Source organism: Zalophus californianus, chromosome 10 (assembly GCF_009762305.2).
Source record: "Zalophus californianus isolate mZalCal1 chromosome 10, mZalCal1.pri.v2, whole genome shotgun sequence".
In the NCBI taxonomy this organism is placed as follows: Eukaryota; Metazoa; Chordata; class Mammalia; order Carnivora; family Otariidae; genus Zalophus; species Zalophus californianus.
In genome coordinates this window covers 113,868,937-114,010,230 of record NC_045604.1, presented here as the reverse complement: position 1 = coordinate 114,010,230, position 141,294 = coordinate 113,868,937, and the positions used below count along the sequence as shown (strand labels likewise).

General features: G+C 54.6%; 2 protein-coding genes and 1 long non-coding RNA gene across 3 annotated transcripts; 2 read left to right on the top strand and 1 right to left on the bottom strand.

The window, feature by feature from the left end:
* Nucleotides 1-43,205: 43,205 nt before the first annotated feature.
* LOC113933736 lies at nt 43,206-45,247 on the bottom strand. The gene is made up of 2 exons (XR_003523435.2): nt 45,046-45,247; nt 43,206-44,062 (listed from the first exon to the last, which is right to left on the bottom strand). It is a non-coding gene; the product is annotated as an uncharacterized LOC113933736 (long non-coding RNA).
* A 29,799-nt stretch (nt 45,248-75,046) lies between these two features.
* On the top strand, nt 75,047-120,278 carry FAM20C (FAM20C golgi associated secretory pathway kinase). Its single transcript, XM_027613127.2, has 10 exons — nt 75,047-76,245; nt 78,108-78,286; nt 87,157-87,235; nt 109,684-109,776; nt 110,513-110,628; nt 116,601-116,781; nt 117,396-117,505; nt 117,679-117,760; nt 118,610-118,669; nt 119,274-120,278. Exons 1-10 carry the CDS (start codon nt 75,638-75,640, stop codon nt 119,521-119,523), a joined length of 1,758 nt encoding a protein of 585 aa, XP_027468928.1. The 5' UTR covers nt 75,047-75,637; the 3' UTR covers nt 119,524-120,278.
* Nucleotides 120,279-129,602: 9,324 nt separating this feature from the next.
* FOXL3 (forkhead box L3) lies at nt 129,603-130,964 on the top strand. The gene is made up of 3 exons (XM_027610388.1): nt 129,603-129,709; nt 130,103-130,271; nt 130,572-130,964. Exons 1-3 carry the CDS (start codon nt 129,603-129,605, stop codon nt 130,962-130,964), a joined length of 669 nt encoding a protein of 222 aa, XP_027466189.1.
* The last annotated feature ends 10,330 nt before the right edge of the window (nt 130,965-141,294 follow it).

The window sequence follows — 141,294 nt, the reverse complement described above, 5'->3', positions numbered from 1 at the left end:
GCTATTCCTTTGTCCTTACTTTCTGCTGACATACCTGTTTCCTAAGGCACCCAGCCCAACTGCTTGAAAAGAAGGAAGAGCGAAGGGGTGGAGCAGTAGCTGGTGGGTAAAAGGAGGAGGAAACTTGGATTAAATCTTAAGCCAGGTTGCCTGGAGATTATACCGTGTCTGATGATCCCTGCCTTTCTGATTGGCTCATTCTGCTCTCTTGTTTGCTTTGTAGCTTATCCTGGGATGGGATTCGGGTGTCCCCACCTCGTCCCTGATGAGAGGAGCCGAGAGCTCTCAGCATCTGAAGCCCAGGCTGGGGTCAGCTGTGGGTCTGAGCAGGGGCCCTCCCTTGCCTGGTGCTGGATGTGCAGCAGGATGGGGTGGGAGGGGGCAGGGCTGTGACCCTGCTGCCCTGAGTTCAGACAGCCGCTCCAGCCTCTCTGGTGCCTGGTCTAGAGGCTGGGCCCTCAGCATGAAGCTCATAACTCCAAGGAGCGCCCCAGCCTCCAGGCTCCTCCCACATGGGTAAGACTGGTCTGGCTCCTCTTGGCTGCAGCAGCCCACAGACTGGAGACCTGGTGAATCAGTGCATCAGCCGCTTCTTCTCCCCATGTACAGCTCTGCCCTGCAAACCCAGAGCTGTGGACACCAGGGGAAGCATCAGGGTCCTTGGCCTGCCCGGGTCAGGTGTGATTGTCCAGGCCCCGAGCTCAGACTCGGCACCTCAGGCAAGCAAGGCAGGATGCCACCGAGAAGGCCAGCTGGGCCCCGCCAAAGCCACCACCCTGTCCATGGACCCGCAGAGCCCCAGGACAGCAGAGAGGTCACCTGAGGAGGGGCCAGTCCCTGGGCACCGCTGGTTCCACTGGGGTCTCCACATCAGCCTGGATCGAGGAATCAGATTCTTCCTACAAAAGCCTTGGTGGGACTGGCTGGCCCTTGGTGTCTTGGGAGATAAAAGAGGCAAATACTGCCAGTTATTTATTTCCCTCAAATACAAAGAGAATGAGACCCATCAGCACGTGGAGCGGACTACAAAGTTTGTGTCCCCTCCCCCCGCCCCCACCAAGGAGGTGCTTTTGTTTTGCTGCGGGGAGGAGTTTGTGCTCGTCAGAGGGTGGCCAAATACCGGCTCTGCTGACCCGAACGCTGGAGGGTCTCCCGGGACCGGGGTCAGACACTGTCAGCCCCACACGGCCTGTGGGAGCAATGGGCAGGGGCCAAGGGTCTGCTCTCCGGTGTTTCCTTCTGAGCCCCCTGTCTGCTCAAGAGCTCTCTGTATGCCTGATGCAGAGTCTCCACAATGCTTGGGGTTCTGACCCAGGCATCCGGGCCTATGGCAGGCTCTGCTGCCTCCCAGAGGCCCTGTCCTGTCCAAGTCCCCCTGGGGTCACCTTCCTGCAGACTAGCACTTGGATCCTCCTCTCTCCATTGCTGATGGAAACTGGCCACCAACAAGTCCAGCAGGAGTCCTGATTGGCTTTTGGGGAGCAGAGGCCCGAGTGGGACCTGGAGAGGGGGCAGGAGGCCCCCAGGAGAGAGGCAGCCGGACATATGCGCTCTGGGGCTACAGAGGAAACGACTCCTACCTGCTGCCCCAGAGCTCCCAAGGCCCATCTCTGGCCTTGTTCTGGAAGTCACACCCAGTGGAGGCTGCAGCTGCCTCTGGCCAAGGGCATGTGTGTGCCTCTGCGTGTGTCTGTGTGTGTGCGTGTGTCTGTGCGTCTGCGAGTGTCTGTGCGTCTGCGTGTGTCTGTGCGTCTGCGTGTGTCTGTGCATCTGCGAGTGTCTGTGCATCTGTGCGTCTGCGAGTGTCTGTGCGTCTGCGTGTGTCTGTGCCTCTGCATGAGTCTGCGCGTCTGCGAGTGTCTGTGCGTCTGCGTGTGTCTGTGCGTCTGTGCGTCTGCGAGTGTCTGTGCGTCTGCGAGTGTCTGTGCGTCTGCGTGTGTGTGTGTGTGTGTGTGTCTGTGTCTCTGCCTGTGTGTTTGTCCATCCGCCTGTGTCTGTGTGTCTGCGTGTGTCCGTGTGTCTGTGTGTGTCTGTGCGTCTGTGCGTCTGCGCGTCTGCGAGTGTCTGTGCGTCTGCGTGTGTCTGTGTCTCTGACCTGTGTGCGCCTGTGTGTCCGTTTGCCTGTGTCTGTGCGTCTGCGTGTGTCTGTGTCTGTGCATGTCTGTGCGTCTGCGAGTGTCTGTGCGTCTGCGTGTGTCTGTGTCTCTGTCCTGTGTGTGCCTGTGTGTCCGTCCGCCTGTGTCTGTGTCTACTTGTTCACGGGACAATCAGAAACCACAGAGCTCAGGCCCTTCTCCGTCTGGCCTGCTGTTGAGGCCACAGGGAGGTCAGTGTCTTGGAAAACGAGCCCCACAGGACCTCTGACTCAGAGCCACTTCCTCCTGCCCCCGCCCGCCCCCATGGCTGGGAACACAGGCGCCCACAACTCAGACTCACAGCCTGACTCACCCACCTGCTTGTCTCTAGCTGGATCGGGTCCTGGGAAGGGTGGTCGAGGACACAGGGAAGAGCTGTGAGGAGGCGGGTCCCATGGTCTCTCAGGGCCTGCAAGGAACGGACCCCTGCAAAGCCCTCTCTGCCTAACGCCCAGACAGCCGGGAGGAGAGGGGTGACTGTTGGCTCCCCAGATGGACACACACACAGCCATGGCTTCACATCTGCTGCTCCTGGTGTGAGTGTCTCATCTTTAATTTCCCCCTCACTTTCGTTATGGTGATTTTTCATTGACAGGTTTTTAGTGTATTTGAAAGTATTAGCCTCTATTTTATAGTTAAAGTTCTTTATAGCATATTTAAGAAACGCCTACTCCAAGGTCCCAAATAATTCACTGACACTTTGCAGGCAAAGTTTTTAAGAACACCCCTGATTTTAAACCCTGGGTCCACGTGGAGCTGATTCTGCATATGTTGGGAAGTAAGGGCCCTATTTCTTTTCTCACACCTAGTGATTTCTCTGTTCTTGCAGGAAGGAAAACCCCACAGGAGAACAGGGCAGTCGGATCCAAAAAGATCCTTGGAGAAGGACAAAGGGCTCCCAGCCCAGACATCCACCCTGGGCAGGGCCTAATGTCTTGGAAGATGTGAAATTCTCCAGAATGATTCCAGAGTGGGGTTGGATTGATTTCAACCCACTGTAATCCAAAGACTAAACATGAGAAGCCCTTTCTTCCGGGGGCAAGTGTGCGGTTTTCACAATCCGCTCCATGCCATGGATGCCAGACTTTGGTGGTTCTTCTTTTTCCTTCCACTGACAAGGTCACGGTAGGAGGCTGTGGGCCCCAAGCTGAAGAGAGGTATGTGTGTGTTTCTGTATATGTATGCATGTGTGTCTGTGTGTCTAACATGTGTGTGCATCTGCGTGCATGTGTGTGCGCATGTGTGCGTGTGTGCCCCTGTGTCTCTGTGTGTCTGTGTGTGCATGTGTGTACCTCTGTGTCTGTGTGTGCATGTCTCTGTGTGTGCACGTGTGCACCTGTGTCCCTGTGTGCATGCGTGTGTGCATGTGTGCCCCTGTGTCTCTGTGTGTCTGTGTGTGTGCATGTGTGTATCTCTGTGTCTGTGTGTGCATGTCTCTGTGTGTGTGCATTTGTGTACCTGTGTCTCTGTGTCTCTGTGTGTGCACGTGTGCACCTGTGTCCCTGTGTGCATGCGTGTGTGCATGTGTGCCCCTGTGTCTCTGTGTGTCTGTGTGTGTGCATGTGTGTATCTCTGTCTCTGTGTGTGTGCATTTGTGTACCTGTGTCTCTGTGTGTCTCTGTGTGTGCACGTGTGTACCTGTGTGTCTCTGTGTGCGTATCTCTGTGTTGTGCATCTGGGTCTTTGTCTGTGTGACAAAGCTGCTGGCGGGAGGATTTTCCACTCCAGACCTGGTTAGGCCCATTCTCCATGAGTGTGGAGACACCGGGCCCCACATCTGTGTGCCTGGGGGAGTGGGTGAGGGTGGGGAGCCAGAGGGCAGACCCGGGGGCCTCACGTGGGGCATCTGCTCCCAGAGCCACACTATTTTCCCTTTGGAGGAAGATTCTACCTCCCCAGCCGGGAATTCAGTTCTGGGGAGCTTCACCTTGGGTTGAAACCAGAATCTTCTCTGTTTTAGAGGCAGGAGCAGGTCCCAGGCCCGGGCAATGAGCAGCCTGTTTCACGCACGCTGTAGCGTCTGCCCCACCTGGATTCTCCCCAGCTCCTCAGCAGGCCTGGGAGTCCATCAGCAACAGCAGCTCCCCTCCCTCAGGCACCCTCTCTCCTCCAGGCCAGCCTCACAGCCCCGTCCACCCCCTCAGAGCCCCCTCCACTGTTGCTCAGGCAGGACGGTCCATGGCACTGTCCCTTCCCTTCCTCCCTCCCCTGCGCCCCGCCTTCTATGGCTCGGAAGAGGCCCACATCTAGCTCTGCCATTTCCAGCCGCTCACCCTCCTCTCTTGGGTGGGACACACAGCACCTGCTACAACAGGGTAGCCTTGGGAGCAGGTCCCCAGGGAGAGGGTGTCCAGGCACCCATCCCCAGGACCTGGGCGAGACCCCAAAGTACATGAGGCAGAGAGAAGAGATGTCTGAGTTAATGGTTGTGAGCCCACAGCATAATCTTTGTCCCTTGTTCCATTGAAACCCCTCCCCCCAGAAAGCCCCTCTCCACACACAGGCTGGAAGCGCTTCCTAATGAACTGTTTACTGCAAACACCTTTCACTTTCAACCTCAGCCCTGGAATTTAACCTGGTATTTGAAGCAACAATACAGAGAGGGGGAGCTCTGTTAGCCAGCAGGACACTGACAAAATCAAATTAAGTCATGCATTTTAACTCCCTTGCCTGACTGGGCTCGCCGCTGGAGGAAGGGAGTGAGAACCTGCAGCTTTCCGCAGTTTGTCTGCACACTCCAGAGTTTTACTGATCAAACGCCACAGAACCGTGACCATGAAGGGTGCCCCAAGCAAGTCATTACAGGTGGAGATCCTGAATGCCCATCTTTGGCAAATACAGACAGAAGCTGCTAGGCTGAAGAAGTTTGTTTCTACAAAAGGGGAATTAATTTCATTTAGGGGGTTCTCACTGATAGACCCCAGGGCAGGGGATGCCTCTGGCCGCCCAGCAGGACCATCCCACATGTGGCCCCGAGAGAATGTGCTCAATGCCCCAGAACTGTTCATTTCAAAAAGGCTAAGAGAAAATTTTATGTTATGTGAGGTTTTTTACCACAATTTTTTTAAATGTAATAAGTAAAAAAAAAAAAAAAAAAAAAAAAAGCTGCTACAGAATGATAAGGTTTGAAAACCAATCTTTATATTATGTACGTATTTTAATAGCATCAAATAGGCTTCCTCTTTAAAGACACCACATCTAGGATGCTGGTCACCCTTGGGGAGGGGTGGAGGTGAAGCGGAGATCAGTGAGGAGGGCGCCAGGGGCGGAGGCATGTCAGCTGCACCTGCAGTGACCAGAACCTACAGCCAGCCCCAGGTCCCTGTCCTGTCCGGGGGCACGTAACGCAGAAGTGGCCCTGCCCCTTGGGCCAGGGGTGTGGGGCACGCCTAGGAGGGAGGGACATCACCCTACCCATGTTCCTATGCCAGTTTGAGGTGAAGACCCCACAAAGGATGTGGGCAGAGACTGCCTGTCTCCTTGACACTGCACCCCTTCATCTCCCCACAGTGTTCTAGAGGTGATTTTCAGATGAACCTGGAAGGCGTGGGCAGCACGCACATGAGCGGGAGGCTTGGACATGTTCTAAGATAAGATCGGCAAAAATTCTCCTGCGTGGAGCTCCAGGCTGATCCCAGACTGGATTAACAGGCTCACTGTTGGGGTCTCCCACCCATCCCCTCTCCTCTGGTGCTGGAGCTCAAGCCCAGTTTCCCCTCTGGCTTCCCACTCATGGGACAGGAAGACCCACTGGGGAAGGCCCATGGTTCCCTGTAGTGAAGTGAACATGGGCTGCTGAAGTTGCCCCTGGTCAACAAGACCTGCAGCGCTCCTGTGGTCATAGTCCCAGGCTGGGGCTTCCCAGGCTCCCGGAGGACAAAGCCGGCAGGGTGGTGCTCCACAAGCACAGACATTGCTGGGCGTCCATGCCCTTCCCGATTCTCCAAGAGGGGATGTGGTGGCACTCCGGACTCACCCACCACTGGGCAGGCCACTTGACCCCATGGGCTGCAGATGCTTGCCTTCTGCAGAATGTGCTGAGGCGCTCCCCTTTGGGGATTAAAGGCCCTGGGTAACCCTCATAGGCGATCAATAAATGCATCGGGAACCTCTCCAGTGAGAGACGGTCCTTTACCGTTCAGCATCCCTTGGGCCCTACTACAGAGGCCCCGAAAAGGTGGGTATAAGGGCACCTCCAGTTTTCAACGTAGCCACTGCATAAGGCTCAGCAAAAGGGCTTCGACATCTTTTGGGACCAGCACCTGCTTGGTGAACACTCCATCATCTGCATCCAATCAAGTCGGTCCCCACTGCTGACCCAGGAAGATGGGGTCGGGAAGCTGCCACTAGGCAGCCTCAGACAGCACACCTTCATCTGGTCCATGGGATCCTGCCTCTGTTTGTCAGGTCAAAGGGCCCCAAATGGTGTGCTCTGTCACCCCTTCCCTCTCCCCAGACCCAAAGAAGCTGAAGGGCTACCCTCTACCTATCCTCCGGGACCTGGGTGCGGGCCACCTCGGCTTGAGGTTGCCACCTGCTGTCTCTACTCGTCTATCTTCCAAGCCCTGCACCACTGAGGGAACCACAGGGAAGCCAGAACCTGGTACTTGTCACAGGGTGGTTAGGGGCGGGAATCAGGAGCAACTCAAGCCTGCTCAGAATGAGAGCCACACTCCAGGTACCAAAAGGAGAGACGGAGGGTCAAGGATGCATCAGGAGGGCTGCATGGAGCGAGAGGCTTGAGCAGGGTCAGTTGGGGTGGGAGGGAGGATAGGGTTGCTCCCAGGTGGAGAGGGCCAGTGACAGAGACACACGTGATCATGACCCAGACCAGGGAGCTGACCCGCCCTAATCATGACCACGTAGCCGAGGGATGTGAGCTCAACCGAGCCTCGGTTGTCTTGTCTGTAAACTGCCTCGGGACGAGTGCCGAGTGCCCCTCGGCACACACTCAGAGCTGTTGTTCACTGAGCAGTCAACAGACCACAGGCTCCATGCTCCTGGGCAGGAGAATGGAGACATCATGATGGGTACTGTTTCTTATTAGAATTCCAAAACTCTCCAAGTAACAGATGGCTCAGCCACCCCATATGTCTATGTAATAAGTTATCTCCAAACTTGATGGGGAACTCAACTGAGTCCACTCAGGCTGCTGGAACAGAACATCACAGCCTGGGTGGTTTACAAACAACAGACATTTATTTACCACAGTCTGGAGGCTGGATATCCAAGATCAAGGAACCGGCAGGCTTGGTGTCGGGTGAGGTTCGCCGACCGTGACTCCTTGTGTGTCACCCAGCGTGGTGGAAGGGGTGAGGGCGCTTTCTGGGGCCTATGTTATAAAAGTGCTAAGCTCCACCCCATGACCTAATCACCCCAAAGGCCTCACCTCCTAACAGCATCACACTAAGGATTGGGTCTCAAGATTTGAATTTAGGGAGACACAAACATCAGGTCTGTGGCAGACCTCTTTTCTCTCATCAATACACTGGGTGCGGAATCTATTTACAAAGTGGATTACTGTGGGCCAGGCCAGGCTCAATTAAGTGCCCCCTGCCTTCTCTCCTAGTCCTGACACGAAGCCAGGATGACAAATGTTGTGCCTGAGGCTCCAGCGTGGGGACATTCTGCACATCGGTCGCCTCCCTTTCTAGGAAGACTGCTCCTCACTGGGGCATGGGGCACAGGGACCCCCCACACCCCTGCCTGCCTGGCCCCTTACCATTCCCAGGAGGTCCAGGTGGTGGCTCTGGCTCAGGGCAGGATCCTGCCATTAGTGAGAGCTGCTTCTTACCTTGCCCCTTCCTCCCTGGGCCCCCATCTGGACCTGTGATCCAGGGAGGAAAGGCACCTGGAGCTCCAAGGACCTGTGGTCCAGAAGGTGAGCTGAGTGGAGAGATGTGGCCTGCGTCTCGGCCGTGTGCAGACCCAAACCTGGGAATGATTCAAAACAGTAAAAATCCCTTTTTATTTTTCTCCTGGCATTTACTTCTGGAATTCCTTACACAGCAGCTTAGGAATGGGTCAACATTCCAACTGACTGCCATCTTCTCCTGGTGTGGTGACATTCATGATACCATCTAGGTACCCCAAGAGGACATCTAGAAATGTGGTGCTGAGCAGAAATTCTAGACTTGGGTGCCTTAGAATCTAGCTCTGAACCAGCCAGGTGTCTTGGAGCAATTTTCCCAGGTCCTCTGTAGGTCTGTTTCCTCAGGTATAGAGTGCAAATTCTAGAAGCAAATCTAAAGCATGAAGCAGTGCCCAGCACATTCTAAGCTTCTCCTCAGTGAATGTCAGGCATCAGATGAGGGAAGGGAGGCCATTAGCTTGAGAGCCAATAAGTATCTTTCCATCAAGGAGCTCAGACACAAAGTCTGATGAAAAAGGCACAGTAACTGTGGACTTCAATGACACACTTCCACTCGACGACAGAGGAACTAGGCTGAGGATCCAAAGGAAATACAGGATTTGAACAACACTATAAGCCACCTTAACCTGTGTGCAACTGCAGAGCCCTTGGCCAACAGAAGAATACACAGTCTTTTCAAGCACACAGGGAACATTCTGCAAGACAAACCATATGTTAGGCAACAAAACAAGTCTCAGTACATTTAAAGGGATCGCAATCATACAAAGTAGATTGTACATCCACGAGAGAATTAAAGTAGACATCAATAACTGACGGAAACCTAAACATTCACAAAAATGTGGAAATCTAACAACATATTCCTATTTAACCACATGGATCAGAGAAGAAATCATGAAGGAAATTAGAAAATACTTTGAGATGGTAGACTTTACAAGAAAACTGCAAACCAAATCCCCTAAGCACATAGATGCAAAAACCTTCCACAAAACACTAGCAAACCAAATCTAGCAACAGACAAGAAGGGTGTATACAAGGACCCAGCAAGATTTACCCTAGAAATGCATGATTGATTCTACATCCAAAATTCAATCAGTGTAGCACACCATCTTGGTAGACAAGAACAGAAACCACACTCAGAAGAAAACGTAGAGGAAATCTTCGTGGCCTTCAGTTAGGCAATGAGAAATCACACTGCATCAGAATTAAAATCTTTCACACTGCAACCGGTACCATCAATAAAGCAAAAAGACAAACCATAGAAAGGGAGAAAATATTAGCAAATCAAACACCTGATAATGGACTTGTATCCAGAATGCATAAGAGACACTTAGAACTTGGTAACAAAAAGCAAGTAACCCAATTTAAAACCGGAAAAAGGTTTTGAATAGGCATTTCTTGAAAGAAGATGTACAAAGGGCCAAGAGCACATGAAAAGATGCTGAACCTTGTTAGTTATTAGGGAAATGCAAATCAAAACCAGGCTGAACTACATCTTCCCACTCTGAAGTGAGATGGCTACTCTTCGAACAAGAGGACGTCGTTGATGTTGGCAAAGACGGAGATGTTGGAGCCCTCCTATGTGGCTGGTGGGGTAGGACACTGGTGCAGCTGCTGTGGGATACAACAGGGCTACGGCGGAGCCACCATACGACCCTGCTATTCCGCTCTTCGGTAGGTGCCCAAGAGCAGTGAAAGCCCGTGTTCCGGTAAGAACCCACACACAGATGTCTCTGGCAGCGCTCTCCATGAAGCTGAGGAATAAAAGCAACTCAGTATCTATGAACTGATGAGTGGATACAGCCACATAACAGAATGGTACTTGGCCCTCAAAAGGAATTAAGTACTTAAAGAAAGGAGTGAAGGGCTGGCACCTACTACAACATGGCCGGACCTTAAAACACTACGCTCAGCGGAAGAGGCCAGTCGCCGGACCTTAAAACACTACGCTCAGCGGAAGACGCCAGTCGCCGGACCTTAAAACACTACGCTCAGCGGAAGACGCCAGTCGCCGGACCTTAAAACACTACGCTCAGCGGAAGAGGCCAGTCGCCGGACCTTAAAACACTACGCTCAGCGGAAGAGGCCAGTCAACGGACCTTAAAACACTACGCTCAGCGGAAGAGGCCAGTCGCCGGACCTTAAAACACTACGCTCAGCGGAAGAGGCCAGTCGCCGGACCTTAAAACACTACGCTCAGCGGAAGAGGCCAGTCGCCGGACCTTAAAACACTACGCTCAGCGGAAGACGCCAGTCGCCGGACCTTAAAACACTACGCTCAGCGGAAGACGCCAGTCGCCGGACCTTAAAACACTACGCTCAGCGGAAGAGGCCAGTCGCCGGACCTTAAAACACTACGCTCAGCGGAAGAGGCCAGTCGCCGGACCTTAAAACACTACGCTCAGCGGAAGAGGCCAGTCGCCGGACCTTAAAACACTACGCTCAGCGGAAGACGCCAGTCGCCGGACCTTAAAACACTACGCTCAGCGGAAGAGGCCAGTCGCCGGACCTTAAAACACTACGCTCAGCGGAAGAGGCCAGTCGCCGGACCTTAAAACACTACGCTCAGCGGAAGAGGCCAGTCGCCGGACCTTAAAACACTACGCTCAGCGGAAGAGGCCAGTCGCCGGACCTTAAAACACTACGCTCAGCGGAAGAGGCCAGTCGCCGGACCTTAAAACACTACGCTCAGCGGAAGAGGCCAGTCGCCGGACCTTAAAACACTACGCTCAGCGGAAGAGGCCAGTCGCAGAAGACACGCATTACATGTCCGCATTTAGAGGAAACATCTAGAAGAGACAAATCTGTGGACACAAAACGTAGATTAGTGCCTGCTTAGGGTCTGGGGGAAGGGTTTACTGGGGGCAGGGAGCAGCTAAAAGGTTTGGAGTCTCCTTTTGAGGTGAAGAAAATGTTCTAAAATTGTCTGTGGTGATGGTTGCACTTATCTCTGAGTGCACTAAAAACCACTGAATTGTGCACTTCAAATGGGAAATGGATGAATTGTGTGGAATGTCAATTATAACTCAATAGAGCTGTTTAAAAAAATAAAGGTGATGTATAATGACTGCCTTCCAAAGAGTACAGTATAAAAGGGGGGGGATAAATAACTTTACAGTGGAGAAATCAGACAGACAGGACCTCGGCCACGTGGCCAAGGTCATGTCCAGAATGAGGAGTCATGTTGACAGCGTGGACCCTGACAGGGCGCAGTGAGAATGCTGCTTCACTGCTGTGGTCCGCCTCCCCAAAACCCACACCCAGCATAATCCTAAGAAGAACATCAGACAGATTCTGACTGAGGTACAATCAGAATACCTGACCATCCTCCTTAAAACTGTGAGGATCACCAAAAAGTGGGAAGAGTCTGAGAACCTGTCACAGCCAAGAGACCTCTAAGGAGATATGATGACTAATGGAAGGTGGCATTTTGGATGGGATCCTGGGACAGAAAAATGACATTAAGGAAAAAGCAAGGAAATCTGAATAAAGTGTGGACTTTAGTTAATAATAGTGTATCAATATTGGTTAATTAATTGTGACAAATAGGCCATATTAAAGTAAGATATTAATAATAGAGGAGCCTGGATGTGAAGTACATGAGAAATTACTGTCACTATTTTCTCTAAATCTAAAAACATTCAAAATTTAAAATTTTCTTTAAAAGACATTTTTTAAATAAAGGCAGGGCTCCCTGATGTCAATAAGTCCCATGAAAATGCATTCATTAATGATCAGGAAAAAGCACCCTCAATGCACCTGCACGCACACGCACGCACTTAACACAAGCACAGGGAAGAGCCCAGAAGCTGATTCTGGCATCACAACGGACAGGATCCAAAAAGCAATTACATTGCCAAGTGTTAGGCTAATACAATTATTGAAATTGCCAGTCAAAAGCAGTTAATGAAATACTTAAGACAGATTGACCTAAAGGTTGATTTAAAATTAACCTGACACGTGCATACTATCTAAATAATGACTCTCTCCTATGATCTAGCCCCTCATTAAACTCACATTTCTTTGGGATAAATTATACATTTTGCACCATGATTGGGTAGAACAATCCACATTCACTCTCCCACTGATGAAGGTGAAGGAGCTAAAGGAAAGTGAATGTGCCCTGCCTTCCCTGGTGTGGTGCCATCTGCCACTGTAACCAACCACCTTCCCTCCCATATTCCCTCAGTAAATGCTGAGAGCCCATTATAATTGTATCGGCGAAGGACTCCAAGCCACTGGTGTGCATCTGAAGCTCTTTCTAAAGGGAAGTTGGGCAGGGGGGTGACCTGTGGCACTAGGGTCTTGCAGATGCACTGTAGGCAGGGAAGAGAAAGGCATACCTCCCTCATGTAGGCACCTCACCCATGATGTGGATGCACCCAGCTCATTCCTCTAAAGGTGAGGAAACCCGGTGATGAAGAAAAGGGGCTTGTTAGAAACCCGTCACCAAGCCTGTGGCCAGAGCAGGAGCAGAAGCTCCATAGGTCACGCTTTCCTTACTCAGCACCTTCTCTTTCTCTCATGATTTCCTACTGGAACTCATGGTGAGGTGTGTTGGTCTACGGCGTAATGCAGGAGTACTCCACGCTCCTGAGGCCTCGCCCAGGGTTTGGCCCAGTCTCAGTGAGCAGCTTTAGCGTGTTCCTGTATCCCCAGGCAGCTGCCTGTCACTGGCGGAGCTCAGATTCTGTGTAGTGGCTGCCACCCCTCCCTCCAAGGGCCATGTTCCTGGCAGGAAGACCTCAGCTAGTGTCTGGGACACGGGCGCTGGGTCCTCGTTCGATGTAAGCCCTGGAGTTACCTTCATAACATCTTTTAAAATGGGTCCCCCGCTGGGCATGTTTATGAGACAATTTCCCCTTAAAATTGTTCAGACTCAGTAATAACGTTAGGAGAGTGGGAACACACAGGATGCTACAAAATGGTCTATTACTGAGAGGATTTTAACGTTCTAATGAGGAAAACCACTCATTGTCATGTTTTCATCCCACGTCCTGTTTTTATTTTATTTTTATTTTTTTTAAGATTTTATGTATTTATTGACAGAGAGAGAGAGAGAGAGCGAGAAACAGAGTACAAGCAGGGGGAGCTGCAGGTAGAGGGAGAGGGAGAAGCAGACCCCCCACCGAGCAGGGAGCCCGATGCGGGGCTCGATCCCAGGACCCTGAGATCATGATCTGAGCTGAAGGCAGACGCCCAACCACTGAGCCACCCAGGCGCCCGCTACGTCCTGTTTTTATATCCATCCTGACAATCTCTGCCTTTTAACTGAAAAACTTGGGGGCGCCTGGGTGGCTCAGTCAGTTGGGCATCTGCCTTTGGCCCAGGTCATGATCCCAGGGTCCTGGGATCGAGCCCCGCATCGGGCTCCCTGCTCAGTGGGGAGTCTGCTTCTCCCTCTCCCTCTGCCTCTCCCCCCGGCTTGTGCTCTCTCTCACTCACTCTCTCAAATAAATAAAATCTTTAAAAAAAAAAAGAAAACCTTGGTCCACTAACACTCAAAATAAATATTAATCAAGATGTCAGGATAGTAGTTACAAGCACAGGCTGTTTAGCAATCTTGAACAAAAAGTTGGAGGCTTCACACTACCTGATTTAAAAATGCACTACAAAGCTATAGTAATCAAAACACCATGGCACTGGCATAAAAACAGACATACAGACCAATGGAGTAGAGTAGAGAGCTCAGAAATAACTCCTTGCATATGGTAAAGTGACCTTGGACAACGGTGCAAGAACACACAATGGGGAAAGAATACTCTCTTCAACAAAAAGTGTTGGGAAAACTGGTTTTCCACACACAAAAGAATGAAATTGGACCCTTAACTCACTCCCTATGTAAAAATCAACTCAAAATGGATTAAAAACTTAAATTTAAGACCTGAAACCATAACATTATTAGGAGAAAATAAAGAGGAAAAGCTCCTTGAAAGATTGGTCTGTATAATGCTTCTTTTGGATATGACCCCAAAAGCACAGGCAACAAAAGCAAAAATAGACAAATGGAATTCATTCAAACTGAAAGCCTTCTGCACAGCGCAGGAAAACATCAAGTGCAGAGACAGCCAGAGACTGGGAGGGAATATTTGTAAATCATACATCTGATAAGAGGTTAATATTGAAAATATAAGGAACTTGTACAACTCAATAGCAAGAAACAAACAACTCAATTAAAAATAAGCAAAGGATTCAAATAGACACTTCGCAAAGGAAGACATACAAATGGTCAACAGACACATGAAAAGATGCTCAATGTCACTAATCATCAGGGAAATGCAAATCAAAACCACAATAATACATCACCTCACATACATTAGAATGGTTATGAAAAAACCCTAAAGATCGCAAGTGTTGGCGAAGATGTGGAATGCACTGCTGGTGGGAATGCAGATGGGTGCAGCCACTGTGGAAAAGCCACTGAGTATGGAGCTTCCTCAAAAATTAACCATAGGACCAAGTACCTTTGGGAGGTGATTAGGTCATGAGGAAGGAGTCCTCATGAATGGAATCAGTGTCTTTACAGAAGAGGCTCCAGAGAGCTCCCTGCTCCCCGCCCCCCACCATGGGAGGACGCAGAGAGGGTGTTGGCCATGAAGCAGGAAGAGCCTTCACCAGAACATGACCATGCTGGCGCCTTGATCTTGGACGTCCAGCCTCCAGAACTGTGGGAAATAAATCTCTGTTCCTTATAAGCCACCCAGGCCTTACGGCATCCCAAATGGACTAAGACAAATTCCCTACTCATTTTTCTTTTATTTCTTCCAACAGTTTTTGAGTTTTCAGCATACAGATCCTGTATCTGTAAGATTTATTCCAAAGTGTGTTATGACTTTTGCTATTCGTTTGTGGCAGTTTAGAAGTTTCCATTTCCAATCACTTATTGCTAGTGTATAGAAATACAAATGATTTTTGTATGTTGACTTTATATCCTATGACCTTGTTATACTCATTTATGAATTCTACTAGTCTTTTGGGTTTTATTTCTTCAGTATTTTCTACATAGACATCATGTCATCTGTGAAAAAAAGATAGTTTTATTTCTTCCTCTCCAATCTGTATGCTTTTTATTTTTCTTGCTGTTTCACACTAGCTAAAAATTCCAGCATGATGTTGAATACGAAATATGAGAATGGACATCTTTGCCTTGGTCCTGATTCACAAAGAAAGCACTCAGGGGCGCCTGGGTGGCTCAGTTGGTTAAGCGACTGCCTTCGGCTCGGGTCATGATCCTGGAGTCCCGGGATCGAGTCCCGCATCGGGCTCCCTGCTCAGCGGGGAGTCTGCTTCTCCCTCTGACCCTCTTCCCTCTCGTGCTCTCTATCTCTCATTCTCTCTCTCTCTCTCAAATAAATAAATAAAAATCTTAAAAAACAAAAGCACTCAGCCATTCACTATTGATGTTAACTATAGATTTTTTTTGTAGATGCCTATATCATTTTAAAGAAGTTCTACTTTGGTGGACTTTTTTTTAAATTATGAATGGATATAGAATTTCCTCAGATGTGTTTTATGCATGTCATACCATTTTCTTATCCATCTTTAACTCTTCATATCCCACTTACAATTAACATTTTACTACTTCAAGTACAATGTGGAAATATTGCAACCACATTGGGCCACACCTCCCACCCTTTGTGTTGTAGTAAGTGTATGTATGTACTACATCTACAGACCTTATAAAGCTCAGAAAAAAAAATTACAGCTTATTTCAAAAACTTAATTTTTCTAGAGCAGTTTGGGGCTCACAGCAAAATTCAGAGTAAGGACCTGAGATGTCTCATATGTCCCCTGCCCTCCCACATGCACAGCCTCCTCTCTTAGAAGCACCCCCCCCCCCCAAAGAGGTGCATTTGTTATCATTGAGGAACCTACACTGGCCCATCATCACCACCTAAAGTTCACAGTTTACACTAGTTGTACATTCTGGGAACTTGGACAAATGTACAACACGTATTCATGATTGCAGTGCCACACAGTAGTTTCAGTGCCCTAAAGATCCTGTACTTCACCTGTTCATCCCTCTGCACCCCCAATGATATTATAGTTTTGACTTTAAGTTATGTGTATTATACAAAAGTTAAGAGGAGCAAGCAAAATAAAATGAGTAACCTTTTACATTTACCTATATATTTACCACTTCTGAGGCTACTTATTCCATTCTGAGAATCTACGTTTCCTTTTTCTGCTATAATGTCCTTCATCCCAAAGAGCTTCCTTTAGCATCTTCTATTGTAGAGTTTTTTGGTGATAATTTCTCTAAGCTTTCTAAAATCCAGAAAAAGCTGTACTGCAACGGTCACTCTTAAAGGATATGTTTGCTGGATATGGGGAGATATACAGGAATATACGGGACACAGGGAAACATACGGGACATAAGGGATATGGGGGTCATAGGGGGACAGAAGGGGACATACGGGGAGATAGGGGATATATGGGGACATATGAGGACATAGGAGATGTAAGGGATATAGGGGGACATAGGGGCTATAGGGGACATAAGGGACATAGGAAATATAGGGCTCTGGATTGAAAGGTCTTTTTTGTTTGTTTTCTACACTTTAACTTTGGTGTCTCATTCTCTTCTGATCCCCATAGAGTCTGATAAGAAGTTGGCTATTGATGAGATCATTATCCCCTCTAGGTACAGTGTCACTTTTCCTCTTGTTGCTTTCGATATTTGCTTTTTGGAGTTGGTAACCATCTGTTTGATTCTGATGCATCTCTGTAGGATTGTCTTTATCCTGCTTGGTACTAGCTACCTTATATTTGCAAATATCTGCAAATATCCATCATCTGGGTGGTTCCAGCCACTATTTCTTCAAATATTTTTGTCTACCATCCTCCCTGTCCTTTCCTCCTTTGAAGCCAACCACATGTACATTAGAGTTTGATCTTATTAAGAGTGCCTGAAACTCTGTTATTCACCCACCTTTTCCCCTTCTGTTTTCACCTTAGACCATTTCTACTGTTCTATTCAAGTCCATTATTTACTCTGTCATCTCTATGTAGCTGTCAATCCATGTAGTGAATTTGTTATTGTATTGTTGAATTCTAAATTTTTTTCAACTGTTCCGATTTTTCTGCCAAGATTTCCTACTTTTCATTTTTTTGCAAGCATGGTAATTTGTCTCCATTGAGGATATTTATGACAACTGCTTTAAATTCTTTCTTTAATACTTCTGTTTTCAGCCAAAATGAAGTTAACAGGGAAAAATTCGCCCTTCTGTCTATAAAACTAAAACTCGGGGGGTGGTGAGATATACAACGGTAGTTTTCAGACCGTGGGCCTCGGGCAGCACAGGACAGTGATCCTTGGGACATGCAGCTGACAAGGTGAGCCCTGAGTTGGTGCTGCTGCCTGCAGAGAGAGATTTCGGGCTTTAGCACGGGGGGAGAAGCTGGTGGTCTCTCTGGGTGAAGAGATGGCCCTGGGAGTCCTGGAAGGCTGATGTGACTCACGCTTACCTGGAAGACCACCAGAGAAGAGAGAACTGTGACAGGAGGGAAAGAGCTTCACAGATTCTTGGTGGGTCCCATTGAGTCTTCAACTGAACACTGACCCCATGTGCAGATAGATGTAAGGGAACTACCCAAAGGTACAGAATAAAAAACCAAACAAGAATGAGAAGAAATAACCCTTTAGAGCTCACGCAGAACAAGGAATGGTTTGTGTTCCAACCAGGTCACATGTGGCTCAGGAAAGCCTCATAACCCAGAGGAGACTGTGTGGAGTATTCAGAATGGCATTACCTCAGGAGTAGAGCACGATCAGCCTGAGACTGAAAGCGACTCAGATCCCAACTCACAATGCTTAAAATCAAATACAATTATGTCAAGTTGTTTCAAAGTCACACAACTCTATCCCGGAAATAAAGCTCAAGAATAGTTTTAGAAATACAAACCTATCCAGGAGCCAACAAGGAAAAATACACAGTGTCTAACACCTAAAGGGAAATCACCAGGTATACAAAAAAAGCAGGAAAACACATCATGTGATGAAAAAAATCAGCCAGTTGAAACTGACCCACAAATGGCACAGATGAAGTAATTCATGGACAAATATAGAATGTTGTTACTGTCACTGTATTCTCTGTGCTCAAGAAGCTAGCGAAGACACTGATGATGTTCAGTAGAGACAGGGAAGAAATGAAAAAGACCCAAATCAGACTTTCAGGGGCAAATCCTAGATGTCCGTGATGAAAATTCACCAATGAGATTAAGAGCGGATCAGGCATTGACAAAGAAAAGGTTAATGAACTTGAAGACATTTAATAGAAACCATCCAAAATGAAATATGGAGAAAAACAGACCAAAAAAAAATGAGCAGAAAGTTAACTGGGGGATGACTTCAAATGGCCTAAAATACATGTCATCAGAGTCCCAGAAAGAGAAGGAAAAGAAGAAAACAGGACCAAATATTTGAAGAAATCATGACTGAATATCTGTATATCCAAGATGCCTAATGAACCCCAAGCCCAAGAAGCCTGAAGAAGGCATATCATAATTAAATTGCCTAAATAGCGTGATAACAAGATAATCTTAAAATCAGATAAAGAGACATGCTACATACAAAGGAGCAGAGGGAAGGGCGAGGGCAGATTCCTTATTGGAGATAGGGCAATGGAGGAGAGTGGAACACGGCCCATAAGCACTAAGAGAGAAAACTACTAATTCATGATTCTGTACTGAGCAACAAATGGCGTAAAGAAGGTAAAACATCAACTTTCTCAGACCTACAGAGGCTACAATAATTCATCATCTCCAGCATATCAGCACTAAGAGATGTTAAGGAAGTCCTTCAGGCAGAAAGAAGATGACACCACATGGAGACCTGATATAAAGAAAGGGGTGGACAGGGCAACACCACCATGAAGACTGGATGGGGGATGGAGCCATAGTGCTGTGAGGTTACTAAACTGTCATGAAGGACTGTGATGTTATTTGAAGATGGATGAAGGTAAGACCGTGCACTACAGGGGCGCCTGCATGGCTCAGCCGTTAAGCGTCTGCCTTCGGCTCAGGTCATGATCCCAGGGTCCTGGGATCCAGCCCCACATCGGGCTCCCTGCTCCGCGGGAAGCCTGCTTCTCTCTCTCCCACTCCCCCTGCTTGTGTCCCCTCTCTCGCTGTGTCTCTCTCTGTCAAATAAATAAATAAAATCTTTAAAAAAAAAAAAGTGCACTACAAACCCTAAAGCACGCTTGTGAGCATGCACACACACACAGTTATAGGGAACCAGCAAAAATGTGATTAAATGGAATCGTAAAAAATACTCAAATTATCCAAAAGAAGGCAGATTAAGAGGAAAAAGGTAAATGAAAACCAGATGGACAGTAAAAAACAAATAGGAAGATCACAGATTTAAGGCTGACTCTTATCAACAGTAGCAGTCGATGAAAATGCTCCACAAACGCCAATCAAGAGGTATAATTTGTCAGACTGAATGAGAAAGCAAGACTCAACTATGCGCTGCCTACCTCACATCCACTTTAAATATAAAAACACATATAAAAGTAAAGAGATTGAAAAAATCGATCACTAACACAAGAGAGCTGGACTCACTGTTTCTTAGGAGATAAAGTAGATTTCAGAGCAATGAACCAGGGATCGTGCAGCTCCAAAAGTGTCAGTTACGCAGAAGACATAATGCTAAAGGTCTCTGCACCGTCACCTAGCTTCACGGTCCTCGAAGTGCAAGCCCCATCTGCTGTCTCAACACCTGGGGCCTCCTGGGTTCTCTCTCAATTCATGTTCCTTTCTCTGAGGAATGTGTCCCATTTACTCGTTCTTTTGCATATTGGGTAGTAATTTTGAGTTGTGTCCACATTATGAATGTGGTCTGGAGGAGATTCTGGATTCTGTTTTTTTTTTTTAATTTAAATTCAATTAATTAGCATATAATGTATTATTGGTTTAAGGATTCTGTTATTTTTTGCCAGTGATGTGTCTTGTTTGGTTGAGCTGGTGGTGTTGGAAGCTGAACTAACTCAGCTCCCCAAGGCTGCAGCTCTGGCCTCAGCTTGGGTCTCGTCCCTGGCTGGCTGCTTCTGGAATGCTCTGCACATGTGGTCCACTCAGTCAGAAGGGTGGGCAGGCAGGCGTGCAGGCTCCCTGTACATTTCTTCCCCTTCTGGAATCCCATGCCCTGCAGTGGCCAAGCTCCCCCGCAGTCCTACTGTTTTCATTCTCCAGGTGGCAAAGACCCGTTTGCCCCACAGAGGCCTCCCGCACCACCACTGCCCGTGGCCCATCTTGAGGCCAAAAGGAGAAGTCTCTTCATACAACTTCCTGCTGCTGCTGTTCACTCCCCAGTGCCCTCAAAAGGCTCCTGTTTGCACTCTGTACAGATTTCCTCTCTGTTTTCTGTGAAGAACTGAGTGTGGCGTGATCTTACAAAATCATCACAGGAAGCAGAAGCAGCAATTACCCATCCACTTTTAGACCGCCTTCTGCATGAACCTTACATCCGTTGAGTCACACTTGGGGAAAGTGTACGAGTCATCTGCTTCAGAGGTCACGATGGTTTCACTGCACGGCTGAGACACAGGGACACTGCAGCCCCATGAAAAGCAGAATTCGCTGGACGCGTTAACTGGACAAGGGCTGGACACCACAGAGAGAAGACAGGGGCAGAGCGCACCTGGCAGGCCCCTTCCATTTCAAATTCCTCGTCTCAACACAACAGCCAGCTCTTGCCAAGGGCCCATCCCCCCACCATGCCGACCTGAAGAGTCTCTGCCAGGAACTACCTTACTCTCCCCTCCACCTCATGGCCGCTCCCTGGTCCAGCCCCCTGCTCAGCTCCCTGCTGCCTCTGTTCCCCTCCACACACACCCCCAATCAGTGCCCGTCGCACAGCTCTCCCTGCTCCCTCCGGCCCCGGGTACAGCCCCTCCAGGCCCGACCCCCATCCTACCTCATCCATCAGGACTATCTCAGTGTTCCTTCCCCCAAGAAGCCTGCCCTGACCCCCCAGTTTCAGTTAGGGGCCCTCTGCTCTCCTTATACTGCTGTTGTCTTTGTCAGCTCTGGAAATCTCAGACCAAGGTGGCCCCTAGTGAGGCAGGCTTCCCGCCCGGTTCCAATCAGCACCTGCACAGGTGGGGGCTGCAGAGAGGCTCCACAGCTCTGCAGTGGTCAGAGAGGGGTCCCCTGGCTCTGCTCTCCCCCCACAGCCCTCGATTTGGCCTAGCCTGGCCTGGGGCAACCCGGGCTCTGCCCATGTGGCCAGGCACAAGTGCGGATTGGGGTTAATGGGCTGGAGGCTCAGGGTCCCCCTGGGCCTCACAGCCTTGCAGAGGTGAAAGCAGGCGTGGACCCCCCCCCTTAGAGACTTTCTCAGCCTTCCCTTGAGGAGGGCCCAGCCCCTGGGGCAGGGAAACTCTGGGGGGAGGGATGGCCTGAGCTCCTGGTGTTCCTGGCCTTCAGGGTCCACCCTGAAATGAACAGAGTAGGGCCCACGGGAGGCCTGGGTGCAGAGCCTGCTCCGTCACCCCTGACCTCGGAGCTCAGCAGCTTCCTTGTCTCTAGTGGAGGCTTGACGGTACTGGGCCCCACAGACCACAAGGGGTTGCCCAATGGTCTCCCTGAGCTGCCTGAGTGACACAGTGGGAGGGGGCGCCCGGGCTGAGAGACAAGTGCCTCCGGCTCCGCCGGCCCTGCCACAGCCCTGGGACATCAGGGCCTCAGGACACGAGTTTAGCGGGAGTGCTTGCCACCCCACTACAGATGGGATGTTCTGGCAGAGGCCGCTCAACAGCTTGGCCAGCTGGCCGCACGGCTCCTGAGTGAGGAGCGGCCAGGCTGGTGGGACGCAGACGCTCCTGGAACGCTGTAAGCCGGGCCTTGGCTCCCACCTCCATACCCCTGCCCTCTCAGGAGCAGCCATGGGGCCCAAGGACTCTCTCCCGTTCCTAACACTTGACTTTGCTCTTGTTCAAAGCTGAGGGACCATGGATCAATGCCATGGGAAACGTGGGGCTTTGTGAGGGCGAGTGGGTCCACCCACCCTCCAGAATGAATGCGGCACGTATGTGTTCACGGGACATCTTTGTTTTACCCGGCCCACACCTGCTGGCTGTGAGTCTCAGGGAAGGAGCAACACCTGGGCATCCCTGGCACCCTCCAGATAGACACAGCCCCCTGTCCGCACCTTACTCCCCACCTCCCCCCGTCCCCTGACCTCTTCCTCCTCCCCCTCCCCCCTTGCCCCCTGTCCCCACGCCCTCCCCCCGCCCCCCCAGGCCCCCAGCCCTCCAGGCCCCCTCCCCCCGGCTTCTCTAAGGACAGGGTCACCTGGGTCACCAGAACAGCTCATGTCTCACTACAATTTCTAGGCTGTGGTCTTGACTCATCCTATCTCTGCTTCTTGACTCACTGCCCTGTGACCTGCTGGAAAAACAACAGTCTCAGCCCTGGATTAGCCCCTGGTCCCTGGGCTTCTTCCTGATGCTCTCCCCAGGCATCTAAACAGCCCAGACAGTGTGCATCCATCATCTCTTTAAATATTTTTTGAGAAGAGCTGATTTTAAAAACATAAGTCATGCCCGTTTTGGCCAAATGCAATGATTCCTCCCAGACTGAGAAATAAAAATAATTCTGTTGCGGGGCACCTGGGTGGCTCAGTCGTTGAGCGTCTGCCTTCGGCTCAGGTCATGGTCCCGGGGTCCTGGGATCGAGCCCCGCATCGGGCTCCCTGCTCCGCGGGAAGCCTGCTTCTCCCTCTCCCACTCCCCCGGCTTGTGTTCCCTCTCTCGCTGTGTCTCTGTCTGTCAAGTAAATAAATAAAATCTTAAAAAAATAAATAAATAATTCTGTTGCAGGACACCTGGGTGGCTCAGTGGGTTAAGTATCTGCCTTCAGCTCAGGTCATGATCCCAGGGTCCTGGGATAGAGCCCCGCATCGGGCTCCCTGCTCAGCGGGGAGTCTGCCTCTCCCTCTCATCTGCCTGCCGCTCATCCTGCTTGTGCGCTCTAACAAATAAACAAATAAACTAATAATTCTGTTGCAATGAAAGCAGCGCTGAGGCAGATCTGAGCCGTAGTTACTGTGAGCCGCCCCCACTGGGCTACAGAGAGCAATGCACACAGCTGCTGCCCCTATATGCCAGGCCTGGATTGTGGGAAGAGAAAAAAAACAGACAGACGAGAACTGACAAGGGGAAAGGGTTGGCCAGGGAGGTCCACGCAGGCGGCCACAGGGCAGAGGAGGGAGGACAAAGGACAAAGGCTTCGGTACGGGGACCTCAGGGGTGGGGGGCAACCCATCCCTGTGGACACTGGCCTGTGCCAGGGCTGTGCCCAGATACAGGGGCGCCAACAGTTGCTTTTGCTGCAGTGACGTGACCGGCAGGAAAACAGAGTGGGAAATGAACCTCAGTGTGGTCCAGGGACCCCTCCTCAAAGGCCAGACCTGCAGGCGGTGCCCGCGGCACCCACTCAGGTGCCCACGGCCACAGGGCCTCGCCACAGCCCTATTACCATAAGCGATAATGCAGAGGTGTGATAAAAGCCATCTGTCATTCATAAAATGCGACGTCGCCTTTTTGCAAAGCCGTAAGCCATCCTGGGGCTCAGCCAAGAAATGGCCTATAAAATCCTGAGTAATGACCTCAAAGCATACTTTCCAATATAAAGAATATTCTAGGCAGCTGTTTCTAGGATTTATCTGTGTGCAGTAATTTTATACCCAAAACGATTACCGGGCTCAGTGTCTGATGCCGCTCTTCAGCAGCAGCCCCCCCCCAACAGCAGTAAAGGCATCTAGAACGTGTTCCACAGTCCTGGGAGCACAGGATCCCGTCCCTGGGTGACAAGTGGCAGTGTGTGCTCATGTGCCGTGCCCTCTGCCATCGGATGCCTCTGCACGCAGGGGCCTGGGGAAATGCTGGCTGTCTTTGGGATCGCCAAGTTACCAGGGAGGAGGAGCTCAGCCTTGTCCTGACAGTGTTTCTATGGTAACGCAAGAACAGCAGGTTTTGTCTGGGTTGGACGAGGGCAGGCATCCTCCCTGGCAAGGGCCGTAGGGGACCCTTCTGACCACATGCCCCGGGGCAGAGCCCGAAGTGTGCAGAGGACAGGGAGCCTCAGGAGGAGGGGCCCGCCCGAACCTGCTCGGGGCCCCACCTGGAGCTTGCCACTGAAGGTCAAGGGATGCTGAAGGCCACAAAGCTGGTGAGTGACAGAGCTTGAACTCCACCGCAGATGGACTCCTTCCCGGGGCAGCTGTCTTCCCAGAGAAGCCAAGGCTTGCCTGAGCACACTGGGGGATCAGGGAGGGTGCGGCCATGCCTGCCTTGGACACCACTCTGTAGCCAGAGGGTGCCTCAGAATGCCCCAGGAAGTGCTTTCTCTGCCCACCTTACATGAGGGTCCCTTCTGTTTGAGGGTGAGGGGCTGCCACCAGGCCAGCAAGAATCTCTGCATGCTTCACTCTCTTGAGCCACGGCTAGCTCCTGGTTGAAGGAGCGGGGACGGCTCTGAGGCTCTGCGTCCGTTCAGGCCACGTCTCTGGAAGGAGAGCGCAGTGCTGTCTAGGGCTCTGCAGCCTGGGCTCCCAAGGACAGAGAAGCAGCCGGCGGTGAGGAGAGGCCGCGATACCTGCCAGGGTGAAGACAAACACACTGTGGCTGAAATGGGCACTGCACGGAACCAATCAGCCAAATCTGTAACAGCAAAATCCGTATCGGCTCCTGTCAGACGGAATGTGATTTTAATAATACTGGGTGTGAAGCTTTATTGTGGGCCCGCAGCACTGAGGTTATAGCGAGCCACCACCGGGCGCCGATGCTCACCCGGCGGATGAACAGGCCACAGCGGCTATTTAGTGGAATAATCGTGCCTTCGCTTGCCTGAAGTCTCAGTCCTTGAGGGCCTGTTTTGATTTACACTGGGACATATGAACTATTTTAACTGGAGGTCGGGTCCCTGGGGTCCCAAGCTAGGTCAAGCATCTGTACCCACCACAGGAGGTTTTAAGGCAAAGGGCACTATGACCTTGGAGACCTTAGGGCAGGCGACACTCCAGTGGTTAAGATGAGGCCCGATTTGTAGTTTACACTCATGTGGCCCCAGTCCCACACTCCTGCCCCTAAGCAGCCATCTGTACCAGGCTGACAGGGCTGGACAGCACAGCAGAGCTGCTGCTGAGCTGGGGTTCCAGCAAGGGCGGGTGGGGACCTGCAGCACCAGGAGCCAAGCCAGAGGTGGCTCCCACTAGACCAGGCCAACTGCGCCATTATAGTCATTATGGGGAACTAAAGCATAGGTCCCTCTGGGGTGAGAATGTTCCAGAACCAACCATGGGGATGGTTGCATGCATCTATGAACACACTAAAACCACGGAATCAGCGACCTCGTGCTATGTGAATCACAACTCGAGAAGGCTGTTTGAGTGAAGGAGCGAACTGGGAAAGGGAATGAATCAGTGATCACGGCCAGGTGTCGGATTCTGGGGACCGTGGCCGGCACCAGGGCCACCTCTGGGAGGCTGAGCAGCTTGCCTAACCCGGCGAGCCCCATTTGCTCTCCTGCGAAAGGGTGCTATTAACGCCGGCAGGCCCTGGGCTGCCCCGGCATGGGATGTTTGAAAGGTAAGCGAGATGATAGAACTTGAGTCTGCAGCACAGCCCGACACATGCTGTCTGAGTGCTTCTCTATTATTAGGAGATTTCCTGAACCAATGGGGGTTTCAGCAAAGTTCAGCGGCTCCTTCTCAGCTACAGGGAGGGGTCTGACTGGAAACGGGAACCGTAGGCACAGATGTCCCTGGTGCTCCTTCGTGAGTTATGCCTCACCCCAGACTGGCCCTCCCACCACCCTCCCGGCAGTGGAGGGCTCACTTGGAGGCCCCTCTCCCCTACTGCTCCCTCCAACTGGAAAATGAGATTAGCCTGACAGATGGGCTGACTCTAGACAAGCCAAAGGAAGTGGGAGTCTGTGGGCTCCATGAATCATGGGCGACTGAGCCAGGCAGCTGAGGGCCATGGAGCCCTGAGGTCAAGGTCATCATGAAGATGCCCGAGGACAGGGACTCAGGCCTTGATGCTGCTTGCTGGCCAGATGCAAATGGACACCGGGTGGAAATGCTGCTCCGTCCATGCACATGAGCCTGATATGGTCCAGGCCCTGGGAGGGAGCCCTGGCAAGAGCTCTGGTTCTCAGAGGCACCCTCTTGTCCTGCACGAAATGAGGGAAACAAGGGAGTAGATAATACTGAGAAGAGACTTCTGCAGGGCCGGTGGTAAAGGGAACATCCCTGTGTAATCACAGCGCAGGGGGAAACCAGTAGTCTCTGTATTCCAGGCCTGATGCTTGGCATTTGTGCAGACCTGGCTTTTGTATTAACACCTGCAGGCCAGAGCCTAGAGGCTCCTTGACACCTGCCACCTCACCTCTCCACCACGTGGGGCATCCCTCTACCTAGGTGGGGTGTTGTCCGGCGTGGCCCCGCTCTCCCCAGGTTCCTGGGATGGTGTGCACCAGTAGGTCCCACTTCAGAGGTACTGTGGTTAAATGGGGTATCCTCACTGTGTCAGAGTAACAGCAGGACCTACGTGACCTTCTACACTTTGCAGTTGTGAAAACGGAACCCCAGAGCAAGAAAGGGGCTGTCCAAGGTCACACAGGGGCCTCACACAGGCAGGGACTTAAGCTCCCACTGTCAGTGTGTTTTCATTTTTTTCTTCTCTGAATACACATTTTTATCGAAGCGTGGCTTACACTGATAAAAGCTTCATAATCTGAATACACTTATGTACTTCACACTCAGATCAAGAAATAAAAAGATCCCACAAACTTACAAATACCCACTCTCACTGACAGGACTGAAGAATCCCAGTTGCTGATACTTGGTATTGGCAATCTCTCAATTTTAGGCATTTGATTCATTGTGTGTCTATTACACTATACAGTTGACCTTGAATGACACAGGGGTTGGAGCACAAACCCCCCTCGCAACCGGAAATCCATGTGTAACTTCTGACTCCCCTAAAACTTAACTACTAATAGCTTACAACTGACCAGGAGCCTTCCTGACAACAGTTGATTAACACATATTCTGCATATGTATTATATATTGTATTCCTACAATAAAGCTAGAGGAAAAAAATGTTACCAAGAAATCATAAGGAAGAGGAAATACATTTCAAGTATTGTACTGTATTTCTTTTGAGAAAAGAAAAAAAAAACCCTCATGTAAGTGGACCATGCAGTTTGAACCCGTGTTGTTCATGGGTCAGCTGCAGTTTTCATTTTCCTTGCTCTGATGCACAACAAATGCTCAACTTCCCAGTGATTAGTTTTCCTACATTCTCACATATGCATTAGGCTACAATTTTCCCTCAGTTCCAGCCTTACCTGCACCTCTGCATTCTGAGCTCTGCCTGGGAGAGCTGCAGAGGGTAGCCTGGGCCTTGGATCTGACAAGGAAGTGCACATCCCTGGGCCCCCATTCCACCACTAGAGATGCAGGTGTCCATTCAGTGAGACTCCTGTCAGGAGGAGTGTCTCCTGGCCCGGCTCTTTCCTGGGAGCCCAGGGACTCCTCAAGCTTGCCACCATCCCAACTCCACATCCCAAAATGGAGTTTGGGACACATCCCAACTCCACTGCTTGCCCCATGAGTCCAAGGAAGGGGAAACAATCTTGTCGTGAGGATTAGGGCTCCAGACTGTCCCTGCTCCCAGATGGGTCAGAAAACACCACTGAGGGGAGCTGCCAAGGGGCTGGGTCTGCTAGATGTGTCCATCAGTCCATCCTTGGCTGTGAGACTCAGGTAACAGCCCATTGCCCTTGCTTCTCAGGGTCCAGGCTGATTAGATCCAATTCCAGGGGCACCCAGTGCACCAACTGGTCAGGGGGGCTGACCCTAGACCCCACTATCTGTCCTTTAAGAAGTGACCAAAGGGTGGCCGTGTCATTCATGGGCAGTGACACACCTCCAGCCCCTTCACCTGCTCTGCACTGAGCAGCCTGAGGCCAACTAGGGGCCCCACACACATCTGGTGCCTGCCCTGTCATTAGAACCGAAGACTGGTCTTACAGTCTGCTGGCATTCTGGAGTGAGTTGTCTCCATGCTGGCCTCTGCCCTGGGAGTTTCTACATGTTGTACACATTTCTGAAAAAGTCTATGAAGTAGTAGGTACTGTTATTACACCCACTGCAGAGATGGGGAAACTGAGGCACAGAGTGACTGACTGCTGAGTTCTGAACTCCTGCAGCCTGACCCCAAGCCCGTAGGAGCTGCCCTACTGCGGCCCTGACACTTGAGGCTGTGGAAGCCCAGATTCTTGTGGGGCTGCTTCTCTGGCACCTGAATCCTTCTTCCAGTCCCCCCCCCCCACTCCACTTAACCCAGAGACCCCAAGAAGATGCAGCAGCACAGCCGCCAGAGAACGGGGTTGATATCCTTGCAAATCAGGTTTTGATTACAATCCTTGTCAGGAGATCTGGGCACTGGAGTGTAATGCAGCCTGACAACTACCTTCCCATTATAGAGTCTCCATGTCTCCGATTCCTGGCAAATGACAGGCTGGCACAGGCAGGGCCCAAGACGTGCCGGGCTAGTGACACAAACACTAATCAGGGTGGACACACCAATCCACAGCAGGACCCTGTCCATGGCACCTGTCAGCATGGTCCTGCGTGGGCCACTGGCTGGGCCTGAATGCTCAGCTGGCGGCTGTGCCTGGAACTTCCTCCCAGACCCTGGGCCTGCACTGAGGTTGCTCCCTTCCACAGAGGGACAGGGTCCTCTCTGAAGACAGGAGAGCAACGGAGGGAGTCTGGGGAAGAGTGCTGACCTTCCAGAGGGTGGCTGCACAGGGGAAGGAGCAGCATGGAGGGTGGGGAGCCCGTGGTCCAGCCTGGGGAACAATCCGAGAGCCCCAGCTGCAGCCCAGAGGCCACAGGACTACATGGGAGCTACACCCTTGGAAGGCTCACTTCCCTTCGTGCTCAGCCCTCCGAGTCTGCCCAGCAGGGTTGGCTTATGAGGGTCCAAAGGTCACTAGGCTCTGAGTTTTAGCTAATTCTGGGGCTGGTCTCCTAAGGGAAGGCCCAGCCATAAGGCAGTAAGGTCTGCTTCCTAAACGTGCCATAACCCCTCCCCTCCAACCCCCTCCCTGTGCGTGCCTTATGTCATCCAAAGTCCACCTGCTTTCCTGAACCTCCCTGACTCCCAGATTTTTCTGCGCATTTGTTTGAATTGGAATATTTTTGCTATACTCGTCTACAAACTTGTCTCTGTGAACATCACACCATGGACACATTCCACTGTCTTCAAATATTCTTCACAAACATGACTCCTAGGGACAAAATGATACTCACCAGGACTGTGTCAGGATCCATCTCCTTGCTGGTAGGGTACTCACCCGGCTTCCAATGTTTCACTATAATGAATTAAACCTCTCACTGCACACAGCTTGGGCGGGGACTCCAGTTACCGTCCTAGGATAGATTCCTGAGGTAGGAATGCTAGGCCAAACAGCATGCCCGTTGACCTCAAGGCTGCATGCGTGCATGTGTGAATGTGTGTGACAATCTCAAACCTAGGCAGAAGTTGCAAGTGCAGTGCAAGTTTTTTTTCTGACTGCTCTAAAAATAAATTGCTGACTGGGAGGCTCCATCACTCCCCAATTTTCCCACAAACCTGGACACCGTGCTGCATCAGGACAGCACATTAAAATCAAACCAGGAAATGGGCACTGATGCTTCGCTAACCCTGGTATACTGCATTAACTTAATCCTCAGCTCCACCCACGTTTTGCCGCTGGTCCAATGTTGCCGTTAGAGCAAAAGGGTCCAGTTTGGACCGCGTGCCAGCTTCTTCACCCTTCCTCCTTAGTCAGGAGGAGCTTAGTCTCATCTTGACTCTCATGATCTTGGTGCATTTGAAGATTACAGGTCAGCTCTTTTGTGGAGCATCTGTCCATTTGGGTTTATCTGATGTCCCTTCAGGATTAGATGCATCTCTGACAGGAAGGCTGCACAAGGGACTGTCTGCACCACACATCAGGTGACAATCTGTCCTATTACCAACAATGTTCCTTTTCATCACTTGATTACACTAGTGGACACCAGGACTCTCCACTGATTTCCTGCTAAAAGGTACCATTTCTCATGGAACTTTGAACTTATTTGTGTATTTCTTTACATCAGCTTAATGTGTGGTTTCTATTACATTCAATCTGTCCCTAATTTTACTTTTGATACTGCAATTGTCCTGGAATTAGCAGATGGGACCCTTCACATGGGATTCTGTGGTATCTGACGTGTTCCCATCACTCTGAGAGCAATTCCTCACTGACTTGCAGAGTCTGATAGTCCCTGCTCATCTTTCTCTGATCCAGCACTGAAATGAGCTGTCGGTCCAAAAAGTCCTTGTTTCTTTCAGTGAAAATGGTATTCAGGCCAATCCCTCGGGATGCCCCCACACTGCCTTGACCACTGCAGCTGTGAGCGATGACCTACCACGCTGGCCACACTCCCACTGGACGCCCCCTTGTCCTGCCCTGACCCCTGAGCTCAGCCCCCAAAGAGAGTGGCCCTGAATTCTTCAGGAAGGGACCGAACAAGAAAGGGAAGCAGAATAAGAGGGACCATCTCAATGTCTTTTGTTAATTAAGGATGAAGAAAATTTGTATCATTCCATCACCACCACCCGAACTTGGAAATGCCTCATTTACCAACAGTGCATATAATCCCCTTAAAATCAGTAACAGTTTCTGATCTAAACCTGCTTTATTTGATCAATAATGATGCTAAGCATTTTTCCATGTTTACTATTATCATTTCTGTGTCTGTCTTTCATGTCTTTTGTCCGTTTTTCAGTTGACACAATCATTTCTAAGAAATTCTTATATATGAGGGGAGTATATCCATAAATTTTTGTAACTACCCTCTCACTTTTTCATATTTTTGTTGTTGCCAATTCTATTTTTTGTGTGCTCGCTCACATATTTTCAAAAAAAATGTCATTTTTACCTTAGAGGTGATAAACATTCTTCTGTTTAGTCTTCTTGTTCTTTTGTGGTTTTATTTTGAAATCAAATCTGTTTAGAATTTATCATATTCTAAGGGGATATAAGAAGATCTAATCTTTATAAGTTTATTTCTTGGTCCCATATCACTGATTGAATACTTTCTTGACTACTGGTGATACTATTAGCATTTAGTAGATTATTACATGAATTCGATTCTTTTCAGAGCAGTCTGTGCTTTTCCACTGATATAGATGGTAGCTCTTGCACCACATTTTGAGTGATTGTAGCTTTGTACTATGGCTTAAGAGCTGACAAAGAATCTGTCCTATTCTTCTCTTAAGATGCTTGTGGTTCTTCGTGTTCACTTATTCTTCCAGATAAGCTTTGACTCACATTAGCAGGTTTAGAAGATCTAGGTATAATTGTTTCACCTTACATGAAATCTTTAACACCCAGAAGAATGAATCTACCTGCCAGTCCGTCTTTGCCTTCAAGTGATGTGTGTTTCTCCTTCACTCAGACTGTTTTAATAACCTCAGTGAGACTGTGATCATTTTCCACATTAAGCCTCTGCCCTTCCAAATAATTCCTGAGTTGTTACTACTGAGATTGGGCCTCAGTCTGTCCCTATCACATTTTCCAAATTACTACTGACTTTCTATAGGACACGTGCTCATTTTACACATTTTGTTGCCATTGTTCTTACCACATATTTCCCCCTTACTTCCTGCCTCCTGCCCACACCTGGCTCTATGGCCGACACCTTTGCTCAGGTCTGCTGGTGCCAGCCACGTGGCAGGAGAGGTCCTGACAGGAAGGGCCCACCATGGCGGCCGCAGGGGAGAGTTCCCCAGAACTCGTCCAGGCAGCCCTGCCCTCTGAGGTCCCCAGAGCGGGCAGGGATCCTCTTCCGCCAATAACACACCCACACCCACCCATAGTCCCTCTGCTCTTTGCTCACTGGAAATACCCCTGTGGTCTGTGACAACTCACCCACGTTCCAGCTTCCTGTGCTATGGGCAATTACTTCATTTCTTCTTTATATATTTCTTAACCTTCCAGTGCCCCAGCAAGAAGCAAAGGCAGGGAACAGCACCAAACACCAGCCTAGCCTGCCATCTCTTAGGGGGAGAGCCCTAGAAACAACTGAGGTCCTCCCCACACTCGCTAAAGTAGCAAATAAGCACAAACGAAGGCCGAGCACAAATGCTTCCCCTCCTTCCATGAAGATCGTGCTCAGTGGCAGTCGGAGCGATGCTGAATGACTACCATCCCTCACTCATCCCTCAGGACCACCGAGCCTGGGCTCCCACAGTCAGCCTGTGGCCGCGGTATCACGCACCCCTCCCTGCACAGGGGCAGCCCATGCAGAGGCCTGGGCTCCAGGGTCCCAGGGCCCTCTGGGAGCTGTCTTTCCTCTGATCTGCAACTGGGAGGCTTCCCCAAAATCCATCTCTTGGTCAAGTGGATCTGGTCTCCGGCAGTTGTTTCCTGAAGATCTGGGTTAGAGAATGGAGGAATCCTTGGTGAAATCTGCATTGTGTCTTTTTCTCCAAGGACACCTCCAAAGACATTTTAAAAATACATGTGGAAAAAACGCAGGTTTTCAGAAATAGCAAACTAACAAAATAAACTGCACATTTCCTCTTTTCTGTATAAAACAGAAAACATGTGGTTATTTTTAGCTCCTGGAGCTCCACTAGGAATGAATGGGGTGCCAGTGCATACACAGAGAGGTCCTTTTTTAATCAGCTGCTCCAGCCCCGCAAAGATGAGAGCCTTCGGAAAGGACGCATGTAAGCAAAGCATCGTTCTCACTGATGTCAGTGCCGGTCCAAGCGGGAACGCACCAGCAACAATGAATGGACACGTGCTCCGGGAACCCCTCTTCTTCTTAGGCTGGATGAACCCAGCTAAGGTCTTGTAGCTCCTAGACTCAGTTTCCCCATGTGTAAAATCAGGATAGCGAAACTAAGACCTTAGGTTTATAATGAGTATTTAATAAGAAAATGTGCCCAAAGTGTCTGGCACACTCAATAAATGGCAATTTTTACTATGATTGTTACCATCAGTGTTTACCTTTAGATTTTGGTGTCTATGTGATAAATCACCTCTGCAGGAACCAGTGGTCTGGAGACTCACTCTTCCTTGGGGGAACTGACCACACATCTCCTTCCCCTTGCCCACAGGAGGTCCAGGAAGAAGGGTGGCTTTGAGGATTTCACGAAGCAAGTATCAAGGACTTTGAAAGAGCTCCTGATGACCAAAGCTGGAATGATCCGAGGAAAAATTAATGGTTTTGAATATGACCTGAATTAATTAATAATGACAGTGTTAGATAATCACCCATAGGCCAAAACATCTAGGAGTCCATACTGATACAAATAAATATCCAAATACATACATAAATGTGGAAGAAGGAACAGTGTTTTCCTACAGAAAAGCTCTTATTAATAAACGTAGAAGGGATGAAGGAAGTAAAATGTCACCACTAGGCAAACACCACCATAATAATTGTTTCCGGCCACTAGGCAAACATCTGAGGAGAAACGGGGCATCGGCACAGCCTGGCAGCATCTCCCCCAAGATATGGACCAATGCCCCGGGTGGGTGGTGTTAAGCAGCAGTTGCTCTGCACATATTTTTAGACTGGAACTTCTCAAAAGCACTCTCCCTGCACCCCTTCCTCCACCTAGTTTTTTCTTGGTAAGAGTCTGGTTTACTGCTAACTTCAGGATGATTCTGATGTACAATACACCAAATCCTTGAAACAAAGGGTTTCAAGAACTGAAGCCTTGCAATGAGGCTGAACGGAAACATGTCAAGGGCAGCACCTGCAACCACACATTTCAGCATCTTACCCACCGCTGACCCCGGGTCCCCAGGAAGGGCTCAGGGCGATGGCCCCTTTCTCATGACAAGTGAGGTCATGGTGGACTGAGAACGGACAGGCTAAACCTGCACAGTAAAGACTGAGCCCGGTGCCCACACCCACCCAGTTTCCCCAGAGGAGCTGGGAGAAAGGGACATGAGAGACAGCCTCCACGGGATCCACACATGCAGACAGGGGGACAAAGGAGAGAAGCAATTTAAGAAATTCCACGAATATAAACCCCCTTAGGTATTTTCTGGAAACACCGTAACAAGGACTAGAGATGCTTTTCTCTTATTTTTAGATGAGGGTTGATGTTTCTCTGCAAGACAAGGGGTCCCAGATCCATGCAGGTGAGAGCTTTTTGAGGTCTTCTGGTGCAGACAGGATGCCCATTTGCATCCCTTCCAGTCCCCCTGTCAACAGTGGATATTATAATGTTTTAATCTCTACTCCTCTGGTAAGAGAAAAGGAATCTTGTTTCAATTTGCATTTATTTGATGGCTTATGCAGGGGAACCTTCTCTCTCAGGTCAAGTGGTCATTTACGTTCCCTCGTGTGTGAAACACTGTCCAAGTCTTTCTGTCTATGTCATTGTCAGAGTTTTCTCTCTCAAAGCTCTTTACTCATTAAGGATCCTAAATTTTTTTTAAAGATTTTGTTTGAGACAGTGAGAGGAGAAAGAGTGAGCACGAGTCAGGGAGGAGCAGGCTCCCCACTGAGCAGGGAGCCCAATGTGGTGCTCGATCCCAGGACCCTGAGATCACGACCTGAGCCGAAGGCAGACACTTAACTGATTGAGCCACCCAGGCGCCCCAAGGGTCCTAAATTTTTTGTGTAAATATTGAATATATGGTCACATCATGTCATTGCTCTGTTCTTTGCCTACTGCTTGTGCAGTATTTTAACTAGATATATGAATCCTTCCTATTTTCTCCCTGGGGTCCTGTTCTGAGGTAGAAGGCCACATTCAGGGACACACGAACACAGGTGTTTTGAGAGCCCAGCCTATGGACTGAAGGACACAAATGAGCAAAAGCAGACATGGTAGGAGGGAAGACTCGCAGGCTCACCGGAGCAGGGCTGAGGCAGGAATGAGAATGCTGTGGGCACTGATCACTCACTCTTCCAGTTCCCACTTCCTGCCGAAGCTGTTCTGGGACTGAGGATTCAGCGGGAGGGAAGCAAGACAGACAGCACTTGCTCTGGAGGGATTCAGTTTGGTGTAGGGAGGAAAAGCATTCAACCCTCTTGAGGTCTCTGGCTTGGCCTGAGAATCAGCGGGAGAAAGGGGCACCTGGGTGGCCAGTTGGTTAAGCGACTGCCTTCAGCTCAGGTCATGGTCCCAGGGTCCTGGGATCGAGCCCCGCATCGGGCTCCCTGCTCGGCGGGAAGCCTGCTTCTCCCTCTGACCCTCCCCCTGCTTGTGTTCCCTCTCTCGCTGTCTCTCTCTGTGTCAATTAAATAAATAAATAAAATCTTAAAAAAAAAAGAAATTATAGAATCAGCGGGAGAAAAATGCAAAAGTTTATTTAATATAAGTTTTCCACAACATGGGAGCCCTCATAAGGGGAATGGGGACCCAGAGAAATGGCATAACCGAGATGTTTCATGCCAGTGTGAACAAAGAGGAAATTGTGGGAAAGTATCCAAAATGCCTGGATGGGAGTTATCCTAACAAGGTCTCAGAACTCTCTTGGCCTGGACTCCCAACCCCTTGGCAAGGCCACTTCCTTTCTCCTGGGGCAGGGATGGTACCTTTCCCCGGGTCTGTCTCTTGCTCTCAGGAAGAAAAGGGGAGATAAGGATGTTCTTCTTGTACCTGCTGTTTTCCGAGTGTCTTTCGCTCAAATATCCTTATGCCAAAGTGGGCAGGTGGAGGAGATGGGGTGGGGGGCAGGTGGAGGGGGGGCACTCCTGCAGGCAGCAGTCGTTTCATCTCTGTCACCATGTCCTACCTGTCTATTAACAGTGCCTGGGAAAGTCTGAGGTTGTGTGGCATCTAAAGAAAAGACACTCCCCCACCATCTCTGCCCAGGGTGCCGAAGGCCAACACCAAAGCAAACGTGGCTCAGGGCAGGGGGGTGATGGTGGGTGGTTGCTGAGCTTCTGCTTCTGGTCCAGGTGCTCACCCCACTAGGACCTGAGGTCAGGGGACCCCACTGAGAGCCTCACTTACTCTAGGAGACAAGCACTTGTGGCCTCTGAATGCCATGCTGTCTTTGGATCTAAATGCAGCAGATGCTGTGTTCTACCTACATTTCCAGCTGACCATCTACCATTTGTATGCACCTCAGCTCCAGGTCTTTCACTCCGAACACCCAGCTTCTGAATACGTGACAGAGGGTTGCCCTCTGGCCACCAGAACCCCCTTCCCCTAAGCTCCTGGAGGGACAGAACTGTCTGGGGATCACAACCCTTAACTAGTCACTGACAGGAAGGGGTAGGAACCTGAACGCCGCTAGACAGGGACACCTGTGAGCTGTGACCTGCAGTCTCCAGAGTCCCTCCATGAGATGGGAGCCCAAGTCACTCCCCGCTCCCACCACCACCCCCCATCTGCCTCCCCTCCCACCCCATGTCTCCCAGTGAACACACCCTTTATATCCCTTTCAAAAATTCCTCATATCAGAGTCTGCAACTGAAACCCCAGACTGAGACACCCACCCACATTCACTTGCCAGTATCCGAATTCTCTTCACCAAAAGCTATCAGAGTGAGCAGACAGTGGTGATGGAAAATTCGAGACAGCTTAGGTGAACAAAGCGGCCACTCCCTGAATCCATAAGAAGACGATGCTCAAAAACATCCTGTGGACCAAGGAAAGGGATCCAGTTACAAAAACAGAAAAAGGAGGTTGCAAACCAAAGTGTATGGTGTGATTCCACTTTCCAGGGGGGAGAAAGCATTTGGATAGGACTGTGTGGTAAAGAACTTAACCTTGCCCAAAGAGAGGCTTGGCCTTGCCCTCAGTTCCTGAGGGAGGATGGCTAAGCCCTACAATGCCTTTGTTAGCCTGGGGCCCCTGGGCCCCACGAGAAAGTCTGGGACTTGGGTGGGGGTCTCGAGGCACCCTCCAGAGGGGCTAGAGACAGATCAGGCACAAGAGCAGCAGATGATGGGGCCCCAGGAAAGACTGTGGATGCTGAGCTCCAGTGAGGACACGGGGATGCCAGGAAGGAGAGCCGTCTGCAGACAGCTGGGAGCTCCGAGTCTGGACTCTGCCCTGTGTGCCTTCTCCTTGGGTTATTTTAACCTGTATCCCTTTGCTGTAGTAAACCAGAGCCATGAGTACATCGGCTCTCAGTGAGCTCTGAGTGGCCTACTGGGGACCCTGCACTTGCAGTTGTGCACACGGACTGCTCCCTCCAACCCTGCAATAATGGTAACTCCACATACTTGACTGCGTTTGTGAGACTGGAAAACCATCCGGAAGCACGCTGACAGTAAATACCTCTGGGTGCACCCCACGTACATGCGTGTCCGCGTCTATTTGCACGTGTTTGTATGTAAGCACCTGCAACAGTCCTACCTCTGCTCTACCACTCACGTGGCTGCGGGCTCGGTGGAAAGCAGTAGACCACTTTCCACTGTGAGCTCGGCCGGCACACCTCGGTTTGCTCCTAAATCCGTTTATGCTGCTTGTTCACATTCTCCCTATTGCACAGCTTGTTTGAGATTACGTAAACCAACTACCTGTCAATGTAAAAATGAAAGAAAGTTGTTTCTATGAAGACCAAGATAAATGATTTGGAGAACCAAGATAAAGGCAAGTTGAAGTCGCTTTAAAATTGATTTTGAATTAGGTACAGGCAAGATAACTCTTAAAACAGAAAATAATTTTTGAATATTTGGAAGAATTCTGGTCCTAGATTTCTTTACAAATACACTTGATTTCTCAGTTCACTTCAGAAAATTACTGAAACTGCACATCTTAGGAGGGCAAATTAAGGATATGGTTTATATTAAAAACGAAGACTAAAAACCCAGTCCTCAGACCGGTGCTTACTCAGAGTCTTCGGGCCCGTGTAGAAACACCCAGAGTGGCGACTGGAGCTAGAACCGGCCATCTGGGGACGGTGGCCAGCGGTGCGGTGGCCTCTGGGCAGGGTACTGACCAGCAAGGGATGAGGGGACTTTCTGGAGCAATGAAACTGTTACGCACCTTGACCGATGTTCTACCTTTGTCACAACTTACCAACATGAGGTGTTAAAACCTGAAGGTTTCACTGTATGAAATGTGTATCTCAATAAACTTATGTCTACTGTTCTTTATTGTTTATGGTTAAAAATTAATGCACAGCTACAAATTTTAAGTTAAAAATATATGTAAAGTATGTTTGCTTATTTTTTTATTACCTATTTTCACCAGCTTTTATAAATAACTGACAGATCCTGCTGGCTTCAGAAAGTATTCCTTCTGTTACTTTCACAATGAAGAAATAAATGTATTTTAAAGATTTATTTATTTATTTTAGAGACACATAGAGAGAGAAAGTGTGCACAAGCGTAGGGGGGAGGGGCAGAGGGAGAGGGAGAGAGAAACTCTCAAGCCGACTCCGTGCTAAGCATGGAGCCCAATGAGGGGTCTGACCCCACGACCCTGAGATCGTGACCTGAACCGAAATCAAGAGTTGGACACTGAACCAACTGAGCCACCCAGGCGCCCCAGGAATAAATGTATTTTAAATAAAATAAAATAAAATTTAATAATTTTCATCAGTATCAGGGGTAGAGGCAGGATCCTAACCAGCCACCTTAGAGTAAGAACTTTTCCACTTAGAAATCTGACTGAAGTTGAGGGCACATCAAGGTCCTGGAGAGCTGCCTAAAATACAGAAAATGTCCCGTCTTTTAGAATTCTAACATGGTAGAGAAAACCCTCCTTTCATGAAGGGTGACCGGTGCCCAGGATCCAGGAGGGGAGCCTGCCTGGCCCCAGCTCTCTAACAGGACACCCAGGGCCGTGACATAACTCCTGGAAGGCCACCCAGGTAGGCCTCCTTGCTGGGCAGGGGGTCACCACTGTTAGCAGTGGTGATGATGTGAATACAAATAAGATGATGTTATTAAACACTGTTTATCTGAAGAGACGTTTTCACCCTTGTACCTGCTCCACTCAGACGTGTGGCCTCTGACTGCAGATGGTCTGCAGTGACGATCACAGAAGCAAATGGTGCCGTGAAGCCCCTCCCTCCCCTCTGCATCTGCCTCAGACTTTCCTTCTCATCTTTCCCTCAGAAAGGAGCGGCAGAGACGCAACACCAGGCTGACGATGATTGCAGCTTTCTCTTAAGGAGGACTGCAGGGAAGGACCCAGGGCAGGCTTAACACGGCCAGAAACACTTGCAGTTCACATGCATGGTACTGACTTCTGGAGGGAGTCCTGTGCACATGAGACAGCCAGTGCTTTCTCTGAAAGCCCAGGCGTGATACAGGGGGTGAAGGCCACTTGCAAGTGAGGCAATGAGCCCAGGGTCAGATGGCTGCAGCCCTGGAGGCTGGGGTGGCCCTCCTGGGTCTGGGACCCTGGCGCATCTGTGGCAGGGACACTGCTCTGCCCTTGGGCCCTCAGAGGCCCAGGCTGACCCACACTTACAGGGAGCAGAGGATGGAGCCCAGGCTAGTGTTCTGGGCAGCTGAAGGCAACGCTCTCCCAGGGGTCACTTCCCATCCTCCATCTCCCAGAGAGGAGGCTTCTAGCCACTGTGAGACTCTGCCCACCCTGGAGTTTAGACTCTACTGGGGGTCCTGCGAGATCTGAGGGGACTGGCTCACTCTTTTCAGGAGTGGAGACAGGAAGACCCCTCAAGTGGGCTCCCCGGGGGAGACAGACTGAGTTCCTGACCTTGGCCTGAGAGCCCAGTCCTGCCTGCAGGGCTGATTCTGGCCTCACCCCAGGACCCAGGAGGTGCCTGAAGGGAATGCAGTGACGTTTCCACCAAATCCCAGTGAAGAACGACACTTCACTAATTGATGGGATAAAGGAACAAATTGCTGAGAGGTGCTGGGTGCAGGCCCCTGTCCTTTGGGGTGGGGGTCACTCGTGCTGGTGTAAGACCCTCCCCACCAATGTCAGCGCTCAGCATAGACTCAGCATAGACCCAGCATAGCTGTGCCTGCTCTTGGCCATCTGCTGATACCAGGCCCGGCTCTGAGGCCTGCAGTCCTGTCCCTCTGCAGCTGCTCTGGGCTGCGCTCACACGGCGTTAATCCATACGCTTCCAGGATCCCAGGGTCAGGGACCAGGGAAAGCAAGGAGGTCCATGTGTCGAGATGTCTGGAGACAGCAGACCAGTGGTGCCCTAAGAGGGACCCCCTTTGGAGATTCAGGTCGGGAGGGCACCAGCAAGCTCCTGCCACTTATGTGCGTGGGGTGGGGGTAAAACACAGGCACCCAGACTACCTACAAACTTTCTTCAAGCTAACACCTTATGGGAGGTGACTCGGCACAAGCCCCTACAGACTGCCACACAGGGACCCCGTGCCCGCAGGCCAGCCTGGGAAAGAGCAGCTACAGGGTGCTCTCCCTCCCTCCCAGGCAGCTGGGGCCTCTTGTCTGGACACACCACTCGGCAGAGGCCACTCTCTCATTACAGCATCTGCAGGAACACACTCCTTCCTAGGGAGTAGGTCATGCACAGTGGACACGGAGGGACGGTAGCTACTACATCGGACCAGGTCCCTTTTCAGTGTTGGCATCGCCAGGATTACAGCCTTGTCAGAGGGGCTTCTATCTAGTTTTCAAATTACTGGTGGTCACTTCGTATTAAGGGTAATCTTCCAATTTGAAGAGAAGACTTGGAATACATACGCAAGATTCAGGTAGGACTTTGAATACGCGCCCTGTGAGTCTGCACGGCTGAGGTGCAGGGGCTTGTGGCCTGACTCTGGCCATGTCCAGACAAGCCTGACTGCTGTGGGCAGCACTTAGCCTGGTACCAAAGAAGTCAGCCTCTCCAGAGGGAGGAGGAATGTGTGTAGGGCTGTGGTTTTGTCTTAGCATTCCTGAGTCTAGACATGGGATAAGACCTTGGGATGATTCTCAGGGTCTGGAAGGAAAGCCAAGGGCATGCAATGTGAACACAGTGTGTGCAGGAATGTGGGCGGGCAGCAGGGACTGTGACTGTACAGCAATGCACCTGTGCCTCTGTGGACCTTCTCAGCCATCACCACCTCTGAGGAGGCCAGATGGCCAAACCCCGTGCACAGTTCCTCAATCCTCACACAGTGGAGGCCTTTTAGACTGACAGAAACTGCAGAAACTCATTTTCAGCTTGGTGGCCTCGTGTCCCACTGAGGGCAACCCTGTATGCAGGGGAGCATCCCCACTGGGCAGGCCCACTGGCCCACGTCCTGTGCACGGTCCAGTTTCCTTTCCCAGACACTGCAGGGTCCCCATCCTCTGCAAGAGAAACCCCCAAATCAGAGGGCAGTGGAAACAGCAGGGAAAGGGGTTCTGCTGTCTACCTACACCAAGTGGCGTGAACCAATGCGCAGTGTTACATACGATTTACACAACCCTGAGCGTCAAAAGGCCCCATGATGATTCTTTCTTGACCAAGATGCCCTGACCTAGGCTACAAGAGGTCACCTGATTTCTTTCCAAAACATCCTAAGTGAACATTACAGCATTTCTCCATGTATTTTAATGTCCAGGTACTCCCACCACACCCCATTTCTGTGATTTGTGGTGAGCTCTGCTTAGGAAATTTTCTCCTTGGGGCGCCTGTGTGGCTCAGCTGGTTAAGCATTTGACTCTTGATTTCAGCTCAGGTCATGATCTCAGGATTGTGAGATAGAGCCCCGCTTTGGGCTCTGCACTGGGCATGGAGCCTGCTTAAAATCCTCTTCCCCTCCCTCTCTCTCTCTGCCCCTCCTTTCCCCACCCTCCCTCTCTTTAAAAAAAAAAAAAAAAAGAAAAAATCCTCCTTAAGCTCATGGAGGGACCTAGGGCTCCCTGGGAATCACATGGGATGTCCTCCTTTAAGACTGCATTGTACGCATCAGTAGCTCATTTCCTTCTCCTGCTGAATAACAGCCTGTTGTATGGATAGAACACAGTTTGGCCATTCTCTACATGGGCAGGGGGGCTGTTTTCAAGTTTGGTTACTATGAACAAAGTTGTTGTAAACATTTCTGTACAAGTCTTTTTCAGACATGGATCCGAAATGTCATTTCTCATGGATAAATACCTAAGAGTATATACCTAATACCTAAGAGTAGAATTACTGGCTCACAGGGTAGGTATGTACTTAATTCTGTAAGAAATTGCCAGAACCTTTCCCAGAGTGGCTCTACCATTTTACACACCACATCCCTATCTGTGCTGGGTGTCTAGTGGCATCTTATTATAGTGAGCCTAACTTACATTGCAGCGAAGTCCAATTTATCAGTAAGACAAACAAGCTGGAAGCTTAAGACGCTACACGTAGACTCACCAAAAGATGCGGCGGCTTCCCCTGCAAATAATTTACCCAAGAGAAAAGAACACATATGTCCACACAAAAGCCTGAACAGGAGTGTTCACAACAGCCCAAACCTGAAACACCCATATGCTCATCAGCAGGATGGCTAGAAAACTTGGATGACAGCACTCAGCAATACAAAGGGGCCGGCTGATAGTGAAGACGTGCTGAGTGAATAAACCACTAACCAGTACATGCTATATGATTCCACATATATGAAATTACAGAAAGTGAGGCCAGATGCTTGGTTCTGGGACCTGTTCTGAAATCATAAGTTGTACTGCAGTTGTGTTATTAACCTAGCCCCACCTTCTCTTCTTTTGTTTCCTTAAGCCCTGTGCATGACTCATCATTAACTTTGCTCTTGTCACTCTACCCTGTTAGCACACTGATTATAAGAATCTGATGAAAACCAGATGATAACATTTTTCTTAAAACTCTCTGATGTATACCAGGTCCCAGATGGTGCTTCACTGTCAGGAAGAATGTGTACCTTCAGTGGTTTCAAGACTGCCCCCTCAAGTTTCAAGAAGCCCACAAACTTCCCTTCACATACTCAACACTCCCAACCACTCATATGTAAACTGCCCCTAGATTCAACAAAACAAGGCAGCTTTGGGAATGACCCCCTGCCTCCCTTCCGATAACAAAGCCTGCTGTGCTTCAAAGCCACTGTCTCAGTCACTGGCTTACTGTGCATCAGGTGCATGAACAACAGGACAAATCCCCACGGGGAAGGGAGGAGGATCAGAGGTGCCTGGGACTGGGGTGTGAGGGGCCGGTTGGGAAGGAGCACACGGCCACATCTCCGGTGAGGGAGAGGTTCCAGATCTCTACTGTGGTCATGGTCGCATGGGCGCTCACACGTGCCGAAGTTCGTGAAAACGTACACCCAAAGTGGTCGCATTTTATTTTACGTAAGTCATACCTCAACAGAGCTGATCTTTAAGAAGATGCAAATACTGTTTCTGGCTCCACATATCTTCATTAAGTGATGCCCCTCTTCTACAGCAGCACCACCAAGCAAGTCACACCTTTGCCTCGCGCCTACCATCTCGGAGACTGCCTCGACAACAGAGACACCCTCTTCCTTCTCCGTGGTTGCCTGCTTTGCCACTCTTCCTGTACTGAACATGGCAGAAACTTCAGGAAACCACATGCGTTCACGCATTCACTCAGCCGGCCAGGCAACAAGTGTTTCTTGTGTCTGTTAGTTCCAGGCACTGTGCTAAGAGAGACTGAAGTGTAAATAAGACACCATGTGCACCCTGTATCTTACAAGAGGCAGGGAGACACAAGGCAAATCAGCACAGAACGGCATCAGTAACTAGCTGTGCAAGTCCAAGTCCTGGGGCACAGTATGCCCACAAAGGGGGGATCCGTGTCCTCTCCAGGGTCAGGTCCAAAGAGATGCCACGTGAGGTGGGTCCCACAGCGCCGGCGGAGGAACGAGGGCGCCCATGAAAGGGCGTCAGAGAGAGGAGGGATATGCAGACGGCGCGACGAGCAGACCTGGACTATGGGGAGACCCGTGCCTGAGGGCGAGCTGGGGCTCAAGGTGCCGGCCCGGGGCAGCACACAGCCCCTCGCACATCCGGACGCTGTCCGCAGGTGTGGCCTCTGACACCTCATTTCTCTGACGTGGGGATATAGAAGTACGGTTTCCCTACTTTAAAACCGGTCACATACTGGAGCGTGTTCATCTGCCGCGACCTGCCGACCGCAGTTGCTCCTTCAGAGACAATAATGGAGAAGCAAAGCGGTAACAAATTCCCGATTTACCTGTAACACCCAACTCTGGGCCGGGGGCGGGGTCACACACGACTTGTAAAGGTTTAATCCTGCAGGGAACAACTATGAAAGGACGAACAAGGATTATTTAGAACGCTAATCTGAACTCGCGAGGAGCAATACCAGAAACTACACCGGGTTCATGCCGCTCGAGGACGTACTTTTCTCAACGCAGCCGCTTCTAAGGAAGCGTCATTAAAACCGAATTCCCGCACCGCACGCACGACACCCGCCCGGGGAAGGCCCCCAGAGGAGCGCGGGCGAGAACGTCGCTCGGCCCTCCTCCGCACACGCAGGCGGCCGTCCACAGCGGGCAGGGCGCTCACGCCCGCCGCCTGCGCACGCGAGGGGCTCAGCCCGCGCCCGCGGCCCCCGCCGTCCGCTCCCGTCCGGGGAAGGCTCGTCAGCCGGCCTCCTGCGCCGGCAGCGGGAGGGGCAGGCTCCGCGGACGGCCGCCGGAGAGCCGGGCGCTGCTCAGGGCGGCGGGGAGGGAGTCGTGGCTGGGGAGGAGAGCTGCCGCGTCCGCGGGGGCTGGGCGCTGGGCGCTGGGGCGGGCGTCACCTCCTCGCGAGGTGACAGGGCCGGGGACGCGGGGTTCCGTCGCCTCTCGATGGCGTCACAGGCCTGCGCGGACCCGAGGCCCAAAGGCCCAGGCGCGGCCGCGCGCAGCCCGCACCACGAAATACCTGCGGGAGAGGAACCCGCGGGCGAGGTGGGCGACACACGCTGGGGGCCAGGGGGCCAGCCTCGCTCCTCCGCCCGCTTGGCTGCCTCAGTCGCGGGCCGCCAGGCCGCGCCCGCGCAGGGCCGTCTTCCTCGCCTTCGCTCCCCAGGCGCGTTGGGGTCTCTCGCTGAGCGGCCGCGTGCCCCGGGCAACTCAAGTCAGGACTTTTGGCCCGCCCAGGTCGGAGGCCCACGCTGTACCTGCGTTCTCCGCCTGCAGAGGGCCCACCCCTCAGCTCGGCCGGCCACCATGTTGCCCCGCGGACCCCACTGTGTCCGTTTGGGCACGCAGGAGCACCGCTCCTCACTCCCCGTCCCTAACGTCTTGTAGCGGCCATGCTGTGCGGCTGTGCGCGTGCGCCGGGCCCCTCGCCCCTTCAGCTTCCGCTAGTCGTGCGCGGCTCCGGGACCACGCTCTGCGCGTGCGCAGAGCTTCTTCCTCCCAACCTGTCCCGGACGCCGAGCGGCGCTGTGCGCGGCTCTGCGCGTGCGCTGAGCCGCACCTGATCCCGGCGGTTTACGTGGCAGTATGTTGGGCCGCTGCGGCACTGCGCTCTCTCTGCGCGTGCGCGGTCTGATAGCCGTCTTGGCGTCTGGGTGTGCGCGTCTAAGTGAGAGCGCTCACACACACGGTGCTTGCAGTTTTTTATTTGTAGCGTAAGGTTTCTCCAACAGAGACGTCACGGGTATTATGTTTTCCCAAAATAAACATGATTTTTTTTTTAGAAAAAGATTTATTTATTTGAGAGAGAGCATGAGTTGGTGGAGGAGCAGAGGTAGAGGCTCCAAGCAAACGCTCGCCTGAGCCCGGAGCCCAGTTCCATCTCACAGCCCATGAGATCATGACCTAAGCTGAAACTAAGTCACATGCTTAACCTACTGCACCACCCAGGTGCCCCACACTAATGCTCTTTTTTGAACATACCTTTGACGGGTCACTTTAATGTCCTCCTGGTGGCCTCCGTACCACTGATCATCTTGGCTCATTTAGGTTCTAAAAACCCGAGGCCAAGGAAGGTCTTTGCTGCCTTGTGGGGTCTTTGTATTGTTAGCTGGGGAGGTCGTTTCTCCCAGGGGGTCTCGGCCGCCAGGAGCCCCTCCTGGACTTTGTGGGGTCAGGAACCTGGGGAGTGGGCGGAGACCCCTCAGGGCAAGTTCACTGACTGCTCAGCACCAGAAGGCACTGTGGGAAAGTTCCACTTTTAGGTGGGGAAACTGGTCCTGGGGTGTGAACTAGGGGTGTCCCAGAGATGCCTGCTTGGCCAGAGTTAAGTCCTCACCACCTTTGCTCCAACCCCAGCCCTGAGAACTTGCCCTCCAAAGGGCAGCCTTTCTTTGATGGCCCTGGTGGATGCATGGTGATTCGCAGTCCAGGAAGTGGGTGGGAGAGGCTGGGTCAGAAAAGCCAGAGAGCATGGCCCTGTGCGGCGTACAGAAGGGCCAGTGTCAATCGCGGAGGGGGGGATGCTAAGTTAACCTGCACAATAATGGGGAGAGAAGGTACGGGCCATGGCCAGACTCTGTGCAGTCTGGGGCTGAGGGGTCAGAGTGACACCTCCTTTTCCCTTTGGGTGGGAGATGGCCTGGGTGGGGCTGCAGCAACTCCTCCTGTTCAGAGTTTGCCCACCTTGAAGGTGCCCCAGAGCTACCTCACACCCCACGCCCCCTGAGGTGCCCACCCATCTCACCACTTGTATTTCTTGAGACTTGGGGGCTGTGACGATGGGATGCTTGGGTGTTGGGATGGGGAGGGGGTGGGAGGTACGTCTTGTCCTAATCACCGTATATGCAGGAGTGATGTATTAGTTAGTACAAGACAATGAAAACAAAGGCCAGAGGATCACAGCCAGGCTGCAACCCAGTGCTTGGAATGAGAACGAGCAGTTTAGGCCCAGGCTGAAATGTAGGCAGGGAGGGAGGACCTCCAGGAGGAAGGCAGGGGACCTGACACCTCCAGGGTGGGGAGGGGTGAGGGCGACTTGGACCTGGCAGATTGAAGGGGGCCAGGCAGCCAAAGCAAAGTCCACATAGGCAAATTTGAATGTGTCCTGCACTACAGATGAGAGCAATATTAGACCAACATAGATATGTTATCCATCCCAGAATGTCGCCTGGAATTTCTATTATAATTTGGTTTTAGATTATATATTTCTGCTTGATCTGTCTCTTTCTCTTAAAAATGGAATACAACATGGCAATTCTGGCGATCTCTGTCCTGGCTCATCAAGATTTTAGTGCACTAAGATTTTATTGGCTAATTAGAATTAATCGTAATTCTGGGATACTTAATAATGCCCTTATGCAATTTTCCCTGTTGCCCATGGAGAATGAGATGAAGCGCATGTGGCGCAGACGGGATCTGTTCCTCATCGGCCACTCTAATGGGGTCACATAAAGTAGCCCTGGGCGGGAAGGCCCAGTCCCTGAACTGCCTCCACAGCCCTTCCAGAAGCTCCACACTCAATTCTGGGGAGTTGAAAGCACTTTAGAGATCAAGGGAATAATGACAGACATAGATGAGACAGCTCGCAGAATCTGCTAGCATGATCTTTTTAAGATCCATCAGCAACAATGTCAAGCCCAGATGGCTTGGTCCTGAGTTCCCTCACCATCAATATACCTTTTATCCTGGTTCCTCTGAATTATTTGTGCAGAAAACTGGTTTTGCCTAGCTGGGAAGGCCTGTTTATATGCACATTTCTTTTTAGACAACCCCTCTATTGTCACAGATTTTTTTCCTATCTATTTTTTTTTTTTTTAAGATTTTATCCATTTGACAGAGAGAGACACAGCGAGAGAGGGAACACAAGCTCGGAGAGGGAGAAGCAGGCCTCCTGCCGAGCAAGGAGCCCGATATGGGGCTCGAACCCAGGACCCTGGGATCATGACCTGAGCCGAAGGCAGACGCTTAACGACTGAGCCACCCAGGCACCCCTTTCCTATCTATTTTTGAGTAATTCCTGGGAATAACATAGAAGAGGCATTAGAAATGACTGTCTCCTGGATGCAGGTCCGTTTTTCCTCCACTGCACTCTCCTACAATGAGGTGAGAGTGGAAACTGCTATACTTTTAGATGAAATTTCTTTGGGAAATAGTTTCTATTTTATCAGTAATTCTCTGGCTTTTTTTGGGGGGGTACCTCTGGCTAATATTGTAAACCAATATTCATAACACTACCTAAGAGCTTTGGGATAAATGGATTGTAATGGAGAAAAGCTGTTCTCCAGTGCACATTAGAAGCAGGCCTTGGCAAATAAGGGCACAGAGAAGATGCTAACAAACAAGAGGGATGGCCCCCAGGGCCAAGAGAGAGCATCTGAAAACAAGACAGGCATGAACACATATCTGCAGCGGGACAGCACCAGGGCCTCCCCGGAGAAGAACTGGGCTGTGCTAGCTGATCCCCACACATCTAGGAGCCGTCAGTCTGTCCCGTCCGTCCTCGACAACATGAAGATCTTGGTGCCCTGCCCGGCCCTCTGCCTCTTCAGCTCCTCTCAAATAGCTGTTTTTATATCGCAAAGCGGATAAGATGTCTCTTTTGTTCCATAACCATAACTAAGTCTCTCTAGGTCTTGGGTATCTGTGTGGTAGTGTGTTTAGGGGCCAGTATAGCAGCCCCCCCCACCCCTCTGCAGGCCCAGAAGCATGAGCCTGAGCCAATGGGAAGGAAACATCGCCAGCGCTAAGGCCAAATACTTTTTCCGTATAAGCCATTTTTTTCTTTAAAATCATGCCACATTTAAATTTCTTTACACTAATAACTTTATCTCTCAAAATTATAATTGCTGTTCTTTTCGTACGAGAGATTAAATAAGGTCGACATATCACAGTCTCCTTCTCAGCCGTCTCTAGGAGGCTGGTTCTTTCCGGGGACCCCATCCCTTCCCTCACCATCCAGAATCTCCGGGACCCTGGCCTGTGGCTACTGCCATCCCTGAGCCATCCCTTCCTTCCCACAGCCCTGCTGCCCTGGTCTGGGACCTCCTCTGCTCCACATCTGCATTCACAAGGGAGCTGAGGGGTTGCTGCGGCAGGAGCTGAGAAGTGCCAACCGGGCTTACCACTTGCACCCCAGTGGTCTGGTCTTTCTGGAGACATCTGGGGAAACACTGGCTCATGGGCACTCCTGAGGGGGGAGAAGGCTGGTCCTGGGGGCATGCCACCAGTCCCTGCCCATGACCCAGTGTGGGTGGCGAGGGTTACTTCTGCAAATGCCGAGACCAGGCTGGGCTGTTCACACCCCCAGAGTAGAGATGGAGGACTTTGAGGGTTTTGTGGGGCAGGAGTATTTGCCCAGGCTGCTTCTGAATAGAGCCTCCCACCCCCCCGGAATACACAGGGATTGTGTTTGTGACATGCGTGCAACTCACAATGCCCCAGGGTAATCCCAAAGATGTAAAGGGGGGTATGGTCAGGGGAAGTCTGTGCAGCTAGTGACAGTCCCTACAGGCCACTGGCCCCAGCCAGCCTCCTCTTGGGACTAGCCCAGGAGACTGCACAGCTGTGCACGGTGGGGCCTCCTGATCACTTGTGGCTTTTCCTTGGAGTAAAGAGGCAGCCTATACGGCCCCGTTCGAGTCCTATCAGCAGCTGCAGGAACTTTCCCCACCAACTCTCCACCATCCACATGGGCAGCCTTGCTTTCAGGCTATAATTAAGGAAAAAATAAACATTACTGGAGACATTGCAGGATGGGACACTTGCTGCTCTCTTCTGAAGCTGTAAACGTGATGGATGACCCATTGTTGGATGATTATGAAAGATGAACCAGCTTACGAATTTCAACAGAACCTAAAATATCATCAATGAGCACAGTCAGCTTAATGGTTCATAAACCAGCTGCTTAATTGTTGTGACACAGAAGGTCGAGAAAGATTGCCTGGCATTTTTCCAAAAGAGTTTAGCCGAGTACATGGATTTCCTCAGTAGCCTTCCGGTTCTTTTTCCTTCGTGACCTACAGCCAGTGCTCTGGAGAGTTCCGGAACTGCCTTCTATGCAGGACATGCTTTTCTTGGGCAGCAGCATGGCTGTGCATTTGGGAGCCAAGTGCAGGTGACCGGGCTGGCCAGGGCTCAGCTCACATGGAGCTCAGGGCCCTGTGGGCAGGTGACACAGTCCATCAGAGGGCACAGAAGTCACAGGTGCCTGTGAGGGTACAGCACCCCCTGGGCACAGACTCTACCAGGATCCAAAGGCTGGTCACAGAGAGCAGTGATTAAGAGAATGGGCTTGGGACAGGACAGATATGCCATGCACCTGCTGCACGAACTTAGGCAGGGGTGATGACACCCACTTCAGGGGGCCATCAAGAGGTACAACATAATGAGATGCCTCGTGTGAGGAGTGTGCCTAATCCCAGCCCGTGGGCAGGTGGCAGCTACGCATGTCCCTCTTCCGGGCTCCTCTGGCTACCGCTGCCCCCTGGTTCTGTTTCTGTTCAAACCTCAGCATGACAAGCAGCACAAAAAGAAGGCCTGTGATGGGAGGGCAGGGTCTGCAGGGCAGAAAACCCTGGTCCAGATCTTACCTGGTGAGCACAGCCCAGGGCTTACCTGATTCCAACAGGTGAGCAGCCAGGTGTGGAACCATGTTGCTCCACTGATTTTTCTAAACGGACAAGATCGGAAAGGTAGGACTTTACATTTGCTAGGTGGGGGAGGGGTGCTTGTGAGTGAAGGATGGGGAAAGTCAGGGTACATGGAGTCAGAACCAAAAACAGGTACTGTGGATTTCTTGAAACATGGGAAAGGTGCGTCCTGAATATCAAAGCAGTGCGGTCAGAGTGATCAGCAGTTCTCCTTGGACAGCAGCCTGGGGACTAAGAGCCACTACAAAAACTGGGACATGACAGAGAGTGCTGATACAGGCTCTGAGCAATGTTATACTGTAGGGGAGACAGCCCTGTAATAACCGCAGAGGTGGCCACTGGTGTTTATTATTCCCTATGATTTGGTTCAGCTGCATAAACAGAAAGCCAAAATAACACGGGCTAAAATAAGCCCGAAATGCATTCTCTTTCTGGGGAAGGGAGCCTGGAGGTTGGCATTCTGTGCTTGCATGAAATTTGCCGTGGGTCTACTAGCGAGCAGGAATTCCTCCTTCTGTTTTCCCTTCCACAGTGGCTGCCGGGGCTCCAGCCTTCAAATCTGGTCACACCCTGTCTTCAAGGAGGTCTCCAGAAGCTCTCAGACACCATTCCTGCTTATACACTGTCATCTCCAACCTAGTTACCCACCTGCACTGACTGCAAGGGAGTCTGGGAAATGCATCAGTAATTCAGGTGGGAGAACTGTCACGAAGAAGAAAGGAAGAATCGATATTGGTTGTGATGTTGTAACATAATAAAAAACATATGTTTTGGTCTTCATGTCCAGCTCCTAGCCAGAGCTCCTAAAAACTTCGTACTTTCCTAAGTGATGGTGCCCGGAGCATCTTTTGGTCTGATATTTGGACTCTGACCCCAGTTCCCAGCACAAAGCTCCTTTGAATTTCCTTTGAATGGTCCCGGAACATTTTTTTGTTGTTCCAGTGAGGTGGCTTTTGGTGGGTCCTGGATAGTCATCAGAAAGACCAAACCTTAATCAGAAGCTTGGGACTTTCAGCCCCATGCCCTATTCTCCAGAGAGGGAAATGGAGTGAATAATCCACCATGCCTGCATGCTGAGCCTCCATGAAAAACCCAATAGTATAGGGTTTGGAGCACTTCCAGGTTGGTGAACACATCCACCTGCAGGGAGAGGGGTTAGGGTTACCCCTTCTGAGCCCAGCCACCAACCTGATCTATGACTTTTAAAAAATTTGTTTAGGGCCACCTGGGTGGCTCAGTCAGTTAAGCGTCTGACTCTTGGCTTCAGCTCAGGTCATGATCTCAGGGTCGTGAGATCAAACCCCACGTGGGGCTCTGCACGGGGCATGGAGTCTGCTTTTAAGATGCTCTCCCTCTCCCACTGCCCCTTCTTTCTCTCTCTCACTCTCTCTCAAAAAAATAAAAATTAAAAAAATTAAAAATGTATTTAAACCGAGGACTCTGAAATCCTTTATCAAATTGTGCTTTTGGCATGGGAGTCCGACATAAGGCGCTTCCCACCATCTTGCTCCCTGTGCTAACGTGCAGTTGGGCTGTGTTACTCAGCTGTTGGGAAACAATTAAACCTAAATTATTTGTTGCCCTTTTATTCAGGAAGAGCCTATGAAATGTGAATTCTAATGGCAAAGTTTTGATCATCAAAGCTGTTCACTTACAGCAAATTTTCAGGTCTCAACAGATCTCCTTCATGACGGGATGGCCTGCTTCTGACACCCATTCTCATCTCAGCTGGGCCCATCGGAGGTCCCTCAAAGAAACGCACACCATGTGCGTGATGAAACGCAGACTTGAGGGGATCAAAGGGAAGTGGAAAGAAATATCTGCAGAATAATGTTTTTCTCCTGGGTCCCTACTCAGTTGCCGAGCAGGACTCCCACCTGCCTGTGGGGGCTGAGCTCTGTCACGGCCCGAGGACAGTGCCGGGGTGGTGCTCGGCCTCAGAACTGTCACCTGGGCTTCCCACACAGGAGCACCTGAGTGCAGCCCCGAGGGGCTGGAGGGGTGCAAACACGGCCCACACGGAGCTGCCTCAGAGCTGGTGGGGAGGCTGATGGGGCAGCGAGCTCCTTCGTCAGTGCAGATCTGATGAGAATGCCTTCCTAGAGGTTATACACGTGGGGGACCAGAGCGGCCCACGTCACATAGCAGATCTTATTCTTGCTGAGATGGGCCGTTTGTGGAAGATCTATCCTCCTCGGACCTGCCTGCCCCCCCCCCCATCGAACAAACCCCTTCAGGGAACCCCAGGCGCGTTCAAGCTTGAGAGCCACAGCATCTGAGGAGTGGCAGAGGTCGCTGGAGGTCGGGAGGCTGCACCACAGCGTCTGAGGAGTGGCAGAGGTCACTGGAGGTCGGGAGGCTGCACCACAGCGTCTGAGGAGTGGCAGAGGTCACTGGAGATCAGGAGGCTGCACCACAGCGTCTGAGGAGTGGCAGAGGTCACTGGAGATCGGGAGGCTGCACCACAGCGTCTGAGGAGTGGCAGAGGTCACTGGAGGTCAGAGAGGCTGCACCACAGCGTCTGAGGAGTGGCAGAGGTCACTGGAGGTCGGGGGCTGCACCTGTTCTAGCCATGGGTGACTCAGGCAAGTCCCTTTGCCCGTCTGTCCTCATCTGTTTTAGTCCGTTTTCGCTTCTCTAATAAAAAATACCACAGCCTGGGTGGCTTGTAAACACCAACATCTATTTCTCGAAGTTCTGGAGGCCCAAGATCAAGGGGTGGCCTGCTTCTGACACCCATTCTCATCCCAACTGGGATGGAAGTGGGGGAGCTCTCTGGGTCCCTTCCTAAAGGCACTAATCCCCTCCAAACACCAGCACATGGGTGTTAAGGGTCACCATGTGAATTTTGGGGGCACATGAGCATTCAGTCCAATGCACCACCTAAGCCTCAAATTTATCTGATGTGAACCAGGGTAACATCTCTCTTACATGGTATAGAACTAAAGATTCTCCTCGTTCCAAGTAACAAAGATCAAAGCCAAACTAAACCAGACAAAATACAAGTTAAAACATAATCATTTTATTAGCTTGGGTCATCGAAAACTTCCTAGAGCTCCAAACCACGACCCTGGGCCCTCCCTGTGCATCTGCCTCACTCAGGAAGCGCCTCGCAGAGGGCAGGCAGCAAGGCAGCCCCGGGCTTGTGTCACCCTTGGAGCTGGTGACCTCTGTCCCCAGACGTGTGTTCACATCAGCCCGGGAGATGGTCTCACCCTGGACCAGGCGTGTGCCCAGAGGGACCAGGGGCTCTGATGGGCCAGGCTCAGCCAGGAGCTGCCCCCACGAGGTGGCCCCAGACCCCACCAAGTGGCAGGGACAAAAGAGACAGTGTCCCGGCGGAGCTCACCCAGGGCTGCGAAGGACGCAGCTGTTCTCAGCACTGCACGTTCCCCGCACGGGAGAATTGGAGGGATTGCCACTCCCTCGGAGCCCTCAGGCCCCGCTGACGGGCCTGGCCACGTTCACAGGTCTGCAGGGCACTGGCACTCCCAGGACTCATGGGTCTGAACGGGAGGTGCTGGAGCAAAGACTCTCACGCCCCATTCTGTTCTATTGGCTCCTCAGTGGGTGTCCGGTCCCTGCTGGATTTGGGGGTGGGCATCGGGGTGTGGAGGCAGAGACCTCCCACAAGGGGATGCGTTGCTCTTTCTCCTGAAGCCTGCCGGAGAGGTTGCACTGGCAGCCGCTGGAGAAGGATTCGTTGAGCAATCTTTTATTCTGCAAAGTAAAAATAAAAAGCCCAGGTCCCTGTTTACAGGAAGGCAAAGAAATCATAGTTATCAAAGACAGCAAAGTAGGCATTTAATTCGATACGAGGTGTATACTTAAAGTGTCTGAATGTTTCCTGACGGAAGCATTTTCAAAGGCATTTCTCCCAGCTGCTGATTCTGTTGGCCAGCCACACAAGGAGCTAACACCCACCTTGGAGGAGGGTCCGGAGGGACGGTCCACAAGGATGCGGGAGTAGGAGAGCTTCGCTGCCCAGCACCACCCCTACAGGAGTGAGGAGGCATGGCCTCCGTTGGCAGCAATGCCGGTTGGGGGCCATCTTCATGGGCCAGCTAGGGCCCCCCAGCACTGGGTTTCATCAGCAGGCACCTCGATCCTCTGGGAGGCAGATTCCCGGGGCTCAGGGAGTGAATCTGTCACCGGCCCAACGTGCTCCCTGCACTGCCACCCACATGGGCACCTTTTCGTGAGGCCTGAGCCATTTGCAAGGACTCTGTGCTGTGTGCTCTGAACAGACACTGTTGCCAATGGGGACTGGGGTTTCTTGGACGACATGCGCCCCTCATTTACAATGCCTTCAACTCATGGGATCCTGGGAGCCAGGGCTCCAAGGCAAAGCTGGGTGGACCACCAGCTCCTCATCAGCGAACTGAGCAATCAGTTCTCAGCCTAACTGAACCTAACTGGATTCCGACAGCAGGTTTTCTTAGAGGAAGCTGTGCTCCCTCTGCCTCCCCACCATTAGAGATGATGATGTTCTCCCAGCTGTGAGGTTAATTTGTGGAGGACTCTAGGCTCTGGAGCCTGAGCACACATAGACAGCAGTTGTCTGGAGGTTCATTCTATGGCTGGACAACCTTCCTGTGCCCCAGACAGAGCTCCCCCTCTAAGGGACTAGAGATATTGCTTCTGGCCATTTGCCACGTGCCTCTTAGGACCCCCCACCCCCATCTGCCCTCCACCTCCGACCCACCCTCTTACAGGACATGGGCTGCAGGCAGGAGACATGGGGAGTTTGCTCACTCGGTGCTGGCCTGCCCATCAGCAGCACCCCAAGTAGGGGCTCCCACCATCCAGAGTTCAGGGACATGGGCTGCAGGCAGGAGACATGGGGAGTTTGCTGTCCATCAGCAGCAACCCCACGGGGGCAGCGCTTCACTCCCAACTGCACTGCAAACTCCAGTGGGGTTTGGCACTTCCCTGGTCCCGGCAGTCGGACCATGTGGACCAGATCCTTGGGGTCTCTGTGACTGGCCGCCCTTGCACCAGCCCTGTGGGGCAGGTGGACACGTCCTGGCCTGGAGCACAGAGCCAGGGTGGGCAGAAGGAACAAGTTGTAGGGTGCCTCCCCATGGCCTTGGGTGTCACCCACCCCCCCCCGGTCCTGCTGTCCACAGTTGTGCAGGAGCATCCCTCAGTGTGGCCACGTGTGGAGCCCACAGGCCCTGCACGAGCCCTGAGTGGTTGCAAGACAAGCAGACATCGCAGAGACCTGGCCTGTGTTGGGGGCCTGGCCTGAGGCTCACAGGGCAAGTGGTTGAGGAGGTGGGGATTGGGGTGTGCTGGCCTCTAATTTGGCATACACTGGAGAATTTCCTCTCTACAGGCTGCGGATGCAGTAATGCCACTGAGGAAATGACCCACATTAAGCAGCTTCTGTGAAAGAGCATGGAACGCTTCCTCACAGGTCTGCGGGTTAGCACGAGTTTGGGGGTGCGGGCATGTGCTTGGGTCTGGGTCTGCTCTATGTCTCTCATTCTTCTGGGTCCGTGGTGGCAGCAGGAGCTCAAGAAGAGAAACCCGACCCCTCAAGCACATTGCAGGGCTGGCTGACATCACACCCACCAAATTCCCACTGAAAGATGGGGTCCTGCTGTGGAGGCCAAGGGCAGGAATGGTGCCCTAGTCTGGGCAGCTGTGAGCCTCACCTCCGTGCCGGCTGCAATCGTGTGCACGGAGCAGCTAGGGTGTTGGTGAACACACCCTGCACGAGACCCTGCGTTCCCAGATCTCTGCCTCCAAGGTTGAGTTCAGACTCCCTGAAGCAATGCCGAGCCCCTTGAGCACAGCCCCCACTAGCCCCAGGGTCCTGCACAACGCATTCTACCAACGCCAACAGAAGTGCAGCCCCAGCTCGGCACTTCTGTGCATTTGTGCTGACAGATACCACGTCTCCTTCCATCTCCACCTGGAAATGTTCTACTAACCCTTCGGGCTGGGTTAAATCAGCAAAGTGTGTTTGGGGAGGGCATCATCCTGAGCTGGGCACCTGCCCAGGGGTCAGAGGCTGTTCTGCTCCTGGGCAGGAACCAGAGCCCAGGTGAAGGGGACCACACTCAGGGGTTTGGGTCCCATCCCAGCCACTCACCGGACTCTGCTAGCCCTGAGTTCCCCCTCTCAGGGACCAGGTCAGGTAGAGAAATAATATCTACACCCACTGATGCTGAGGAGGGAAAACAGAATTGGCATTTATGAGCGCTTACTGTATGCTTGATTCTATCCTGGGTAACAGCACAGTCCAGGCTCCGACGCATATCCGCCCTGTGACCCTGGAAAAACCATCTTAGTTTCCCCAAGCCTCTGTCTGCTCATTCTTAAAATGGGCAGAATAGTCCTTCCTGGCTGGGTGATTGGGAGCATGACATGAGACAGTCCCTCTCTGGATCCAGCTTGGCAAGCCCAGCCCACAGAAGCAACGCTGCAACATTTAGAGCCCTCCACATCTCCAAGAGTCCTCAAGAATCTCTCTGGGATTATGCCTCCTGACCAAACAGGAAGTTAAACAACCATAGACTGAGAGAGCCTGCCCCCACCCAGGTACCGAGGTCAAGGTGAGGCAGCTCCCAAGACAGCTCTTCTGGGGGCATCTACATTCGGTGCCCATATGTGCTGGGCCTTGCCGCCCTGCCTTGGAGAGACTAGGCTCTGCTCCCTCCCAGAGTCCGAGGCAAGTCTCCAGAGTCTGGTTGCTGCCAACATTGTGGGTGGGAGCTCCTGGTCCTGTGTCGTGGCCTGGCCAGGCCACACATTGTCCGTTATCGGGCCTGTCTTGCCAGAGAAAGTGCTCAAGGCCCGACCAGCCGGTCCTCCCAAAGCAGGGTCCACTTGGAGGGACTGCCCGTGTCGTCAGACAGGTGTGCCCAATGTGAAGGGATGGCTGGCGTCTGGCGAGGTCGGGGTCTCTAATGGGTCCCTTAGATCCTGCAGAGGTGTAGGGGCATCCCTGGCACCACCAGAAGGGGGTGAGGAGAGGCCTGGGGGGGATTCGGAGCCCCCACTCTTGGCAACCCCCTAGTAACTCCGTTGTGATGTTTCATCTGCTTTTATTTAAAAAATCCCCTAAAAACAGAATATAAAATCACTGAATCTGAAACACTTTAACAATCCAGAGGATTATTTCAAAGGGAAAATAGACTTGAGTTGCCCCCTGCCTTAGGGGGAGACCCTGCCTGTGAAGCCTTTAAATGGAGCCTTGTTGAAAGCAAGAACCCTTGAGTCAGTCCAGCCCTCTCCTGATGCCCGAGAGAATAGGTGTGCCTGTCCCCTCGCTGCTCCGGCCGCCCCTTCCCCCAGAGCACCCAGGCTGTGTGGGGGGATCCTGTGCATTAGGCAGTCATCAGATGCCTCCTGCCGAGGGCTGCAATTTCCTCATTGTGTGGGTTCCAGCCCGGCTTTTAATAGCACCCACACCATTACCAGGAGGAGGAAATGGGCCCACTTACTCTGTGCGGATAAGCATTCCATTAATGTTCTAAGAATTCCATTAACGTTCTCTCTGACCTTTGCTAATTCCAGTATCATTAGCAGTGCATACGTTTCAAAATCTCCTTAATGCCAAAAAGCAGTAATGGGTGTCTGCTATGCTTGCTTAATGAGCCATAAAATGAACCAGTGGGTGATGTGTTTCTTGCCATCAAGCCCCTGGTTAAGTAATGGCCAGGCCGGTGGAATGAGGCTATGCATCTTGTCACCAGACAACAGCTCAAGGCACTGGCTTTTCTAATCACAATTGATTAAAAGGTAAAAATATTTATATGCACACATCTTATTTTCCATTATCCTAAAAATCTTTTCTCAGTAATTAGTTTCTCCATCATCATTCTGAGAGGATGATGTTAACATCATTGATCTTTGTTTCTTGAATTACGATAAATCCTCACGGGAGGATCCCTCAGAGGCTGGGCCTTCCTCCCCAGGACTGGCTCCCACCTCCTTCCCCGAGGCCCTAACTCCCCCTGTCAGCTCCCCTGCTCAGACCTGGCTGTGCTGCCCTCCTGCCGGTCAGGGTCGCACACACCAGGCCCTCGTCTCTGGTGTCCACAAAACCTGTATCTTCTTGTTAAGAAGGAATGTGAGAAAAACACACACCCTGAAGTCCTTTACTCTACCATCTTTTTTTTTTTACATTTGCTCACATCAGATAGCATGTTTAGTATGTGCAGACATTTTAAGTAGTTTCTTAGTGCACATATAATACTGTTTTAACATATAATCGACACTATTTTCTCAAGATCTAAGTCATCTTGAAAACTGTTATTGTAAACAATTGCATCATATTCCAATAACCCCACACGTCAAATTCACCTTCCATCCCTTGAACGCTGAAATACTCTTTGTCCCCTGGTATATATCCTTCAACAGGTAACGCCACATATATCTTTAAGAAGGGAGGTTTGCCTTTTTGTTGCTGTTGTTATGTGTTTGTTTGCTTGTTTCTTCAGTTGAGTCATTTCTTTGTGGGGTCAGTGGTGATGAAGAGCTTTATGGGTCTAGCTTTTCAAAAAGGTGGTGCCGACCTACAGGGTGGGATCCCTCAGGACGGAGCCAAGTGACAGGCCCTGGAACAGGCTCTGGGCTCAGACGGGTCCCCTCCCCTTTGTTCTCACACCTGTGTTTTATGAACTCCTCCCGGGCAGCAGTACAGCCCCTCCCCTTTGCATGGCCAGGACCCAGGGACTTGCTTCCAATGATGGCTGGCTCTTCCTCAAGATTGGGTAGTAAAGGCTGTACCTCCTGTGCCTTTCTCTCTCCCCCTCCTTCGCCCTCGGCTTGCTCCCCCTGGCGAAGCCCCCATCCTGTTGTGAGCTGCTGATAGAGACCCACGTGGCAGGGAACTGAGGGCAGCATCTCCAGGGCCCTGGGGCTCCCACGGGGGCACTGAACTTTCAGCATGAGGCATAACCTCCTCCAGAGGCCAAGCTGTGGCCAGGCCGGGGTTGGGGCCGGTCTGTCTTCCTGGACCGGAGGTCTGCAGGGGGAATCCTGACGGAGCACCCCCCCCCCCAACTCCAAGACCCCCGTCAGGAGCCACAATCGGATGGTACCTTGATCCCAGACGGAGGCAGCATTGGAGACACTTCCTCTGGGCTACTCAGCCCTGGCTTCATTCTGTAAGCAGAGCCTGAGCACTCCCCACCTCCCCTGTCAGGCTGGTGTGAGGGGACAAGTGAGCCTCAGAGAGCCAGCACACAGTAGGAGCTCAATACATGTCAGCCACCAGCCTCCCCAGCCCATGCATTTATCCCCTGGGGCCTGACGACTTTGCATGCCCCTCTTCCACATCAGACTGTGGACACCTGTCCACTCTCCTGGCACCTTGTGGGCACTCGGACATGCCTGTTCAGTTAACAAAGGGGTGTGTGGACCAGAGGGTCCATCAAAGTCCTCCATGTAAGGGCAAGGCCACCGTCCGCCCCAGAGGACTGTTTCCAAGGGTCAGGGCTGGGAGGCCACAGTGTAGCCAAAGGTGCGTGGAGCCGGTGGGTATGGGGACCACCAGAGGTTTTGCCTGCTGTCCGCTCACAGCGTCTCCTCTGTTCTCCTTCCAAGGGCCTGGAGCCAGATGATGCACTGGAGATGGAGAGGGGAAGAGAAGCGGGGTGTGGACGCTGGGGTGTGCCAGGGCAGGCTCACTGGGCTTAGCCGCCTCGGACCCACCGCCCTAATGCTCCAACGGGTGAGGCCGGGTTGCTGCCCCTGGGGCTTACTCACCTCAACGTAGCTGCTCCAGGAAAGGCGCCAATGCCCACCCTTCTGGGTGGGGCTGGGGCCTCTCGATCCTTGCAGAGAAGCCCCATCCCCAGGCCTATGCACAGACACACACACACACACACCAACACACACGTGCCCTCGAATATACATGCCTACATGCCTGCATGCACATACGTGTGTGTGCACATGTGCACAGAAGAGTGCATTCTTCATCCCTCGGCATCTCCTAAAAGGGTTCGTCCTAATTTCCTGCGACAGGACGGTGACAGGTGTGCAGCCTCCGAGGTCTCAGGGCTGCCTGGGAGACGCCCCTCTGTGCAGTTGGGGACCTGCAGGGGACTGCCTATTCTCACCGCTCCCCTGCCCATCAGAACCCCAGAACCTGGGCTCACTCCCCGACTGACTTTGGGCACCTGCCGGCTGGCTGGCCTCAGTTTACCCGCTTGTGCTGTGAGCAGATGGACCAGAGCATCACTGGGGTCGTTTCAGCTCTGGCGGTGCAGGACTCACCCCCACGCTACCCAAATCCTGGCCAGTTTTTCCTGCATCCCTGTGGTTTTCTGACAAAGAGGGGCAGGCTAGCACTTGAAATGTTCTCACCTCTTGCTATTTTTGCAAGAGGCCTGAACGCAATTGTTAAAAATAGAAATAATGAGGGAAGGCAGAAGCTTCTGACCTTGAGTCACGAGGCCAGGACAGGTTCCCGGTATCCTTCCCGGCTCGTGATGATAGATGATGGTCGCGCTGCATGTGTCCTTAGCTAATTTATCCTTGGCCTAGAGAGAGAGAAAGTTTTCTGCCTGCTTTTTCTTGGGGGTGGGGGTGGGGGGACTGGAAAAGTGCTTTAGGCCCAGTAGCTTTGCCTGCTCTGTTTTAAGTGCCTGGTAGTGCTGGGAGGAGCTTGTCCCAGGTGCTCTGAGTCATCATGCCACCTGTGCTGGCCAGAAGCCAGCGAGGCCCCCAGACATCTGGCTGTGTGCCAGGAATGACCCCCCCCCATATTCTTGTTCCCTTGAGGCAACCCGCCCCCCTGCCAAGGGACTGTGGAGGCTAGGGATCCTCCAGCACCCTTGTGAGGCTGTGTGTCATTGAAACAAGAGCCAGCCTCCCAGATGTCCCACACAAAGGCTGTGTAGGGCAGGGCCCAGGAGGTGGCGGGACCCCAGGATCTCGCTACCGCAGGCCTGGCATCTCTTGAAGATAAGGGAGAGTTTGCCTCTGGAAGGGCCCTTGGCATCTCCTACCCAGGAGGATTCAGAACACCAGCTTCTTTCCACTCTCACCTTGCACACATGGCTGCCCCTTGCCCCCTTCTCTCACCTCTCCCAGACAAGAGGAGCCCCCCCACACCCCCAGGAGCCATAGAGAGAGGCAGGGGGTCTTCAGAGAAGCTGGCATCCACCACCCACAGCACCTGGATCTGAGCTGAGACGCTGTCCCCATCCAGGACCTAAGTCTGCACAGATTTAGAGCTCCTTTTTTAAAATCCAGGATGCTGCTCAAAGCTCACGGTTGTACCTCTGCCTTAAGGTGCTGAGACAGGGAGAGAGTCAGTGAGAAACAAACCAAAGGACTTTCTTGCAACTTGTGGTGTGGAGAAGGGCACGTGGGCGTGGCTGGGGGTGTGGGTCCACATAGGAGGGCAGGTGGGGAACCCTGGCCAGAGTGAGTGCATTGGGTGTATTTTGGAGATGGGGTGGGCATGTTTCACTTTTTGCCTTTTACAAATTACTCCAAAGCAGGTTCTGGATCAATCCCAGGAGCTATGGGATGATGGCTGATTGCGCCTGTCTGCTGTGACCAAGGGGACACTTTGGCATGGATGTTCCCCACCGTCCTGTCTCCCTGGCTTTGTGTATTTCAAGAGTCACAGTGTGTTTGCTGCTGAAGTGGGGAGGGTGTGTGTGTGTGCACAAGTTTATACACACGTGTGTACACTCATACGTACACATAATGTACACGTGCACAGGTACAGAGCACATATGCGTGTGTGTCTGAGTGTGCACACACGTGCACCACACATTTGCCTGTGTGTGCATGTGTGAACATGGCTGTATGCACCTACATATGTCACATGTATATGCATTTGTGTGCACATGCCCAGGCGCATGTCCATGTGTGCGTGTGGGCCTGCCCAGATACTCAGCTGCACTCTCTGCCCTCCCCACTGGGCTCGCCCAGAGCTGACGGTTGGCTGGTAAGTCTTGCTGAGGCCCAGTCCTTGGCTGGCACTCCCTGCTGCTGGGGTAGAGCGGCTTTCTTAGTCCTTACTCAACAGGAATTGAACCTCCAATCTGGGATTCTCAGGGTTTCCTCTGGTCAGCCAGGAAGATGACAATAAGGAAAGGCCCCGCCAGGCTTTAACAGTGTTCCAGTGGTGTAGCCCAGTGAGAGGGACCCAGGAGTCTTGCTTTAAAAACTGGCATCAGCTACCCAAGATGGACAGGGAGGCGGGTTCCAGGTGCCTTCCGGTAGGCAGGGCTGACATACAGTAGGCTCCAGTTATCACCCCAGTTCTGACGCTTCCAGAATCAGTGCATGCAGGGCCATTCTGTTAGCACATCCAGGCTCCACAGGAAAGAAAAGGAAGAAAGACATCCACTGATGCCCAGAATAGAAAATCAGTTGAGTCACCCTAGGCCAGAAGCAGGTGGTTAAATGAAGGAAGAGGCCCCAGGTCCAGAAGGGGCCAGGCGTCTGCAACCTGGCCTCAGCGGAGACAGCTCTGCTTTGTGCTTTGTGCCTGATCAGCCTCGCAGTCCTACCGCTACCTCGGTTGTACAGGTGCAAGCACATGCTACCCGCTTGCCCACACTGAGCCTTCCCCGCTCTCCCGAGGCCCCAGCAGTGCCCTGAGCCAGGAGGGCCACACTCCGGTCCTGACACCTCCCCCACCATCCAGGCCCCGTGCTCTAAGTTACACACAGCCATTTATCTGCGCTCCAGAGGGGCCAAGTCTAACCTGGAAAAGCAAAGCTTCTCACATACATGGCGCTGGCCTCTTTCTCAGCTGGTGGCCACTCCCTCGGCCTCAGGGGCCCCTAGGAGGCTGCAAGGCTGTGTCTCCCCACCCAACTCAAAGGCTGATCCCACCCAGCCGGAGAGTCCTTTGGGTGGACTGTGCCAGAAGAAAGAGGGGCGTTAGGGCAGGACAGACTGACCCCAGCCAGGGTGGTCTGCCGTCTGCGAGCCCACCGGATGTGAGGCCTCAAATACTGCTCACCAAGCGGGCAGGACGGTGGCAGGCCCAGGCAGGGGTCAACCCACTTCTATTTTACTGATGGATTTGGACTGTGGAGGAGCTGAAACCCTAGCACATTTCCTACACCACTCCTGCTATGGACTGGACGCTTGTGTCCACTCCCCCCCACCCATTCATATATTGAAACCTGACACCCGGTGGGATGGTGTTAGGGGGTGGGAACTTTGGGGTGGAGCCCCGAAGGATGGGATTAGAGCCCTTATAAGAAGAGACCCCAGAGAGCTCTTTTGTCCATTCGAAGACACAGATGGCCATCTAGTGTCCAGGAAGCAAGTCCTCACCAGACATCAAATATGGGGGTTGGTGCCTTGATCTTGGATGTCCAGCCACCAGCCACCCGAGTGGACTCGGACACCTTCTTAGGCATCCTGCCTGCAGCCGGGCCAGCCCATGAGCACCGTGCCGGGTCTGTGGGCAGACCGGGAGCCACAAGGAGCTACAGACAATGGTGGCAACCACACCTGCAGAGCCGGGTCTCGCCACCTGGTTTACTGACAAAACCATGAGGGAAGGCAGAGCTCGGGGCCAGAGGATGGAAGGAGGATGGGCAGTCTGCTTCTTTCACCTTCAATGATTTTAGTCCATGAGTGCTTAAAATAACACCAGCCATATCCCAAATACTCACTTTGTCCCTGGTTCAGCAAGCAGGATTGGGTCCATGGTGCAGGCTTGGCCCCGTGCCTGGGCGGGGGGCGGGGGGACTGTTCCTCCCCCTCTGGTGTCTCCCTGGTGGGGGGGGGAGCAATATTGGATCCCAAAGGCCAGAGTCCAGTGGTCATCTCTCAGGAAGTCAGGAATGCATGTCCACAGGTCACACCTGAGCCTCTGCCGCCCCTGCAGTGCTGGCCTGTTGCCTTCGCCAAGCCCAAAATCAGGCCAGAGCAATTCCAGACTCCTAGGCAGCCTGCCCTGGGCAGGCCACACCCCACCAATCCTGGGGCTCCCCTAAGCCCATCTGCAGAGTGAGGTATGTTGGCAGGGCAGGAGAACCCAACACTGGAGCAGAGCACCTGGCCCCGCCGGGGTCAGCTCTGCTGTGGAGCCACTGTGGGCACCCAGGATGCTTCCACCCTTTGGCTCCTGCATCTCCACTTCGCATTTTACCATTTGCATTGTCCAAATTGCCAAGGTCTCTCAGAACATTAAAATCTTTGCACCTGTATTCTCAAAGGAGGGGCCAGCCACACTGAAGAGTGAGTCGTGGGTGGGGGAGGCAGACCATGGAAGAAGGCTTGCATTTTCCAGGGAGGGGTCAAAGGCAGTCTGGGCACCCCCTGGGGTCCCCCAAGGGCTGGGGATAGGGGCTTTCTAAAGGGTAACCCGTGTCCCCCCAGCTTGTCCAAGACTCCTCCTTGGCTCCCAGGAGAAAATAAAGACTGCCCTGAGGGCACTAGCATGGACCATGGTCAGATCCCATCTGGGGGACAGCAGCCTGGAGCAGGCTCTGCTCAGAGGGACGGACGAGAGGTCACCTGGCCACCGGGTGGGGAGGGCAGTCTGGGAGGTTCAGGGCGGCATGCCAGCAGGGATCCCTGGGGTGCTGACCCTGAGATCCGTGTAACAAAAGTGCTCCAAAGGAAAGTGAGCTACCTCAACGCTTGGCTGTCCTCCAGCCTGGGTGACAGGGACATGGGCTTGGCCCCCAAGTGAGACCCCTTCGAGAAGCTTCTGGACACCCCACACACATCTGTCCCAATCCCTATTTCTACTGCAGTCCGTCTGCCTCCCTGCTTCTAGATCGTCTTCATCCTGCAGCTTGTCATGCCTTGCTTGCCCTGGCTGAGGCTCCTGAGTCTTTTCCTCTGTTCCTCAACCCAGCAGTACAGTGTGGGCCCTGGAAGCTGGCTCCTCTCAGGGGGCCGAGCTCTCCTTCAAGCTGGTGACTGAGGAGCCAAAGCTGAATTTTGGGGTATTCAAGTCATTCCTCTTTGGACCAAATGCAGTGATCTCCCTGGACTGAGAAATCTTTTTAAATCCTGTTGCAGTGCCAGGAGGCTCGGGAGCAGATCTGAGCCACAGTTAAGGGATCCCTGGGAGACAGGCACCCATCCAGCAGGGGCCCAGGGGAGAGACGGAGGAGAATGGGGTTTTTGGCCTTGACGGCTAGACACAGATCTGAATTGGAGGAGCTCAACAAACTCTGATTTTTGTCTTCTGGAAAAGAGAACAGGTTGGCCAGGGAGGTCCACGCAGGCGGCCACGGGGCAGAGGAGGGAGGACAAAGGACAAAGGCTTCGGTACGGGGACCTCAGGGGTGGGGGGCAACCCATCCCTGTGGACACTGGCCTGTGCCAGGGCTGTGCCCAGATACAGGGGCGCCAACAGTTGCTTTTGCTGCAGTGACGTGACCGGCAGGAAAACAGAGTGGGAAATGAACCTCAGTCAGTGTGGTCCAGGGACCCCCACTCAAAGGCCAGACCTGCAGGCGGTGCCCGCGGCACCCACTCAGGTGCCCACGGCCACAGGGCCTCGCCACAGCCCTATTACCATAAGCGATAATGCAGAGGTGTGATAAAAGCCATCTGTCATTCATAAAATGCGACGTCGCCTTTTTGCAAAGCCGTAAGCCATCCTGGGGCTCAGCCAAGAAATGGCCTATAAAATCCTGAGTAATGACCTCAAAGCATACTTTCCAATATAAAGAATATTCTAGGCAGCTGTTTCTAGGATTTATCTTTGTGCAGTAATTTTATACCCAAAACGATTACTGGGCTCAGTGTCTGATGCCGCTCTTCAGCAGCAACCCCCCCAACAGCAGTAAAGGCATCTAGAACGTGTTCCACAGTCCTGGGAGCACAGGATCCCGTCCCTGGGTGACAAGTGGCAGTGTGTGCTCATGTGCCGTGCCCTCTGCCATCGGAGGCCTCTGCACGCAGGGGCCTGGGGAAATGCTGGCTGTCTTTGGGATCGCCAAGTTACCAGGGAGGAGGAGCTCAGCCTTGTCCTGACAGTGTTTCTATGGTAACGCAAGAACAGCAGGTTTTGTCTGGGTTGGACGAGGGCAGGCATCCTCCCTGGCAAGGGCCGTAGGGGACCCTTCTGACCACATGCCCCGGGGCAGAGCCCGAAGTGTGCAGAGGACAGGGAGCCTCAGGAGGAGGGGCCCGCCCGAACCTGCTCGGGGCCCCACCTGGGGCTCGCACCCAACAAACAGAGGAGACTTGGAACTCTCATGATTTGGCTGAGGAGGTTGTCAGCACTGGCCATGGGGGTCAAAACTCCTCTTCGCACAACTGCTCCCCCAGGGAGAACTCGACAGGGTATCAGCTTGAAACTTGTGCTTCAGACCTAGAAAATCGAGGGCTCTGTATAAGTTTTGCTGTAATTCAGTTTCTCACTTGAATCTTGCATTTGCCTCCAAATATCAGAACTTAGTTTTCTAAATCTGCAATTTCACCTCTAATCGGCAAACCTGTAGATTACATTATGCACAAAATAATGTTCGATGAATGCATTTTAATTTCACAAAATGCCTCTTTCTAAAATTATTCCCCTTGACCCAGGAAAAGACAGAATGATGTCACTGGCAACTTGGAGATAAGAATGTTTTGCAAGTGCTATCAATTTTGCCTTTCTACATTCAGGTTAGGGAACACTGATGGACATCGGAGTGAGGTCCTCAATTGTTGAGAGGAAGGAGACAGTCTAACTGATAACATGTTCAGTTGCTCTGTCCCCGTCCTTCCCCAGACCCTCCCCTTAGCAGGGGCCCCAGAAGAATCGGTGGTCCCAAAGCAGTGCCCCAAGTGCCTTGCAGTCCGGATCTGGAGGCATCTGCCTTGTAATGTCTGTGCTGCCCGCCGAGAACCAGAACTGGGCCAATCCAGCAACAGTATCCAGCCAGCCTGGGACCCACGAAAGCTGTACAAGAGCTTCTGGGGGAGCCCCTACCTGTCTGGACGCTCTGCCCAGGTCCAGTCAACTTCTCCATCTGCCTGCTCACATGGCCCCTCACGGGAGCCTCCTAAGCTCTCGGGGCAGTGAGGATCTCACACCCCCAGATTCTTACAACTCTGTGTCTCCCCTGTCTGCTTTCCGTGAGGCCCGAGCCTCCGTGGAACCGAGAACACTGCATGGGCTTCCTTGTGGCTCCCACATGGGTGCGCTCAGCTGAAAGCCTTCATTTAGAACAGAGAGCCAGAGGCAGCCACTTGTGTTTCTTGAGAATTTTCTGCGCTATGAACCCTGGCCACTTAGAGTGCTGGCTCCCCACTTGGACACGTGGATTCTACCCTCCAGCACCCTTCCCACAGCCCTGGGAGGAGGAAGGGTGCTCCTGTCCACTGTCATTCAGGGCAGAAGCCAGGCTCAGAAATCCAAGCAATGTTGCGTGCCTCATTGAGTGGGATGCGACCGCAGCTGGATACAGATCTGGCTAATCTGACCCGGAGCCCCGCCTCTGCTGACCCACCAGGGCAAAGAAGAGTGGCTCCAAGTGTATGGACTGACCCACATGGGAATGGAGCACTCTGTGAGCACCAGCGATGTTGTGTGCATGGCGCCAGGCGCTTCCAAGACAGCTGCCAATTGAATCCTTGCCATAAACCTCCCTTTCGCAGCAGGGAAACTGAGGGCCCAGAAATGCATCCACACGCTCACCATCACTTTGCCAGCGAGGGATGGACCAAGCTGGACCCAGGTCTGTAGGGCTTCCTGCTCTACCCCCTGGCACCAGCTGTGCCCACAGTCTCCCTCCGACCACCCTGTCCTGGGGCTCAGTCCCCAGCCCCAACACATATGCAGCTGTGGGAGGGCAGTGTAGGACTCTGCAGGCCTCTGCTTCCTCATAAAGAGTGGTAGCAGTACCTCGACTTTGTCAGGGTGATTCGCCATGTGGCCACTCTTGGTGGCCATCGGCTGGCCCCACCACCAGCTCCTCTATCCTTCCAGGGCTCCCATCTGGACTGGTGACGTGGCCCCCATGGGGGTCTGCCCCCTTATTTTCAAAGGCCAGTGTCTGCAGGGTAAGGACACCCTCCCACCCCTAAGGCCGGATGTGGTGACCTCTAGGAGCAGGGGTCACTTTGGCCAGAGCAGACATCAGCCTGGTCCCGGCCCCGTTGACCTACCAGGGTTTTTCCAACAGACTCCTCCCAGATCTTCAAACACGTCTTCCTTCCTTCTCTTCTTCAGGGGCTGACAATGTGGACTCTGGGATTCTCCACAGGACCACGCATTACCTGCTAGCATCCTACTGGTCGCTAAGCGTGTTTCCCATGACCAAAGGGTGGCACACCATGAGAATCTTCTGGGACTAGAACGTGTGCTCTTCCAAGGAGCTGGGGGAAAAGCCCTGGGCCGCCGCCTGCATGTGAACTGGGGTCCTTGCTGGGAGGTGCAGTCTCAGACTGGTCCCTTGACGCTGGTTTTGCCCTGTGATTAGGAATTACAGCTGCTTTTTGCTTCAGTGACACCAAGTGAGTCCGCTGAGGGCCGTTTGGTTAACGTCAGCGAGAACATTTTTATACTTGTAACCGGTAATACGCCAATAACTGGTTTTTAAGAACTACATATTGAGTATCTAAACTATGAGCCACTCTGCCCCTGCAGCTAAGACGGGTGTGTGCTCCCTGCCTCCTGCCCCATGAATCTCTACATTCGCTCTGTTTTCCATCAAGGAAAGTGTGATTATTTTATAAATTCTAGGGCATCGTTTTATCATACAAGATCATGACTGCAAGCTCACTTTCCTCCACAATTCAGTAGACACAAGGTATTGTCATGGCCTCTCAAGAATGCCTTGCTGGGTTGAGATGCTTCCTTCTGTAGACGGTGGTGGGAAGCTCGGGTCTGGCCCTGCCTGGTTCAGAGCAGTGGTACGGACACACAGCGAATCTTTTCATCATGTTCCTTCCTAGGTGGATGAACATAAAGTGATGTGACTAAACCTATGGCATGGAAATGGAAATTCAGACCTCACATAAATGATGTCAGGTGGCAACAGGCAGAACAAGGAAGCAGGGTGAGGGGTGGCAAGTAAGGGCATGAAGATCTAAAAGAAATGAGGGAGCAAGCCCACAGACATCTGGGCAAAGAGTCCTTCAACAGCACATGCAAAGGCCCTGGGGTAGGCACCTGCTTGCCTAGGAAGTAGAGGAGAGAGAAGTATAAGACAAGTCAGAGAGTGGGGTAGAGGCAGGTCCTGGATAGTCTTGCAGGCCATGGGCAGTGCTTTGGATGGAGAGTAACTGAAGGACTTGGGGCGAAAACTGACCTGTTCTATTTGTCTTAATAAGATCGCTCTGATGTCCTGTGCAGCATGCAGTGGGGCTGGGGAGGGCAGGGCAAGGAGGGAAGCCAGTAAAACCAGGGAAGAGAATGTCCCAACAGTCCAGGCAATTGACACCGGCTTCAATCAGCCGTGGAGGTGGTAAGGACATGTTTTGAAAACTGCATTAACAGGATTTATGTCCGGGTTGATTCCAAGATTTCTGGGCCCAGGCAAGTATTTGACCAGGAGGAGTGTTGGGGTGCTGGGGGACGGCTGGGGGCAGAGGGCAGATTTTGGTCTTGGGCATGCTGGGTTTGAGATTTTCATCGGTAATCCAAGCGGAGAAAGCCAGTTCGGCATTTGTTCTGCAGACACCGATGACATTTAGTGGGACTGGAGGAGACACCAGGCGGGCATGGAGACAGGGGTCCTGGGACTGAGCTCGTGTCTCCAGGTGCAGGAGGCAGGCAATTGGACTGCCCAACGAGGGCGGCAGAGAAGGAGCAGTGGCGGTAGGAGGGGACCCTCTCTTGGAGGGTAGCAGTGGCTGGAGCAGGGGAGATGGGGGAAAAAGGAGCCTGGAAGTCCCAAGCCCATGACGACATGGCCACATGTGTGTTGCAGAAGCACTTCCTCATTGAACGCAGTGTTTATAACAAACCTCTGGTGAGTGGGATGAAGCAGCAGGTTCCACAGGCACCCCCGCCAGAGAGACGCAATTTCTTACTGTTTGAGGTTTGCCGGGCATGTCAGCACTAAGTGCTGAATTTTACAAAGTGGATTTTCAGCAACTGTCGAACGATCAGAGGATTTTCTCCTTCATCTGTGAAGTGAACGGAGTGGGGTGCCCGCGGCTTAGAGGTGGAATGGCCTTATCTGGTGGACATCAGTGTCAGGATTGTCTGAAATGGCCAGTGACTTTCCACCCTTTTCCTCCACTTTGGAGCGATTTCTGTAACATGCCAGGTGTCTGTTCCTCAAATGTCTGATAAAGGTCAGGCAACACGGGCCTGACCTCTATGTTGAGGGATAAATATTTTATCATTTTTTCAACTTCTCCTACGATGATGGGTCTAGCCCCATTTTCTAGACCTTTGTTTGAACTCTTCTTCAAAAACGCCTCTTCGGTTTGCATCAAGCTGATCTTGTGGCACCATCTCCCCCGTCAGGGACTTCCAAGCCTGTCCCCCTCACAGCCCTGCGCCTCCCTCCAGAGCCCTCATCTGCATCCCCTTCTGTCCCTCGCTCTGGCCTCACTGTTCACTGGCTCTCCTGCTGGCCTTCCTAGCCACCTCCAGCACTGCTCACTTTCTAATGCATTTGCTTTTGGTTTGTTCTGCGTTAATTCGTCCCTTCTTCATTTGGGACTTTTAAAATTGCTCTTCTTTTAGTTTCTTGGACCAAAACCTCAGTTCACATACGTGTGGTCATTATTGTGTTCTAGTGAGTGGGGTCATCACCCCAACTTCCCTCTGAGCGCCCCTCTGGTGGCCTCCTGAACGTTTTATTGGGTGCTGTTCTCATTTGCTTTCATTTTTAAATAGTGTGTCATTTCCCTTCTGCTTTCCTTCATGACCCCCAAATTATATATATGAGTTTTTATTTGTGGTATTAATTTCCAGGTAGAAATAGTTTTAAAACTTAGCTCTTGTTTTTATTAAACTGTGTTGTGTTCAATGAACAGACTGAAGATCATGTATGCGTGTTTCTGCAGGAATGTGTATATGCACACACACAGTGACCAGACTGTAGATTAACCGCTTTTGCAATTTCTTAACATTTCCCTTATGGTCAAAAGATGGTCAGTTTTGTGGCTCTTTGTGAATGATAGAATATAAATCATGCATTTGAGCAAACCAAAATGTCCAAAATAAAGTCAAGTTTTTTATTGTGTTATTTGTTCATTTTTGGCTTTTTGACCTGTTGCTTTAAATTAGAACAAAGAAGCTCTATTTTTCAAAGACCCCTCAGGCTATGGCCTTGTGGCTGAGGAATGAATGAGCCAGAGGCCCCACCTTGTCCACTGAATGCTTCCCCACTCCCCCTGTTCCAAGTCACCCCAGGAGTCCCTCAAAGCCAGCACAGAGGACAGTGGTCTCAACTCACCTTCTCCTGGGGGGCCAATCTCTCCTGGGAAGTTCTGCTAGCCAGGCCTGTTACCCCATCACCCCTGCCCGCCAAGTCCAGTTCCACTTTCTCTGGTGCTAGCAGACAAGGGTTAAAAGTGCACACCCCATGATGCCTGGACACAGGTGCGCCGTGAAGACCATGACCTGCTCCTCCTCCCTGCTGCCTGTCCACCCCCAGCTCCCAGAATAGCCTGTGGTCAAGGCTGGCCTGTGGTCAACCGCCCCAGAAGCCTCCCTGCTGGGTCCTGGATGAGTAATCCTTAGGAAAACATCGAAGGGTCTGAGACATGTAGGTGCCAGGACTTAGTGGGTGGGTCCCTCTGGGCCTCCCTCCTGGGCCCTTCTGGAATGTTCTCCAGCCATTTGGCCAGGAAAACCAGTCATCTTCCGCTGATAGGCCTGCAGCTCCCAGGACAGTCTTTCTCCAGCAGCTCTGCCTCCTCACCCGGTTGTGCAAACCCCAAGGGTCTTCCCCACCCTCGTCCTTGAGGTGGGGGCTCCATGTCACAGATGATGCTGTCCTGGCTCCTCCATCCCTCACTCAACAGTCACCATTATGCGTCTCCTACACTGCCGCTCTTCCTGGGCCTCACCTCCGGTCACCTAAAGGAGCCCTGTATTAATGGCGGCTTCTCAGCCAGGCCAGCTGGTGGCTTCGCACACCCAGGGGAGGTTTAGGGTGAGAGGCTCGCCTCCGCTGTGCTTTAACCAGGACTGAGGAGTGACCAGCAGACTTCTCTGCTGCCCTAAGCACTTTAGAGCAAGCGGCGCCTCCCCATGCTGCCCGTCCCCAGGGACCCAGCCACAAAGAACCCAAAAAGACCTTACATCTACATCCTGTACCCAGGCTGCTTGCTCCCTCTCTGCCTGGAAAACCCCTCCCTCCACAATCCACCAGGGAACGCCGTCCCCACCACTGCAGCCCAGTATTTTTGTGATTTCCGTGGATGAATGGATTGAACCAAATCAAATTACTCCTCAGAGCAAAGTATAAAGGGACCCGGCAGAAAAATCTGGCCAAGGGTTTTCATGCTCCGTCCCTGTAGCACGTGCTCTTTTCAAAGGCCATTTCCTGTGTGTACCTAAGCCTGCTAAGGCCTGACCTTGAGTTGGATGGTGGCTTGTGGTCTGCTCTGAGCCCCTGCTCTGCACCAGGGCAGAGCTGTGAACAAGGCACGGTGGGAGGCTCCTACATAGTGGGGCATATGCATTTTAGGGGAGACAAGCCATAAACAAGAACAGAAGATGTTACCTCCAGATAGTGGCGGGTGTTGCTAGGAAAATAGAGTAGTCAGACATTGAGGAAAGGGGGTGAGGATACTTCAAAACCATCTGGTCAGCAAGACAATGCCTCTTCAAGGTGGTAGTTGAGGTGAACCAAGACCTAGGCAAGAGAGCCATCCAATGGTGAACAGGATCCCCGAGGAATCCATCGGGGGAGGGGCATGAATAAGTGCCCTGTGAGCCCCAGTGAGGCCCCCTACATGATGTCTATGATTCATGGGGTCAGGTCACCCCACGGCCACCCTGAGGACACAGACCAGGGAAGGGCTGAGGGGGCCAGAGACTGCAGAACCCCAAGGCCAAGGGAGATATTGTGGGGCTCATGGTTCTGCTCCCCCAGTGGAAGGGGGAGGGGCTTACTCACCAACCTCCATCTCTGCTTGGACATCATCTCCTTGGCCTCTCTGGGTAACTTTGCCCAGTTACCTCTTCTGCACACAAATGGTGCAGTGTGGGAGGGAGGGGAGCTCCATCTCCAGGTCAGACCCACCTTCACACCCTGCCCCCTCCAACCTCCAGCTCCAACTCCAGAAGGGCCCGGTGACCATTTCATTTACTTCCAATGGCTTCAGAGACCCTTACTTCACTGACCAGCTGGGCTGGGACTCCTCTCCTTCACCAAGCATCTAGTGGATGCCTACTGCATGTTAGGGCCTGGGCCAGACCTGGAGATTCAATACTGAGTCTCAGGGATGAGGAGGTAATTGAAGTCCAGAGAGGGCAGTGAGATGCCCAGGCAGCACAGAAAGTGGACATGAAAGCAGGGGCTCCCTCCTAGGCCCCCCACCAGAGACTGCTTTCCCTCTCAGTCCTGCCAGAGACTGAAAACAATTTGCAGCGCCTGGAGGGCATGGGGCAGACAGCCTGTTTGCTTGGCGATGGGTATGTTTGGACTGCCTTCCCCGGCCAGGTTCACTTAACCCTTCTCACCAGGACTTTAGACTGACGTCCACATTAATATTCCCTATTGGGGGCTGGGGGCCCAGAAGTTGTGTGGGCCCAAAAGACGGAAGAGGCCACGTAGAAGTGCCACGCCCCTCGGTCTGGGTGGCTGATTTTCCATATCTAGAGAAGCAAATGAGACACACACACACACACACACACGCACACGCACACGCACACGCACACACACTCAAAAGCCTGGGAGGTGCGGCCTCCGCAAACACCAGGTACCTCTCTGTGCCAAGCGTATCCTAGCACGGGGGCGCTCGCGCCATCAGAGTTAAGGCGCAGGCGTGTCCCCTTGGGGTGGGGTGGGGCCCCCCAGCCGGGTGCAGGAGCTGCTCTGGCATCCCCTCCGGATTTGCTATTTGGGCGAAATACTGAGCTCCTCTCGTCTTTCCGGCGGCGGCGCCCCGTCGTCCCGGGGCGCGCGGGGGGCCTCCCGAGGCGGGGGGCGGGGGGCACAAGATCGCCACCCGGCGGGGAGCTCATCCGGCGGCGCAGACGCCCAGCGGCTCCGGGGAGGGATTTGGCCTGGGCTCTGGCCCTCGGCTCATCTGGGGAGGAGCCTGGAGGCTGCAGCTGGCGGCGGCCGGCCCCGGGCGGGCGGAGGTCCTACGTACGGCGGCCTGGCCGGAGAGCCCCCCTAGACATCGCCCGCGCGCGCTCCCGGTGCTGCAGGAGCCGGCTCGCCGCGCCCGAGCCCCCCGGCCTTCGTCTCTCGGGTCTCTCCGTCTTCGCTCGGCCACCGAGGAAAGAAGGCGCCCTCTCCTTAGCGGGCCCAGAGCTGCAGAAGCAACGCGGGGCGCGGCCGAGGGGAGGAGAAAGGAGAAGGAGCGGAGTCGGCTCGGGCCTGGCCGTGACTCGCGGGGCTGCGTCTCCGCCAATCTGCGGGCGCTGACGCGGGGGGCGGCTCCGCGGCTCTCAGATATCTGCCGGCCCGGGCGCGGGGCGCCGAGAGGCTCGGCCGCGCGGGCGCTGCGCTCGGGGGACGGCCGCTGCACCTGCCCGGAGACCTCCCCGGCCGCGCCGTGCGCCCCCCAACCCCGTACCCGCCCCCTCCTTGTCCCCGCGGCCCAGCGCCCTGCTCCCCCTCCAGGTCTCCGCCTCCGGACCGCAGCGTGAGAGAGACGAGCCTTGCTCGAAGGAGCCGCCCCTTCTCCGCCTGGCCAGCCCGGCGCCTGGCGCGGCCCACGGAGCCGCGGAGGGGACTGCGCCGCGCCGCGCCATCTCCACCGCCACCCCCAGGCAGCCGCGCCCTGGCCTAGATGGGCCGCAGCGTCGGGCCCCTGCGCGCCGGATGAGCGCAGAGACCACCAGCCGGCCGCTGAGTGCGCGGGGCCTCACCCGGCTGCGCACCCGGCTCCGCGGACGAGGGCCGCTAGGCCCGGCCGCTGAGGGCGCGGCCACTCCGGAGAGGCGAGAGGGAACGGCCCCGAGATGGCCCGGCGAGCGGGCTCTTTGGCGGTGGGCGCCCTACACGTGGTGCGGGCCGGGGGACAGCCCTGGAGCTGGTAGCTGTCCGACGCCAGATGGACCTTGACCTGTGCCTCGGCACTGCGTTCGTGCCAAGCCAAGACTAGCTGGGGCACGGGCGGAGCGCGCTCTAGGAGGTCGCCCGGAGCCCAGGCCGCGCTCGCCGGCGCGGCCATGAAGATGATCCTGGTGCGCAGGTTCCGCGTGCTCATCCTGATGGTGTTCCTGGTGGCTTGCGCGCTGCACATCGTGCTGGACTTGCTGCCCAAACTGGAGCGGCGCGCCGTGCGGCCCTCGGGGGAACCCGGTTGCTCGTGCGCGCAACCCGCGGTCGAGGCGGCGGCGCCTGGCTGGGCCAAGGCGCGGGGCCGCCCGGGGGAGCCCCCGGCCGCCTCGTCCGCGGCCGGCGACGCAGGCTGGCCCAACAAACACACGCTGCGTATCCTGCAGGACTTTAGCTCCGACCCTTCCTCCAACCTCACATCCCACTCGCTGGAGAAACTGCCGGCCGCAGCCGAGCCGGCCGAAGGCGCCTTGCAGGGGCAGGAACCCGGCAGTCCCCGGGCCCGCGATCCCGCGCACCGACCACTGCTCGGAGATCCCGGACCCCGTCGGTCGGCGCCGCCCCCTGGCCCGAGCGGGGACAGCTCTCTCTTGGCTAGGCTCTTTGAACACCCACTCTACCAGGTGTCGGTTCCACCGCTGTCGGAGGACGACGTCCTCTTCAATGTGAACAGCGACATCAGGTTCAACCCCAAGGCGGCAGCTGAGAATCCTGACTGGTGAGTGAGGCGAGAGGCAGCTCAGGGTGGGTGCTGCCAGGCCCCAAACCCTCAAGCAGCCATCAACCTGTGCTCCCCTTCCCAGGAAATGCCCTTGCACATCCCAGGCATTGTTTAAAGGAGCCCAGGGGCTCGGGAACCCCCAGGGGGCATGGACCCCCCCCATGGCAGAGTCCCCAACCCCCACGCCCCCTCCCCCCCCCCCCCAGGGGAGCTTTGTGAGGCAGGAGAGGATGCTGCCTCTTGCTCAGGGCAGTGCCTTTGTCTCCAGAATGACTGCCTCCTTGAGAAGGGCTGCTGGGTGGTTTGGGAGCTACTCCCTGTGGAGTCGAGGGAGGGTCAGTGCTGACTCTATAGGAGAGCAGTGCTGGCCTGCGAGGTCCAGGTCGCTGGCTCTGGAAACTAAGTCAGGCAATGCATGCACCAGCCAGCAAAGGAGTGAATGAGAGAGACTGCCCCTAACCTTTCCCTGGGGAGCTGCTGGCCACCGAGCTTTCAGATACCCGGCAACATTTCTCCAGTGGACACATCAGGAAAGTCTGCAGAAGCCTAATGAGCCTTGTAAGCCAGTCGCTGAGAACAAAATTAGCAGAGGGGCGTGCTGGCCCCAATGAGGCATAACAAAAGGGTTCTCCCAGCTGGGGTGCAAACAGCAGCTGCCCTTGGAATGCTGCCAGCCCCGTTGGGTGACAGCTTCATAAAAGGTGAGAAGCATCCTCAGGAGCATCTCCTTAAGCTGTGCCGGTTTAAACCCTTCCCCCCCAGGCCCTCCACAGCCACACAGTTCAGAATAAGCAGATTCTGCAGCCTGGAGTAGTGAAATATTAACTAGCAGCAAGGCCAGAATAAATAGCTACCCAAGCAACCCCGGGGGGGGGGGGGGGGGGAGGCGGCTTCCCAAAACATCTTATACAAACCCTTTCTACCCTGAAATTTGACTAGGCCCAGGCTTTTCTGTCTAAATACACCACGGTGTTTGGTGGCATCTGAGCTTTTTCTGCTGGCCAGGTTCAAGGAAATGCTCAGAAACTTGAGAATCAGAGCAGTGGCCCAGGCTTGGGGCTCTTCACAGGAAGGACAGAGCCCAGGACTGTGGGGTCATTGCTGTGGCCCTGGTAGGACAGGGCTTGGGGCCAGAAGGGCCTCATTTGCAGGTGTGTTAGAGCTAAGACAAATTCCACTTTCCCTCCAGCCCAGCAGCAGATAGGCTCTGTCCTCCCGCAGACTGGCCCCTTGACTCCAGAGATGTAAGGACAGGCCACATGGGCAGCAGGTCCTCATGTCGGGCCTCCGCAGGAGTGAGTGCCTGCCTCTTTCCTCTCTCCCCACCCAGGACTGCTCTCATTAAAATCAAATTTAGCTTCTTGCATCATTTCTACCCTTGGTTGCTGGAACCAAAGCAGAGTGCCCAGGGAAGGTTTCTGACAGGCAGGATGTGTCTCTGATGTGCACACAATTTGTGGTCAAAGAAGGCTCGCTTGTCTGTCCCCAGGAAGAGCTGACAGCCTCTCATACCCCAAGCTGACGTCACACTTGCCGGGCTGTTTTCGTGACCCCAGGACAGGCTCGGTAGGGCCTGGCACTGAAGTTCTGGGCTTGGTCTTGATTTAGTTAGAGCTGTCTGGGCGTCTCCTGAGGGTAAGTAAGAATTACAGTTTAGATATGTTATTAGTTAGTACAACAACAGCCACAGGAGAAGTCTGCAAAGTCCTGTTTGGGCAGAGGCATCTTTGAACAAATCTGCATTTGTTTGGATCCAAAGTTAAAACGTTGGCATTGGCACCAACGCCAAGTTGGTATTCACGCAGTTTTTCCACTCCCTTCTTTCCCTGCTGACTCCGGGTCCCCTTCATTTTCTGTAGGCCACGTGAAGGTGCTGAAAATGACGAATTCTTGCCCACGGGGGAGGTGGCAGTGGACTCCTACCCCAACTGGCTTAAGTTCCACATCGGCATTAACCGGTATGAACTCTACTCCAGACATAACCCAGCAATCGAAGCCCTCCTGCGTGACCTCAGTGCTCAGAAGATAACCAGTGTCGGTAGGTGCCCTCCCTGAGCCTTCCGACGGGGTCAGGTGTGCTGGGGGCTTGGCTTTCCTTTGCAGGAGAGCTGGGAAGCCGTTGCTCCTTGCTGGAACATTACTTCCTGGAGTGATTGATACGGGCAGCCTTCTCGAGGGACAAGCTTGCAGGGCCTCGAAGGGAGAGGAGGGACACCCTCGATGCCGTCAGTGGTTCAGGGGCTACCGCCTGCTTTCGCAAGGCTAGCGAGGGAGGGAGGGGTGCCGCACAGCCGTTCCTGTTGCATTCTGCTTACCCACCTGAGGAGGGGCACTTTCTAGGCTACAGGGTAAAGAAGGGGCATGCGCCCCTGATGGCTGGGCCCCCTCCCTCAGCACAGCAGGGAGACCCAGGGCTGAGCTCAGAGACCAGCTTTGCACCAGAGCTCTGCCAGGTGCTCCTGCCATTTCCTGTGCCCAGGGAGTGACCAGGGCTCAGCTCTGTCTCGGGTGGAGGCCCATACGCTTAGTAATTCAGAGGCAACATGGCTGAATACTCTGGGATCTGCTGAATTTCAGGACAAAAAAAGGCATCCAATTACTGATTTCAGGGAAATGTGTCAGCAGCAGCATGGCGGTTTGCTGCCACCGTCCCCAGGCCTGGAGGCCATTGTTTGTGAAGGTCCGCATTAGTCACTAGTGGCTCCGAGGGGCGGTGAGGGATGGGCTGAGGCCCTGGGGTGGAAAAAACAGTCCTGGGGGCTTTGCAGGAAGCTAGCCTGGGGACACACAGCTGGGAAGGGGTGGAGGGAGGGCCAGTTGGGAGCAACGTGGGTGTCGGTCCCCACCCAGTGCTGTGGAGTAGGCAGTTCCAGACACTGTCTTCTTGGTGTGCCCCTAAGCAACACCGAGGCTGAAAGGGGCCCGGTATCCTGGGGGTCCGTCCAGCTGATGACACAAGGGAGTGAGGCTGACAAGTGGGTTTTCCAGAGGTCTTTAAGGGCTGTTTTTGGCTCTTTCTGCCCAGTACTGAGCTGTTTGCTGGGCATCTGCCTTGCTGTGTAGCTTTTCTCTAGCATGTGATTGCTCACCTTTGTGAAAGGGATCGCGCAGGAAAAAGCTGGTGTTTCTTCTCTTAGCTGGCTGCACAGGAGGAGTCTGAGCACCTCCCCAGACCCCAGCCCGGCCTCGGCCCTCCCCGTGAGAAGCTCAGCCTCTCTCCTGCCCCTTGCAGGTGTCAGAGGCTTCAGGTGGTGCTGGGAAGCAGTCTGTGTGCACGACAGAGATTGTCCTGTGGACAGCCACGTCCAGGGTGCCCCTTTCACTCCTGAGGGTAGACGAGGCCATTGAAGAGGTATCCAGGGCCTTGACCGACTCGTTCACCCATTCAGTAGATTTCCTCGGACATCTCCTGCACTTCAGGCCCCTTTCTGGGTAGTGGGTTGCGGGTGAATTCTGCTACAGCTGACCTGAGAGGCCCGGGGCCGGGGGGGGGGGCAGGAAACGGACACACAATGAGGAAGAATAAATGCTTTGAACACTATTCACATAGAATCTAGGAGGGTTTAGAAAGGAGGTGACCTCCATCTAGAAGGAGGGGTATGGAGCACCTTCTATGAGAAAAGACGTCTGACCAGGGGCTTAAATGAAGTGTAGGCATTTGTCATAAAAGGGGGCATGGAGTGCTGGGCTTTCTAGGAAAATGAGAACAATGTTTTAAAAATTAGAAATGGTTTTAGGGAAGTACAATGTTAAGAGATCCTGCTCTGCTGCTGTCCGTGGCACCCCCCTCTGCCTCGGTTTCCCCATCTGTCAAATGGGATTGTGGCTGCTCAGGTACATTGCATGTGTTCTGATAGGATGGTGCATATGACCAAGCTTGTAAATATTAACCACTTTTTTGCACCGTGTGCTTGCAGCGCCCCCACTCAAGTGCAGGGTCTGGGGTGTAGGAAGGGCTGCTGGGATTTCGAAGGCTGGCCAAGCTCGCCATATCCCCCAGGGAACAAACAGCCTCCAGCTCTCCCTGGACAGCCACTCTGTGCAGAGGACAGGGCCCAGCAGCTCGGGGAGCACCTACAGAGAGAAGGCAGGCGGCTGGGGCTCGCAGGCACATTGCCCACCCTAGGCGTCCCCCCTCCCTGTTCCCCCAGGGGCCTGGCCTGGAGGCGCCTCCCGCCCACTTTGGTCTGACTGCCTGGGGCAGGGGTGCCTAGGCTGCCTGAGCATGGTGGACCGAGCCTGTGCCTGGGGATCCTACCGCAGGGTTCTGCCATGGTCGTGCCTGGTGGTGTGAGTGGGAACGAGTCTTCGCACGTCTGTCCCCGGTGGGCTGTCTGTGCTGCTGTCACCCACTCCCAGACTGCTCTGGCCGAGCTGGTCCTTCCCAGCCCCTGTGCGGTACCCGATCAGTGCGGGAAGGTTGCCTGATGCATCTGGTGTGTGGTGTGAGTCTGGCCCTGGCGTGACTCTGGGCAAGTGGATTAATCTCTAGTGCTCTGGGTTCTCACGTGGGTTCTAGAAAGAGGGTTCCAACCTAGGGCCTGTAATCTCTGGCTTGCCAATCTGAAATCCAAATGTAACTTGTTCAGGAAAATCTGACTCAACCTGAACTTATATGGGAACAAAACCTAAATTGACAAAGCTATTTATAAATCCTTATTTTTCTCACTTGGAGCGAATATTCACATGTTCCTCTGAGGAAATTACGGGGTTCTGCCCAGACCCATTTGGGCTGTTACATAATATGTGGGATATACACATTACCTGTGCCTTTTGTCATCTGAAATTTTTGAAATCCATGAGTACTTCTGTCTTCAGAGATTTTAATGAAGGTCATGGACCTGTTTGGGACACAGCTATGTCTTGGGCTATTGAGAGGCTTCAGTGAGTAAGTAAGAGAGAGGTAAAAACAGAGCCTAAGCAGTGTCCCTGCCCATAGGTGTCTGTGTGGGGGAAGGGTTTCAGGGGCAGGCCAGAGCCTCCTTGACCACAGCAACCTGTGCGGGACAGGCCAGTGGAAGGCCTCAGCCGGCACTTGGCCCCACTGTCCCTGCTGCTTTGGTGAGCTCCCAGGTGAGTTCACGCTTGTGGAAAGGCCCTGGTCCACAGGGAGCCGCAGGAGAGGGGCTGGCCCTGGGCCAGGCTGCAGGCATCCCTTGGAGATGCGTGCTTTCTGGGCCACGTCTGCCCCGACATCCAGTTGGATGTTTTGACTGAGACCCCAACCCCCTGCTTGAGGTAGCAGCCCCTGGTGGGCCCTTGGCTTAGCAGAGCCAGCTGGGCAGGTTTGGCAATGGAGGCCCTAGCTAGGAAGTGTCTGCAGGCAGCCCCTGCACCTAGCAGTGCTGTGACCCAGAGCTGGACACAGCCTTTGAAGGACACACCGGATATATCAGGCAACCTTCCCGCACTGATCGGTTCTCGTGGAGAAGCCTGGATGGCAGCCCCTTGATAGGAGCCCAGGCCTAACTCAGCATCAAGGTTCAGCCGTGCCATCCTCCTGAGTGTGAAATGGGAGAGAGACATAGAAGTCACACTGACCCACTGTGGTGGGGTAAGGAAGTGTCTAAGTTTCAAGAGCTGGAGGTCCAACCCACTTCCAACACCCCTTCTGTAAACAGGGAAACTGAGACCTCCAAGATGCGGGGGAGGGTGCCTTACGAGTCCCTGCTCCCAGCTCAGATCTCTGTTCCCTATAGCTGTCCAGCTGTGGTGGTCCCTTTAATCTTCAAGGTGTGCATCCACTATTAAATGCGAGCCCAGAAACATTGTTGGAATGGGGAACGGTTCCTGCAAGGTTCCCAGAGCTTCCCGTCGGAAGGGTTCCATTAACACTCCCCGTTCAGAACCACTTGATCCACTTCATAAAGCACGTGTGGCCTTCGGTACAGCTGCTGTGGCCGACAGAGATTTATTTATAGCCAGGCTCCTGGCTGCTTGGTAACGGCCGTTCACTGCCTTTAAAGACGCTCGGGACGTTATCTACCTCTATTCAGCTTGAAATCAGGCATGCAGCGCCTTCGGCTCGGGCCAGTGATAATTAAATTGCTATCGTGCACAATTACGGATGCAAAGAATAAATGACACAATTAACTGCTCTGTACTTGGAATTGCTTAAAAAGGAAAAGAAGTCACACTACCATGGAGAGGGTTCAGACAGCCTCTGGCTGAAAGACGCCACCATTACTCCATCCAGGTTGGGACACAGCTGCGGTGGGTACCTGAACAAAGGAGGACCGCTCCGCAGGACCCAAGTCCTGGGCGCTAATTGATCTAGCTAGGATCCAGGACGAATTGGCTTCCAGGAACAAAGGCTGCGGCTGGGGCAGCCCAGGGTGGGCAGCTGCCTGAGGGCCTGGGGGGCCACCCTGTCTAAATGGTCAGAGGTGGGCTCCTTGGGAAGACAGTTCCAGCCCCAGAGAGGTCACAGTCCCCCTCCTGCCCTGCGCGGTTGCCGTGGGTCCCAGTCTCCAGGTCCTGGCTCTCTGACCTGGAGACTGACAACTGAAAATGCTCAATACACCGGAGCACCTCAGGTCATGTGGGAGGAAGGATGCAGACCACCTCGAAGGAAGGTTGCCGGCAAGGCACCACAGAAGGTGGCAAATAGCTGAGCCCCTCCTCAGGTTTCCTTCCAGCCATCTGGTCCAAGATCAAGGACAAAAGCCCAGGCAAATGCCCCGGCACCTGCTTTCTCCATCTTGAGCAGACAGTAGCTGGGGCTTCCAGGATCCAACAGGCCTGTATTCCGCTGGTATTCCTTCTAGTTCCAGGGAGTGCTGGTTTCCAGCTGGGGCAGGGCTGTACTTTCTCTTTTAAGTCAATTTAATTATCATAATAAAAGTGAGCTATCTTAAAGAGCTTGGCTACGCAGCGGGCAGCAGCGGAGACTGGGGGCAGTTATAGCTCCAACGTGTCCTGGGCGTGCATGTGAGGGACTGAAGTTTGGTGGAGGCCTGCCAGGGTCTCACAGCAAGTGGGCAGGAGGACCCTGGCCCTTAGAGCCTCCTTCAGCCCCTCACTCAGAGCAGCCCCCTCAATGCCCGCCCCGGGGCGCCCACCGATGACGGACAGGTGGACACGCAGCATGCTGCTCTCCCTCGATGCCCAAGGGCAGGAAAAGGGGCTCTGCATGGCGCCCAGGGGTCTAGGCCACTGGTTAGATCCCACTCCTGCCAGGGGATGAGGCGTGTGGGGTGGGCAGGGAAGAAGAGCTGGCCTAAGTGCTCCTGGCATCATATCCCTCAGATCTGAGCCACCCTGGGCCTTAAAGCAAGGCAGTGGCTGGGAAAGTATTCAGGCCACTTGCCTGACCATGATCCCGAAGGACAAACATGGATCCCAAGTCCCAGAGGCCCCCACGGGTGGCCTGGCAGTGCCTTACACATGGGTGTGTTTGTGTGGGCCACCGATCTCTTCAGTAGAATTAGTTCCTTTAAAAGTCAGGAGGTGGCTCACCAAAATATGGGTTGAGGTTTCTTGTTAGAAATGGGGAACCTGGTGGTGCTGACCCTGGTTTCCATGGGAAACAACTTGCTGAGTGACCCAGGTCATTTGTCCCTGCTGGCACTGAGGTGTGTGACACAGGATGAGCTAAAGGCAGAGCCCAGCGCCTTGTGTGTCCCACCACTCACGCCTCCTCGGTGTGGCAGTGTTGGGGTCCCCGGCCAGGATGGCACCCCTTTTCCTTTCAGGGCTATCTCTCTCCTCCCAGGGAGGATGCTTCCTAGGAGGGTCCTAAGAGATGCAGTTCCCGTTCTGGTTCTTCTGAGGGGGGCTGTGTTCTGGGGAAAGACAGAAAAACCCCACAGTGTCCAAGTGTCTTAGTGGTCATGGAATTTATAGCATCCACGACCATTAGAATAAAGTATAGGGTGTTCTGTCAGTGTATATTAGCATGTATAATTACTGATGCATGTCATTAATGATCACTAGTCAATGCTAATTCATACCATATATTAATGCATAGCTGGGGGATATGGCTCTCGAGGATAGCAGGACAGACAGAGCTGACATCCGTGGTCTGAGTGGTGGGACATGCCCGTGGGAGGCGAGCTGGGGAGAGGAGAGTGTGTACAAGAGGCGCCGTCACTGGGGCTTGAGCCAAGCTGCCAGGTCGGTGCCCCTCGTGTGTTAGTGATTTGATGGCAATAAGGCCCAGATTTGGGTGGGGCCGTGAGGATGGAGAGAAGGTGGTGGCCCGTGGGGCTTGTTCAGGGTGTCTTCTGGGGACGTGCCACTGGATGTGTGCCAGGACAACCCTGGCCTTAGCCTGTTCTCGAGCCCACGGTGGGCTCGCTGCTCAGTCAGGTGCCCCTCAGGGCTGAGGTTGGCCAGGTTTTGACAGGCCTCTGTCCCCTGAGAAACATGGAGACCCAACCGGGCGAGGGCACGTCCACCGCCTCTCACATGGGGCCCTTGCTGCACACCTGGGCTTCTCTCGGAAGTTTGCTTCTGCTCCCACCCCTCTCTCCCACACGCGGGGGCAAGATTCCTCAAGTCTGGCTTCAGGAAGAAACCCCAAACTCACACCCTCCTCCTCGAGGCCTGGTTAGTGTCCCGGCTCTGCCACCGGGGCCCTCAGCCCTGACCATCTCCCCAGGCTCGTCTGCAGCAGCAGAGCAGGGCCACCCACTCCAAGCACAGACTTGTGGGGGCGTCCGCCTCTCCCCCATCCCAGACGAACACCTGGCCTTTGCCATGACTTCAGGCAGTTTGCATGTGGGTTTTTGCCGACCATACCTGATTTTCAAGCAGAACTCCAAGTCTCTTCCAGCGGTCTATCCCAGCTTGGCAGAGTGAATGGTGGACCCTGGTGGGAAGGCACATGTCCCCAGACAAGAGAAAGGTGGTGTCCAGGGCAGGTAGCAAAAGCCTGGCCTTTCCAGAGTTCTTAGTCACCTTGGAGTCTAAGGCCCATTAATTTCTAGTTACTTGCTTGGTCCGTGGAGAGGAGCTGGTAATGCAGTGGAAAACACCGGTCAGCAGTGCATTGAGATTCACTTCCAGAACAAGAATGACTAAACTGACCAGATTTGCATAATAATTTATTATTCAAGAAAACCAGGATTACAGGCCCTGGAAAGAGCTGATGTGCTGTCCCCGATTGGCCTGGGAAGGAATAATTAAATCCAGTAACCCCAGTTATTACATGGAAATGGGGATACCGAATAGGGCTTAATCGGGCCACTAATTTTCTTAATGATCACTTCTGTTTTCATCTTATTAAAAATGTAATAAATGTTCATTGTTGAAATTTAGAAAGCACAGATAAGGGAAAAAAGGAAACTGAAATCATCTGTGGTTCTACTCTTGGGGGGTAAGCACTGGGCTGTAGCTTCTTACTGTGCATCCAGGTTTTCCCATGCACTTACATACACACCTTCCAAAGAAGGCAGCTCACAGAGTGTAAATGCTTCCTAAGCTGCTTTGTTTAACAATAAAATAATGAGCGGTTTGCTGCATCATTAGAGAGTCTTTGGTACCGTTAAGAGGGCTACCTAGTATTCCCTCACGTGGGATTCCCGTGCATTGTGCTTCTGCCCCCAGGATTGGGCATTTTTAGGTTATTTCCAGTGTTTGGGAGGGAAGTGGAATTAGGAGGGGGGTTTGTTTTCCTGCGGAGGGCTCACGATGGGAGAGCGTCAGACAGACCCAAGTCACACACCGGTCTGGGGGAACTGTGCCTTCAGCTCCGCCTCCTGGACCCCAAGACCAGGGCGCTCCCAAGGCAGCCAGGCTCTCCTGGCCACAGACGTTGCAGAGGAAGGAACTAGCAAGTGGCTGGGCTGGGAACCCAGGAGTAGGGCTGGACCTGGGCCCTTACAGAGGCCATGAGAGCCACCGAAGACATTCAGGGAGCTCAGAACTCCTGGTTCTTCTTCACACTCCTGTGGCGGTCTGCCGTCTTGAATGTGCCATGGGCCCTGCGCCACTCTAGATGCTCCACGAGCATTACCCACTTGATGGTGACAGCAGCCCTGCTTTGTAATGTGATGTGGTTGACCTGTAGCACTGCATTGTCCTTATTTGTCCTGACCTTCACCACAGCCCCATGAAGGAGGCTGGGCAGGCCTCCGTGCCCCAACTAACACGGGGGAAACCAAGATGAGGGAGAGTGGAGGCTCCTTCTAGGGCACCCGGCCATAGGAAGCTGAGCAGAGACTCCAGCCTCAGGGCTCCTTCATACAAAAGCCCCCGAGCATGGTGCCCCTCTAATGTGGTGCACCTCCAGTATGGTGCACCTCCAGTTTGGCACACCCCTGGTATGGAACACCCCCGGTATGGCGCACGCCCGGTATGGCGCACCCCCGTATGGCACCCCTCAGTCATCCCTACTCACCTGGCCTTGACCTTCACTTCCATGCACGTTCCTCCCCATTCATCCACTGCTCCCAACTGGAATCCAAGAGTCAACCTAGGTTCCTCTCTTCCCTCCACGCCCCACACCTACTCCACTAAATGGTTCCTTGGACCGCCTAATATTTTGTTAATTCTTCCATTTTCCCCATCTCTGCCATCCAAGCCACCGTCATCTGCTATGACTGCCTTAGCCTCCTTCCCCTGGCTTGCACCTTCCATCCTTGTAGCCAGCCCCCTAGGCACTGGGGGACAGCATCTACCTGGTTCCTGGCTATTCTGCTGCCCAGGGCTGACCACTCCCTATGGGAGGGTCAGACTGTCAGAGAGATTCTGCCCCCAGCCCCAGCACCTAAATATCTGGTGGGAGTATTTCTCAGCATCATTGCTGGAAACCCCAGACTTCCGAGGCAGAATGGGCACCCTCAGCCACATCGAGAGGCCCACGTGGGGCCGTGGGACCAGAGTGGGAGCTGGCCTCACTAGCCCACAGAGGGAGGAGTCTGAGGGCAGCAAGTGACCCCGTGTCTCTTTCCCTCTCCCTTGCAGCCATGAAGTCGGGGGGCACGCAGCTCAAGCTCATCATGACGTTCCAGAATTATGGGCAAGCACTGTTCAAACCCATGAAGTAAGTGCCGGGGGCTGGTTGGGACTGGGTGCCAAGGGCAGAGATGGGTCTGTGCTAGAGTGCACAGGCACCAAATTTCTGGTGGAAAACGCAGTGTTTCCTCCCAGAGGTGTTTTGGGGTGAACTGCGGGTGACCACTCTGGGCTTTCTCCCCATCAAGGCAAGCGAGCAACACAGAGGTCCTGCACCCTCACCTCCTCTCCCTGGCCTCCCCGGTCCTCCCCGTCCCCTGCTTCATCCAGTGGCAGATCATTCCTACCCCAGCGAGCATAAGTGGGTTTTTTTGTTTGTTTTTTTTTAAAGATTTTATTTATTTATTTGACAGAGAGAGACACAGCGAGAGAGGGAACACAAGCAGGGGGAGTGGGAGAGGGAGAAGCAGGCCCCCCACGGAGCAGGGAGCCCGATGCGGGGCTCGATCCCAGGACCCTGGGACCATGACCTGAGCCGAAGGCAGACGCTTAACGACTGACCCAGGTGCCCAGCGAGCATAAGTATTTTAAACAAGGAACCCAGATATGGACACCAAAGAATGCTCCTAAAGGAGGTGACTTTTGCCTCTCCTGCACAGCTCAGGGATCTGCAGACATTTTCTATAAAGGGCCAGCTGATAGGTATTTTAAGTTTTGTAGGCCATATGGTCTGTGTCTCAGCTGCTCAGGTCTGCTGTCCTAGCTCAAAAGCAGCCAAACAAAATGTAAGTGAACAGGCATGGGTGTCTGTCAGTAAAGCTTTATTTATAAAACTCGCAGTGGACTGGATTGACCACCCCCACCCACTGTAGTTTCCTGTTGCATAAAATGGAAACCATGCTCCCAGAATAACAATTAAGGCATTCATTGGCATATGAACATTTGTGGGATGGTGGAGAAGGGGTATATGAAAGCCAGGCCGACCCAAGAAAGTTCACGGGGAGCATCCGTGTTTTTGATATCCACTCTGATGGTGCGGGGGCTTGCGTCACCCATTTGGTCCAAGGTGGCTCCTCCATCTCTTGTTAACCCCAACAAGGCCGTTTGTGCACTGGCAAGACAGAGTTCATTGCATTTAAAGTGGGGGTTGCACCTCCAAGTGCCCACGAGGACCACGCAAGTTGTGTGAGCCTGATGCTGGTGGTTGGGGGCGGGCGGATTGCGAGCTGCCAGGCCTGGGCTCCACCGGAAGGGGCAGCTGCCTTGTGTTCACCAGATCTTGGCCATCGGTCCTGATACCCAGTTTTCAGGATAAGCTAGAAATACAACTATCTTTTCCTGCTTAATTTTCAAATTTCAAAAATGATGGTAACTAATTGGGAAGCATTCCAAATACCTTGGAGGCCAAACAAAATACAGCTGCTAGTTTGTAACTTGTGACCGAAGGTATGATTTTGTGTCCAGGGTGTTTTGGGGCCTCTTGCTCCCTTTCCTTGGGACAGATGTCCCGCCAGGGGTTTCCCGGAGGGTCCCCTTGGCCTGTCTGTGATCTGGGGCTGCCCGGAGCAGGTGGGCAAGATGAAGGACACCAGGACAGAGTGAAAGCCTGGGGCTGCCGGGATCTGGTGCAAATGCCCCACACCGAGGCGCGGCGAAGCCACCCCTGTTGCTGTCGGGGGTCCGTGAGCACAGGCACCCCCTTCCCTGTGTCTGTGCAGAAAGGGAAGTTCCCATCTCCTTCAGGAGAATCGGTATAGGAAACAGGGCTGTGGTGGGCTTGCCTGTCTCAGGAAGATGGCTGGATGCAGGAGTGTGGACAACCAGTGTGGTTCATGCAGCCCCCGACTCAGGAGGGATGATTGGGGAGGGGTCCACACAGCTGGAGGGTATGCAGCCTGGGGGCGGGTGAGGGCTCCCCGTGCAACATTCTGGAAGGAAATGAGGCCTGGGATGGGCCTGGGCTCCTCGTGGAACTTCCCAGCCTCCTTGGGCTTCTTTGTGGTTTTGGCCCCTCTGTTGAGGGGAGACAGTTGAGAGGTTGTGGCCTCTCACAGGGGAGCTGAGGCAGAAGGGCTACTTCCAGTCCCTCGATGCCACAAGGGTGCTCTTCCCGTCCTTCCGTGGGATTACCTGTGTGAACACCTGTGGAGGGGATGCCCGGTGTGGGTTGTAAGTGCAGCAGTACTGGTAACGTTGCCTGAGAGGCTGCCGTGTGCAGGCGCTGCCGCCCCAGCCTTTCAGGAGCGGGCTCTGTGCCCAGGGTTCACACAGCTGCTGTTTCATCTTCAAAACGCCTCCGGGGGTTACAGGAAGTATTATTACTCTTGCTGTTGTTCTGCCGCATAAAGATGAGGAAGCCAGGGTTCAGAGAAGTAGCGAAGATTGCCCAAGTTTGAGCCCAAAGTCCAGGGTGCCCTGCCTCCCCCTCCCCCCCCCCTCACTGCCCCGGCCTCTCCCCCTTCCCCTCTACCCAGTCTCCCCCCATCAGCCACCGCCCTGGCCGGGCCGGCCTCAGCAGCCACGGTGGAGGCACCACCTGTGGTCATGGGAGCAGCTGAATGTACAGATCTGGCACGGTGGGACAGCCAGGCTCCTGGGTCCCTGGAAGGCTCACTTCTCTCCTGACCTCTCCGTCCCCAGCCCCTTTATAGCAGGACGAATGCCTGGTCCTGCTTGTCCAGGGCTGAGAGCCTCTGGGCAGTTGGAGAGACTGAGACCAGAAAGGGCAAGCACATGCTCAGGCCTGACGGCTAGACTGCCAGAGCCAGGGCCGTGGTCGGTGTCCTGAGGTCACCAGGCTCCAGCGTGCAGCGTGTTCCTGGGCAGCCGACCCCCACCGGGCAGGGTGGGCACAGCCTGGGGGCTTACAGGCTGTCTCCGTTGTCCTTCTTGCTGCTTCTGCTGGGCTGGATCCAGGTGTTCCTTGGCACCCTCTGCTGACCATGTCCTGAGTCTGGTATTGATTGGGGTCCTGTGGCCAGCAGCTTCCACTCCGCTGAGGACCCCGGGGCCCGGGCCCAGGACCTGAGGAGGCTGCACGCGCCATTCCCACCCCCCGGTGCCTGTGGTCTGAATATGAAAGCAGCTGTGGTTTGTGACCATAGCAATAAAAAATTAAAATCCATGATTAATAGTTCTTTTTAAGGAAAACTTTTTTCTATGAGCTCCTAATAGCTTTGTAAGTTGTCATTAGAAGATTCTGAATTAGTTAGATGGTAGTACTTTTCCTCCGAGATCTTGAAGGATAGAAGTTCAGAGGTTCTAGAAGAGGAATGGCCAGTGAGACGGGAGGGTGGAGCCTGGGGGACCTGCTGAGTGTGATTTGTGTGCAGTGGTGGTGACTCCTTGAAGTTTAATGGTTAGATATTTTTCAAAGTCACTGGAGGGCGCCTGGGTGGCTCAGTTGGTTGAGGCAACTGCCTTCGGCTCAGGTCATGATCCTGGAGTCCCTGGATCGAGTCCCACATCGGGCTCCCTGCTCAGCAGGGAGTCTGCCTCTCCCTCTGACCCTCTTCCCTCTCGTGCTCTCCATCTCTCTCATTCTCTGTCTCTCAAATAAATAAATAAAATCTTTAAAAAAAAAATTAAAAAAATAAAAGTCACTGGAAAACATATGCTTAGCACATTAGTCCACAAGTTTCTGGACATTCTTGATTTAGGGTTAAAGTAAGAAAAATCTCTAACAGCTTCATCAAGATGTAATTCACGTATCATACAGTTCGCCCACTTAAAGCCTACGACTCAGTAGCTTTTACTATATCCACAGAAATGTGCGTCCATCACCACCACCCATGTGAGAGCTTTCTGGGGTCTCCAGAAAGGGCCCTGTCCAATGTTGCCAACACTCCCCAGGTCCCCCTGGACCACCACCAAGCCATCTTCTGTCTCTATGGATTCACCTACTGTGGAATTTCATATAAATACGTTATGGTACGTGTTCTTTGTAACTCGCCTCTTTCACTGAGGATCACGTACTCTGGGTTCATCCACGTTGTGGCAGGTGTTGAGCGCTCCTCTCCTTTTTACTGCCAGGGGGTATTGCATGGTGTGGATAGGCCGTATGTTATTTATACTGCCACCAGGTAATGGGCGCTGGGGTTATCTCCACTCCGGGGCTGTGACAGTTATAGCGCTGCCATGAACATTCACGTACAGGCTTTTGCGTCGACATGTGTTTTCATTTCTTTTGGGTCTATACCTAGGACTGGAACTGCTGGAATCTGATAACGACTGAACTTAACCGTTTGAGGGGCTGCCAGACTGTTCTCCACAGGGGCTGCACCACTTACATCCCTGGCCCGCACCTGTTACTACCTGTCTGCTCCCCCTGTTTGATTCTGGCCCCGCTGTGGGTGTGAAGTGGTGTCTCCTTGTGGTTTTGACCTGCATTTTTCTAATGACTAATGATGTTGAGTGTCTTTTCAGGTCCTTGTTGGCCATTTGTGTATCTTGTTTGGAGAAATGCCTCTTCAGATCTGCCATTTTTTAGTTGGGTTGTCCTTTTGTTAGTAGTTGTAAGAGTTCTGTATGCACTCTTTATGCCCCAAGTTTCTCGAAGGCAGCCGTGAGGAGCTGGTGGTCTAGCAACGTGGGGTGGAGTTGGTTGGACACACCAGAGAATATGGGCTCTTTGCAACAAATTTCAGCTTGCTTCTTGAAAAGCGGCCTTCCAGGCAGGCCCAGGATGGCAGCTGTGACCACCTCCCGGCAGAAACATTCACAGCCATTCCACAAATGCTCACGGAGCCCCTGGGCCTGGTCTTGTGCCTCTGCAGACCCCGCTCTCCTGCTGCTCAGGTGGGACCAAGAGCCGTGTGTGTCGCCCCAGCACTGCGGCCCTGGCAGGGGGGCCGACCTCAACGGTGGCGCTCTCTGTGTGTGCACAGAGCAAACGAGCGGGTGCGCAGACGGCGGTAGACATGGGCATGTGAGCAGCTACCCTCACCTCTGAGTATGACCAGGGCCAGCTAGTGCCTGGTGGGTGGGCTGGAGAGCTTCTCAGAAGGGACCTCCAGCTGAGGCCTGAGGATGAGGTCCCATCACTCCAGGCCAGGGGACCGAGGGTTAGAAGGGGTGAATGTTGGACTCCCTTCAGGGAGCGTCAGCCAGCTCGAAAGGCCACCCCTGCTGCTGGCAGAGGGGTGCAGGTGGGGAGAGAGGAGAGGGCTTTATCGGGTGTCAGATGAGAGGTGACGATATGGACTCAGGCTTAGGGTGACTTAAGGGTTCTACCTGGGTCGGGGGGACCTGGCAGAGAGGAGTAAGTGGCAGCCTGGAGCCTTGAGGAGAGGATGGGCCTGCATCGAGGGCCACCTGCCACTTTCTTGCCCTGTGATGCTACAGACCCCCTTGTCCTCTCTGGGCCTCAGCTTCCTTAAGCGGTCAGAGGCTGGATTCCGTGACACCGAGCGTCCCTCTCTCTCTCGGGAGGAAAGGGAGTTGATGCCCGGCATGAGCTGAGTGGTAGGTTTGTTTGGTGGGAGACCCAGGGAGTGACCTGCAGTTTCCTCCCCAGGGTTAATTTGGGCTCTATCTACAATTATTTCTGGGCGCTCCGGGGTTTGGGGTTTTGACTTGCAAATGTCACGGGGAAGATGAGTATTTGGTGCGGCTGCAGGCAGGTCAGAAATGGAGTACAGACGCACTTCTGCTGGGGTCACCCAGCGCCCGGTGAGGCCGGTGTGAGGGTCCTGTCATAACCAGCACTGCCGAGCTGCCCCGCAGCATTGGAGCCCAACAGTGAAGCAGACACCAGGGGCTGAAACTCCTCCTGTGCCATGTGGGGTTTGGGATCGAAAGCGTCTTCAGAGGCCGTGAGGAAAGGGAAATATCCTGACCACATGGTAGCTTTTCAGGGAAAATCGACTTCAGCAGCAAGAATGACGATACTGATGGTTATGATTGCCGGTGCTCTGCAGGTCTAGCCTTGCTTGGGGAAAAAAAAGAGGAAAACGAGAAAAACCCCACAGGTCAGGCTCAACAAAGTCTGAGGTAGGTCATTTTGAATCTGGCTTAATGACTGTCATCCAAGGCTTAGGGAAATCTAGGGGGAAGACAGAAGGTTCTCCAAAGGAAGCTCCCTATGGCTGGCCTAAAGGTGGACAGAGTTGAGGCCATGGGTGTGGAATTGGAGCCCTGCACCAAGCCCAGCACAAGGGTATCTCAGACACCCTAAGGGGGCCACTGTTACCCCACAGACCTCATCAGGGAGGAGCAGACCAAAGCTCAGGGTGGTAGGGGACATGCCCGAGGGCACCAAGGTCACCCAAGGTCACTGGCCGTCAGGAGGTGGGCCATGCAGATAACTGACCTCGGTGCGGCCCGGGTGCCATCTGTACCACTCAGATCTCAAGGCGGGCGTGCACCGGCGCGGGACCACAAGCGTCCCGATACTGTTCAAATGTAGTTACTTTCTTAATTCCACAGTTGATAATAACAATTGCATTCTACACCTGCATATACACACACCTGTATGAGTGTCCTGGGGCCATAACAAGGCATCACAAACTGGGCAGTCTGAAACAACAGAAATTTATTCTCAGTTCTGGGGCCAGAAGCGTGAGTTCAGGGGTCAGGGCCGCGCTCGCTCTGAGGGCTCCAGGGGAGGGTCCCTCCTGCTTCGTCCAGCTCCTGGCGGCGATGCTGGGCTGGTGACTGTGTCACCCCGACCTCTGCCTCTGTGGCCGCATGGCCTCCTCGCTGCGTGCATGTCCACGCTCCCCTCCTCTGTGAGGACACCACCCCCCGTGCCAGCGTGACCTCCCCTTACCCATCACACCCGCAGAGTCCCTGCTTCCGAGTAAGCTCACGTTCACAGGGACCAGGGCTAGGACTTGGACGTACCTTTGGGAGCACGGTTCAACCTGTTAGAGCCCCCAGGTAACAAGGTCTCCATGTTCACCGACACCTCTTCTCAGCCCTGGGGTTGACAAAGGTACTGAAGGCTCTTCATCAGTTCACCCTCCAACCCCCCAACCTCCTTCTCTGTGTGTTGAGAGATGACATGAGGTCAAGAGCAAATATCCTAGGTATTGCTAAAATCCAGTTCCTGCACACAGATGGCCCGACCTTGTTCTTTTGTGCGTGGAACCCTCTGCTCTTTTCCATGCCAGGCGCCTTGTGCTCAGTGCCGCGTCTGCAAGATGCCGCTAGCTGCGGTTCAAGTCGTGTTCCGTTGTGTGAATGCATCCCAGGCCATCTGCCTCCTCTCCTGTTGATGGGCATGCAGGTTGTTTCCAGTTTGGGGATATTATTGATAAAGCTGCTGTGACCATTCTTGTACTTTCGGAAGTGGGATATACCCAGGGCGAAGTGTTTGGTCACAGGGTGGGGTGGTCATTGGCAGCAGTAGGTCCTGCAAGAGCTGTCCAAAGGCCATTCGGTGGTCTGTACTCCAGCAGCCTGGGGTGAGGTTCCCAGGACGGAGCCCGGTGCCTGGGCTTGATGCTGAAGTCCGTGCTTGCCGTGGGGCTGGCTGCACAGGGTCCTCACAGGCAGGGGAGAGGCTGTCCACACAGCCTGGAGAGGCCACAGGTGGCAAATGTGCCGATCCCAAGGTCCCCTTGCCTAGGTGGGCAGGAGGCTCCCTGCTGCCCCGCTCTAGGCTGCTGGGTCTGGGAGGACCGCTGGATGGCGTTGAGGCCACCGGTGTCCGCACATCTCCACGCGGTGCTGACACGCGCCAGTGGCGATTGTCTCCGTTGGGGAGAGGGCCCCCACGTCTCCCACCACGTGCTTCTCTTCCCCCTTCTCCTTGTCTTCACATGGCTGCAGAAAGAATGTGTGTCCAAGGCTGCCATGCTGAGTTTTTACTTGCCTCAAGAAGGCCATTTCCTCGTCTTTGTGTTTTGGGTTTTCACTCTCTGCTCTGGCCAGCTCCAGAGCAGGTGACGGGGGGAGCTGATGGTTACGTGGTTTGCACCAAGTCAACTGACCTTTCCAACCGCAGGAGTAGACTTTATTTTTATTGTCAACTCTCCTTCAAGGAGGAAGAAACTGAGGATCCAGAGGGTTTAAATATCAACAGAGAGTGGGCAGCCAGCCAGGGCTCCAGTCCAGTGCCTTGGACCCCAGGTCCTGGTCCTTCAGGCAGCATCAGGCTGAGGAAGGGCCATCTTGGGAGTCCTGGAGTCCACCTTGCTGGGACCCGGGTGTCTGCAGGGAGGCACCTGCCGATGGGGGTGCCTCCCAGCCTGTGAATTTCCAGAGGCACCACACATGGTGAAGAGGTCTTCGTACTCGGATTTGTCTCCTGTCTGCTGTTTAGGTGTGTTGATGGTGCATGGGCCAGGGCCTCCAGCCCAGCATGTCCCATCCGCCTTGATTTCCTTGTTTTCCACCGGCCCAAGCATTGGCCCAGTGGCCGGGCTGCAGCTCAGCCTCATGTTCTGTGCATGCTGCAGAACGTGCAAACTGGCCGTCTGCGTTTGTTTCCTCTTGCAAAGAACAGAAACGTGTGTGTGTGTGTGTGTGAGAGAGAGAGAGAGAGAGAGAAACCATCTGCAAACAGCTGTTTGGGGCCCAGGATTCCTAGCAGCTGAGGTGCATGCACAGAGGCAGCTGTAGAAAAATGTGCAGGCTGAGACGGTATTTCTAAATGCAGAAACCCCAGCCTCCCTCATGCACTGACCAAGTGTGGTCCACCAGGCAGAGTGTGTACCATGGGGAGAGCAGGGCCCCCTCCCCGTGACCCAGGCACTGCTCTGGGCTGCAAGCCAGGTGCCTCCCCAATGAGCTGAGGGCCCAAGGGGACATGGAGCTGGTGTGTCCCTTGTGGGGCGAGCAGGTTCAGCTGGGAGACTCTGGAACTTAACATTGACTTTCCCGGCGGTGCTGGGGCCCCGCAGGGGGCCATGCACTGGAGACCACTAACCAACCATTGACCTTCAGGCCTTCTGCATGACCCATGTCCCACCAGGGGCTTGACTCCCAGACAGACACCCTGCTCGGGGGGGCCATCTTCCTCCATGAACACTGCTGTCCTGAGGCCCAGAAGTGAACCAGGAGGGCTCTGGTAGGCTGCTGAGACCCTGCTGGCATTGAACATATTCGGATCCCAGAGGCCTGAGGGTGGGCACCAGGCTGTGTGGGCACCAAGTGAGGCTCTGAAAAGAGATGATCCTAAGAAGGATTCGCTGATCGTACGAGAACCTGTGGTCTTGCCCTGTCTTATGCTCATTGTGCTGGGCGCCTGGCACAGAGCTGAAACAGCTCCCAGGGGTGACGGATCTGGACACAGACCCAGGCAGGACCACATGTCGAGGCCATACAAGGTGGGAGGGCAGGAACGAAGGGGCCTTGCCTGCCAAACCACCTTGAAGAAGACCTTTGAGCTGGGTCTGGCAGGGTGAATAGGAGTTCTTCCTGGGTGCAGGAAGAGTTCTAGGCACATGCCGTATATACTAAGGCTTAGGGAAATAAAAAAGATTTTGAGAACCAGTGAGTGAGCTGTCAGGAGTTTCAAGGATTTGTCATTCTGCTGGTAAATAATTCATGTTTTGTCTCCACTGGTACCCTGACCCAGGCCCCAAAGGCAAACTGATTGCCCAATAGACAGTCACCGGGTGTGGAGCCAGCAGAGGCCTGGGCCTGACCAGAGGTGAACAAGGACCCCTTTGTGTCCATGCTCAGCTCGGGCCCATCTCCAAGCCCGCTTCCCACCCTCGTTCTGACTGGCTTCCAGGAGCTCCAGCATCCTCCCCCATAGGGAACCAGGCCAGCATCCTTGGTCAGACTTGACCCACTCAACAAGAAGCTGCCGGAACCCCATGTCCCTGCTGCTGCTGCTGAGCTGAGTTTTCTAAGGCCCAGTGATGAGTTCATCATTCTCCTGCATCCCCACTGGCCTGGCACAGTCTCCAGACTAACTCCTTGGTGCCGACTTCAGGCCACTGCACAAGAGGAATAAGGCCCAGCCTGGCAGGGAGCTTAACTTCTAGGGAGGAGTCAGTAGACGCATAACATTTCAGAGGGTACATCCCATGGAGAGGGTTCCAGCTGAGCAACACAGCAGAGATGCTTTAGCGACAGGCCTCTCCACTGGTGCTTGTGGATTCCTCCCCCAGGTACTGGGAAAGCACCTACTACACGCAGGCAGTGCTCCTGGCCACGTGTCAGAGGTTGGCATGTACACTGAGGTCTGAACAGCAAGGTGAGAACCAGACATGGGAAGGTCTAGGGCAGAGCATCCCAGCGATGGTCTACCTGTGGTTGAGCTGAGGACCCCGAACGGGCCAGCTCCGCTGCCGTCCCTCTAACAGGAGCCAAGGGTGGATTTTACCCAGTGGAGAGGTATGGTGCTCCCGCAGGTCAACCTCAAGAACACCTGGACAAGAAAGCAAGATTTCAGGGCAATCAGCTCATTTCCTGTGGGGCTCCCTGAGTGCCACAGCTGGGGGACCAGGACAGGCGAGGAGCCCGCGGATGGTGAGCAGATGCAGCCATCGCGGCCCGGCCCTGACGAAGCAAGGGAGACAGCAAGGAACAGCCTCCTCAGCCAGGCTGAGGAGGGGGCGGATCTCGTGATCTGGGCTTCAACAGATGAGGAGTTGGCCAAGAGAGGCACTGGGGAAGGACAGTTCAGGGTGGCTGGACCCCAGAGTGTGTGGGGGAGCCTACGGGACGGCTGTGCAGGCGCTCGGGGCAGTGGCAGGACTTCAGGGGAGCTGTGCAGTGAGGCGGGCCGTGCGGCCATCGATGTGCTTCTAAGCAAGCTCGCAGGCCGGTGTGGGCAATGGGCAGGAGGCGCGGGTGTAGAGGCTGTCCCTGTGAGGACAAGAACAGCCAGGTCCAGGATGCTGGTAGTGCGGGGGGACAGAGGCCAGGGTTCCAAGCAACCTAGCACTGCTGGACATCTCCAGAGCAGCCTGCTGACACTGTCAGCCTCCCACCAGGGCCCTGAGTTGCGGAAACCCTCGAGAAATGGCCTGATTGCCCCGGTGCAGGGAGCAGGTGCAGGGAGCAGACGGCCACTGGGGAATGGCTCGAACCCCCAGGGGTCTGAGTGCCAGGCGGAGACCAGTCAGTTTCTACAGACGCTCCACCCTCCGGGAGGCTCTGAGACCCTGGGGCCTGGCTCCAAGCAGGGGTCTCTCCAGCTGGCTGCAGAGGGGTGAGTGGAGAGGGCACCAGGGTGGCCATCCAAGGGATGGAGAGCAAGCCCAGTGCAAGAGCGTGTGTGCACAGGCACATGGGAGGCCAAGACTAACACTCATCCCCCCAGTCAAGGTTCAGAGGGTATGGGACCAGCTTCTCTCTGGCTTGAAGCTAGTTGTCGGCTTAGGTCCCTGTGGGCCATGGCTTCTATTGGAGCAGCAACCAGGCTCCCATCCAGACGGGCACCAGTTTGACACTGAGGGGTCCAGCATTCAGGGGGTAAAAACTAGCAAGCACTTCGTTGTCAGGAGGTGCCCACTGAGTGTTCGATCCTTCCAAGTACGCCCCCCACATGCACACAGGCACACACACACACAGTTACGGTGACAGGGATCGGAGCTTTACCTCTTGTCTGCTCTCCTCTAGACCATGAGATGAGCTCCACGGGGCACGCCTCAGGTGTTAGTTTTCCCCAGCCCTGTAGCTGCAACACTAGTCATGTAGTAGGCACGTGAGTGAATGAATGAATGGATGGATGAAGAATCTGATGATGGTGTTTAATGTGCACAGCCCACCGGTGAGGGGTGTGTGGAGCTCCTGAGGGCTCAGAGCGGCTCCTGGTGTCTGGGTCACCAGATGGGCCACACATGGTCTCCACTCCAAGGAACAGAACCCTAGCAGGCTGTCCTGGCCACTGTGGGCCAGTGCACACACAGCATCCAGAGCTCTGGTGCTCCAGATCCGGGGCAGGCAGAGATCCCTGATGTGGGGTGGGGACAGGTCCCTTGAGCGACCTGTAGGCAGGGTCTGAGCACGTGGGGGCTCTTCCAGTGCTGTGCCGCATCCCCCGCGGGGCCTCTGGTGTGTGGCTGTGGAGCACTCAGCTTGTGTGCTTTCCGTTTCTGGGGGTGATGAGCAGATGCTACATTGCATACGGCCGTTTACCCTGTAGGCCCTCAGGTGCAGGGCACTTGGGTTGTCTCCAGCTTCATGGGTTAGAGTCAGAAAAAACATGGACCTTATCAATGAAAAAACAAATTAAGTAACAACCAGAAGCAGACTTTCGAGAAACTCAGAGACACACAGCCCAGAGGAGGCCAAGCAGCTGGGGCTCCAGCGGCCCAGAGCAGCCCGCATCTGCCCGGCGGCACCATTGAAAGACAGCTGTCCACCCTGAGATCCACCGCACCAAGAACGCATTGGATTTAATCAGCTTGAGAAGAGACAACAGGAGAAGCAGACTTGGGGACAGAGTGGGGTCTCTCGATCTGCAGGAGGCTGTGGCCAGGAGCACCATATGGGGCCTTGGAGAAGGGTCTCCTCCCACAGCAACCCCAGCTTTGCTGCCCTGGGGTCCACTGCAAGCTTTTCCCCTGGGATCCTGGTGTCTCCACACACAACTTTGAGGACACAGGGACCTGCTCTGCCCCTGGCCAGCAGAGCCCACGGGAAAGATGGCTTTGGCGCTGCCCACTTGGAGAAGGCAGCACATCCTTACAAGAGGGCCATAAGCCCCGGGAGCTGGCTCAGACGAGCACGTGAGGACGACTGTCTCCGCACTGCGTCCACGGAGGGGGCCCCAGAGTCTCAGCGTAGGGATCGCTGCCCACAGGCACAAAACTGCAGAGCTGCATGACACTGGCACCGTGGCCCCAAGGGAGTGTTGCTCCGTGGCTCTGTGTGTGACCCTTGTGGCCCGGCATGGGCGCTCATGCCGGCTCGCACTCTCCACGGTCCCAAAGCAGCTGAGGTCACTCCAGCCTCCCCGAGCACCCCGTCGATTTACCGTCAGCCAAGCCTGCCCACGGAAGTGAACCACCCTCTCCTGCTCCCACTTGGCAGCTGGGAATTCCTTTGCTTAACAAAATAAAAAGGAAAGGAAATGATTAACAATTCCAAAGCAGTTGCAGAGAACCTGGCAAGAAAACGAATATATGGTAAAAATGTCATAAACCCTTCCGAGAGTGTGGTTCTGCACCTGCACCTGCTTTACCCCCGTGGTACAGATGGGGAAGCTGAAGTCCGCGCGCGGAGCAGCCAGGCTGGACCCATCTCCCCCCCTTTCTGGCCAGCTGCCCGGCTCTCTGTGGCATCCGCTTCCCTGGTGGCTTCTGGCAAAGATGATCCCCTTTGTTTAAAGGCAAGTCATTTTTTCCAAAAATGTTCTCCCAAACAGCAGATATCAAGGGTGTCCTGTGTTTTTCTCTGGTTATCATGGTCTCCGGGGTGTCTGCCAGTAAGTGGGCCGTCATTCTAATTGTCTTGAAAGAGAGGGAAGATTAAAAGGAGGGAAGGAAAATACCATTTTCATTTTCCTTGTGCTGGGGAAGCAAATGGAAGTCAGGGACTTCTCTCAAGTCTGGCTCTTTCTTACACGACAAAAGGGAGTTTTGCAGACTGAAGATCTCCTTAAACAAGCCTGGAGAATGAGCTGGAATGCCCCCACCCTCTGGATGAGTTTGTTTTTCTGACTGGAGGAAAAACTACATCAGAGCCGTCACTTTGGTGCTGAATGGTCAGTCCACGGTTTAGTGGATCGGGAACATGGTGCCATCTCATCTTGCTATCACCTGTTAAAAAACGGTGAACCACAGGGCCTTAAAAACACAAAGACGCACACAGCTGTGTTTTCAGAGCTGCTGGAGAAGATTCATTCGTCCCCATCTAATGTCGTTCCTTACTCATGCCCATGAATGCTGGATGAACTGGCAGAAGGGCATTTGAAACACAGTGGACCTTAAACTTTCCAACGAATTGTTTTCCCCCGGTACTTTTGAAATCAAGTCTAAGTCATTGCAAGTATTCTTAAATGGAAATAACTTCAGGCGTTCTTTACAGTTACACATCTTTGAATCACTTTTTATGGTAAAGATTTATTTATTTGAGAGAGTGGGCACGCGTGCACATGCGAGCGCAGAGGGAGAGGGGCGGAGGGAATCCCAAGCAGACTCCCTGCTGAGCATGGAGCCCAACAAAGGCCTCGATCCCATGACCCTGAGATCACAACCTGAGCCGAAATCAGGAGTTTGAGCCACCCAGGCGCCCCACTTTGAATCACTTTTAGATTGGTTTTCACTAAATTGGCCGTTTTTCCACCCAAACAAACCAATGTGTGACTTTTCTCTTGTGTGGCTCACCTCGAAGACACCTGTGGGAGAGCAGGAGCCGCGGGTCTGGAGGCTCCCCGTGGTCACCTGCATGGCGGCAAGGCACCTATGCTGAAGCCCTGGTGGCCGAGGCTCACGGTGTCACCTTCAGGAACATGTGCAGGTGTGTGCCTCAGTAACACGTTGCCAGGAGGAAAACCCGTCCACCAGCCGTGGTTGTTATGAGGCCCGTGGCCATCAGAGAAATTTTGCCAAAACCAGAAAACAGGTTGGTAGGCAGCCCCGCCCTGGGCCCTGTCTTGGCTTCGTGTCTCCTGCCCCATGGCTTCTGGACAGGAGGGCTCAGCAGCCAAGCTCAGAAAACTCCCCAGCCTGCATGATGCCAAGGGTCTCTGCCAGGGGCCGGCTCTGCGAGGGCTCAGGCCCCCTCCACAGGTCAGGGAGCCCCAAGAGTCTGTGGCACTTGAGAAGCGGCCACCTGGGGCCAGCGTCCTGGCTCAGCATGGCAACAACAGGCCAGATCTGCGTCCCTGGGCTGGAGGCCACCACCCCTGTCCTGCACGGCCAAGGCGCCAGCACCGTGGAGGGCCCTGAGAGAGTGGCAGGGAGAGTGTTCATGGTGGCTGCACCCTGCCGGCTCTCAGTGGCGGGCAGCGGCTTCCAAAGCTGGTGTGAGCCATGGAAATGAACACATCGCACCAGAAGCACCAGGCACTGGCCACCACTTGCCAGAGCCAAGGCCTTCGCCAGAGCTGCCCACCTGCTGGGCACACACCACATCCTCCACCAAGACCAGCTTGGACCCTGCCGGACAGCACCCCAAGTCAGGCAGTGTCGGCTAAGGGCATGGTCACGGTCTGGGTGGCCATCTCAACAGGTTAAAGTCCTGTGAACGTGCAGGTCCCTCCCTCGGCCACCTCCTCGAACTGGGCGCTTGGCCAGGTGTCTGGTGTACAGACAAGACCAGAGCCGGGTGACCGAGCCCTGCTCCCACTGCACCTCCGAGGGTGTCCTCCCTGCCAGGTCCCTCAGAGGCCAGTGCACCCGCCTGTCTTCACAACTGGACTAGAAGTTCTTGTAACCGTCACACCTCCAAATTCTTGTGGAACAGGCGTGCTTTCTGGGGGCCAAGTTCATGTGAGTGCGTCTTCTGCTCGGCGCACATTATGCAGGGTCTCCCAGCCCCATGACGAGTCTCCTGGGGCCTCCCCACTCTTCCCGGCCTTTCTGTTGCCCTCACTCTTGAAGTTTCTCTGGCGTGCAGGCGCCGCAGGTGTGGTGAGCACGGATGGGCCCGGCGGGCACTGATTGGGGTGATGACCATGGCTCCTCTGCAGCCACAGAGCCCCGCAGAGGCTTCTGCAGCTGACAACATGGGTCAGATCCAGAGAGCCTGGATGGATGAACAGGTGCCAGAGGTTTTGAATATCACGAGCATGTTTTACCAAACAAGCAGATCCCCCATACCCACATGGGGCCGGAATTAGCAGGAAATACTCAGTGGGCCTTAAGGGCTGAAAGGTCATGCTGAAGTAGCTGCCAGGGAGAGGCCCTTCTCTCCCCTTCCAGAACATCTGCCGAAACCCTGATATCAAACAGCTTAATATACTCTTTAATGACAAGGTGGTTGTTTTCTGCTATGTGAGTGATGGGAAAATTATCCAGGATAGAAAGGCTAATTTTTGCTTCTGCACCTTCATTTGGTGAGTCAGGGATCTGCTGTGTGTTCAGGAGGAAAGGGAAAGCATTCACCTTATCTGGTGTTTGGCCTCCCTGAGGTTATCCCTGGACATGGGAACCAGGGAACCCGGGATATCAAACCCTGGTCCTGGGAACCTGGATTAGCCAGCTGGGGCCTGAATGCACCCTCCTGTGTCCTTGTGGGAGGGGAGCAGAGACACCACAGACAGTGATGGGTGATGGGACCGCCCGGATGAAGCTACTTACGCGGTCAGGTGATGGGCTGATCTGTCCCACAGCCTGTAGTTGGCTAACTCCTGCCTCAGCCTTTGAGTGGGGCTGAGTCTGTTCTTTAGAAAAGATGGTCACGGGGGCCCAGCCCACCCCCCACCCCGCCTCCCACGTCAGAGCCTTTCTGGGGCACCGTGAGGCAGAAGCAGGGCCGTGGATCCGCGTGCACAGCCCTGAGTCAGGCCTTCCACGCGCAAGCTGAGACCCCTCTGACTGGCTCCGATCTGGCTGTGGATGGGGACCCTTCACAGGCTGTCATGGAGGTGCAGGGAGTGAATCCACATACACTGCTTAGCTCATAGTAAGAGCTGCATACTGTTGGCTTTTCTTCCCCCACAGGCTTCGGTAAAAAGCTGCCAATTTCCTCTATTTTTAACCAAGCACAAGTTTTCTGTTTTCCCACAACTTAAAGAACGTAGAGATGTTAATAGTGACAGTGGGAACTGGGCGGGGGTGGGGGGGGGCGTGCTTGTAAAGGAGGAAGGGAGGGGTCCCACTGTGTTGAGGGCCAGTTCGGGTGCGGAAATCACAGCTGTTGGGAGCCAGGACCGCTCTGAGGACTCAGGGACTGTGCCTGCCGCCAGACCTCTAAGCCTGCACTCAGCCTCCCCGAGTCCCCAAGGAACCTGGCACCTGACCCGGCTCTGGGTCCCTCGGGCAGTCCTGGGACCTAGACCTTGGGGGACCCTGAAGAAAGAACCCATTTCTAGCTGTGTGATTCTGCACATGCCTTTTCCCCTTTGCCGACCTCAGACTCCCTTGTCACTAAAATGGGGACACGGATCGGAGCCTGGAGGGACGCCTGTGGTACTTACTGGGTTCTGCCTCTCTTTGGCTTCTGCGAAAACCTTCTCTCAAAATGTTCTGCATCAGTTCTTCGAAGTGTCATAAATGTAGCAGTGATGGCATGACCAGATCTGCGGAAATAGACCGGATTTCATAACCATTCCAAGGTTGCTAAATCACCGTGTCCTCCCTGCTGCTTTGGGGTTGCCAAAGGTTCTAGACGAGTTCCCTGTGCTGCCGCGGCAGACCACCACAAAGTTAGTGGCGTAAAGCAACATGAACATATTCTGCAGTTTTGGAGGTCGGGAATCTAAAAGGGACCTGCAGGCTGTGTCCCTTCTGGAGGCTCTGGGAGACCATGTACTTCCTTGCAGAGGAAGGCAGCCAGCCTCTAGAAGCTGGAGGAGGTGAGGAAACAGATTCTCTCCCAGAACCTCTCTCTTCGAAGCCACGACTGTGGCTCTTCAGTCGTTAGATCTCCCTCTGCTTCCTTTTTATAAGGACCATTGGGATGACATTACCGCCCACCCCAGACGATACAGGATAATGTCCCCATCTCTAGATCCCTGACTTAATCACATCTGCAAAGTTCCTTTGGCCCTTTCAGGAAATTCAGACCGTAGATTTCCTACGAGAGTTCAACACGGTAGTCATTCTCACTTCAGTATAAAAATGCATCATCAGCCCTTATTGTGCTTATTTCCCAGCAAAGCGAAGTCACTCTAAAGGAAGAGGGTTTGGGTGTGGTCAGCCCTGGGGAGGAGGGAGAGAGGGAGGCCCCAGGAACCGGTCCTGAGCAGCCCCTTGCCAGGGTTTAGCGGGCCTGGGCTTAAGGGTGTTGGGGTGCTCAGTGTACCCCTGGGGCTGCCCTCCACTGCCTGCTTTCTCTTGGCCTGTGGGGCCCAGTGCGGTTTTCTGTGAGGTTTGGGGGCCTTCCTAGAGAGCAGGACCAAAACCTTCCCCGGGATCCAGGCCTCCTGAATTCTCCAGGCTCTGCCTGTCTTCCTGCTCTGACCCTCGGTCGCTGCTGCCAAAGCCTTTCCCTGAAACCGTGTCCTTGCCTGTGGTTTGTGCCTGATTCCTCAGCTGCTGTTTTCTGAGGAACGTGAGCGTACACTTTTCCATTTCCCTGCTGCTCAGGCCTTCCCACGGGCAGGTGGGGCTCGCTCAGACCTCAGAGGCCATTGGGGTGGGGCCCCCAGGCTCTGAATGCTCCCTGTATGGGGGCAGTGACCCCCCCGGGGCGTGTGGCCAGACTAGGAGGCCCCTCCTGTCCGTGTGCCCCTGGGAGGGGCTGCCACCCGGCCCCTGGCCCTCTCAGTCCCCAGGAGAGGACCTCAACTTGCTGGCCCTGTGCTCCTAGGTACACAGTGTTCCAGGAAACACTCGTCCCCAGCCACCCGGTCTCCCCACCCCTCATCAGGGCAGGCACAGGCTCTGGGTGCTGAGCCAACCCCAGGGTGTCTGATAGCTTCTTCTTTCCACATTTCCATGCCCCACACCCCAGGAAGAAGCCCAGAGCTCCGGGCAGGCCACGCCCTTCACCTGCCCTCCGCAGATGGGCCCAGCTTCCTCCACGACACCTGGAGGAAGGGGAGGCTGCCAGGTGACTGGGTTCAACTGAGTTCAGTCTCCCGCTGGGTGCAGTGAGCTCAGTACTTTTCCAGAGTGTTTTCCTCAAACGGCTGGGTCAGCAGCAGCACCTTCTGCTCTCCAGCGCCACCCAGGATGTGGCAGGAAGCAAGCCGACCTCCGCACAGAGGGGACCAACCATGTCCCATCTCCTCCCAGTCCCCCCTGCGCTGCCCTGCTCCCCACACAGACACCCCCATGTTGTCCCCTGCTCTGCGGCCCAGCCCTGAGAAGAGCCCACATACCCCCTGCAGTGAGTAAGCCCAGCTCTCAGACCCCCTGAATGCTCCTCTCAGGTGTCGATTGGCTGGTCAGGACATCCTGCAGGAGTTAAGCTAATGGTTCGTGTCGTGTCACCAGACCATGCAGGTGGGTGACCGGCCAGGTGGACCCTGCACTTCTCCCTCTGTCACTGGTGGTGCACAGCTGGAAGATTTCCACTACCCTTGTTCCCTTGTTGATTTGGGCACAGACCTTCAGCAGGGAGCCAGCCTCGTCCTTCCTGAGCACCCTTACCGGTTAGTCCTGGGCCGACTTCGAGCTCCCCACTTGTGTGTGTGAGTCCTGACCACTCTGATGACAGGAGCTGGGGTCAGCCGGCCACACCCAGAGCCCAGAACTATCCCCGTTCTACAGCTGGGGAAGCTGAGGGTCCAGAGGTCTAACACACTCACTCAGCCCTGCCCACTGGCCTTGGGGAGCCAGGTCTGCCCAGTGCTGACCTAGGCACCTTCACTCCAGCCCACAGGCACTCTGTCTAAAACAAATGAGTGGGGAGGCCCACACTGGAGCCCACCTTCCCACCCACATGACCCCCTCCCCTTTGGGTGTTTCCTGAGTTCCCAGCTCCACCCTTATCAGGACAGGTTAAGTGGGGCCCCTTCCCCAAGTTGTTCACAGCCTATAGGAGCCTTGAAACCACTCACAGGCATGTCACACATCTTGAGGACTGCCCAAAGAACACAGAGGTCCCAGGAGCACCTCGGAGCCTCTCAGGAGTGAAGGCAGTCACTGAGCACACAGACAAAAAGCACCCCATCACCACTTCCCTGCACTTCCGGGGTCACTCTGGGGAGGGGCATTTGGAAGCTGAGACAGCCAAGCAGAAGGCCTGTATATGGCCTCGGGGTGGAGGAAAGAGCTGCCCTATTGTGTGAACAGCTAGAAGACAGAGGTCACTGGAAAGCCCCGAGGTGGGAGATGTGAGGGAACCAGGAACTGTTCTGGAACCGGGTCACAGAGCTTCTGGGAAGCGTTTTTACTCTTCCCGGAGTAGCAGGGCTCAGAGCCACCTGCTTTCCAGGTGGGTGACCTGATCAGAGGAGTGGGCTAGAGTGAGGGAGAAGGGAACAAAGGCCAAAGAGTTGGCAAATAGAAAGTCTCAGTAGGTAACATCACAGATAAAGCAAATGCACATGGTGATAATGGTGGTGATGATGGTGATGATGATGATGGTGGTGGTGGTGATGATGGTGATGATGATGGTGATGATGGTGATAGTGGTGGTGGTGGTGGTGGTGATGGTGGTGATGGTGGTGGTGGTGGTGGTGATGATGGTGGTGATGGTGGTGGTGATAATGATGATGGTGGTGATGGTGATTATGGTGATGATGATGGTGGTGATGATGATGGTGATGATGGTGGTGGTGGTGACTGATGGTGATGGTGGTGGTGATGGTGATGGTGGTGGTGATGGTGATGATAGTAGTGATGGTGATGATGGTGATGATGATGGTGCTGGTGGTGATGATGGTGGTAATGATGGTGAGGATGGTGGTGATGGTGATGGTGGTGAAGGTGATGGTGATGCTGGTGGTGGTGGTGGTGATGGTGATGGTGGTGATGGTGGTGATGGTGATGATGGTGATGGTGATGATGATGGTGATGTGATGATGGTGGTGATGGTGGTGATGGTGATGGTGATGATGGTGATGCTGGTGGAGGTGATGATGGTGATGGTGATGATGGTGATGGTGATGATGATGGTGGTGGTGATGATGGTGATGATGGTGGAGGTGATGATGGTGATGGTGATGATGGTGATGATGGTGATAGTGGTGGTGGTGGTGGTGATGGTGGTGATGGTGATGGTGGTGGTGGTGATGATGGTGGTGATGATGGTGATGGTGATGATGGTGGTGGTGGTGATGGTGATGGTGATGGTGGTGATGACGGTGATGGTGATGGTGGTGATGACGGTGATGATGATGGTGGTGATGATGATGGTGATGATGGTGGTGGTGATAATGATGATGGTGGTGATGGTGATGATGGTGATGATGATGGTGGTGATGATGGTGGTGATGATGATGGTGATGATGGTGGTGGTGGTGATGGTGGTGACTGATGGTAATGGTGGTGGTGATGGTGATGGTGATGATAGTAGTGATGGTGATGATGGTGATGGTGGTGATGGTGATGATGGTGATGGTGCTGGTGATGGTGATGATAGTGATGATGATGGTGATGTGATGATGGTGGTGATGATGTTGATGATGACGGTGATGATGGTGGTGATGGTGGTGATGGTGATGATGTTGATGATGACGGTGATGATGGTGGTGATGGTGGTGATGGTGGTGGTGATGATGATGGTGGTGATGATGGTGCTGATGGTGATGATGGTGGTGACGATGATGATGGTGGAGGTGGTGCTGATGAATGTGATGGAGGTGATGGAGATGATGGTGATGGTGGTAGAAATTGAAGAAATGAGGGTGGGAAGAGCTCAAGGCTGCAGACCGATTTGCACCCATACCCTGTCCTTCCTCCATCAGTTCATTTGTTTATTGACCACCTGTTCTAAAGCAGGCACTTGGCTCTACACTCCTGCCCCCAGGCCCTGCAAACAGTGGTCTAATGTAGCAGTACCAAGTTCCTCAGCAGAAGGCCAATGCCAAGGAAGGCCTGCCAGGTTGCCAGGGGAAGCCCATGGGGGTTGAGGCCAATCTTGGGCAGGATGGAGGAAGCAAGTACAGGTGGAGAGCGCAGCACAGGCAAAGGTGCAGAGGTGGAAGTGTGCTGGGTGCTGGGTCTAGGAGAGGTTTGGTGGAGGTGGCAGGGGTGAGAGAGAGAGGAGGGCAGAGCAGAAGAGGGGCAGGAGTCTCTGGTGGCAGTAGTCCTGGGTTGGGTGTGGGCAGTCCTAACTGGCGGGTGCCCTGATGGACACTGGAAAATGGATCACCTCCTGTAGGCTTCAGAAGTGTGTCCCACCGGTGACCCCAAGAAAGCTTCCCAGATTCTCTCGCATCTTTCAGGGGGACTCTGTCTAGGCAGGTGGACTGGTAGATGGCTGAGAGCAGGCTGAGGGACAGTTGTATAGCCTGAACTTAGTCCCCAGCTCATGCCCCAGGGAAGTCATCTCGTTCTGTGTGGGCTGATTGCTGCCCCCGGCCCCTCCGTCATCCACACGCCCTGGGCTCAGGCAAGGGGCTGCCTTTTGCCATCCACCCTTCTGGAAAACCTGTTTGGCTGGTGTTATGGACCTGGTTGGTGGTGGGCTGATCAGTGTTTAGTAGCCAGCTCCTTTGTGAGGGAAGAGCCTGACTGGAAGAGTTTGCCCATCCTGTGGTGCAAATACTTCCTCACCGGCTGACTTCAAGCTCTCAGCATGAGGTCACTAAAGGTGGCGTTGGGGACACGCATCACCTCATGATATGGTTTGCACCTGCAGAGGCAAGAGGTGTCAGCAGCCTCAGGAGCAAACAGTAGGATGTCATAAAATAAGCGGGAAGTGATGAGGTTTAAATGTTTATTGCTTTTTAAATGTAACTTACGTAGTTGTATGTTTGTATAAGCTGATTTTCAAGGATGACTTTAACAACCGGCTCACAATAGTCTTAGGAGTTTGACAGCCTGTTTTTGCCGGCCAGTACAACCCACCAGCACCCTTTCACCGGAGGGTTTTGACAGTGATAAACCCTTTGTTTCATCCCCTGTTCTGTAGGCAAACGAGGGAGCAGGAGACACCCCCTGACTTCTTTTATTTCTCTGACTATGAGAGGCACAACGCAGAGATCGCTGCCTTCCACCTGGACAGGTGAGTCCTCCTGTCTGCACCCTAGGTCTGAGCGCCATATGTGGGTGGGCCCTCCCCCCACACCCAGCCGAGGGGGTCCTGTCGTTAGCCCCATTGTACAGAGGAGGGGAAACTGAGGCATGGTGAGCCCACAGCCCATGCTGGTGACCATTCCTCTGCAGCACAGAGGTGGTGTTCGCCCTGGTGATGTTATAACCCAGACAGACATTCCCTGCTGTGGGCCCACACCTAGGATGGTGCCAGACAGGAGATCCTCCGGAGCGGCTAGTGACCAGGGTGGACGTGACCCATTGGGAATAACGGAAAAGAAGATAGGGAAGGAGTAGGAGGGCTGGGAATTTTAATGCAGAGTGTTTCAGGATGTAAACTCTGGGGCCATGGTAAGACCGAGGGACACACGTCTCCACACCTGCTCCCCCATCACCCATCTTCTGGGACAGCTCTGCCAGGCAGAATGTGAATTCCTTTGTGGTCTCCACACGGTCCCTTGCTGCTGGGGAGCTGGGCAGGTGGTGATGGGTGACCGTGTGGGTGAGCCTCTCAGCAGCTCCCCTGCTCACCCAGAGCTTTGTGCCCTCCAGGGCTAGTCATGGGCCTGGCTCTGGGATCAGTTCCCAGAATCCAGGGGGTGGGGGACCCCGACTCGGAATGCAGAGAGAGAGGTATTCATTCCATTTCAGCCTGGAGCGGGCCAGGGTATGGAGGTTAGACCCTTTCCCTGTCACTTTCCCGCCAGGATCCTGGACTTCCGCCGGGTCCCCCCCGTGGCCGGCAGGATGGTCAACATGACAAAGGAGATCCGGGATGTGACAAGGGACAAGAAGCTGTGGAGAACCTTCTTCATCTCCCCAGGTAACCTGCACCTGGGAGGCCCCTCTCCAGGCTTCCCACACACAGTCACCATGAGCCTGCTTACCTTTCCAAAATAGAAGAAAGAAACTGGAAAGAATTCTTGTATAATCCAGCCCACTTCTTGACCACAGGAGGGGTGCCCATTCCACGTCGGGTGCATCTGCATCATAATTTTAAAAGGGTGCCAGAAATGGCCATGTTATCATCATTGACTCAATCCCCTGGTCTGGGCATACAGGTTTTTTTTTAATCTACCATTTATTTGTTTCAAAAGGCAAAATGAGTTCATTTTTGGAAACTCCCAGCCTCTCTGGAGAGTCTCCTCCAGGAGGTCCGGCTGGAGAAATCTCTGTTCTCTGAACTTTCCCGGATTAAGAAACACCCCAGCAAGACCCTCACGTAGTGACAGGGACCGGGCCGCCTCCCCTTCCTCAGCTCTGCAGCTGGAGCGGGAGTGGAGCGGCGGCCCCGCCTGGTCCTCAGTGGTCAGCATGGGGGCCTTGCATGTGCCCTGTGCTGTCGAGAGAGAGGTGCTGATGTTTATGAAAACCTTTAGGACTTCATATCCTTAATCTCAAGTGCAGACACAAACTGTAAGTCATACTGACCGAACCACCTGCCCCAGGTGCTTTGAACTCTGGTGTTCAAGGCTCCATGACAGCCTGTCTGTCCGTCTCTCCGTCCCTGTGAGTACCTCCCTTGAGCCAGGCCCTATGCTGAGCTGCCACCAGGCTTGCTCTGCCTGAGTGTGGGGAACACCTTCTCCCTCACAGGAATTTTGCCCTTATATGCGGTTCTTGGGGGTGTCCCAGCGATGCCTGAGCAGTGGCGTGCAGGGATGAGCATGGACCCACCCTGGGATAGAGACCCTCCCGGTGGTGAGGGCCTGTCCGCAGGAATGCCGTGGCCACACCGTGTGCCCATCTCTGTTAGTTCATGAACATGGGACCCACACAAGGCCCTTGATTGGCTGCATCTGGAGAGGCCCTGGACCTGGCTTCTGGTGGTTGTTCAGGGTGCATGTTTTCTTAAAAGCATTCACAGATTTGTCAGAGTCAAGCCCCATGACTTAGTGAGGCTTCATTTCTGTCATCCGAGGCTCAACACATCCGATAGCCTCCTCCTCTCAGAGCCCGTTAATCAAAGGAAAGTACGACAGAAATCCCCCAAGAGGCAGGAGGGAGGTGCCCCGACTCCATGTGCCCGCAGCGTGTCCAGCCCATGACCAGAAACCAAAGGGGAGGGGTCCTTGAGGGCCTCTCGGTCAGCCTCGTCTAAGCCTGTCCGCAGCTGCAGGTTGCACACCCCCAGGGATAGGGAGCTCTTTGGCTCCTGTTTACACAGCCTGAACTTCTGGAAAGGTCCTTCTTCTCCAAGGCTGGAAACCTGCCTCCTCGACTCTGGGTTCTTGAGCTCTCTGCTGGAATCCCCCTGAGACGTCGAGCTCCTCCTCCACCTCTGCCCGTCAGGGCCTCCGGGACCTCTTGTCCTCTGCCTGGGTGCCTCCAGCCTCCCCTGCCACCCCTCGGAGGCCAGGCTGGGCCACGCCCGCAGGACACGCGGGCTGTGTGGCCGCTCCTCGTCAGTTGGTTCTGCAGTTTTTATTGCAGCATTTCTGGTGAGGTTGTTCAGTGTTCAAAAATGAAGATAAAATGTGCCCGTGCCCCCACACCCACCACCCGGTTTATCAGTTGCCAGTGTCCTTCCACGGCAGGTGGACGCTCTCCATTTCTGTCCTGGACTAGTTCTGAGGCTCACAGAACCCACGGAGACACTGGCGTAGGGTCGGCAGAGAGGGGCCAGACGACTGTTGCTGCTGAGAGCGCATCGTGCGTGTGGCCACTGAGGCTGGATAACGTCCCCTCAGGCAGAAACGAGCCCGTTCCCGTGTGGGCAGCCCCCAGACCCTCGGCGGGCCTGCTCCTGCCAGGGGGGCCTGCAGGGAGGTCTCCCACAGGGGGCGCCCGTCGCACGGCGGGAAGGTTCTGGGCAATGCTACCACAGCAAAGGGACACGAGCGTTACTGAGCACCGGCTGTATGCCAGGAACCGCTGTGTACCTGTGATGGGGGTCCTCGTTTGATTCTGAGGCAGGACTGTGGGGGCAGATGGTTTCCTCATCCCCATTTTTCAGTGATTCTACTGAGCTGTGATTGACATGCCTTAAGTAGTATCCAAGCGCAACGTCCCCCGAGTGTTGATAAGCGGAGAAACCGTGGACTGGTCCGTCCTCCCCGGTCCCATCCTGCCCCGTCTCCCCCACGATGACGCAATCTGTTCTCTGTCTCTGAGGGTTACTTTGCTTTTTCTATAGTTTTGTACAAGTGGGGGTGGCACACGGTGTGTGCTTTTGTCTGTCTGTCTGTCTTCTGGCGCTCGACAGCACCATCCTGAGATTCACCCGTGCGGTCGTGTTGCTGTTTATATCAGAGTCCCGTTGCTCCGGGTGGACGCACTGCAGTTTGCTCATCCAGTCGTCTGTTGATGGGCCCCAGACAGAGGGGACTTGGTAACTTGCCCAAAATGAGGGGAAGGAGCTGGGGTTTGAAGTGTCAAGGAAGACAAACGGATCAAGAAGTTTCTCTGTTTTGCTTTCTTGGTGCAGAGGGGCCTCCCCTCGGAGCCCGCTCCTGGGTCTGCAGGTGCTCACCAGGGCACATGGCAGCCTTGCTGGGGGCTCTCAGAGAAGGGGCCATGCAGCCACCAGCGTCCAGAACCCCATGACTGATGTCCCACAGGTGGTGGGTGAAGGCTTGTGGATTCCTTTTTATAAACAAAAGACAGAGTCGGTTACTAGTCTAAGCAGGTTAAGACACGTGTCTGTCCCACTTTGGTGGTATAGCGTGCCTTCCGTGCACTGGAGTTGTCAGCCACTCTGGCGTGTTCCCGGGCGCCCTGTGGAGATCTCGGTGATGCCTGCGTTTGGTGCCACGATTGCCGGGATCTTGTGTCTCACCGCTCAGACGGCTGGACCCCCGTTCCCGGCTCCGGACGGCATTCCCAGCTGTGCCTGCAACTCCGACATGCAGCCCCACTCTGTCAGCCGGATCTCTTCCCGAAAGCCCGCAGAGATGTGTGGTTTTTTTCTAAAGCGACCGGGTGGCAGGAGCCCCCTTGACCCCATTCTAGAAAACAAAGTCTGTTCAGACTCATTTGCAGGCTTTTTGCGTTGCCTGCACTTCTAGCACCATCCACTTGCAACGTTGCTGCAGAGGCCGAACTCTGCTCGAGAGCCAGGCGCACGGTGGACATCCCTCCCACCTCCAGAGGCCTGAGTGGTTCTGTCTGGGGTCAGTCGTAAGAGGGGAAAGTCCCAGCAGCCGGGGAGGAGCTTGGCGCCAGCCAGGAGCCGGAGGGGTGTGTACGAGGTGGAGACGGCCCTCCTGCCCAGCCCAGCCCGGGGCCAGCAGCTGGTGGGAGGCCTGGTGAGCTGGGAGGCGGGCCGAGCTCAGGCAAGCTGCGGTCTTTCTGTGTGGTAGAGGCAGGCCCCAGGCAATACGGAGAATGGCGTCAGGATGTGGCGCTCGCTCTCAGGAGAGCGGCTAAGTGCCCCCCGCCGCTCAGCCGCGCGGAGGCAGGCTGGGCCAGAACCCAGCTGTGCTGAGCCCCAGGCAGGTACCTGAAAGGCTCCTCACAGGTGGAGGGTCCTTGTGCAGAGTCACATGCTTGCCGACTCCACAGAGACTGGGTCCTTCCTCAGCCCGTCTCCCCCCAAGGTCTCAGGTGTTGGAGGAGGTGGCCCCAGGGTGACAGGGAAGGCAGGTTTTCCCCCGCCGACCGCCTCGATTGTCCTCACCGAGATGGAAAAGGGCTGGCGCTCCTTCTTCCCCCTCGCCCACTCCTGCCCAAGCGCAGGGTTGAGCTAATGGCCACTCCCCTGCACTGGCCCCTGACTCGCTGCCAGGCATCTGACTTGACCTGGTCACCTTGTTTAACACCCAGCCCATGAGCCCTCATTCAAGTGGGGACACTGAGGCACGAGGAGGTGAAGCCCCGTACCAAGGCTGCACCCTGGGAAGCTTTCTGGGCCCCACCCTGGCTATTCTTTTAGAAACCAGATTTGGATCTCCCATGAGGAAAACGCTGTGCGCTCACAACATACCCTTCTCTCTGTGCATGAATCCATCGCAAGCCAGCTTCGGCTCTGAGACTGCAAAGCCCAGGGCTCCAGCCAACAGGAGCAGATACAGATTTTCGAGCGGCCACCTCGGTTGAGGCTATGTTGTGCATCAGTGGGATGCTGATAGACTGGGTCAACACACAGGCGAGATCACAGACGATCTTTTCCCGGACTGTCCTCCAGGGCTGGCTCTGGGATCACGAGGTCCAGGGAGGGAGAGAGGCAGGTGGTCCAGGCGGGGACTCGCTGTGCTCGGGCAGCACGGTGGGAGCCCCTGGGCCGCCTTCCCGTGTCCTCCAGATGGTGCTCACCAGACATGGAGACTCTGAGTGGTCAGGAGACCTCTCGTCTGGGAAACTGGCCATTTGCACAGTTGGCAAGGGGCCTGTGCCTGGTGCCTGCCGTTCTGACTGCCATAACCCTACGTATGCAGACACACAAAGTAACTGAACATGAGAACATGAATTCCGTCGGTAAATACACAAGTGCCATCGCATCCCGGACCAGCAAGGGAAAACTGGCTGGGGCCTCCAGGAGCAAATCAGCAAACTGAGCCGCAGGAGACGCATGCTTTATTAAATGACTCGTGTAGATTTGGGTCACATACCATAAAACTCACCGTCTTTTTTTGGTAACAGAACGACCAAGGCATTTTATTCTTTTTCTTTAAGTAATGTGCCTGTACATCGTGGTTAAATTGAGTTCAATTTACCCTGCTTTATTTTTTATGGAACTCATCATTTTGAAGTGTGGACTTCTGTGGTTTCTAGTACATTCATGACATGCCGCATCACCACCAATTCCAGAATGTTCTCCTCACCCATCAGCAGCCGCCCCAGCACCCCTGAGCCATTGCACACACACACACAGTGCAACAGCATGTGGCTTCTCTCACTGAGCATCATGTTTTTATGGTTCGTCCACGGTGTAGGCATTCCTCCTGTGGGTGAACAGGGCGCCATTTTAGGGAGGGACACCCCTGGGGGGACACAAGGTTTGTGTGCACTCTTCGGCCAGTGTGAACAGAGCTGCTGGGACCCTCTGTGTCCAGTGCCGAGTGGACGGGTGCTCGCTTCTCTTGAGTGTAGAATTGCTGCATCGTGTGGTCCTTCTGCGCCAAACTTTTGGAGGAGCCACCAAACTGGCTTCCACAGCGGCAGCACCGGCTTACGTCCCACCAGTGCTGAATCGGCTCCCGTGTCTCCACACCCTCAGCAGTACCCCTTAGTGTCTGTTCTCTTGACCGAAACCAGCCTGGTGGGCAAGAAACAGTGTCTCCCTGTGGTTTCGGCTTGCACTCCCCTAATGCCCAAGGTGTGGAGCATCTTTCTCATGTCCTTTTTGGCCATTTCTGTATTTTCTTTGGGGAAATATCTGTTGAGCTCCTTGGCTCATTTATGAGTTGGGCTATTTATCTTTTTATTATTGGGTTGTACGAGTTCTTCATATGGGCTACATGCTAGATCCTTGTCAGAGATATGGTTTGCAAGCATCCTCTCCCGCTGTGGAGTGCGACACTTTCTTCATGGTGAGAATGCCTTTTTTAAGCCACTGAGCATTGGCTCTAGAACTTCAGTAGATGCTAGTGGGAGATCCCAACCCCAGCTCCCACTGTGTGGCCTCGGGCAGGTCAGCCCCCCTCTCTGGGCCTCGGCATTCTGTACCACAGGTTGCAGCAATTTGTGAGATCTGGTGTGAAAAAGTGGGTGAGCCCAGCCCGTCGGACAGATGGGGTGGACGGGGGCCCATCGGACGGATGGTGTGGACGGGGGCCGGGCCCAGGACAGATGTGTGGGGAGGGCTGGCGTGGAGGGTGTTGTTCCCCGCTCACCAGTGTGCCCGTCTGCCACCAGCCAACAACATCTGCTTCTATGGCGAGTGTTCCTACTACTGCTCCACGGAACATGCCCTGTGTGGGAAGCCGGACCAGATAGAGGGCTCACTGGCGGCCTTCCTGCCAGACCTGTCCCTCGCCAAGAGGAAGACGTGGCGGAACCCCTGGCGGCGCTCGTACCACAAGCGCAAGAAGGCAGAGTGAGTGTCGGGCGGGCACCCCCCACGCGTGGCCCACATCCTCCTTATTCTGACATCACGGGGTCTGAGAGGCTCCTGCCCACTTTGCTCAGAGGGGCCTCGGGCCTGTGGACGGCCACAGGGTATAAGGAGTATGAAGGAAGGGAGGCACACCCAGCTTCGCCTGCCCCCAGTGTGGGCGAGACCACCCCTTCCTGAGTAGATGGCGGGAAGGGCTGCCGGACTCTGCGAACCAGATGCGTCCCCCCAGGGGTGCTGACCGGCCCACTGCAGTCTGGAAACAGCCTCTCGGGGTTGGAACTCCGCTTTCACGCCTTCTTGTCCCTCATGCAAAAGAGATGGCCCCTCTGAGCCTGGGAGTGTGGTGTCCAGGCCCTAACAGGGGCCCTCCAGAAACCTGGCACCTGGGGCTAACGGCAGCCTCCAGACATGGCTCGATCACCTCCCAGCCCCTTACTCCTGTTAATGCAGCCTTAGCTGGCAGCACTGTTCTGTGGTGACACCTCTCTCCACCCCCAGTCTTCGCTGCAGTAATCCTGCTGTGCTGAGCTGGTTTGGGCCTCCCTGTCCACACGGAGGGGGAAACTGGCCTTCTCACACTGGCTCCCCTGCAGGTGGGAAGTGGACCCCGACTACTGTGAGGAGGTGAAGCAGACACCCCCCTATGACAGCAGCCATCGTGTCCTGGACATCATGGACATGACCATTTTTGACTTCCTCATGGGTATGTCGGCAGCCCCAGCCTGCACCGGGAGCTCCCAGCCTGCACCGGGAGCTCCCACCCTGCGTTTGACCCAGCTGTGGCCAAGCACCTGCTTTGCTCTGTCGCTTTGGCTCCAGGGTCAGACGTGGGGAGCGGGGGACAGCCCTGAATTTTCAGCTTGCTTCTCTCCACAGGGAACATGGACCGCCACCACTATGAGACTTTTGAGAAGTTTGGGAACGAGACATTTATCATCCACTTAGACAATGGAAGAGGGTGAGCCATGTTCTTGCTCTTCCAGACCCGGGAGGGCAGGGCTCCGAGTGGGGGATGGTGGCCGTCCCCCAAGGACGCTGTGTGTGTGATGCGGGGCGCTGGCCCCTAGCCTCCAGCTCCTGTCGGCAGGAAGCGCCTGTAGTGTTACTCTTCCTGGTCCTCAGGGTCACCCTGTGTGCTGGGTCCTGCTATGTCCTCGTATTGCCCTGGGGAAACTGAGGCGCAGAGTCTGCTTGCGCAGAAGGGCAGAGCCGTGAGGCGCACTTTACCCCTCACGTGGTCATGTGGGACGGCCTAGCTAGGACAAATGGCCCTCCCTGCCCCACAAAGAGGGCCTGTGGCCCCCGCTGGCTGGCCCCTGGGCAGTCCTGGGCCACCTAGGAGAGACGTCTGCCTGATGGGTGTGCATGCAGGGACCTGCCATTCCTAAGAGGTTAACGCCTCAGACAAGTCAGCATCGGGCACCCGACAGTCGGTGTGTGCGGGCCGTGCTGTCGAAGACAGCAGCGGGGCTGGACCCTGGGCTGACTCACCCTGGTGCCTTCTCCACTCAGCCTGCCTCAGACCCCGCATCTGTGAGCGTCTGTCCAGTGCAGCGGCCAGAACACCAGGCTGCTTTCAGGGACCTCCCTTGTCCCAGGCCCTGCGTCTGGAGACAGCAGGGACCAGGCCACGCTGTACAGGGTCTTGGGGACACACTGCCCAGTCGTCCATAGCTGTGGCACTCCAGCAGGGCACACACGAGGTGCTGCTCGTTCTCGGGTCCCCCGTGGGGTGCATGTTGCAGGCTCTGCACACAGGTGTCCTGCTGCATGTTGCACCCCCAACAATTCTGCGTTTCTTTGGCAGGTTTGGGAAATATTCCCATGATGAGCTGTCCATTCTGGTGCCTTTACAGCAGTGCTGCAGGTATGGCCCCTCCCTCTGCGCCCCCCCCCCCCGCCCGGGAGCCCCCAGCCCAGCCACAGATCGGGCAGAGGCCCCCAAGCCCCACTCCCACGGCACAGCACCCCGAGCCTGAGCAGCTCGAGCTCCAGCATCTGCAGCCCTTCCCGGCACATAGCTCATGCCGGTTGTAACGGCCCGTCTCACAGATGAACTTGCTGAGGCTCAGACAGCCGTCCTGACCCGCCAGCACTCCGTGCCACTCGCTGCCACCCTCTGTGGGGCTCCCCACCCAACTTTTTCCCTTTAGGGTTGGGGCAGCGGGCCATGGGGCAGAACCAGCTGCACCCTGCCGGGGCAGGTGTGTGGGGCTGAGCCGGGCTCGGTCTCCCAGACGCGTGGGCCACCCCTCCCCGCCCTGCGTCTGCCTGGAGTCTCGGGTCCCTGCGGGCACCGCCAAGCCTCCCACGGCCCCCTGCTCTGCCAGGCAGGACCCTCACCGTGGTGCCTCTGAGAGGCAGGGGCCGGAGCAGGCCAGGGACCAGCCTGCAGCCACCCCCCACTTAGAGCTGGCCTTCCCCTGTCCCCAGTTCCCGGAGGCTGGGGCCTGACGTCTTTCTCCCTGTAGGGTCAGGAAGTCCACCTACCTTCGGCTGCAGCTCCTGGCCAAGGAGGAGTACCGGCTGAGCCTGATGATGGCCGAGTCCCTGCGCAAGGACCGGGTGGCCCCCATCCTGTACCGGCCACACCTAGAGGCCCTGGACCGGCGGCTGCGCATCGTGCTGCAGGCCATCAGGGACTGCGTGGAGAAGGGTGGGCCCCACAGCGTGGTGGAGGATGACCTGGACCCGGAGCACAGAGTGCCCCCCGGCAGGTAGTGACCGAGAGCCGCCGGCCTGCCGTGGAGGAGGGACGGGCGCGTCCACGCTGTGAATTCAGTGACTTCAGGAATGGACGGGCCACTCCTGGAGTCAGGAACCGCGGGAATGTGAGCTCCTTTGGCAGTGGGCCCGACGGGACTCACTGTATTCGCTTTCGAGACCGCAGAAGGTTGGGGAGGGGCGCTCTGTGCTCATGGACGAGGCAGCCTGGCGGCAGGGGCAACCCACCCTTTTTGTATGGAAAGGAAGCCTTTATTTACTATTTTGTATTTATACATGGTGTCTATGTATATAAATAGTGACACCGATGCAGACCCCACACCATCTACCAAATGCATACATGGGGGCTGTGCCCCTGGGGCTGGACTGCCCCGCCAAGTGCACCCACACTCTGGACCTAACTTGAGACAAACTCACATCTCTCCTCCCTTCCGGCGGCCCTGCAGCCAGATGGCTGGCAGCCCCGGCTTGGGCACAGGAGGCTCCCCATGGCGTCACAGGCTGGTTGACAGACTCCCGGCTTCAGAGTGACGTCAACGACCACGTCTTCCGTTTCTCAGAGCCGCCCAGCAGCACCTGTGACTTCCCTTGGCGGCCGAGGGTGCTGCTCGCCTTCTGACTGTGCTTTGATAGCTGGTGTAAATACATCACAGAGGCTCCTCCAAGGGCCTCAGCAACAGGCTTAAATTTGCGGCATTTTTGTGGAATAGTTTGCAATGTGGTAAACGTGCAATAAAACTAGAGCAAACGTACGTTGGGGTCCGGGCCCCTTACACCCTGAGCTCAGCTGCCACCCACCCACCCTCCACAGAAGTAAGGCCATAACCAAAGCTCAGCTTTCGAGGTGCCACAGGTAGTCTGGGGCCGTGGCTGGGAAGGAGGAGGTGGGGAAGCCACCTGTCCCACTCTTGGTGTGGGAGGTGCTGACAGAGCTGGGTGGGGGTCCCCGAAGACACGGGCCGGTCCCAGAGGGTAATGTCGCATCTACACAGACCTGCCACCTGTGGGCACACCGGCTTTGCCCAGTGGAGCTGGGACAGGTCCAGCCCTGCTGGCCGCAAGGCCTGAGTCCTCCTCTGGGAGCCCTGCCTGGAGGCTCCCCAAGACCGTTGCCCACATGGGGTGTAGCGTGGGCACGGGGGACCGCGATAGGCCAGCCCCTGGGCTTCCAAGAGGAGGAAGCTGCTGAGGGCTGACATAAATCCCGGAGAATCCCTGGGATCAGAGAGGGCTGGAAGTCAGAGCCCCCGGTGCCTCCGGGGCTCCCAGCCCTCTGCTGCCCCAGGACCACTGCTTGCCGTGCACCTTGCAGAGCCGCCAACATAAATTATTAGTGGTCTCTAAAGCAAGACTGCCAAGGTTGATTTTCTTTTCCTCATTTCGCAGGCGGGGACACTAAGGTTCAGTGAGGGGCTGACACTCGTCCCCAAAGTCAGTTCAGGTCTCCAGAATGGCCAAGCCATTGGCTACAGGGCGGGAGGCCTCCCCTCCGTCCCCGAACCCCACCTAGGGCTGTGCTCAGGGTGCGGCCCACAACGGAACTACCAAGGAGCCTCAGACTACAAAGGAAGTAAGTGGGGGGTGGCCCCCAAAGCCGGCCCCGCTCAGTCTCCCGCCAGACACTGGCTTCCCGCCCAGCACTCACCCGGTGACCCCACTGGCTGGGTCGTCCCTGCCCCTTCTTGCCAGGGGCTGGCACCTGCGTACCTCGGGCCTCACCCACCACCTTCCCGGTCTCCTGCTGTGCCCCTCCCTCCTCCCAGGCCGCGCAGAGAGAACAGAGTGACTCCGAGGGCCGGTGCTGCTGCCCCCACCCCTCCAGGCCCCTGGTCCCTTTGCCACTGGTCCAGGGGAGCTTTGCAGGGCAGAGAGGGTGACACATGGCCAACACATACATACGGCTCCAAAAACAGGGACGGTGCAGGGACAAAGGAAATGGAGACACCGGGCAGGGCCACATGCAAAGACGTGTCTCCCAAGTTCCTGGGTTGAGCCCCGACCCCCAGTGTGACTGCATTTGGAGATGGGCCTTTAAGGAGGAGATTCAGGTTGAAGGAGGTCAAGAGGTGGGGCCCAATCCCCTAGGACCGGTGTCCTTGTAGGAGGAGAAAGCAACACTGCATATCTCCCCCTGCACATGCAGGCGCCAGGCCACGCGGGGATGGGCCACGCGGGGACGGGCCACGCAGGGACAGGCAGGAGACCTCACCAGGAACCAGCCCTGCACCCGCTCTTTGGAGTCCAGCCTTTGGACGGACGGCGAGAGAAGAAACGTCCGCGTGTTGGCTGCCCGGCATGTGGGCTTCTGACACAGCGCCTGGGGTACAGCAGGAGATCCACATTCGGTCTCTTCCCTGGGGTTCCGACACAAGAACTCCCGGGTCTTTGGGAGCTGCCTGAGCAAAGACAGAAGGAGAAAAGTGGGGGCAGGCCAGTCACGGGGGTGACCAGGAAGAGCACCGTAAGCAAGCGCGGGGTTGTCACCCAGATTCAAATCGGAACCTGTCTCTGGGACCTGGAGTCATGGGTCCCCCTCCTCGTCCACAGCGGACACACCCTTACACACGGAGGTGACCTTTATCGATGCGAACGTCCCGCACAGAAGGGGGACTTCCACTCTGCTTCGGAGCATCTCCCGTGTCTGCCGTTTCTCAAAATAACCAGCTCAAAATAATCCTTAGGCCAAAGAGGCATATTTGGGGTGACATAGCTGCCACCCTTCAAGAACCAGGCACCATGGCACATTGTGTTGAAGGAAGGCCAGCGTGGGGCTGTGGCCGTGGGTACCAGAGACCTCCGTGTGGACCCGGGCTCCGTGCAGACACAGCCTGGAACGTGGTGATTCACAGACGAGAAGCAGGAGGTCAGTGGGTCAGAAATTACTAAGGAAGCGTGGGCCTGGGATTCTTGCCGATGCAGGCCAGGGTGACCAGACACCACCAGGAGGTGCAGGATGGGGACCGGATCAGACATCAAGGGCGGGCGGGGCTCTTACTAAACTGACTTAAAAGGATTCTTGCTAAAATTGGCCAAAGCAAAGCTGACACGGAGGTCCCAAAGGCTGAGGGCTGGTCGGGGGAAGAAGGCAGGTCAGGTAGAAAGGAGACTCCTCACACCCAGTACCCAGGGCTTGACAACTGGGATATAATGGGCAGCGATGCTGGAAGCCACAGGGGGGTGGAGTGATTCCCTCCATGGCCACCAAGGAGCCCACTGCCCCTGGGCGAGGACACAGGTCCTGAACAGCCCGTGCCCAGGAGGGTGCTGCGGTCATTGGGCCCCGTGCTACCAGGGAGAAAATAGAGAAAGAGGGAAAGCGGGAGGACCCCAGCCAGGTGACGGAGGAGCATTCGTGCCACCCTGGCTCACTGGGCGGAGCGTGGCGTGGGTGGGCCACGGCCAGGAGGACACAGAACAAAGAGGAACCAGCTCTTTCTGCAGAAGGGGGCATGGCACAAGCTGTAGTGGGTCAAGAGCACCTGCCGGGAACCAAGCAGACAGGAAATGCCGTTCTGTCCAGAGGGTCAGCTAACTCAGGAGAGGAAGTATAGTTACCAGAACCCAGGACTCAGCTCGGTATGGCATTCACAGACATAATCAACATGATTTCTCCAAAGAAAGAAAGGGTGGTATAACTGAGTCGGAACGGAGTCGGGGACGATGCTGTCTGAGAGCTAATCCTCTCTTGCAGGGCAGAAAGTTGATCGGCATTAAACTTAAAAAATGTTCAACATCTGCCTGTCCGTCAGAAGCACAGAGGTAACGCAGAAGCAGACGAGAAGACAGCCAGGGGAACATGGAATGTGATTTCTCAGGGATGCGGTGACGGGAGCAGGAGGAAAGGGGGGTCTGCCGCTCTCCACACCCCGATCTTGGTGCTATTAAGGCTTCACAAGGCGCGTTCCCCAGTTACGTTGGCAGAGTTCGGCATGTGGGTGAAGATGCAGGGGAGGAGGTGGGGTCAGAGCCTGGGCTGCGGGCCAAAGGATCACCACCCACCCACCCCCGAGAGAAATCCCCGCCCAACTGCACCCATTCAAAGCCGTCACACTGAGGCCCAGACCCAAGAAATTATTTTCCTGAGTCCAGCACTGTGGTGTTCGGGGCCCAGATCTGCCTGACCTCTAGACGCAAGAGACCCCCCTTTCTGTCTTCAAATCAAACCAGACCATTCCCTGAAGCACCCACAGCTGTGGACAGAGAACACACCCAACACCCAGACCAGCATGCCCCTGGGGCTCCAGGGCAACCTTGTGGGATGGAGAGAGGCCGGAGCCGAGGGAGCCAGTCCCGAACAAAGAGAAGAAGAGAGGGCTTTCCATTAAACTCCTCTTGGTGCAAGTCAGCTGTCCAGGGACGCTTACAAAGCCTGCCGGGTCCACGAACCAGACAACATTTTGGCAGAGGTGCCTGGGGGAAAGTGCGGGCAAGAACTCAAACAAAACCACCCCTCAGGAGGCCTGGGAACTGGTTCTGGAGACTCAAAGGGCAGGTAGGAGGGGAGGCAGCACCCTGCCTGAGGCCGCAAGCTCTGGGCTCAGACCACTACCCAAAGTAAAATAAGTAAGTAAACAAACAAACCAACATATAAACCTCAGCCCCTGCGGGCCACAGGGGGCAAAATGTGTGCAGTGGGGCTTTGGCAATGCAGGTGGGTGGGCACCCCCTCATTTCCCAGCCCCCTACCCAGAGGTCTGAGATGCACAAAGGACAAGGGATACCCCCCCATGGCCCAAGAGAAGGATGACAAAGGCACCTCATGGACTGCAGTCCCTCCCAGGTGCACCCCCCGTGGCTCCCCAGACCACCTGGGAGCCAACTGAATGAACAGACCGCTGGGGCCAGAGCCTCAAAGGCCAAGCCCCCAGGCAGAGGATGCCTTTGGCAGGCTCCCAGGTGGTCCAGCCTCAATGCCGCACCCAAGTGGCTTCCACCTGCCACTCAGATCACAGACTCACCCTCACATATCCCTCCCAAATCCTGGCCAGTTTCTAAGGAAAGCTCCTCTGCTCGTCACTGCACCCCACCCGGAGGGACCTTAACAGAAGAGTCAAGCAAAGAAGGTCTCAAGCAGCCTCTGCCTGGGTGTGAGGTGTGGTGAGTGGTGAAGGAAGATAGGAGAGCAGAATCCCAAAGCCCCCCATGTGGGGAGGAGGTCCCCATATGCCCGGAGGGGTCTTTCTTACTCTTCTTGGAGCTGGCATTTGGAAGGAAAGGTTCAGAGCCGGCTGGGACTTGCCCACCTGGGAGCTGGGAACAGTGTCCACTCTGTCTCAGAGGGGTGAAGACAGCTGCTGGCCTGGCAGTTTTAACGGGGCAATGGGGTGAAGCTGTTAAAGAGGTAAGCTAACAGGTGGGGTTCGGTGGGGTACACACTGGTGCCTCAGCCCAGAACAGGCTAGGTTGCTGTGTCCACCTGAGGCCCCTGGTGTGGCCATCCCTGTGGGTCCCAGGGCTCTAGGAGGCAACTTCTCCTCACCACGCTGACTGCTGTAGCCAGATATGTCCTGCGGCCACCGTCATCCTGGAAAGGTCCCCCCCTGGGGGGGGGGAGGGGGCACCAGGAACACTGCCCAAGACTGGTCCACTTGCACCATCTAGAGGAGAGCCCGAGAAAAGCAAAAGCCACTCCGCAGGGCCCAATGAGCCCCTTCAGGAGCCCCGTGGTCCTCAGGACCAGAATCCAGGACCTCCAAAGCAGAGGGGACATGGGGACCCTCAGCTGCCTGGCACGCGGGTCCCTCAGCCAGGCAGGCCATCAGCAAGCCCCAACCAGGCCAGCTGGTCCTACCGTGTCCAGGCCTGGAGTGGCCCCAGGCAAAGGGCCCATCAGGCTCGCTCTTCATTGTCCCACCAGGATCAGCACAGTGCCTGCCACTCAAACACTACCCTAGAACGAATGCGTCGTTCTTCAATGGCAAGTGAGTGGAAGCTCTGTGCACCAAGATACACATCCAGACACAGAAGACATTTGGGGCTCATGCGGAAGGCAGTGGAGGCTGGAGAGGCACCCCCTCTGTGGTGCCACAGGGCCTTTGCACAGCCTCCCAGCCTGGAGCTCTCTGCCCCACACCAACCATATTTTGTTAATTCCTATTCTGAGCGCTGCTCAAGCATTCCAGCAGTGGAGGGGAGTTTCCTGGTGCTTCTCCTGGCCATCTCAGTGTGTCCTATCATGGGTACAGACTGTCCTTTCCTCTTTCTGGGATCCTCTGCTTCCCCACTAGGCTGGGAGCAACGCGAGGAACAGGAGTGCTTTTCGCTCTGCCCAGTTCCTGGCTTGTGGTAAGTCCTCACTGAACACTGCGGATGAACAACCTGGCATGGCTCAGTCCCCGCCGACCTCACCACTTGTCTCATGCACTGAACTTGTAACATTCCTCCGAGGCACCTCCTTTCCCCGCCCTGAGCCCTGGCGCCCAGCTGGCCGGCTCTACACCTGGGTCCTCATCTCCATGGTGCTCTGGCACTTGCTGATTCTCTACCCCATGCTGTCCCCGCCACTGGAGTCAAGGGTTCCCACTTCCCATGGGCCCCCTGTGGTCCACGCCCCCTGGTAATCACACCCCTGCAAGCCCCTCAGTGTTGCACCAGGTTGGTCTCTGAGACCAGTAGACATACAGGTCCCTGCCAAAACTAGGTCCCGGAAGACCCTGGGCCCCTGCCTCTCCTTCTCTCAGATCTCCTGTGCAGGGGAAGTTACCTGCCTTGGTGTGAGTGGCTGGATGGAGGGGCCCATGTGGTGAGGACCGGAGGCCCCCGGGGCCAGCAGCTGGTACCAGCACACGAGGCAGGCGGAAGGCTGCTTGGAGGGGGGCCTCCAGCCCGCCAAGCTTTCAGAAGACCCACCCCCGGCCGCAGAGAGAGAGAGAGAGAGAGAGAGCCTGAGCTGGAAGTTGTCGGCTCAGCCACACCCAAACCCAACTCTCCGAAAGCCTGCGAGACAGACACGTTGGCAGAGAGAGCACCACAGACTCCAGCAGAATAAGCCATCTCGTTGAATGTGTCTAGTGATTTTACACAAGAAGCAGGATTCCACCAGGGGTGTCACAAAGTGCGTCACGGGGTGTGGGACCAAATGCCCACCCCAAGCAAAGGAGCCCAGCTGGTAGCTCGGAGGGGAGGCTGCCTCCACGTCATGCTCTTATGACATTAAGTGTTTTCCATCAGCCCTTGGAAGTGACACGTGGGAGACAGCATGGTTTTTGGTAATGAGAGCTCTTAATTAGAAGTGGCTTCAAACTTGGGCTCTGATCGTCACCAGCTGTGCGACGCAGGGCCTGGGATTATTGTCATCTATTTCTCCACGGGCTGGTATGTGGCCTTTCCAAGGGAAGGGACCATTTTCAGGGGAAGGGCCAGCTCACACGGAGGTGTAAGGTGCTAAATGTGCCAGGCACGACCCGGGCCTTGAGATGATGGCTCCCCTGAGAGTCTCTGGGCTACTCCAGCTCAGGGTTCCCCTCCTCGTGAGGTTCAGGTTTGGAGTGGCCACCGGAGCCTCCACCAAGATGTGGAAGGCTGGAGTGAGGTGGCCATGTTGTTTCCTGCTTGTCCATCATCTGTGTACAGGCTTCAAGGTCCTTCTTGCAGCCCAGTACACAGGGTCCCCTGATGCTGGCTGACCTCGCTGGCCAGGACAGAGCTCCAGGCCCATCACATCTGCTCCCACTGCTTCTGCCGGGCCGTGCAGCTCCTGGGAGGGCAAGCCTCAGAACCCAGGCTCTCCGAGGAGGCACCTGAAGCTTGACGGAAAGCCGTGGGGGAAAGGGTGAGGACAAGAACAGGGACTGGCAGAGAAGACCCCTGCTGAGCAGAGGTGATGTGTTTCTCTCTTTGGCACAGACTGCTCTGCCTCAAATCTCATTCTCACCGCTTGACATCTTGGGTCTCCAAGACCACTGCAGATTATTGAATTAAACTTTTTTATTTTGAGATAATTGTAGATTCCATGCAGTTGTAAGAAATAAAACAGAGGTCCCCTGTACCCTTTACCCAGTTTCACCCCCATGGTGACATCTTGTATAACGCCCAATCCCACGACCAAGACCTTGACATTGACACAGCACACGCAGAGCGTGGCAAGGTCGCAAGGACCCCTCATGTCATCCTGTTATCGCTGCAACCACTTCTCCCCTGCCCGCACCTCCTCCCAGCTCCAGGAAACCACTGTGTTCCCCATTTTATCATATTGTCCTTTCAAGAATGTCTGTAGATGGCAGCATGGAGTATGTAACCCTTGAGGCTGGCTTTTGCGCTGAGTTGGAGATCCATCCAGGCTGCTGCTGTATCAGTGGTTGGTTACTTTGCATTGCTGAGGTGTCCCCGGGTGTAGAGGGGATGGAAGCTTGTTTAGCCATTTCCCCGTGGAAGGACGTCTGAGCAAGTCCCAGTTTGGGGATGTGACCAAAAAAACTGTATGAGTGTGTGTGCACAGGTGTTCTGTGACTTTAACTTTCCATTTCTCTGGGATAAATGCCCCAGAGTGTAATTGCTGGTTAACACTGTGGTCACATGTTTAATTTTTAAAGAAACTGCCAAAATGTTTTCAAGAGGCCCTGTACCATTTTGTGTTCCCACAGTCCAGCAAATATAATTTTGACATCTGACAGAGAGGACAACACGGAGCCACTGAATGTGTTGGAGCCCCAGTGTGCTTCTGATCCTCAGCAGAAGGCAGCCGTGGTGCCCAAGCAGAAGGGCCACTGCACAGCCTCCCGGGTGGTGCTGGGGGAACCTGGCTGCACCAAGTCAGGCCTGCCCACCCTTCCTCACCAAGGGTGGTGGGTAGCATCAAGCCCTCATGGGGCCAACTGGCTGGACTGAACACAGGTCATTTCTGAGCTCAAGGTTGTGCTTTGAAGGGAGAAATTTCTGGAAAAAGACTATCCAGACTTGCTGACCTCAGGCAGATTCACAGACATGGGTCAGTTCAGAATTCTGCAGATTATTCATGGAAATGCCTTTGGTGGCACATCCACTGTGAAACAGACACTACCCCCCCCCCCCCGCTCCCGCCCCCGCCCCCTGCCACACCCTGCCTGGCAAGATCCCACCTCATTCTTTTTCCTAAAATTCCCATACCTTGTCTTCTCTTCCGCATGCATCTACCCATACAAGGAACCACAGCTTTGGAGCTAGAAGGGACGAGTAAAGTAGTGGCTAAGCGGTGAAGTGCGCTCCCAGGACTGAAAGCCCTGTGCCCCAGGCACTCAGGGGCTCCCTTACAGGCTGGCTGGGACCTGGAGGAGGCACCCTTCTGGGCAGTTAGGGACAGCGCCGCTGGGACTCAGGGCCTTGGAGGAAATGCTGGACCCTGTGTCTCTGACGGGGCTCTGATCCAGTGCTCCAGGCAGGGACACACCAGCAGGGCCCAAACTATCCTGCCTGGACTCTGCTGCTCTGGGGCAGGAGGTGGGGCCGAGCCTGGTAGTGGGGGAGGCAACAGTCGCAGCCCTGTCTGTGGCCTGGCTCATGGCTCTGTTCTGGCCACCCAAGAGTCCACTCTGGGATCCGGCGCCAGGGAAGAACCTAGTGTCTCCGTGCGCGCCCAGGGCGCACAGACCCCCGAGCTCTGAGGAAACATCCGCCAGTGCAGGGAGCCCACGGGGAGCCCCAGCTCTGGCTCGGGGGCGGGGAGGCAGGTGGGAGGGATACCCAGCGACCCTGCCTCGAAATGTGGGGCCCCGCGCTGGGAGCGCGGCGACGCACACCCGGGCGGCAGCGGGAGGAGGGGGGGTGGCGCCCCGCCTGTCAGACCACCCAGCGCGCCACTCCCTCCTCCCTCGGTCCGCGGGCGGTCAGAGGGTCACCCAGAGCCCCGCTCAGCTCCCCTCAGCCGCTTTCCTGCTGGCTGGGGCCTCCCCCACGCTGGGATTGGATGCGAGAGAACGGGGTGGGCGCGGGTGGGGGACCCCAGAAGCCCAGGTTCCCAGCTCGGGCGTAGAACAGCCCGCAGTGCAGACGCTGCTGGCCCGCGCCCCGGAGGACCTCAGCAAAGACCTGGCGGGCTGGCGGGCGGCGCGGAGGAGGTGGCAAAGACAGCGGTGGTCCCCGCGGGCGCCGGGTGCGCCAAGATGTTTGACAGCTCACAGTATCCCTACAATTGCTTCAATTACGACGCCGACGACTACCCAGCCGGCAGCTCGGATGAGGAGAAGCGGCTCACGCGGCCGGCGTACAGGTGACCGCGGGGTGCGTGGTGGGAGCCGGCGGGCCGGGGACCCTCCTCCTCAAGGACCTCCTGGGACGGAGGGAGGGCTTTCTTCTCCGGAGGGCGGGGTGGGGGGTGGGATTCAGAGAAGGGACACGTTCCTCTGCATGCTCTCTCAACCTCCCTGAGGAAACTCCCAAGTGTGAAGATGAGCTTCTTGGGTCTGGGCCGAAGCGGGGAGCGGGGAACTCCAGAGTTCTCTGCTCCCAAAAAACCCCTTCCCGCGGGCACCTCCCACACGCCACGGAGCCCTGGGCGCGGAGGAGTTGTGCGCTTCTAGAGGGGCTCCTGGCTGCAGGGGATTCCAGACACCGCGGCGTCCCCTCTTCCGCCCCGCGTGGCCCCATGCGCCCCTATTTGCAGCTACATCGCGCTGATCGCCATGGCCATTCAGCAGAGCCCCTCGGGCAGGGTGACCCTGTCCGGCATCTACGACTTCATCATGCGCAAGTTCCCCTACTACCGAGCCAACCAGCGCGCCTGGCAGAACTCCATCCGCCACAACCTGTCCCTCAACAGCTGCTTTGTCAAGGTGAGACCCCGCCCCGGCCCCGCTCCCCGGAATGGCCCCCGAGTGTCCCAAGCTTGGGGGCTCCTGGGCCAAGTCACCTTGATTGGGCGCGGGGGAGGATTTTGCGGCAGCAGTTGCTGGAAAGTTCTTTTTTAGCAAATTTAGTGCCTCCAGCGTGCTCCATGAGCAACGCCACACACCGCAAGGACAGGGACCTATCCAGTGCTTGTCTGGGAGTCCTAAGTGAGCCCAGACGCGGAGAGGGGTGGGCAGGCGCGCACCGGGGGCCAGCCCCTCGCGGAGCCCCTCCCTCTCCCACAGGTGCCTCGGACGGAAGGCCACGAGAAGGGCAAGGGCAACTACTGGACGTTCGCGGGCGGCTGCGAGTCGCTGCTGGACCTCTTCGAGAATGGCAACTACCGGCGGCGGCGCCGGCGCCCTGGCCCCAAGCGGGACGGGGCGGGGGAGGCGCGGGCGGGGGGCGCAGAGGGGCCTCCGGGGCCGCCTGAGCCAGCCCCTCACCGCCAGCCCCCGGGCCCTGTTAGCCGCGCTGCCACGGGGAAGGAGGAGCCCAGGGGCATCAAGTTCAGCATTGACTACATCCTGTCCTCGCCCGACCCTTTTCCAGGGCTCAAGTATCCCTACGGCCCCCAGGAGGGCAGAAACTCCCGGCTGGAAACCCAGCAAATGAACCTCCACCTTTGGACAGTATGAGTCAGGGCTGGCACCCAGTTAGTCTGGGGTCTTCCAGGTGATTGCAACCCCACCTCGAACCAAGAAGCAAGGTTTTGCCGCATCCTACTAACTTCCACAAAAGCGTCCCTGCTCGGTGCTGAAAACCACCCTGGGCTGGAGAGACAGGAGGTCAGTCTTCGGGCTTCATCCTTCGGAGAAAGTTCCCTTGCAAGAAGACCCACGGGGTCCTGCTTGACTGAAGCATTTGCTCTGGATTCACTGAATGATCCTTCTCTGAGGAACAGGAACACAGGTTTAGGGCCACGTTCACTTAGACCCAAGGTAGCATTTCATCCCTCCATAATCTGAGAATTGGCTGCATAGACAGCCACACCCTGGAAGGCGGCCGGTGCGCTCGGTCTACAGTTGGCGAAGTGGGTGGGCATCTTCCCTAGAGCTAAAAGTGATACTAATAAAGTGCAAACAGTGAAGTCAGATATCAGTTGATCCCATGACTGTCGCCCCGAGGTTTTTGACTGTGGCCCTGCTACGGATGATGTGATCGAAAGAGTAAGTGTGAGCAGAATAGTCGATGATTGCTTGAGAAATCCTGTGCACTTTTTTATACAGGAAAGAAGGCAGGAAGGAGGGAGGAGCAAGAGGGAGGAGGGAGGGGTTCAACTCTGGGACAACATGGGGCAGAGCACACTTTTCTTGGTTCTTCTGAGCAGGCAGCATGCTTCTACCGGGGCACGTTCCACCCAGCTGGTTTCCCGAGGAGGCAGACATTCCGTAGCAGGCGGCCGATGGATCCCTGCTACACTGTGAGGTGCACAATTAGGAGAGCACAATGACAAGCATTAGGGGCGGGTACACTCCATCCGAAATGTAAATGATTTAATTACTGTGTGGAGATGCGCATTTTAAAAAACACAATTATGCACAGTGAAACTATTTGACCAACCTTATCATTTTTCACCAGCCCAGTTTTGTGGAGTTAATTGCCTTCCATGACTTAATTTGAACATTAGTATGGATTACACCTAATCTGATCCACTAGGTGACAATGATTGGCTAATTTTATAAACAACAAAAACACACCCAAGGAGGCTGACTGTCTCGACTGGGAACTACATCGTTGTGCTTTATTGGACTCTGAAAAACCCGGACCGGTAAAGGAAGGCAGGCAGGAGGTGGAGACAGACAGAGCCATGCAAGAGACTCACTTAGACTGGCTCGCTTCTGATTCAGACAAGCTGACATTTCATTAAACTGCAGCATTATTATCTGTCCACCCTGTAGAGACTCCTTGGGTTGACGTAATCGTTCTGAGAAGAGGGGAGAAGGCCGTTACTTATGAATGTTGTGAAATGCCTGATCCCCAAGTCCAGAGATGAGTGCTGGTGGTGATGTGCCCACCGCCTGCCTGCCATCACTCTCTTGGTCTGGCCAGGCCCTGCCCATGGGGCAGCCAGTCGGCCTCATGGGAGGAGGGGAGCCCTGCCTCAAACAGTCCTCCGGAAAAAGGGCTAAGGCCTGCAACGCAGAGGACATCTCTCCTTCGCAAATGCCAGATGCCAGAGCTCTTTGCCGGGAAAGCACCCAACATTGGTGGGCCCTCACTGCCCGCTAGGCACCATGCTGAGCCCAGACGGGCTGTCTCCATGGCAGGAACACCAGCCCTGGTTGATGGTTGCACTACTTCTCATCCGCACTTTGCAGATGGGGCCCGCGTGCAGGTGGACCCAGGCCCAGGGCCCAGGCATGTGGCTTTGGGGCTGGGCTGCTAACACATCCTCCAAGCTGTGGCTCATGCAGACTCAGAGTGTCTGTGTGCACGTATGTGCACGTGTGCATCGTAGGTGTGATGTCTGTCTGTGTTCCCGTTATTCATATCCCTTTGCCATTCATGCTAAAAGCATTGTTTTAAATGGTAGTAGATACGACGCAGGTGGGGCAGTGCAGGTGCTACTTACTATACATAAGTAGATGGCATACAGAGTATCTGATTTTTCTGCTACCAATCAAGCAAATAAAATCTGCATTTTATCTTTCGGGTTCTAGCCGTGTTCCCACTTTTTGTTCTGGTGAGCAAAGCCTGACGGAACAGAAAATTCCTCTGTCCTAAAGAGGGCAATTTTGGAGGCCCCAGCCTTGGAGGGGGAGAGGAGGCCTGGCAACCAGACAGGCTGTTAGCACGCCCTCCGCCGTGCACAGGGTCCGGGGCAGGTGCTCACCGGCTGCCGGCGAGCAAAGGGGTGGTGCCAGACAGGCGAGGTCCGTGTACTATGAGGCATAACATTTGTTTTGCAAAGGATATCAATCATGTTTTTAAAAGCGAAGGGACATTTTCAATTTGCCAGCGTGTGATATCCCACAACTAAGGCAGGTCTTCCAGTCTTTCAAGTGAGTGGCATTTAATCCCAAACAACATTGCAGGGGTGAGGGTTGGCTCTGACCTATTCAAATACCGCCACCACACAGACTCGCCCAGCACACGTCTAATTAAATACTTTATGCCTCTCTTGCAAATCCGCTGATTGATCACCGATATGTACATTACCACCACATTACCCCCGAGCAGATGTCTGCCACACGGTTACGGATCACCGGGTTTCCATTAACAAAGTTGGGAGGCGCTGCTGTGCGTGAGTTCAGCAGAGGTGTGTGCAAACCACCATTGTGTAGAGCAAAGTTCCTGGCTGGGCGGCATCCAGGCTGAGCTTTTCCTCACCCAGACTCCGTGGGAGGATGTCCTTCCTCACAGCGGCTGGCCAGGCCTGGGCCCTCCACCACAGCCAGAGACCAAAAGAGACCACATTTGGGTGGACGGGAGAGAACCCTGGGATGGGAGCATGAGCAGGTCTAGGAGCACAAAGTGGCCCTGGACGATGCCCTCCCCACCCCCGCCCTGTCCGGCCCTGGGGTCCAGCATCGCTGTGTCTCCCCAGAGAGGCCTCCCTTAGCCAACAGTGCCCTCCATACCAAGCCACTCTTTGGCCCTTGGTCTGCCCACCCCCCCCCCCCCCGGGGAAGCAGAGAAAAGGCCTCCTTTCTCTTCAAATCCCTTCCTTCCTTGATGGAGAGGTTCATTCAACAAACATCCATAAGCCCCGTGCTAGGTGCAATTATGGACCAGCCTGCATCCCAGCGGCATGCATAGAGCGCTCACATATCCAGGAGGCTGGGAAGGAAGCCTGTGCCCAGGCAGCTGAGACAGCAGACAGCTCGGGGGACAACAACCAGTTCAGACTGGCTGGATAGGCAGGGCCCTCCGAGGGCCACCTTCAAGCTGAGGCCCTGAGGACAGGCAGGGGCCCGCATGCCAAGAGGAAGGGCATTCCAGGTGGGGGGTGGTAAGCTGAACCCCTGAGGCGGGGGAAGGAGTCGGCGGCGGGGGTTGGCTTGCAGAAGGCCAGTGTGGCTGGAGGGAAGCACAGGGAAGGGAACATGCTGTCCGAGCCCCGCCCCCAAGTCCAAGACAAACACCCATGTCTTTAGCCTTTGAAGTTTTAAGTGCATCTCCTGCATTTGCCTCAGTTTGTCACTGTTCTTTCTGATACATGGAACTCCTACAGGACAATCACCTCCTATGTTCTGGGCACTTCACCTTGGTTAATGTGGCCTCCCTACTGGCTCCCTTACTGGGGCAGACACGCACTGCATGTCTCCTGCTCTTGTCCTCAAGTGTCTCTTCCTGACCTGTCCCATCCTGTGCTCATGAAACCAAGACACGGGTCCTGGCTGGGTGGGTGATGCCAGGAGAGTGAACAGAGGGTGAGAGGGGTCTTCTAGAGCTCCTCTTGGCACCAGCCCTCCTTGGCATCTTCTAGGCCTCAGTCAGCTGCCCAGAATGACTTTGGAGGCCCGTGGACCCATGGTCCTGGCCTCCCAGGTGGGGGCAGGGAGCAGCACCGGGCTGGGAGCCTTGCAGGTGCATGTCCGCAGACAGGCCATCTGCCCACCTGAGCCCTGGGTTCTTCATCTGTAGCATGGGCCACACACAGAACCCCTGGGGACTTAGCTGAAATGGACCATGTCTCCCATCTCATGTCTCCCATCCACCCCCAATGCTCTGCTCAGCTCACACCCAGTGAGGGAGGCGGGGAAGGGACTGGCTCTGGGCTATGAGAAGCCTCATAGAAACCGGCTCCCCCAAGCCGGGCAAGTCCTCTGGGCACCTCCCTTCCTTGAAGAGCCCCCAGGGCCCCTGCTCCTTCCCTGGGACCTCACATCTGCCCTGGGCACTGCCAGCTTCCTGTGTCCCCACAGGCAGGCCGGGCTGGGGCCACGCGGAGCCTCCAGAGTGTGGGAGGGGTGGTGCCGGGGGGCTCTCCTTCTCCCACGTGTGCAGCTTCCTCAGTGAATCTACCGTGGCCTCCCACTCTGGGGCTTGGGCAGCGTTTCCCTCTCTGCCTCATCCCTCCATTGTGAAGTGAGGCCCTTGGCACTGAGCTGGGTACAAGGCCAGGGAGGAGCCCCCGCAGTGTCTGGACTCCCTCTGAAATCCCTCCAGGACAGACCCTGGGCCGTGTGGGTGCAGCCCCAACAACAGTGAGACAAGGGACTGGACCGGGGAGACCCTGGTAGTGGAAGAGGCCACTCAGCCCAGGCAGGGGAGGCCGACACCCAGGGACCTCCCACTGGAAGTGAGACCAGTGCTTTACCTTGTGGCCATGGACTCAGTCACGCAGGTGTCCGAGGGGGCGGCTCCCCTGGACAGCACTGGGGTAGAGAGGGGTGCTCATCTGAGGAAGGGCGGCTGAAGGCGGTGCTGGGGAGGAAAATCCTCAAGGGTTTCGTGACCGGGCGGAGGCCCCACAACAGGCCACTCACAGAGGACGTCCACCCAGGGTGTGTGTGAGGATGGGAAAGGAGCCTGGGGGCGGGACCCTGGTGGGGAGGGCAGGCAAGCTGCATAGGTAGGGCATGTGGTGATGCTGCACGCCCAGAAGTTCCCCTAGGGGACGGGGCGGAAGGGCATCCCATCACGCACGGGACAGCTGTGCTCACCCCACAGACCCCAGCCCGGCAGTCAGGGGTCCAGCCCAGAGGGCGACCTGGACAACAGCGGCGGCAGGGTGCTGGTATTTGCTGAGGGTTCCCCACATGCCAGGCCCTGTTCTGAAGATCCTCAGGCCACGTTAAGTGGGTCATCTGACTCTGCATTTCACGGGGGAGGCAGACAAAGGTGTGCGGTGGGGTTTGAACGCAGGGGTCTGACCACACCTGTCAGCAGTTTGTCTAGAGGACCCCAGGGTCATTGGCCAGGCAGCAGTGTGATACCCGGGCGTCACTCTGGGAGGTGGGAGAGTGCAAGGCCGGGGCCCAGGGTCCCCACACTCTCTGGGAGCCTGCCCTCACCTGCCTCTTCTCGGGGTGCCTCCAGCTCATGCCCTAGAGAGGAGGATAACATAGTGACAGTCAAGGAGAGGGCGGACATGCCACCCCCCCTCAGCACCTGCTGCACACCACCACGGCTGAGGGCAGGGGTGGGACAGACGCACAGCCCCACTTCACAGAGGAGGAGACTGAGGCTCAGAGAGGCCTCCCAGAGCTCGTGGGAGCAGAGGCAGGTCCTCGGTCCATCCTACCCCACCCAGGTGCCCAGGATGCCAGGCTGAGCCAGGCCAACCTTCTAGGCTGGAGGTTAAATGGAATCAGACTCCAGGACCCCTGCAGCCCTAAACTACAGCCACCATTTGACCGCTGAGCAAGTACCAGGGACTCCAATTCGGGACTGTGAGGCGGGTGTGGACCCACATGCGGCCTCCTCTTCCCGGCCCCCTGCCTTCTAGGGGAGGGGGCATGAGAACGGCCGCCCCCTGCCCCATGGGGATGAGCCTGGCGTATAGCCCTGTCAGCAAATACTCCAGGAGGAAGCTGCAGAAGGGCATGTGCTGTCTATCGCCTGTAACTTGATTTTGTATTCCGCCAAATTAGCAATCCATAAACATTTGCAAAATGAATGTTTTCATCCCATTAAAAATACCAAGTACATCTTATGCAGGTGGGTCTCACCCGAGCGCTTGCTATATTCTGGAGAAACTTGCTCCTAGAACGGAAGGTGCTGTCTGTCAGGCCTCGCTGTGGTCGACTGCAAATTAACAGCCCCTGTGCTCTTGTGGGGCCACATCTCCCCAGCTTTAGGCCACTTCAGAACCCCGTCCACATCGATGTGAGCTTGCTCAACCGAGACAGCAGAATTAGATTTATAATGAGGCACGGTCACACGGCCACGCAGTTTCCAAAGAAAAGGAAATTGAGTGGGAACCTCTGAACCGGTGTAACCGCTCTGCCTGGGCTGGTGTGCGCACCGCTGGGAGGCCCTGCCCTAACCCCTCGCCCTGTGCCTCCCGGTCAGTCGCCCTGTGGCCTGTCAGGGGCTCCAACCATCGTGCATTCCCACACTCACCACGCACTCCCGCTGGTGCCCAGGTCCCCCCGAGCCCAGAACGCCCCTCAATTGCCTATCCTCACCCTCCAGAGTTTCTCTGGCTTTGAGAGACACCACGGTACTTGCCCCGAGTTTGGAGCAAGAGGAAGAGAGTCAAACCAGCCGTCTCTCCCACTGGTTCACGGGAAGGATCCAGTTGTAGACAGTGTGTCGCGTCCATTCCTGACATGAGTTGTGTCACCAACTCTGTCCCTCTGAGGACACCTGTGGTGAGCCACCAGCCCCATGCGCTGGAGCCCTGTGCAGTGCTCAGCAAACGTGGATGACCTTAGAGCCGGGGCCCCGGGGGCTCCTGGTCTAGACCCCCTTTTTACCGGCCACAGATGCAATTGGCCACCAGTGGCAGGAACCCTGGAGGAAAACGAGCAGGGAGCTCTGTCCCCAGCGAGAAGGTGGGGTGGCGGGGCCGTGCCAGTGTGGAACCTGGTGGGCAGCGGGGCCAGGGTGGTGGTGCAGCCGCTGCCTCCCTCAGTGACACAGGTCCGGGCTGAGTGCACCTGCGTGGCAGGGATTCTGGGAAAGTCCCGGAGAAGCCACTTTTGTCTCTGTCAGCCAAGCAGGTGCGACAAGACAAGAGCCAGAACCACCCAGACTGGAGAGTTCTGTTCAAGGGAAATTCTGGTGCTGGGTGAGGGTGGTGACCCACGTGTGGCCTGACTGCCTATGTATCATCCACATCTGAGAGAGATTTACTAATGCAGATGTGCCCTCTGCCAGACTCTGTGGAAGGAAGAGGGTCTTTCTTGGGTGGCCTCTGACAGCCGCCATCTTAGCGTCCTGGGAGGTGTGGGCAGAGGACACCCTGATGTGACAAAGGGGGACCCTGAGGCTCAGAGAGAGAACACAGCTTGGAGCAGCCCCGGCTACACGTAAATCTGGGCCCTCAGGTTCCCACCCCAGCCATTCACAGACGGAAGAGGCCGAGATGGCCATCATGCATGTGCACACTTATGCACGCACACACTCGTGGGCGCTTGCACACACGCACACTCTCATGGACACGTGCACACACTTGCGGGTGCTTGCACACATGCACACTCTCACGGACACATGTACACACTCACGAGTGCTTGCACATACGCACACTCTCACGGGCACTTGCACATGTGCACACTCATGGGCACATGCACACGCTCACAGGCACGTGCACACACTTGCAGGTGCTTGCATACATGCACACGCTCACGGACACATGCACACTCACGGGCGCTTGTACAATGCACTCTCACGGATACATGCACGCTCACAGGCGTTTGCACACACGCACATTCATGGGCACATGCACACACGGGTGCTTGCACACATGCACACATTCATGGGCATTTGCACACACGCACAATCGCGGGCATGTGCACACACTCGCAGGCACTTGCAGGTGCTTGCACACTTGCACACTCACAGGTGCTTGCACACACTCGTGAGTGCTTGCACACTTGCACATACTCACAGGCACATACTCATGGGTGCTTGCACACATGCACACACTCACAGCCACTTCCACACATGCACAGGGCACACAGCATGGGACATGCACACTGTCGTATCATTCATCTACAGGCTCAGAGAGGAAATGGCAGTCTCACTGGGCGCTGCTGGCTGGATCTACTTGCTGCTGTCACACCGGCGCGCCCCGGCACATGTAGCTTTCTCTCCCACAATGCCTTTTCCATCTTCAAGACCTCATAAAAACCTATTTGGCTTTCAAATCATGCTGCAAAATTCCCTCCTCTGTCCAGGCTCTCAGCGCCCACGGGCAGACATAGCTATTTGGCCCATGCTCAGATGGTAGGTATAGAGCAACCAGCATCTAAGGGGGCACAGAGGAGGAAGCAGAGCCTCAGAGAGATGTGCCAGGGCCACGTCACTCAGGGTGGGTCATGTAGGCTCCCAAGGTCCCTGGCATCTCCCACCCCAGAGCGGCAGGGACATGATGGAGCAGAAGGGGCAGGAGCTCTCCAGGTCACACTGCCCCCTGCCCCCTCCCTGTGCTCATCCTGCACTAGGCAGGCGCCTCGGTAAGTGCATCTCAGACATGTCCTTGTCTCCTGAGAAGTCTTGGGCCCCCAGAGCAGGACATTCCAGACACGAAGGCAAGAAGGCCACATGTGTCTGCAGTATCTGAAAAGTTGGGAAAAAGTTTCCCCCACTGTTTTCTGTTTAGATTAACTGACTTGACCCGATATTGTCCAGGAAACTGGCTGTTGTGTCTCACATTAGCCCAGAGAGGCAGACAGGCAAACCTCCAGCTCGCCAGTCACGAAGGGCTGACATCGCCCCCCTGTAGGCATTGGTCTGGGCTGGGGCGGGGGGCTGGGGCGAGGGGCTGAGCCAGGCCCAGCCTGAGGAGCCCAGTGCTCCAAACATGGAATGTGGACATGTCCGCCCTGCTTGTGAGCCCGAGCTGGCTGGGCTGCCAGGGATGCCTGCCCTCCACCTGCAGCTGCCCCCATCAGGGCCGGCATTCAGGGACCCCATAGTCCAGTCCTAGAGCCAAGGGACCCTCCCAGGCACTATCCACAGCGCTTGAAGCAAACAAATGATGGAGCAGGCAACTGATCCCCATTCTACAGATGAGAGATGGAGGCCAAGAGAAGAGATGAGCCTCCATGGCTCTGTGTCCCCCACCAACAGACATGAGGGCCTCATGTCACAGTCTATGGGACAAGGGGTGGCTGGATGCGTCTGTGGGTCTCGGCGGTGCTAATCCTGGGTTGGAGCCTTCACATCCTGTGTTGGTTCTTTCTGGGTCTGCCTCTCTGGCTCCTGTTCTTCTTGCCTCTGGAGCTTGCCCCCGACACCTGGACTTCAGCAGGAGGAGCAGACCGAGGGGCACAGGACCTTCCCCGAGCAGGGTGGTCCCACACTGCAGCCAGCACAGGGACAGGCAGCCCTGTGCTCAGAGGAGTCCGCATCTGCAACGGAAGAGTGTCTGTTCTGCCCAGTGGATCATACTGGGAATCAGTCGCTGCAGCTGTCCCCACCCTGTTCCCTTGGGGACAGACCCTCCCATCTATGGCTACCTGGCACACCCCTCATCCTTGAATGGATCCAGACTTTCCCAGTCAGATTACCCCTACCCCTTGGCCACAGACATTGGTGCAGGGAGGGTCACATGACCCCCAAACGACTGAATAAACCCCGGCCCCAGGGCCTCTGCTGGAACAGTGGGAAAAGAGCTCTCTGGCTGGTGGAATGTGAATCTGGGACTGTATGTGACCATCTTGCCACTGCCCAAGAAAAGCCTGTTGGAGAAAAAATAGCACAGCCAGAAGCAGAGCCAAAAGGTGGGGAGAGACAGATTCTTGAAAGCATGATAACACCTAGATCCAGTCATGCCTGAAGCCGTTACTTTCCAATTATCTATGCCAATAATACCCTATTGAGCTCAAGGCAGTGTGACTTGTGACTCTAACACTCCCAATGGAAGGGATCTGGTTTAGACAAAAGTGTCTCAGTATTTGCTCCACAATGGAGGATAAATGCTTTAGCCCAAGAAATATATCCCTAATGGTGGAATCATGACCAGTGAAACAGACATAACAGCTTAAAGGCCCTCATGCTCAAGCACAATGTGGAAACCTGGTCTACAGGTCACCGAGTCTGAGCCCCCTAGGAAAGAAATGCAGGTTCTCCTACAAGTTCTGAATCGATACAGCTGAGGAGGACGCTGGAATCTGCATTCTCATAAACTTTCTGATGCCTCAGAGTTTGGGAACTATAGTCCTGGTCTCTCTGCTGCTGGGGCAGTTGCAAGAGGGCATACCTGCAGGTAGTCAAGACCCCTGTGCTGCCCGCCTGCCCGCCCTGTGCTGGGGGCTTGGTCTGCAGACTCACAGCTCTGGGGAGGGGTACAAACAACTCTGCCACATCCTCTGTCCCAGAGAGGGCAGGACAGAGCCCTGCCGCTGAGGT

Coding starts and splice junctions, on each gene's coding strand:
- FAM20C (XM_027613127.2), top strand. CDS start 75,638: ATGAAGATGATCCTGGTGCGCAGGTTCCGCGTGCTCATCCTGATGGTG. Junction 117,761..118,609: donor CACTTAGACAATGGAAGAGG/GTGAGCCATGTT, acceptor TTTCTTTGGCAG/GTTTGGGAAATATTCCCATG. Junction 118,670..119,273: donor CCTTTACAGCAGTGCTGCAG/GTATGGCCCCTC, acceptor TTCTCCCTGTAG/GGTCAGGAAGTCCACCTACC.
- FOXL3 (XM_027610388.1), top strand. CDS start 129,603: ATGTTTGACAGCTCACAGTATCCCTACAATTGCTTCAATTACGACGCC. Junction 129,710..130,102: donor CTCACGCGGCCGGCGTACAG/GTGACCGCGGGG, acceptor CCCTATTTGCAG/CTACATCGCGCTGATCGCCA. Junction 130,272..130,571: donor TCAACAGCTGCTTTGTCAAG/GTGAGACCCCGC, acceptor CCTCTCCCACAG/GTGCCTCGGACGGAAGGCCA.